Here is a 144179-nt window from a genome sequence, read left to right on the forward strand (position 1 = left end):
GTCCGGGAATGCCCCTCTCGACCCAAGCGACCGAGGGGGAATAACCGGAATAGAAAGACAATAGCCACAGTCCAGAGTCCGGATCTGCATGAAGGATCGCAAGAAAAAACAGAGGCGACAGGAGAGCCGCTTTGGAGGATCCCTTCGCTTGCCACTACCCATCAGGGTGACACAGAAAAACATATAGAGATGGTTATGTGGTTAGAGAACGACCACCAGTCTCATCAGATTAAGGCCATGTTGGATTCTGGAGCTACAGGAAACTTTATACACAGTGGGTTGGTAGCACAACTGGACCTAAGGAAGGTTTCTCGCAATATCCCAGAGGAAGTGCTGGCGGTAGATGGAAAACCACTCACCTCCGGTCTCCTCATCGAACAAACAGAACAACTCAGGTTGATTACCAGAGTAGGAGACGGAAGACACATAGAATCAGTGGCATTGAACATCATCGAAGCTCCTCAGTATGAGGTGATTCTAGGAATGCCCTGGTTTCGTTTACACAACCCGACCATAGACTGGAGAAAGAGACAGGTCCTGTTCTTATCGGAGGAGTGTCAGGAGCATTTGGTTCCGGGATGGGGGTTGGGTGTGTCCGTCTTGGCCTGCCCGTTCGTAGCAGCCACTGCCGCGGAGAAAGAGGTATGCCTTCCTCCTGAATATTCTTGTTTTGCCGAGGTGTTCAGCAAGACGCAGGCAGAGTCGCTACCACCCCACAGGCCATATGACTGTCAAATAGACTTAGTGGAAGGAGCCACCATTCCGGTGTGTAGAGTCTATGCTCTCTCTGAGCCTGAGACCAAATACCTCAGGGCTTATCTGGATCACTTCTTGGAGATAGGGTTTATTCGTCCTTCCAGATCTCCTGCAGCATCTCCTTTGTTTTTTATATCTAAGGCCAATGGGGAGTTGAGAGCGTGTTGTGACTACCGCATGCTGAACAAGAACACCGTTCGCAATAGGTATCCACTGCCTCTCATTCCAGTTTTATTGGATCAAGTGCGCGAGGCCAAGATATACACATGGTTAGACCTTAGAGGCGCATATCACTTGGTGCGCGTACGCGAAGGGGATGAGTGGAAGACTGCGTTCAAGACCCGCTATGGTCTTTTTGAGTATTTAGTAATGCCGTTTGGGTTATGCAATGCCCCGGCGGCATTCCAGTACTTCTTAAATGATGTGCTAAAGGAATATGTAGATAAGACAGTTGTTGTCTACATAGACGATATATTGATATATTCAGATTCGGTGAGAAGTCACACAGAACATGTGAATCAAGTATTACGAGTTTTGAGAGAACAGCGCTTATTCTGCAAACTGAGCAAGTGTGAGTTTGGTGTGACAGAAGTGGAATTCTTGGGGGTGATACTTCGCCCGGAGGGTTTGAGTATGTCAGAACGAAAGATCCAAGCGGTGCAAGATTGGCCAGTTCCAAGCAACGTTAGGGAAACGCAGTGCTTTCTTGGTTTCGCTAATTATTACAGACGCTTCATACATGGGTTCTCGCAACAGGCCCTTCCGATCACCCGGCTCCTCAGAAAGGGTGTGCCGTTTGAATGGACTCCAGCAGCAGGAAAGGCTTTTGAGGTCCTAAAAACGGCATTTACTTCAGCCCCCGTGTTACGCCATCCTAAGTTGGATACTCCTTTCATAGTGGAGGCTGATGCCTCAGACGAAGCACTTGGGGCAATATTGTCACAAAGGGACAAGGACACAGGACAGCTGCATCCTGTGGCCTATCTCTCCAGGAAACTTCTCCCAGCAGAAAGAAATTACAACATAGCTGAAAAGGAGTTACTATCCATAAAGAAGGCTTTCCAGGAGTGGCGTCCTTACTTATGGGGGGCTCGGTTTCCGATCACTGTGTACTCCGATCATCGAAATTTGGAGTACCTAAGAACAGCCAGACGTCTATCCCCCAGACAAACGAGATGGATGCTTTTCTTCGAAGAGTATAACTTCATTATTACCTTCAGACCTGGAGTGGACAATAGGAAGGCGGATTCCCTGTCCAGGATGCTAATCACAGGAGAGGAAGTCGAAGCATCAGAGACGGCGATCATTCCGTCCTCCAAGGTGGTCTGTGGGATACAGGCTGAGAAATATCTGGATACCATAAGAGATCACAAGAGTATGGAAAACTGGAATAGGTGGGCTGATCGTGATACTGAGCGGTCTATACGACAGGGGCTTCCTTTTCTGGATCAAAGACTGTATCTACCTACAAAGGCTTTGAGGAAAAAGGCTTTTGCGTGGTGTCATGAGTCTCCATTAGCCGGGCATCCCGGCATACACAAAACCACCCTTTTGGTACAACGTTATTTTTGGTGGGCATCGCTGGTACCTGACATTAGGAAATGGGTGATGTCTTGTGAGAACTGTGCCCGAGGTAAATCAGATACATCTAAACCCAGGGGCAAGTTAGTTCCCATGCCCACACCTCAGGCACCGTGGCAGACCATCAGTCTGGATTTCCTTACCGGACTTCCGGTGGATCAGGGGTATGCAGCTGTTCTGGTGGTGGTGGACAGTCTGACCAAGATGGGACATTTCATTCCATGTAAAAATCTGCCTACAGCAAGCCAAACAGCGCAATTATTGTTGCAACATGTGGTGCGGTTACATGGAGTGCCAAAAGTTATAGTGTCAGACAGAGGCCCCCAATTCATAGCCAGCTTTTGGAAAGGGTGGTGTCGAGCTCTCCACATTGAATCTGCAGTGTCCACCAGCTTCCATCCCCAGACGGATGGACAAACAGAGCGTTTGAACCAAACGTTGAAGAAATATTTGAGATGTTACGCGGAGGAGGCACGAGACTCTTGGGTTGCCCTGTTATGGATGGCCGAATTGGCCTATAACAATGCGACGCACAGTTCCATAGGTGTTTCTCCTTTTTTGGCCAATTTTGGTTTCAGTGCAAGGATCTTGCCAATAGCTATGCCACAAGTATCGAGCACTCAACCCTCGGTCCAGGCACACATGCAAGCGCTCCGTAAGGGTCACGCTGCAGTAAGGAATCATCTGCTCAAGACCAAGTTGACATACAAGCAATGGGCAGACAGGCACCGCGCAGAGGGCCCACAGTATCGAGAAGGGGACAAGGTGTGGTTGTCCACCAAGAATATACGCTTCAAACTGCGTAGCGTGTTCCATCCCAGATTTATTGGCCCTTATCAGGTGGTAAAGAAGATCAATCCAGTGGCGTACAAATTACGACTTCCGGGCTCTCTTCGGATCCACCCGGTCTTTCATTGTAGTGTTTTGAAGCCAGCTGTGGGTGGACAGAAGAGGCGGCCACCAGAGATGGATAAGGAGATGGGACAGAGTATGAAGTGCGTCGCATTGTGGACTCCAAGTATCGGAGGGGTCGGTTGTGGTACCTAATCTCCTGGAAGGGGTACACATCAGAAGAGGATTCATGGGAACCCAGCGACAACGTGCATGCCCCGGCCCGAATTCGGGCCTTTTATCGTAGACACCCGGACAAGCCTGGTTCTAGGAGGCGCGTGGGAGGGGGACCTACTGTAAGGATCGGGTCGTGCGCGCCTGCATGGCCTACAAGCCCCAGAATGCTCAGGGACTGAAAAGGGGAGGAGTCGCGCAGTCATAAGGAGCGACGTTCGCACGGGACGTTGTGCGTAATTCCGGCTTGAGAGTTCGTTCCGGATTTCGGTGGAGAGGAGAGTTCGTCTGTGTTTCTTCAAGGTGGGGAGAGACTACGCTGGTTCCAGTCTCTGCCGCTTTTCAGGTGCACGTCCTGGTGTTGGTCCGGTTCCTGTTTCGGACGACGTCAGGTCTCTAGAGTTCCAGGAGACTTCCGAGGGGAACTATCAGATAAGTGTGGTCCTCGCATGAGGCGGGGGAGTGTCTTGTTTATTTCCTTTTCATTTCTGGAGGATCCCGGTGGCCCGTTGGTCCCATGGTGTGTAGTTGAACTGTACATACTGTCACGCCTGGTCAGAGACATTAATCCAGGAAGAGTGTGGGCTACGTTTTCTTTCGTATCTTTTGGAATTGCTTTCCTCACGCGGTGAAGTAACCGTGTTTAGAAGACTTATAGTGTGGAAACTGTAGGAGAGTAGGGTCTGCAATCCTATGATCACCCAGATTTTTTGCTTTTGCTTCATTGGTTTACGACTTTCCCCGGCTGCGGGCCTGCCAATCAGACCCACAGCCTAGCTGTTCTCTCTCGAAATTAACACACATGTACATTAGGTGCATCCACTAATTGGAACTGGGCCGCCTTATCAGTCCCTGTATCAGCATACCACAGGTATCCAGGGCATCGGTGTACCCAGGGCCTACCAGGAGCTGCAGCATGTATTGTGCCACCCCTGGATGGCCGACCAAATCTGACACAACTGGCTGCACGACAGCTGGGGCAAGGTGGTGTAATAACCCGTTGCTGTAGGTGTAGTATTCCTATACCTAACCCTAAAATGGACGCATGGATTCCTGTCAGTCACTCCTATGGCAGGCCTTATCAATCCTGAAGGCAGAGTGCTGGGAATCATGTGAGATGGTGCTCTGGCGCGAGCTGAGCCCGTCGACGGCTTGCGGAACCAAATCCTAATAGCCGTTCCATGGTGACGCGGTCCAACTACCTTAAAGTGCATTATAATCCTCGCGGTTATTTGCTAACTTTGGCATCACATCACCCAAACATGTCGAGTAAGGTGTCATACGAATTGGAATACGAACCCCTCGCCAGTTCTGGCGACGGGGTTAGCATTCCACCCTTCTAGAGGGACACGACATGGAAGTAACCTTGAACCCCGGTTAAAGTTGACTCAAGCCTCAGCATCACAAAATGGATGCTGCCACCAGACACAAGTCTGACCTCCTGCTGCTGGGAGACCTTCCAGCGAGGGGAGCTTGGACAAAGGGTTTCCTGTCGAGGGCGGTGTTAGCACCATCCCAGACAGGGTTTGTGTATCCCAGGTAGGCAGGGCTGAAAGGAAGGTGATTGCAAGTGGCACCCCGGTGCTCACTGTGCATAGCCCGGCTCAAACCAGTTTCGGGGGCACACCAGCCCCTGAGCTGGGGCGAAGCCGGACAAAGGATAGGGGTGTAACCACCCCCCTCCTGGCCCCACCCATAGGTAGGACCTAGTCACGGGCCAGCCCCTTTTTCCTAGAATAAAGGTGGGAGCGGGTCCCCTTCCCAAATTGGATAATTCTGAATCTTGAACTACTTTCCACGAAAGGAACTCTTGACTATTTCTGAAGACTCTCCCTTGTGGCTAAGGAGTAGCCACCCTGCACCAGCAGGCACCACCTAAGCGCTTGCGGTTTGCTGCACGTCTCTCCCACGGATCAAGACTGCCCTGCTCGACGAGACCCGGGTTCCCTGCCATCTCTGACCTCTACCTACATCATCAGCTCAGCTGAGATTCGTAGGTGTGACGAGACCTGCGGGGCCGGCCATCTTCAGAACCTGCACGACGCTTATCTAGCACGCCCACCGAGGGACCCTCGAGTGAGTGCACCTAGGGTTTGAGAAGCCCTAACCCTGAGCGGCTCCAGCACCGAAGTCTGCCTCCCCAGCATCCACGAGATCTGCGTGGGGGCCCTTCTGCTCCTTGCTGCTCACCACGTTGTCCGACCACTCGCCGACCGGCTTGTGGCCCTCTTCACGACGCACCGCGACAGACTTTCATCACTGGTCTGGTTGCTCCAGACTGGCTCTTGCTCCCCTTCAACAGAGGAGTACCTCGGACCCTCTTGGTCCACTCCCGACGCCATCTTGACTCCACCGTGTGGGTTTGCCATTGCCAAGACCTGCTGCCCCATTCCTGGGCCCAGCATCATCGACAGCAGACACCTTCGTGGGACAGCTCGCCCTCCCTCCGGGTCGCCGCCACGCCTCCTGGTCCAAGGAACAGCCGAGTCCGACGTTATCCACTCACCTGGTCGAGGTGACTTCAGCCGGTACCTTCCTGGTACCCACACGATCGCTGGCTAGCGGTTGAGAACTGAGTCCCCTCTGCTTTCAGGTTTCCTTCATCACCGATCCAGGCTTGGATCTCTCTGAACATCGACACTGGTCGCCTGCCAGCAACTTCTTCTTTCAGGCTCCTGAGACTACAACGAGGACTCCCGACATCTTGCTGAACCCCACGCAGCCGCAGCCTCTGGGCTAGGTAACTCGAGCATCTCGGTGCTCCACCGTAGGTTCACTCTACAAGTGTCCAGTTCCTTTTTCGTTTAGTCCCACTGATCGGATTCCTCCGGAATCAGTAACTTTAAACTATCTAACCTTTCCCATTCCACTTGCAGTGTAAATGGTTTCGTGCCCTCCGGGCACTGGTGTAAATTGTGCAACCAGAAGTATTTTCATAAGAGTTTTGTAGTGTGCTTAGCTCCCCGACTCATAACGAGCCAGGGTAGTCTTGTTATAAATAAATATCCTTTATTTTCATAACAGCTTGTGTGGTGTCCTTTCACTTGGTGTTCAAGGGGTATATGTGATGGTAAACAGCTGGCTTAACACGCCCTCTAGAGTTTAGCCTAAAGACTGCTCGTATCCACGCTACTAGGATAGCTGGTCTATAAGGTTGACTTACAACCAATCATCAATAAGGGTCGCTTGGAATGATACACAGTGATCACTAGAATAGTGAGCACTACATATCAGGCCAACTTCTCACATTGGTGAGCAGCGGTTGGGATTTGAGCTTGCTGTTGGTTACCACACACGTATCCTAAGAATATCAAAGTGAAAGATCACATAAGTACCCAGGTACATATAACTTAACTTAGAATACTCTGAGTTCTACTGAACCAGCTGTTGTAGTGTAACAGGGCTTAGCACACCCTGACTACAACTCTTAGCAAGGGATCAGTAGGTAAACAAATAGTGTAGGTAGGTGCATCACTTACACCTCACTAGAAAGCATGTCGGTCCACGGAGAGTCTGCAGAGACTCCCTTAGTGGTCAGTGACCCTCCACAGGTCGTGTCACGATATGCAGCTCTTAGCTTCAAGGAGATGAGACAACTGTGTGCCTCCAGGAAGCTCAACCAGGGTTCTAACCCTACCATCGCATTTCTGATAGGTCTCTTAGAGACGTACGATGCTAGGAGGTCCTCTAACACAGGTCCCCCCAATGCTGATGGGAACATGCCTCCCTTAGAGGGAACCCTTGGTGACCCGGACCTCGACCTCCATACCGAGGAGGAGTTATCAGGAGACGAGGCAAACAAAGGTCCAGTGGTAGTCGACAGGCTTACGAGGACCAACTTAAGCAGGCATGAGAATGGAACTGGGGGAGCCCCGGCCCCACGCTCAAGCAGGCCTAACATTGGGAACGGACGAGCTAGGTCTCTCTCCAGAGGCTCTAACAGATCTGTTCGCACACATGTCTCTCAGGCATCTTCTCAGAGAGGAATGACGTCCCCTCAGAGAAGGGAGCATGAAGCGAAGATGAGGGAAGTCAATCTGAGGATCGAGCGGGAAGAACTTGCCCTCGCCAAAGAAAGACTTGCCTTAGCCCGAGAGCAGAAATTAAGTGGGTTAGATCCCACTGGTGGCAGCATTCTCATTAGAGAGAAAGACAGGGGTATAGATACTAGACACCTGAGTAAAATAGTGCCCCCCTTTAAACAAGGGGACGACATCCATAAGTGGATAACTGCTTTGGAGAGGGCCTGCACTGTCCAGTGCGTCCCCCAAAGTCAGTGGGCAGCTATACTGTGGCTCTCCTTTGAGGGTAAAGGACGAGACAAGCTCCTCACTACTAGAGCTGAGGATGCGAACAACTACCAAGTCCTGAAGAATACACTGATTGATGGGTTCGGCTTAACCACCGAGCAGTACCGGGTGCTGTTCAGGGACACCCAGAAGATTCAGTCTCAGGATTGGACTGACTTTGTCGATTGTGCCACTAAGGCTTTGGAGGGCTGGTTGCTGGGTAGCAAGGTTACTGATTACACAGGATTGTACAATCTTATCATGAGAGAACAGATTTTAAACAACTGTCAAAACCAATTGTTGCATCAGCACCTTGTCGACTCGGATCTGACCTCTCCCCAAGAATTGGGAAAGAAGGCAGACAGATGGGTCAGAACAAGGGTCAAGCAGAACCAGACTCAGAACCAGGGTGGTCAAAAGAAAGCAGACCAAAAGGGTAGTAACAAGAACGAACAAAATGACCAGAAGTCTTCGACAGGTCCCCAACAAACTAAAGAGGGTGGGGGTCAGGCTTCACAGAAGAAGAAGACTCAAGAAGGCCAGTCAAAAAGGTGGTGCCAATACTGTAAAAGTAAGACTCACTGGTTTAGTGAGTGCACCAAGAAAGGAGGGCAAACTCCTGCCACTGCAGCCCCTAAGGCACCTGCACCCCCTAGTACAGTCAGCAGTGGTAGTGCGCCTCCCAAGGCATTAGTTGGGTTAACCTTGGGAACCGAGGGGAGTGACGACTTAGTCAGCACGCTCACTCAGGCCGTCCTTGTCTGTACAGGGGATATGGATATGTCCCCTGGTGCCAGTCCCAATACTTTGGGCAAATACAGACAGACACCTTTGATCAATGGAAAAGTGGCTCAGGCCTACAGGGACACTTGTGCCAGTGTCACCATGGTGACGCCTAACTTTGTGGACCCTGGACAGATCATGCTAGGTACCGATTACCTAGTGACCAATGCCAGCAATGTCACTACCAATCACAGTATGGCAGTTGTTGATTTCTCCTGGGGAGGGGTAAGTGGCCCGAAAAAGGTTGTGGTTAGTTCAGACCTCCCCGTAGAATGTCTGTTGGGCAATGATTTGGAAACGTCACAATGGTCAGAAGTGGAGCAGAGGACTCACATGGAAATGTTAGGCTTGCCAGCACATGTCCTTGCTGTGACCAGGTCACAGGCCAAAAGATGCCCCACTGAACAGGTGCTGGATCCTGGAAGAACGGACCAGACATCTTCCAAGAAAAGGAGCGGTAAGGGTAAGGCTTCGCCTTCCCCCTTGCCCCAGGTCGTGGATCAAGTCTCTGAGGAGGCTGACCTTAAAGAACCGAGGGGAAACTGAGCTGAAAGAGCTTGAACCTGGTCAGGTTGAGTTTCTGGGCTCAGGGGGACCCTCCAGGGAAGACCTGGGGAAGGCACAGTTAGACTGCCCCTCACTTGAACCCCTCAGACAGCAGGCTGCTGCTGAGGCTGCAGGGAACGCCACAGGTACCCACAAAGTGTACTGGGACGATGGACTCCTGTACTCCGAGGCAAGAGACCCCAAGCCTGGCGCGACCAGGAGGCTGGTCGTCCCCTTGTCTCTGAGAGGTTTCCTCCTTACCTTGGCCCACGAGATTCCCCTTGCAGGTCACTTAGGCCAGAATAAGACTTGGGACAGAATTGTTCCACACTTTCACTGGCCCCACATGTCCGAAGATACGAAGGAGTTTTGCCGCTCCTGTGTCAATTGCCAAGCCAGCGGTAAGTCAGGTGGCACGACAAAGGCCCCCCTTATACCACTACCGGTGGTGGGGGTACCCTTTGAACGAGTGGGGATCGACATTGTCGGACCAATGGAACCCCAGACAGCATCAGGGCACAAGTTTATACTGGTGGTGGTGGACCACGCCACCAGGTATCCTGAAGCTATTCCCCTTAGGACCACTACAGCACCTGTTGTGGCACGAGCCCTAGTTGGAGTGTTCTCCAGAGTGGGCTTCCCTAAGGAGGTTGTCTCAGACAGAGGTGCAAACTTCATGTTGGGATATCTGACTGCTATGTGGAAGGAGTGTGGTGTCAACTACAAATTCACCACACCCTATCACCCACAATGCAATGGGCTTGTTGAGAGATTCAACAGGACCCTCAAAGGGATGATTCATGGACTACCTGAAAAGCTTCGGCGGAGATGGGATGTCCTGATACCCTGCCTCTTGTTCGCCTACAGAGAGGTCCCGCAGAAGGGGGTTGGCTACAGCCCTTTTGAACTTCTGTTCGGACATCCTGTAAGGGGACCCCTTTGTTTGGTAAAGGAAGGATGGGAGAGACCTCTCAAAAAGCCGGCAGCAAACATTGTGGACTATGTGCTCGGTCTCCGCTCGCGGATGGCTGAGTACATGGAAAAGGCATCTAAAAACCTTGAGGCGAGCCAAGAATTACAAAAAGCTTGGCACGACCAAAAGGCTGTCCTGACTGTGTATCAGCCTGGGCAGAAGGTGTGGGTGCTGGAGCCAGTGGCCCCAGCAGCACTCAAAGACAAATGGTCTGGGCCCCACACGAACATTGAGCAAAAGGGAGAGGTCACCTACTTGGTAGACCTGGGAACTCCCCGGAGCCCCCACAGGGTGCTCCATGTAAACAGGCTCAAGGCATATGTCGACAGGGAGGGCATGGGCTTGCTCATGGCCACAGATGAGGGACAGGAGGAGGAGAGTGACCCTCTCCCGGACCTGCTCTCTCAGAACCCTGACGATGGGTCGGTAGATGGTGTTGTCTTTTGCGGCAGCCTCTCTGGACATCAACAAAAGGATTGTAAACAGGTTCTTCAATCCTTTCGACATATGTTCTCTCTGACACCCAGTCAGACCAATTGGTGTACCCATGAGGTCGACACTGGGGACAGTCTGCCCGTAAAGAGTAAAATCTATCGACAGCCTGATCATGTCAGAGACTGCATCAAGACAGAGGTGCAGAAAATGTTGGAGCTGGGAGTCATTGAGCCCTCGGACAGCCCCTGGGCTAGTCCCGTAGTTCTCGTGCCGAAACCTCACACCCAGGGCGGTAAGAAAGAGATGAGGTTTTGCGTGGACTACAGAGGCCTCAATGCAGTCACTAAGACTGACGCCCACCCGATACCGAGAGCAGACGAACTTATAGACCGGTTGGCTTCGGCCAACTACTTAAGTACCTTTGACCTGACAGCTGGGTATTGGCAAATCAGGTTAGCTGAGGAGGCCAAGCCCAAAACAGCATTTTCTACCCCGGGTGGGCATTATCAGTTCGTGGTAATGCCCTTTGGTTTGAAAAATGCACCTGCCACCTTCCAAAGGCTGGTGAATCGAGTTCTCACTGGGTTGGATGACTTCTGTGCGGCGTATCTGGACGATATCGCTGTCTTTAGCTCCACCTGGGAGGATCACCTGGTCCACCTGAGGAAAGTGTTAGAGGCCCTGCAAAAGGCAGGCCTCACTATCAAGGCCACTAAGTGCCAGATAGGGCAGACACAGGTTGTATACCTGGGCCACCTTGTAGGTGGAGGCCAGGTTCAGCCATTGGAGAGCAAAATACAGGCCATACAGGACTGGGCTCCTCCAACCACCCAGACTCAGGTTCGAGCTTTCTTGGGCCTGACTGGTTATTACCGGAAATTTGTCAGAAATTATGGATCCATTGTGACCCCGCTAAACGATCTGACAAGTAAAAAGATGCCAAAAAAAGTTCAGTGGACAGCCAGCTGTCAAAAGGCATTCGATGACCTAAAGCAGGCCATGTGCACAGCGCCTATCCTAAAGAGTCCAGACTACTCCAAAACATTCATTGTCCAAACAGACGCTTCGGAGTTGGGTGTGGGAGCTGTTCTATCTCAGCTGAATTTTGATGGTCATGACCAGCCCATAGCTTTCATTAGCAGGAGGCTGACCCCCAGAGAGAAGAATTGGTCAGCTATTGAGAGGGAGGCCTTTGCTGTGGTTTGGGCCCTGAAGAAGTTGAGGCCATACTTGTTTGGCACTCACTTCAAGATTCAGACCGACCATAAGCCCCTCTTGTGGCTAAATCAAATGAAGGGTGAAAACCCCAAACTACTTAGGTGGTCCATTTCCCTACAGGGGATGGACTTCACAGTGGAGCATAGACCTGGCACTGATCATGGCAATGCAGATGGGCTCTCCAGGTATTTCCACTTAGAGCAAGAAGACTCACCTGGTCAAGGTTAGCTTATCGTCCCAAAGTTTGGGGGGGGGGTCATGTAGGAGAGTAGGGTCTGCAATCCTATGATCACCCAGATTTTTTGCTTTTGCTTCATTGGTTTATGACTTTCCCCGGCTGCGGGCCTGCCAATCAGACCCACAGCCTAGCTGTTCTCTCTCGAAATTAACACACATGTACATTAGGTGCATCCACTAATTGGAACTGGGCCGCCTTATCAGTCCCTGTATCAGCATACCACAGGTATCCAGGGCATCGGTGTACCCAGGGCCTACCAGGGGCTGCAGCATGTATTGTGCCACCCCTGGATGGCTGCCCAAATCTGACACAACTGGCTGCACGACAGCTGGGGCAAGGTGGTGTAATCACCCGTTGCTGTAGGTGTAGTATTCCTATACCTAACCCTAAAATGGACGCATGGATTCCTGTCAGTCACTCCTATGGCAGGCCTTATCAATCCTGAAGGCAGAGTGCTGGGAATCATGTGAGATGGTGCTCTGGTGCGAGCTGAGCCCGTCGACGGCTTGCGGAACCAAATCCTAATAGCCGTTCCATGGTGACGCGGGCCAACTACCTTAAAGTGCATTATAATCCTCGCGGTTATTTGCTAACTTTGGCATCGCATCACCCAAACATGTCGAGTAAGGTGTCATACGAATTGGAATACGAACCCCTCGCCAGTTCTGGCGACGGGGTTAGCATTCCACCCTTCTAGAGGGATACGACATGGAAGTAACCTTGAACCCCGGTTAAAGTTGACTCAAGCCTCAGCATCACAAAATGGATGCTGCCACGAGACACAAGTCTGACCTCCTGCTGCTGGGAGACCTTCCAGCGAGGGGAGCTTGGACAAAGGGTTTCCTGTCGAGGGCGGTGTTAGCACCATCCCAGACAGGGTTTGTGTATCCCAGGTAGGCAGGGCTGAAAGGAAGGTGATTGCAAGTGGCACCCCGGTGCTCACTGTGCATAGCCCGGCTCAAACCAGTTTTGGGGGCACACCAGCCCCTGAGCTGGGGCGAAGCCGGACAAAGGATAGGGGTGTAACCACCCCCCTCCTGGCCCCACCCATAGGTAGGACCTAGTCACGGGCCAGCCCCTTTTTCCTAGAATAAAGGTGGGAGCGGGTCCCCTTCCCAAATTGGATAATTCTGAATCTTGAACTACTTTCCACGAAAGGAACTCTTGACTATTTCTGAAGACTCTCCCTTGTGGCTAAGGAGTAGCCACCCTGCACCAGCAGGCACCACCAAAGCGCTTGCGGTTTGCTGCACGTCTCTCCCACGGATCAAGACTGCCCAGCTCGACGAGACCCGGGTTCCCTGCCATCTCTGACCTCTACCTACATCATCAGCTCAGCTGAGATTCGTAGGTGTGACGAGACCTGCGGGGCCGGCCATCTTCAGAACCTGCACGACGCTTATCTAGCACGCCCACCGAGGGACCCCCGAGTGAGTGCACCTAGGGTTTGAGAAGCCCTAACCCTGAGCGGCTCCAGCACCAAAGTCTGCCTCCCCAGCATCCACGAGATCTGCGTGGGGGCCCTTCTGCTCCTTGCTGCTCACCGCGTTGTCCGACCACTCGCCGACCGGCTTGTGGCCCTCTTCACGACGCACCGCGACAGACTTTCATCACTGGTCTGGTTGCTCCAGACTGGCTCTTGCTCCCCTTCAACAGAGGAGTACCTCGGACCCTCCTGGTCCACTCCCGACGCCATCTTGACTCCACCGCGTGGGTTTGCCACTGCCAAGACCTGCTGCCCCATTCCTGGGCCCAGCATCATCGACAGCAGACACCTTCGTGGGACAGCTCGCCCTCCCTCCGGGTCGCCGCCGCGCCTCCTGGTCCAAGGAACAGCCGAGTCCGACGTCATCCACTCACCTGGTCGAGGTGACTTCAGCCGGTACCTTCCTGGTACCCACACGATCGCTGGCTAGCGGTTGAGAACTGAGTCCCCTCTGCTTTCAGGTTTCCTTCATCACCGATCCAGGCTTGGATCTCTCTGAACATCGACACTGGTCGCCTGCCAGCAACTTCTTCTTTCAGGCTCCTGAGACTACAACGAGGACTCCCGACATCTTGCTGAACCCCACGCAGCCGCAGCCTCTGGGCTAGGTAACTCGAGCATCTCGGTGCTCCACCGTAGGTTCACTCTACAAGTGTCCAGTTCCTTTTTCGTTTAGTCCCACTGATCGGATTCCTCCGGAATCAGTAACTTTAAACTATCTAACCTTTCCCATTCCACTTGCAGTGTATATGGTTTCGTGCCCTCCGGGCACTGGTGTAAATTGTGCAACCAGAAGTATTTTCATAAGAGTTTTGTAGTGTGCTTAGCTCCCTGACTCATAACGAGCCAGGGTAGTCTTGTTATAAATAAATATCCTTTATTTTCATAACAGCTTGTGTGGTGTCCTTTCACTTGGTGTTCAAGGGGTATATGTGATGGTAAACAGCTGGCTTAACACGCCCTCTAGAGTTTAGCCTAAAGACTGCTCGTATCCACGCTACTAGGATAGCTGGTCTATAAGGTTGACTTACAACCAATCATCAATAAGGGTCGTTTGGAATGATACACAGTGATCACTAGAATAGTGAGCACTACATATCAGGCCAACTTCTCACAGAAACCATAATTCTAGGGAATAGGGTTTTCTCTGAACCGTTGCAGGATACGCTGTGTGAGGCCAATGAACACAGCAACCCATTTCTCCTAAGTTCTTTCAGGCAGCTCTGTTTCTACCTGTACACACATGAAAAGGGGCTCTGGTCTTTCCCTTCAAAATAGTCATGCCATGAATGAATGAGTGTGAGGAAGCGGGGTGTGTGCGGTGTTGTGTATATATGTATATCGGAAAGAAAATACTGGTGAGTGTTATTACTTTATTAAGGTGATGTGAAGGAGGTTTATTCCTTGAAGGGAGTTGTTTTGTAGTGAGAATATGCAAGAGTAGTGCGATTAGTGAGAATATACGAGAGTAGTCTATTTTGACATTGTTTTGCTATTGTTTTGTAGGTATATGTGTTTATTGCTGTACAGGTTCTACTCCCTGCTGTCCCCTTCCTTCCCTTCCCTCGCTTGATCACCCTAACCTTCCGTGCCATCAGTGCAGGAGTTGGGGGTGTCGAGAGGTGGAACCCTTATTGCATCGCCAGAATCCTGAGGAGAGTTGATCTGGGGAACGGAATCATGACATACTGGGCTCTATAGAAAACCCATTGAGAGAAATGCTCTTCTCAGATACAACTCCAACCACCCTCGCAGTCTCCGTGACAATCTGCCTTATGGGCAGTTTCTTAGACTGCGGCGTAATTGCACTCAGAGAACAGACTATTTTGCTGAAGCAACAGTTCTAACACAGAGATTAAGGAGTAGAGGGTATCCCAGTACTCTTCTGAAACGAGCCAAAAAGAGAGCGTGGTATTGTCCACGAGAAACTTTACTAGAGACTAAGACAAGTGAAAAAGTCAACGACAGAATGGTTTGTGTTACCACCTTTAACCCAGATAGTCAAGCAACCAAGAAAACTATAGTTAAATATTGGAACCTGGCGGCTACAGAAATAGGGACTGTTGATCCACCACTGTTTGCCTTTAAACGCGGTAGGAGTGTTTAAGGATGCTGTAGTTAATGCTTACCTTCAAAGTCCCCCTGCACCAGACTTACGTTCACAATTGTCACTACCACCCATTTTGGGTCATAAAAAATGTGGCAACTGCAAAGCCTGTGTGTCCACGATAGAAGGTCCTGTGTTTGTCTATGGGACAAGGAGCTATACACGACCTGTTTTCACGAATTGCAATAGTAACAATGTAATTTACGTAATATATTGTCCATGCCATAAAATCTATGTAGGGCAAACTACACAAAAAATAAAGTGCAGAATTTTACAACATGTGAGCAGGATCAAATGCAAAACACAAGGGGCTCCTTTGGTTGACCATTTTCTTAGTTCCACCCATGCACATGACAGTTTGAGATGGACAGTTGTTGAAAACGTGCGGTTGCACCCGAGAGGTGGCAACATACATTCCATTCTCAACTACAAAGAATGTAGATGGATCCACTCCTTGGACTCTGTCAAGACAGGACTAAACGAAAGTGAGGAGACCAATAAACAACTAGGCATATTATGCTTTGGCTAAAGCAGACATGCATTGATATCTGGTCAAGAAGTTTGCCTAATTTGTTGCCAACTTCCTGTACTTAACTATGCCTTCCTGCCCCAGTCACTAGCAATGAACCTTACAAAATAATGTTTTGCCTGTACACAACGAAAAGACTGCATACGAACTGTTTTTTGTAAGATATCAGGTGCATACACTTTGTTCAAATGAAGCGTTCATGGTATTCATTATATACAAGAAATGCTAACATCCCTAGAGTTGTCATTTAATAACCTCCTTTATTAACCATGAATGACCTGAAATTAATGATCTGACTGATCACTGAAAAACTTTACGCGAACTGTTTTTTCTGATAATTATTTAAAAAAACTGTGTCAACCGAATCCAACTGGAATAATGCACTATGGATTAGAATTGTTAATATCACCTGAGTTGCTCTCCTTTATTGTGATTCTCTCCTTTATTGTGATTCTAACTTGGTTGCGAGATTTGTCCAATTCGAAGGAAATGTATAACAGAGACTTGGAGCAAAACATACAATTTGAATTGTATGTTGCTAATATAATTCATTATTTAATCTAAACAATATGCATCTTCCAAAACGTTGCATTTTATCGTTTATGCCGAAATGTAGACTCTTTTGGTTTGGGCATTTTGTTGCCACCTCACACGTATGAAGAGCTGGCACGTTCGGTGCGAGCCGTTTTGATGTCAGCTGACGTCGTTATCTCCAGTCTCGTTTCTATGTTTGCTGACAACAGCAATATAGCTGCTGCACGCGCGTCTCCCCGGCTTGCTGCCTCAAGTAAACAGACCTCCCCGAATGAGAGAAATAATTGAGGAACATCAGGTATGAGTCGCCCCAATCTCCTGTATTTTATTTGTAAAACATTAGGCTTAGTTTGCTTAGTATCATGTGCAGGCTGCGAGTTCATTTGCGGATAAATAGACTGTTAAACGAGTAGCTCCTTTGCACTCGATAGATATGGGTTGTCCGATTAAGTGCATTCACATACTGTATATTGTACGCTATGAATGGGAGTGTCGCCTTGTCTGTGATTAAATGCTTAAGTAACCGAGTTATAGTATTCCGGTTGAACCTAGCCATTTCTAAAGTTTGCGAGATACCGCATATATTGGATATATTGGTTGATTCGGTTCATTGATTAGAGTCAACCGTGAGCTCTTATAATTGGCGATTCATTGTTGAGGTCATTTACTACTCAACGGTTCAGAACCAAAACGCTAACTATACCACAATCTGGGAAATTATATATGATTGGTTGACCTAGTGAATTGAGCTAGCCTCGAATTCTTCTTTTTAATTTATGATCCTTTATTGAGGCCATCCAATTGTTAATAGACTAGACCTCGGTTGAATATAAAATGTGCACAACTAAAATTAGTTTTGCTTGTGCATCCTTAGTTGAATTTGTGTCCTGATGGCTGCGTCTACTTTTGAAGTGCAATACGCTAAGTATCTACCTTGAAGCCAGGTGAGCCACCACTTGAATTATTCCAAACTAATAATGGTCCCATTCGCCATTTTGGTATCGCATGTTGTGAATAGTTTTTTGACTATTCTCATTTGGGTCTATATTTGTAGTATTCAAAAGAAAGTCCCGTTAATCGAAGCGGTTGTTACATAGAAGAAATTAACCAGTTAAACTAAGAAGAATTCCGGTGCAGCCAACCTTTTACGATTCCGGTAAAATTTAAATAATTATTTTGTGGTGTAATGCCCTAAATGATTTCGTACCCTTGTTGTATTCTGACAACTTTGCATATATGTCACCAGGCTGTTCCCTTTGACTGATAACGAGTGGCAACTGTGACACTTTTGTGGACATCTGTTCCATATCTTAGGTGAGTGTATGGGAATAATTCCGCTCTCCTTATTCGAAGTTTGTAACATAGCATTGAGATTTATTACTTATACATATTTATTTAATTTGTCCAGGCTGTTATATACACCCCCCCGTGTCCTGAAGAAGACCCGATATGATTGCTCAAAAAGACTGTTTGATGTAGGGTCGAAACGTCGATGGTTCTACAGTCCTTTACCAATTGGAATTCCTTGTTCATAAAAAGATAGGACATGTGCCTTACAAGGTTGACTATATACCCATAAGGAAGACTAGGCCTTTTTTTTCAGAAAAAAATTTTGTGTATATTTTGTCCTTATTTATGAAACACGTGCATATATTGTAAATATCTACACTTTCACCATTGCACTAAGTCACTTTATTCACTTTTTCACTGCGTCGTTTTTCAAAAACATTGTATATACAGCCTTTTCATCCTTTGTATAGTATGTTGATGTACATTTGAATGAGTTGAAATCTGATTGAAAAGAAAAAGATTAAATTGTTGATTATTGAACTTTATTTCATTGTTTAATATTGATTATTTGATTGATCTATAAATGCTATGTTCCTTTTGATTTATTACGATTCAAATTAATTGTTTCCCTATGGAACCATTGTTTATATTATGTTGATGAGGCCCAGGTTCCTTGGGTTATAGGGTTACCGCTGTTTTCTTATTTTTTTTTTTTTTTTTTCTCGAAGGTGCGGCAGGCCTTCTTGGAGTCCTTAAGTTCATCGGTGAACCAGGGGGCCTTCTTGCTTCTGGGCCTGGTGAGTGGGTTCTTCAGTGGGGTGAGGTCGTCGGCACAGGAGGTCAGCCACTGTGTGAGGTCGAGGGCTGCTGTGTTAGGGTCCGTAGTCCTGACAGGTGGGCTCTGGCTGAGGGAGGTGGCGAGCTGGTCGGCGGTGATCTTGCTCCAGTTTCTGTGGGGAACCTGCTTCGGGTGATGGTGGACCGTGTTCTTTCTGAAGCTGAAGTGGACGCAGCTGTGGTCAGTCCAGTGAAGTCCGGTGGAGTGGCTGAAGGTGACGTGTTTGCTGGATAAGAAGAGGGGGTCGAGCGTGTGGCTGGCGTAGTGGGTGGGGGTGTTGACCAGTTGCTGGAGTCCGAGGTTGGCGAGGTTGTCCAGCAGGGCGGTGGTGTTGCGGTCATTGTTGTTCTCCAGGTGGAAGTTGAGGTCCCCGAGGAGGATGTAGTCGGCGGAGGGGAGGGCGTGAGGGCTGATGAAGTCCGTGATGTCCTCGCAGAATTGTGTGCGTGGTCCCGGGGGTCTGTAGATGAGGGTGCCTCTGAGGGTAGTCTTGGGGTCGGTGTGGATCTGGAAGTGCAGGTATTCGGCGGCGTTGAATACGTCGATGGAGTCAGTCGAGATGCGAATGGTGCTCTTGTGTACGATGGCGATACCTCCTCCGGTCTGGTTGACGCGATCCTTCCTGATGATCTTGTAGCCATCCGGGATGGCTATGGCGATGTCGGGGGCTGAGGAGTCGTTCATCCAGGTTTCCGTGAGGAAGGCGACGTCTGGAGATGCTGTGTCGAGGAGGTTCCAGAGTTCCACGGCGTGTCTGTGGACGGAGCGGGTGTTGAGCAGAATGCACTTGAGGTGGTTGCTGTTGTTCGTCCTGATGGGTGCGGTGCTGGGTCGGAGGCAGGAGAAGTTGCAGGATCGGCAGGCGAAGGGTCCATGGGTGCGTCGCGGGGATGCTCGGTAGCACCCGGGGGCTCGGGCGGTGTTGAGTGCGATGAGTGTGGCGGCATCGTAGGTCCTGCGGGGGGACTGGCGGACGCGGGGGCCAGGGGGTCTGGCGCTGGGCGCGGTCCAGGCGCGGACGGGCGCAGACGGGCTTACCTTTGGCGCACCTTCGGCGCTCAGTCGGCGCTCCCGCTGCGCGCGTCCGCTGCGCGGTCGCTGAGGGGGCGTCATAAGTAGGTAGCCGGGTGGGAGGGTCGGCTGGGAGGCGGGAGGCTGGGCGACCAATGGGAGGCGAGGGGAGGCGGGTCTGGGGTCAGCGGCGGGAGGAGCGACTCACCAGGGGCAGCGGCGGCGGGAAAAGGCGCCAAGAAGCTTAGCGTCCGGCGGGGAGCAGGAGGTGTTCCCCACCTGAGGGAGAGAGGCAGCGGCAGCAGGCAGCAGGCGGCGTTAGGCAGCAGGCGGCGTCAGAGCGGAGCAGAGGTAAGGAGCGACCGACTGTGAGGGCACAGTGGGTCACACTGACCGGTCCCCCGTGGTCCCCTTAAGTAGGTAGCCGGGTGGGAGGGTCGGCTGGGAGGCGGGAGGCTGGGCGACCAATGGGAGGCGAGGGGAGGCGGGTCTGGGGTCAGCGGCGGGAGGAGCGACTCACCAGGGGCAGCGGTGGTGGGAAAAGGCGCCAAGAAGCTTAGCGTCCGGCGGGGAGCAGGAGGTGTTCCCCACCTGAGGGAGAGAGGCAGCGGCAGCAGGCGGCGGCAGACAGCAGGCAGCAGGCGGCGTCAGAGCGGAGCAGAGGTAAGGAGCGACCGACTGTGAGGGCACAGTGGGTCACACTGACCGGTCCCCCGTGGTCCCCTTAAGTAGGTAGCCGGGTGGGAGGGTCGGCTGGGAGACGGGAGGCTGGGCGACCAATGGGAGGCGAGGGGAGGCGGGTCTGGGGTCAGCGGCGGGAGGAGCGACTCACCAGGGGCAGCGGCGGCGGGAAAAGGCGCCAAGAAGCTTAGCGTCCGGCGGGGAGCAGGAGGTGTTCCCCACCTGAGGGAGAGAGGCAGCAGGCGGCGGCAGGCAGCAGGCAGCAGGCGGCGTCAGAGCGGAGCAGAGGTAAGGAGCGACCGACTGTGAGGGCACAGTGGGTCACACTGACCGGTCCCCCGTGGTCCCCTTAAGTAGGTAGCCGGGTCGGCTGGGAGGCGGGAGGCTGGGCGACCAATGGGAGGCGAGGGGAGGCGGGTCTGGGGTCAGCGGCGGGAGGAGCAACTCACCAGGGGCAGCGGCGGCGGGAAAAGGCGCCAAGAAGCTTAGCGTCCGGCGGGGAGCAGGAGGTGTTCCCCACCTGAGGGAGAGAGGCAGCAGGCAGCAGGCGGCGGCAGGCAGCAGGCAGCAGGCGGCGTCAGAGCGGAGCAGAGGTAAGGAGCGACCGACTGTGAGGGCACAGTGGGTCACACTGACCGGTCCCCCGTGGTCCCCTTAAGTAGGTAGCCGGGTCGGCTGGGAGGCGGGAGGCTGGGCGACCAATGGGAGGCGAGGGGAGGCGGGTCTGGGGTCAGCGGCGGGAGGAGCAACTCACCAGGGGCAGCGGCGGCGGGAAAAGGCGCCAAGAAGCTTAGCGTCCGGCGGGGAGCAGGAGGTGTTCCCCACCTGAGGGAGAGAGGCAGCAGGCAGCAGGCGGCGGCAGGCAGCAGGCAGCAGGCGGCGTCAGAGCGGAGCAGAGGTAAGGAGCGACCGACTGTGAGGGCACAGTGGGTCACATAACATAAGCCTTCCGAATGGCAGAGTAAGGTTCCAACCTCTGATCTACTCTGTCAACACCACCCATGTGCTCATTGTAGTCTAGAATGCACACAGGTTTGCGCACTTCAGCAACCTGACCCCAAACAGCCACAGGTGAAGTACTCTCATCATGGATGGTAGTCAGCATGTACACATCCCTCCTGTCCACAAATTTTACAGCTAGTAGTTCATCACTACGCAAGGAACTGCACTGCCCCCTCTGAAGTTTTTTGCAAACAAGCTCTTTCGGATAACCTTTACGGTTAGAGCGGATTGTGCCACATGCAAAAGTGTCCACTTTATACAATTCCTTAAATAATTGCACAGCAGTATAGAAGTTATCAAGGTACAAATGGTGGCCTCTGTTAAACAGTCTTCTAGCAAGATCCCACACATTTTCTCTGAAACTCCAAAAGTGGACGGACAACCTGGGTGCTCAATAGTAGAATCTCTACCAGTGTACACACGAAAATTAAAAACATATCCTGTCCTACTCTCAGACAACATATACAGCTTAATTCCATAGCGTGCCCTCTTGCTAGGGATGTACTGCCTAAAAACCAAACGGCCCTTGAACAAGACTAAAGACTCATCAATAGATATTTCTTTCCCTGGAGTATAGATCTCAGAAAATCGATCTACAAAGTGATCAAGAACGGGCCGAATCTTAAAAAGACGGTCACAGTCAGGGTGATCTCGTGGCAACTCCATAGAGTTATCAACAAAATGCAGCATACGTAGCAAAAGTAAATACCGATTACGAGTCATAACTGCAGGAAATATGGCAGTTGCCAACAAGGGGCTAGTAGACCAATATGAAGCCAAGGTTGGCTTCCTTACCACACCCATCAATAAAGTCAAACCCAAAAACGTCTTAATCTCTTCCAGATATGTGGGAGTCCACCGGGTAGCTCTAGACTGGGGCCTAAATTTGTCGCTGTTGTCCCTCAAAAACTGTTCAGCATACAAATTCGTCTGCTCAACAATCTCACCCAAAAATACATCATCCATAAACAACTGAAAAAACTGTATAGGCAAAAAGTGTTCACAATCCACTGTACACCCTGCATCACCACTAAAGGCAGACAACACCGGCTGCACCATGTTTGGATCAACCCAAAAGTCCAGCACTTCCAGAAGGAAGCCTAGCAGCCTCAGACTGCAATCCAAATGCCTCTTGCACCATCGGCACTGCAGTTTCCTCCTCTAAGACAGGCACTTCATCCGCACTGAGAGTTGCTTCATCCACACCAAGAGTATCTTCATCTGCACTGAGAGTACCTTCATCATCTGATGATTCCATGTTGAGAGAAAACTCACTGCCAGAATCTTCCCCTCCCTCCTCTCCCTCAGACGCACTGTCAGTCTCATAATCATGCTCAGAGGAAGATTCAAGAAGCATACCAACCACCCGTTGAGCAGTCATTCTACGGCTAGCCATATTGCTTACTAATAAAGGTAACTTGTCAAACAAGTCAACAACAACAAACACTTTGTAAAATAAGTAATAAACAAAAAGCACCTTTATCAAAAACTCATATATACTCCAAAACAATACCACTCACTTGCCAGAGGCAGCTAAACTACTCACCACCATCTACTCTGTACAGACACAGTATGGATCAACAATATCCCACTAAAAAAGAAAGAGAAAAGCAATTACACATAAAACTATGCAAAACACATTGCAAAGAATTTCATGCTCAAACCACTAACTAAATGTGCCGCCATTATGACATCACTTACAAAAAAATTCATTCAGACATTACAATATTACTCATTTGGAGTAAATACAACAAAAAAAAAATTCTTACCAAAACAATGCAACTACCCAAAACTGCAGAACAACCACTGTCGAAACTGGAATCAGGAATCAAAAGCTTTAGACTAGAATAAAAAGGAGAAAAAAACTTTATTGTCACATATGCATATAATGCTCTAGACCATCACGTACTGCGCAAAATTTATTACTTGAACCTCCCACTTTCAAGAAGGAAAGATCGATGGCCCAATCCTTTACAAGCAACGCGGCGAGAATCTGGAACTCAGCCTCAGCTCCGGACCACCCCCTCCCTCTTCCCAGTCCTTCAAAACTGACCTCAAAGTTCTCCTCCTGCAAAGACACTTCCAAACTTAATTCACACCCTCTCTATTGTCTGAAGGAAGTCTTTACATTATAGGAAATTCTGTTCTCCATGCCCGTAGAAGTGCCTTCCAAGTGTGTTCCTGTGTTTTGAGTGTCTGCCATTTATTGCCCTTTTATATCTCTACTTGTACTTTGTACTCTTTTGTAACTTGCACACATGTCACTTTTCCTCTTGTAACGTATTGTTTGCTACCTCTTGTATTTTGTTTGCTTTTGATACATGCACAATTACCACCATTGCCTCATGTAACATAACGTTTGCTCTTGTTTTCCGAGTGTCTGCCATTTATTGCAGTATTTTACCTCATGTGACATCCATCAGAGAGCTGCGTGAATAATTACCTGGTAATCCCCTCAGCACAATGCAAACACCCACCCGAGATTGGTACCCAGTGAGGTCACACCGTTCGCATCGCCCTAACCTGCTCAAGGTTCATGTGACCTCAGTGACAGTCACAGCGACTGGATCACTGTTGCTCTAGGCTGTGCTGCTTCGTAGGCCTGCCCGCAAGACTGGAGATGAACTTCAGTATGGATTGTGATGGACAGGCCTTCAAGGTTAACCCACAATTGACACCACTAGGGTACACCTGCTTGTGCTAAAACATCAAGCCTTCTAAGGTCTAGTGGGGCCTTCTACGGTCTAGCATGGGAATGTGCTCCCTCAGTACAGTGGTGTGATGGACTGGTCATGAATGCGGAACCCGGTTCCCCAGTTCCAAATTCCACAGCTCTGGCCATAGTGCCACATCTCCACTGAACACCATACTTGCCCACTGAGAGCAACTCGCACTGCCTTTAGCTATAACCTAATTGTGCCCGCTATAAACACTTGGATGTGGCTCAATTCAAGTTATGCACTTGATAAGAGTAATATGCTGCCTTCCAAAAAAAAAAAAATAAGCAACCACTCATAGGGAATGCAAAGCATGTGAAACGTAAGCAGAAACAACATGGTTACCTAAACGATCTCTCACTAACTATTCAGAAATCAGCGAGTGGTTTCACCTGAAAAGTTATGGACATGACTAGAGGGCCCTGAAGGGAACCGTTTCACTGTCCATTGCTTACATCCTTACAAAACGTAAGCAGTATGGTATAAAAAGACCACATCTATAAACACAGAGCCATGGTACACATTGTGTTTTCCAATCCACCCATCAACCAGGTATTGCAGTACCTCCAGGAATGGTACACTCTCCCAACCTGGAAACAACAATGCTCTTCAAAGAAAGACGTGAAAATGAAAGTAGCACTTCACTGGCAAACTCTGTAAAGTGATGCTGGTGTATTTGGATGTAAAAAAAACCAATCTGGCCACTTTGCAACCCCTCTGTCTTGCTATTAGTTGGGTATTTAATTCTCATATAAGAAATTCTATTTCTCTACATGCTGCTGCACTTTGGATTTGAGAAATTAAAAAGAAGGGCATTTCTCGGCATTTTTGGATCCATTTCACAGGGAAGCAACTAGAAAGACGAGCGTTTTTCAAATTTGGATCCATTTCACAGGGAAGCAACAACAGGCACACACGAACGAAGCCGAGCCTCGAGGCATGCCTGGGCATACCAAAGTGCCCCCACCCTAACCCAAACCCACCGATGCAAAAATCATGCTGCTGCACTTTGGATTTGAAAAATTAAAAAGAAGGGCATTTCTCGGCATTTTTGGATCCATTTCACAGGGAAGCAACTAGAAAGACGAGCGTTTTTCAAATTTGAATCCATTTCACAGGGAAGCAACAACAGGCACACACGAACGAAGCCGAGCCTCTGGCATGCCTGGGCCTTCCATAGTGCCCCCACCCTAACACAAACCCACGATGCAAAAATCCCCCCTCCCCAGCCCCAAAACTCACCTTTACTCTCCGACGCGCAGGAAGCAAATGGCTTCCTGCACCTCGGAGAGCAAAGGGGAATCCTCCAATGACGTCAGCGCGGCTCGCGCGTTGACGTCATTGATAACGCGGGGGGCGGGGGGAGTCAGGGGAACGTCTTCCCCTGCCTTCCCAGTAGAAAAAAAAAAGATCGACCACTCACGGGGGGAGCGCCAGCGCTTCCCCCGTGGGTGGGTGTCATGACGAGCTGGACTCGTCATGGGCACAGCGCGACTGTGCTCCATGACTAGTCCAGCTCGTCATGGGCACAGAAGGGGTGAAAAAATATACTAAAATACATAACACAAATTAAACAATCAATATTTTAAACAACTATATTCTTTTAAACGATATTAATCACTTCTATCTTTTTATAATCGATATTTCTTACCTTAAGTCGATATTCTTGACCATGATATTTTTGCTGTTGATATTTCTCAATCATGATATTTAGGACTCGATATTCTTGTCTGGCGATATTCTGTCTGAATACCACTGAGAGTCTGTAGTCTGGCAATACCAGATATGGGTTTTTCTAGGTAATGTAGTCTGCGCAATCAATTATGTAATACTAACTCATAAAAACTGTGGCACATTCACTATTCATGGTGCACTGTTCATTTGATGATTGTTATCAAACTATGATGTAAATGGAAAGCATAAACTATGATGCATAATACATAGACAATCTGTTGGTGCAAGTGAAACCTTCCTCATGCCCTCAGTGGTTGGCCATTGTTAAACCTGGCCTCTTTCGGTGTTATTTCCCCTGTCTTTTTGCTTCTGACCTCCTGTTTTGTTTACTGTGTGCTGCATTTAGTTTTTGATGGTCTTAGGACTCTGTACACTTTACCACTGCTGACCAGTGCTAAAGTGCAAGTGCTCCCTGTGTAAACTGTATTGATGATTGGTTTATCTATGATTGGTATATCTGATTTACTAGTAAGTCCCTAGTAAAGTGCACCTGGTGTGCCAAGGGCCTGTACATCAAATGCTACAAGTGGGCTTGCCGCAATGATTGTGCCACCCACATGAGTAGCCCTGCAAACATGTCTCAGACCTGCCACTGCAGTGCCTGTTTGTGCAATTTTAAACTGCCGTTTCGACTTTTACTACATGTAAGTCACCCCTAAGGTAGGCCACAGGCAGCCCCATGCTCAGAGTACAATGTATTTACAAGATAGGACACGTACTGTTGTGTTTTACATATCCTAATTGTGAAATAATATTAATTTTGTTTTTAGGTCTCGCCTAGGCAGCGCTTGCGCTGTCTCTTCGAGACATGCTGTATTCAGGTTATGGACATGAAGCTCTGCCCACTTTCCTCCTATCTTTTTAATTGGCTTCTATTACTCTCCTTTCTAAATAGCGGCTTTTCATTGGTCAATAGGCTTAGTAGTCCCTCCTTAGTACCGCCTTTTCTCTTCTTGTAACCACCCATGAGGACACCCCCTGTTACATGTGTTGTTACTGGGTAGGTTTTAATTACAGCCTCGGAGAATTGTTTTCTTAAATGACTTCTCCCGCCTTAAAGAGCACCGTGATGTGCTTTAACTTTAATGGCGGTCGCGCCTCTTTCTTTAGACACGGCTCACAGTATTCACTTTCATAAACAAATGTTGTTATCTGAAAGAAACACGTTAGTTAGATTCCTCAGCTTAGAATATCCCCAGGCGTCAGGCTGGATCCGGAAAGATTTTTTTTTCATCAGCAATACCCCTTGCGCGTCGCTAGGCGTCGTCTGCGGCTCCACGTTCGTCGTCGGCGTCGTGCGCCGGGATGACGTCGTCGGAGTACTTAGACGCCGCCCTCGCGCGCTGATGTCAGTTCTGTTTTCCGAGCCAGACAGCGCCGATCCGGTAAGAGCTTACCCCTTAGTCATTTTTTGACTAAACTTTTTTGACTCTTTTTGGTCTACTTGTCGACTCGACTCTGGTGCCGGTAGGATGCCTGGGTCTAAAGCCTGTGACTCCTGTCACCGGCTGTGAAGTACTGGGTATTTTAGACCCAGCGGTGCAGGGGCACACACCCTATGACTTCTGGGTTCACCCTGTTCCGGACCTACAGAAACACAGAGTCTTCTGGGTGAAGTCAAAGATTCGTTTATTGGCTGCAGACCAATGACAGGTATCCTAGAAGTACAACAGCGTGTATGTTCTCAGGAGACTGCTGAAAATCATAGGAACGGACTTCTCCTTAAGTACAAAATATCATGCTCCAGGCACACATTCCTTGGTTTACGATATGGTCATATAAAGGTATACATTACAAACGAAAAAGCAGAGTCATGATGACCATCCCACATTCCAGTTCGGCCAGCCCACAATGATTTACACAGTAAGGTTCAGATCCCACGTTTGATGTAAAGAGACCCCCCAATAAACATGAGCATCTCCTGTTTTGGGAAACAAGTCATAAAGCAGGAACAAGCAGGTGTGGAAGAGATCAGCCGGGGGATTGTGTAGAATGAAAGGGCTTTATGACGGGTCAAGCCCTGATGCTAATCACAGGTGGACGGAGGAAGGGGAGCTCGTGAGACCGGTTTGACCCGGGGCAGCAGAGCCAGCTGCCCAGGTCACAGAGAAGTCAGAGGGAAAGCCCATGTACTGTGAGGCCCGTATTTACTCCATTATAGCCTATGTGAGGGCAATGACAAGATGGCCACTGCTTCCAAAATGGAACCCGCGTAGTGGAGCAGAATAACGTGTACACAGTGCATTCATAGCTAGAACGATATATAAAGCACTCGTACATGCCGCATTTACCATTTGCGGTTCGCTAATACCAAGATAGACAGGGGTAGGGCCCTGTCCCCTACGCGGTCCCGAATATTAAAGTACGACAGACCCTCCTTTTGCCCTTACATAGGCAATCACTATACTCATCTTAATCCGAGTCTAGGTCAATGTTCACGAAGTCATGGAGATGTTGCTGTAGCATCATCCTATTACTTAGCTCGTCCCTCGATACAGGTTTCCTTACACATAAGGTAGTACAGAGACCACATATCGCGGGAGCACACTGTATACACAGACAGAACAGGAAAAGAATGGCTAAGATCATTCCAATGACCATCAGAACTTTCCAACCCCAGGCAGATATCAATTCCCAGAACCACTCCACCAGTGACCAATCTCCCTTATCCACGTGTATGGCTTCAGATATTTTATGGAGTTTGGAGATGGCTTGATACACTGTTGGAGCATTATCTGGTATGAAAATGCAGCAACTGGATTGGATGACCTTGCATACCCCACCGCGGTCTGCAAGAATAACGTCTAGAACCATGCGGTTCTGCAGAGTCATAAGGCGATCCGCTTGGAGCTCAGCTGTCAGATTACTAAGGGCACCAGCCGTTACATTGACAGTGGATTCAACCACACGAGTCAGCTGTCTCAGGTTCCTACTATTGACCATAGGTCCCCAAAACGGCAGGAAACCCAAGAAGAAGTCTCCTGCTTCCTGACCGGCAGTATCCTCCTTACTAATCACACCTCTCACAACTCTGGTCTTGTGATAGTCAGAGGCAGCAGTAAATGTCGGCGGTAGCAAGTTTGCAATATAACATGTGCCCGAGAAATCAGGGGGCAGCCATGTATATGCTCGGTCATGACAGATGAAATATGTACCCTTAGCAGCCAAAAACGCAGGGGAAAACTGTGACGGGAAAGTGTACGTTTCAGTACAGTCACTTCTTCCCAGTTGAGCTCTAGGATTCTGACCATTACCCTGTAAGCAGAACCGACCCATGTGGGGTACGACCCAGATTGGAGATGAGATTTTTCGCTGTCTTTCACCCAGACTAATACTATACCCCGTCGCGTTCCATCCTACATAAGGTCTCAACTCTTCTTTGGGAATAGATGAGTATGCATTGATATCCCTACTCATATCGGCAACTCCTTTCATCAAAGCCTTATTATTGGTGATAGGTCTGATGGAACGCGGTTGGCGAGGGGAGTATGTATCTAGAGCATAGAGAAACATGGTTTGGAATGCCCATGACGATCCATTGTAACTGTACGGTAGCACCAGGTAGGGAATACCTTTGTTAATGGTATGTGGCATTAACCCACACACCCAGCAATTGGTCGTATTCATTACTAGTTGGTGCTGGTGCAAGAGTTGGATAAACGAGTTATTTACAAACTCTGATCGTCTGGTCTGTTCGTGCTCAGGCAAAGGGTGAAAAGAGTGAAAGGAGGCAGTAGAAAGAGATATAGGCTGTTGAGTGGGTGCAATGGGCTTTTGAGCGGAGAAGAACACAAATCCTACAATAAACATTATTATGCTACACAGTGTAAAAAGGCACAAAAAGACAAAACATTTACTTTTTACAATTCTACACATCCTTGCGTTAAAGTTCATTTCCTCAATCGGTCTCTCCATCTTAAAAAACTCCATCCTCTACTCGGGCCGCTCGCGGTGGATGAGTTTCTTCTGCTAAAGAGTACGCCTGTCAGTCCAGGGAAACGCCCTAGACCAACCAGAACCGTCGACCTAGCGTCTTCGGCCTGTACCCCAAAGTCTTGGCACCGCGACCCTGCGGCAGAACCCGGATGGTGGTTCGAAAAACAAAAATCAAGAAAGTCCTTCAGATGGGAGAGCAAAAATGTCAAAAGGGAAATAATGAGGAAATCTTTATTTGTCCATGGGCCTAGGTCTCAAATTATAGCGGAGACGGCCAGGTGCTGTTTGGTCTCGGAACAAAAGTTCAGGCTCAGTGGTGTCCAGTCGATTTGATGGTGGCACAGCTTCCTGCAGAATATTGTCACTCTCTTGGTCTGAAACTGTGCCTCTTAAGCGTGCGTCACTGAATGGTACAAAGCGAGGTACAATGTCTGTCTCTGAGTCGGCGATACCCTCCTTGACCCACTGGTCATATGACAGAGGCAAGGGGACTACTTTGCAGTGGGTACCATGAATCCAGTGCTTCTTCCCTTTCACTCGCACTGCTGATCTTGTCGAAAGAAGAACAAGATGAGGGCCGATCCAGCGAGGCTCGTCGTTGCTCTTGCGCTGGAAATTTCGGACTAGCACCCACGTACCAGGGTTGATAGGGTGTTCAGGAGGTTCAGAGGCTTGGGGAAGAGTATCATGTACCTGTTGGTGCAAAACACGCATTTTAACAGTCAAATCATACAGGTAATCGAGCAGTACTGGATGTTCTATTTCGCTAAATTTCGCCGGTCTTGGCACGCCCCATACATTAGCCGGGCGGCCAAAGACGACCTCGTAAGGGCTAAGTCCCACTCGTGAGTGTATGGTCATTCTGGTGGACAGGAGTGCTAGGGGCAGAGCGTCAGGCCATTTAAGACCGGTGCTCGCCTGGATTTTAGCCAGCTTGAGCTTTAAGGCTCCATTGTAGCGTTCTACTAATCCAGCTGATTGGGGGTGATTTGCAGCATGGAACTTCTGCTTTATCCCTAGCCCTTCACATACATTCTTCATCACTTTACCCACAAACTCACTTCCGTTATCACACCACACCATTCTTGGCATCCCAAACCTAGGGAAAAACTCCTTCACAAGGGCTTTGGCTGTGGATAGGGCAGTGTTATCTTTCAGAGGATAAGACTCTATCCATTTTGAGAAAGCACAAACAACCACCAATACATATTTCAGGTTGTTGCATCTTTCCATGTGAATAAAGTCCAGCTGCAAAACTTCAAATGGACATGATGGGGGTGCAAAGTGACCAGCCGGAGTTGGGGTTCCCCTACCAGGGTTGTACTTCAAGCATACTATGCAATTCTTGACCACATTCTCTGCACACTTGGGAATCCCAGCATTCTGCCATACTGGAGCCAACAACTTGCATATACCTTTCGTACTGATATGTGCCATTCCATGTGCCATAGTAACCACTGGAAGCACATATGCATCAGGCAACAACCATCGCCTATGTTCTGTCAGATCAATCCAACAACCATTCTCATCCAACTTACCCATACTTCCTCTCCACTTGCTTAACTCTTCCTCTGTGGCTTCAGCTTGAAGCGACTTCACACTCTCTATTGTGTTTTCACACATTCCAACATCATTAACCCATCTTGCGGGACCTGCAACATACATTCTAGTCTTCACATTCTGTGCTGTTTCTTTCGCGGTCTCATCAGCAAACGCATTCCCACGTCCAACATCATCTGTGACTTTCCTGTGCGCACTGCATTTCATGATCGCAACTTGCAACGGTAGGGTCAGTGACTCAAGGAGATCATTCACCAACTTGCCATTCTGAATTTTAGCTCCATGCGACGTCAGGAACCCACGCTCCTTCCACAAACGCCCAAAATTATGAGCCACGCCAAAGGCGTACTGGCTATCTGTGTATATGTTCACTCTCATTCCTTCAGACAACACACATGCTCTCGTGAGGGCGATTAATTCTGCTGCTTGGGCCGAATTATGTGGCACTCGTGCAGTTTCCACGACCGTGTGCAAAGTCGTGATAGCATATGCAGCAGTCGTGTCACCATTAGGGAGCTTAAAACATGACCCATCTACCCATAAAGTGCCATCACACTCAGTCAGGGGAGTATCTTTTAGATCTACTCTCCCTTTCGTCTCTTCTTCTGTTCTGAACAGACAGTCATGTTGCTCAATCTCATCTGAGTCTGCTGGAATTGGCAACAATGTAGCTGGATTCAGCGTATTGCATCTTTTTATGTGTATGTGATTTGCTAACAGTGTAAGTTCGTAGCCCGATAATCGTGCACTAGTCAAGTGTTGTGTCTTGGTCCTATTTAATAATGTGTCTACAGCGTGTGGAACCATGACAATCAATGTGTTGTCCATTACCAAACCAGCAGATTGTCGGATAGACATCGCTGCAGCAGCTGTCGCTCTCAGACAGCTTGGCAATGCCCTCGCTACAGGGTCCAAGGTAGATGAAAAATATGCGCATGGGCGCGGTCTGTCGCCAAAAGGCTGTGTTAACACTGACAACGCACATCCATCTTTCTCGTGAACATACAATGTAAAAGGTTTACTGTAGTCGGGAGTACCCAACACAGGAGCCGAACACAATGCATTACGCAGTTCCACAAAACTTTTCTGGCACTCTTCAGACCATGGGATAGGATTCGGTGTGTCTTTGCATGTTAAGGCTAACAAAGGTTTTGCCAATAAAGAAAAACTAGGGATCCAATGCCTACAGTATGAGGTAATGCCCAGGAAAGCACGCACTTCTCTCTGTGTCTTTGGCACACTCAACTGTGCAATAGCTTGAATTCTTTCTGGGGTCAGTTTCCTTCCCTCCTTCGATAAGAGATGACCTAAGTAGGTCACTTCTTGTCGACAATATTGCAGCTTAGAGAGAGACACTTTGTGATGGAATGCGGATAAATGGCGCAACAGTGACAATGTGGCTTCTTTACAGATCTTCTCAGTATCCGCAGCGATCAGTAAATCGTCCACGTACTGAATCAGGATAGCGCCACTAGGTAAAACAAGTGCATCAAGCTGCGCTTTCAAAGCCTGACTATATATGGATGGACTCTCACAGTAGCCCTGTGGAGCGCATTTGAAGCGGAAGCTTCAGCCTCCCAGACTAAAACCAAAAATATCTCTGCTCTCTTCTGCAATGGGGATACTAAAGAAAGCATTCTTTAAATCGATTACTGAAAACCATGCAGCAGAGGCTGGAATCATCGTTAACAAGGCAGTTATATCAGGGACAACCGGAAACTGTGGCACAACAATCTTATTAACCTCTCTGAGATCGATCACAAATCTGTAAACAGGTGGCTGTGAGGGATCCGTTCGTTTTAAGACAGGTAAAATCGGACTATTGCAAACGTTGCCTCTTGTCTCTTCAATCACACCCTTATTAATCAAGTGGCTGACAATGTCTAACAATGCTTTCTGCCCTTCATTAGAGATCTTGTACTGGGGAATACGTGGCAGTCTGACATTAGCCTTTAGAGTCACCACATATGGCGGTATCTCCAAGAGGCCCACATCATTGGGACCAGTAGCCCAAAGGGCATCCGGAAGGGACGACAATTCAGGTGGCATCGTGTTTTTAGACAAATACATTGGGGAAACCACTTTCTTGCCTAATGTAAGTTGTACTCCTGAAGGAGAACAATACAGTGTAGCGTGCAATCTTTTCAACAAATCTAATCCCAGCAAATTCTCACCACAACCTGTTGTCAGGATCAGGGGTGCTTTCAGCTCACAAGGCCCAACAGAAAGTGACATGGGACTGGAAATCGGGTTCCTAACCGGGGCGCCAGAAAAACCTACTGAAACATTTATATCGCCAGACAAAGGTGCGCCAGGGAGTTTTGAATGCATGATTGAACTCTTTGCAGCACCAGTGTCTAGCAGAAAAGGCTCCGTTACATTTGCTGTAGTCACCTCAACATACGGTCCACTCTGATCCACTGGCACTGAAACAACTCCCTCTCTCTGTCTATGGCTGTCCTAGTAATCAATATTCTCTGCATCACCGTCCTCTGCATAATAATCATTATTATAATACTGTGCCGTATTACTAGTCGCGTTAGCTTGCTGATCAAAGCTATTGATGGTACTTTGAGGCGGCAGAGGACGCGCGTTCTGGGGAACACTTCCACGCCCTCTGCCTCTAGGAGCTTGCTGACCACCCCTACCTCTTGCGCCATACATATTACCGTTCCGCTGCATTAATTTAGGGCAACTGTATTTAAAATGACCTTCCTCTTTACAGTATGAACATTGGTTGGGACCTACAGGGACACGTGGTTGGTAATACCCATTCATTTGCTGGTTTGTCTGAAACTGTTGGGGTTGGTGATAGACACCTTGGGGTTGCCTATAATTATTACCACCTCCACGTGGCGGATAGGCCTGCTGTAAAAGGACCTTTGTCTTCAGTTCCTTCGTTTTCTTTTCCGTTCTATCTTTCTCGTCTTTATCTCTATTTTCATAATACTGTGCAGTAGCCAGTATTTGCGCTGAAGAAGAAACAGCCCAAGAACTTTCTGAATCTTTTAACTTTTTACACAAGTCAGGAAGTAAATTCTGCACAAACTTATCCACAAACAGCCGTTGGCCACCCTCAGTACTCATATCTTGCCCACTGTGGTCAATAAACGTTTCTTCAAACCTAGTGAAGAAGTCTGACACTGTCTCATCTTTCTTCTGCTTGCATGCAGATAACTTGTCCCAATTTACGCGCATCGCAGGCATTATTGTCTTCATATACGTGATGATTCTACCAGGCAATTCAGCTACTAAAGGTTCTGGTTTCGCACCACCAGTTTGTCTAGCATCAGCAGCAACAATGTTAGCCCATGTATCCCCTAGTTCTGCATTGTGATCTACATTACGAATTGATCCCCATAGAGGCTGTGGAACAACATTACCAAACAACATGTCTATGTAGGCCAGATTCATAATGCATGACCCTGCCGTCTGTGACAACTCTTTATAATAACCTGCTGGGTTTTTACGGGGATCAGGCAAGGACTGCTTAAGCGCTAACACCTCAGAGCGCTTCCATGGAACATGCACCCAAACACGCTGGAAATGCGCTGCCACAGCGGGGTTACCACCGACAGCTGCAACCGCTTCCTTCCATACCGGGGGAACTTCTCTCATAGGGTATTGTCGCGCTTTTTCCTTTTTCCCCACAAGGACCTCTTGTTCAAACAATGACTGTTGGCAATCGTCATTCCTTAAGGATAATACAACCGCAACTGCTTTATCTACTTCGCGGTCCACAATTATACCAGTTCCAAAATCGAACCTCACTCTACACAATTCCTGCGGGTTTGGATTTTTACCACTATCTTCCAATTCTTCACAGAGAATTTCGCACATTTTCTCAAACACATATCTCTGTTTAGGGGCATCCCATTGATGGAAAATGTTGACAACTGATTCCACATCATACAGTGAAGGAAAAACGATCCATCTACGCGCCATGTGATCTATTACCTTTTTCTCATCGGGGTTAGGCAATTGGCTGCGCAACTGCTCACGCTGTAAACCAGGAGTTGCACCAGATGACCCAAAGAGAGGAGACATTAATGTAGTAACCACATTAGCTAAGCGCTGTCGCGCTGAAGGAGAAGCTGAGGCGAGAACAGGGGGAAAAACAGAGGGAAGAAAAGAGGATGTAGAGACAGGTACTGGAGTGGTGGAAGGAAGAGTGTTAGGGGAGGCAGTTACTGTATTAGGCAAAGTCGCAGGAAGTGCGGGGGCAGTTGGAAGCACAACTGGAGGCGCTTGAGAGGGCTGCGCTACAGGAATAGGAACTGGCTGCAAAGCAACTGGCGGTTGCGGCAAGGCTTGCAGTATATGCACTGGAGGCGGCATATTTACAAGCTGGGGAGGCGCCGTGGCAGTTTGAGCATACGGGGGTGGCGAACTCAACAAATGTGACATCAAGGGATCTTTCTCCTTTCCTTCTGACTCATCCTGCTTAGAATGTGGCAAAGCTGGGTAACATTTGTCAATCCCTAACTTACGCTGCCTGTGCAATTGCTCATTCATTTGCTCCTCTTCATTGTCTTTAAATTGTACAGCTGCTTGCATTACTGACATACCTCTCTCTCTCTTATTCGTTTTCGCTAACTTAATTTCCTTCTGTTTGGCTTCCTTTCGCCATAAGCGGAAAGAGTCAAACATCGCCGGCCGGGCTTTCTTCTTAAACAATTTAATTTCCAAATTATCTAAAATATTGGTATCAAAACTACCATTTTGGGGCCATTTTAAAACACCATCTTTCCTGGTGTAGTGGATCCACACTTCGTTATATGCAATGGGGCCTACGCCATGTTTTACATAGAGCTCATAAGTTGGAGTTCCAACCGGAGGAACCGGACATGATTCCTCTAGCTGGAAATCTTTTCCACAACCCAAACAGAATAATCTACCAAATAGTCCAGAACCAGGCATCTTTGCTCACTAGTCTAGATCCAAACGTCAAAGGATTATCGAATACGATATTCTCGTGAATACACGAGTCCTCTGGTTTTGGCGTTTGCAAACTCCAAAGTACCAATTCAAATGATCCCGAAGGATACCAAAACAAATGGGAGATGCTCCACTTATACTTAACTGAATATTGCTGATCGATGGCGTCACCAGAAGACTCTCTCGATTGTTTCGCTCTCTCAAACTCGTCAAGGGTCCAAAACAGGTCGATTAATCAGGGCAGCAGTCCTTCGTAGCCGTCGGGACGCGGAGAACCTCGCAGAAAAGACTTTCGGACCACGTCGACATGCAGGGGTCGATGAAGTGGCGGCCTTCCTCCGGAATTTCTACACGAAGCTCCTCACGAACCTCTGGCTTGGACTGGTACCGCTGAAATCGTCCCGAGTTGGGCGCCAAACTGAAGTACTGGGTATTTTAGACCCAGCGGTGCAGGGGCACACACCCTATGACTTCTGGGTTCACCCTGTTCCGGACCTACAGAAACACAGAGTCTTCTGGGTGAAGTCAAAGATTCGTTTATTGGCTGCAGACCAATGACAGGTATCCTAGAAGTACAACAGCGTGTATGTTCTCAGGAGACTGCTGAAAATCATAGGAACGGACTTCTCCTTAAGTACAAAATATCATGCTCCAGGCACACATTCCTTGGTTTACGATATGGTCATATAAAGGTATACATTACAAACGAAAAAGCAGAGTCATGATGACCATCCCACATTCCAGTTCGGCCAGCCCACAATGATTTACACAGTAAGGTTCAGATCCCACGTTTGATGTAAAGAGACCCCCCAATAAACATGAGCATCTCCTGTTTTGGGAAACAAGTCATAAAGCAGGAACAAGCAGGTGTGGAAGAGATCAGCCGGGGGATTGTGTAGAATGAAAGGGCTTTATGACGGGTCAAGCCCTGATGCTAATCACAGGTGGACGGAGGAAGGGGAGCTCGTGAGACCGGTTTGACCCGGGGCAGCAGAGCCAGCTGCCCAGGTCACAGAGAAGTCAGAGGGAAAGCCCATGTACTGTGAGGCCCGTATTTACTCCATTATAGCCTATGTGAGGGCAATGACAAGATGGCCACTGCTTCCAAAATGGAACCCGCGTAGTGGAGCAGAATAACGTGTACACAGTGCATTCATAGCTAGAACGATATATAAAGCACTCGTACATGCCGCATTTACCATTTGCGGTTCGCTAATACCAAGATAGACAGGGGTAGGGCCCTGTCCCCTACGCGGTCCCGAATATTAAAGTACGACAGCTGATGTCGGTAACGGACCACCATCGCCGGTGCCTTTACTGCCTGGGGGCCGACCACGATGCAGAGTCGTGCCTCGACTGTTAGGCCTTGACCTCAAAGGCTAGGCGGGAGCGGTCCCGTAAGCTTCTCGAGATTCGACACTCGGCTCCGTGCTGTTGACGGTGCCGGTCCAGGAGGAGGTCGAAGGACCGGTCGCGGAGCCACAGCCACCATCACCGCTCGTCGGGTTCGAAGTCTTCGGGTAAGTCGAAGCACTCAAAGAAGTCCAAGAGGCGACACCGCTCTTCGGACTCCCCTCACCGGTCGCCCGACTTGGTCGAGGGTCAGGGTGGTCCCACCCCCACGGCTCAGGAGCCACGTCTGTCCCCATACCCGCCGGTCCCATGGCGGAGATCAGTGCCTTCCTCTCGGCCATGAGGGGGGCCTGGCTCCGCCATCGATGCCTGCCGGCGCGCCTTCGGGCCCCGTGGGCTCGACTGGGCGACCTCGTGAGCCAGCGGCTCTGGCCCCGGCGCCGTCATCGACTTTGGTCCCGACGCCGCAGGTCCCCAAGGGATCCAGGCCTGGATCTCTGCCGGCGCCGGTAGACCTCACGACGCCTCCTCCGCCGGCGCCGACACCGGTTCCACCTCCGGCGCCGTCTCCCGACGACGCCGTTCCCCGGTTCAGCCCAGGTCCGGGCCCGGCGCCGTTCGACACCGCATCCAACGCCGATGGATGATCCTTGCATGTACCGCCCGGCTCCAGTTATTCCCCCTGTTTATCAGGAATCGGATGACGGGGGCGACTGGGAGGGGTCTGAGGACCCTATGGCCAGGCAGGCCGATTTATCACAGGACTGGGCAGATGAACTGGGGGATGCCAGTGGTCTGGACACCTCCCCGGACACTGGTTTCATCTCTCCTCCGACTGTGGCCTCTGAGGAAGGTGCTACTTTTTCCGTGGTGCTGCGCAAGGTGGCTGCAGCCCTTGGGCTGGAGTTGCCTGCTGTGGCCGTGAGGACTAACCTCCTCACTGAAGTGCTTCAACCGTCAGCAAGCTCCTCGGAGCCTCTGCTGCAGTTCAATGAGGCACTGGTGGACGTTCTGCAGGGCACCTGGTCCAAGCCCTCCACAGTACCTCCTGTGGATCGGAACGTGGCCCGGCGCCACCGCCCTGCTCCGGGCGACCCTGTCTCAACACCCCACGCCCGAGAGTCTGGTTATCCACTCCTTCCCAATCCTCCTTCCCGTCCGCTCCTCCGGATCGGGAATCCAAGAGGCTGGAACAGTTCGGAAAGAAGCTGTTCTCTTTCCTTAGTTTGGGACTGCGGTCCTTGAATACCGCTTGCCTCTTGGACCGTTATTCCCACTCTCTGTGGGATACGGTGGAGGACGTGCTGCCCCTGTGTCCGGAGGAGGCCCGGACACGGCTCACCCAGGCTCTTACTGACGGGCGGGATGCAGCACGACATGCTATACGATGTGGACTAGACACTACGGACTCGCTGGGTAGGGCGATGTCAACCACGGTGGCGCTCCGTCGCCACGCCTGGCTGCGGTCCACGTCTTTCTCGGGGGATGTCCAGAGTACCCTCATGGATATGCCCTTTGATGGCACTCGCCTTTTTGGTGAGAAGGCGGATAGTGCGCTGGCGCGCTTCAAAGACTCCCGGGCTACGGCCAAGTCCTTGGGTCTCTCGGCCCCGAGGCCGCAAACGTCCACCTTTCGTCCCTTTTGTGGCAAAGGAAGGGGCGCCCCCTCACCTCCGCCTAGCCACCGGCCGCAGAACCAACCTGCACGCGGTCGCGGACGTGGATTCCGCCGAGGCGGTACCGGGGTACAACGTGCCAGTCAGTCCACATCCACCCCGGCAGCATCCGCCTCAAAGCCCTCCTAGTCCGAGCTTTCAGGCCCATTCCACGCCAGTGGGCGGCAGAGTTCGCCATCACCTGCTCCACTGGCGTTCCATCATGTCGGACGGGTGGGTGCTGCAAATCATCCGAAGGGGCTACTCCCTCCCCTTCGAGACGACCCCTCCAGCCATGCCACCGCAGTACCACCGTATGTCGGGGGATCATTTGAATCTTCTGTGGGAGGAAGTTACGGCCCTCTTGGCCAAAGAGGCCGTCGAGCGCGTTCCTGGTCCAGAAGTAGGTCGTGGTTGCTATTCCCACTACTTTCTGGTCCCCAAGAAGGGCAAAGGGGGCCTACGCCCTATCTTGGACCTCAGGAGCGTCAACGCCTTCCTCTGGAAGGAGAGGTTCAAGATGCTCACCTTAGCTCAGGTTCTGGCTGCCCTAGACCCTGGAGACTGGATGGTAGCATTGGACTTGCAGGACGCTTATTCTCACATCCCCGTCCTGCCAGCCCATCGGCGTTACCTGCTGTTCACGGGGGGTCAGGAGCATTTTCAGTTCACTATGCTCCCCTTCGGCCTCACCAGTGCCCCTCGGGTGTTCACGAAAGTGATAGCGGTGGTCGCAGCTCATCTGCGCAGGTCAGGGGTTCCAGTCTTCCCCTATCTTGACGACTGGCTGTTGAAGGCGGGCTCGCCCCAGCAAGTCGTCTCCCACCTCCAGACTTCGGCCGACCTCCTGCATTTGCTGGGTGTTAGAAAACCCCACTCCCACACCGGAAGGGTGGTGGTGGGTCTTCCAGACATACACTGTGGTAGCTTGGCTCGAGTGGTCAGGGATCAGGCACCGTGCTAAGCATACGTCATACCCACACAATAACCATGCGTGCATCCGTTCCAAAAACGACACTACACCTTAAAAATTATACTGAAAATATATCTCTTTATCTTCTTTTCTCTTAGTTGCTGATTAAATAAATAATAATACAATCACAGTACACAAGGCTTTTCTTGTAGAAGGGTAGGTCAAATAAATAATACTCCAACAATTCAATAAATAAGGTAGATCATAAATAATCAAGGCATAAATATAAGTGCATTACATAAAAGGCAATTAAATATTATGAGGCAATAAATACTGCGAGACAATAAATACTGTGCGACAATAAATACTGTGAAACTGAGGAAATATGAATTTTATGATCAGTTATGTCCCCTATCTTAGACCCCAACGGCTCCATGTGCATGCTACAAGTACATGTATGTTCCCTCCAGTTCCAGTTATGAAGACGCAAATACATGTGCGTCCACCGTCAACATGTCCTCTTTCAGATCCGCCATGAATGAGTCGGATATTCCATTCCTAAGTATGAAAGGCCACCGACTTTATGTGGTTCACTTTCCACGTTTTACAGTTCAGGCGAGTAGGCCCTGAATTCTGCCATCGAGCCTTTTTCTGCCTTCTGCCTCTGAAAGCTCCAGTCTGAGCCCGCATCTGTATCCATGAACTTTGTCCTACTCCCGGCGCGGCTAACGGTGCCTGATCCGGCCTGTTGCCTGCCAAAAACTGTATTTCACCTTCAAGATTATCTGCTCCGCTCCTCATCCAATGCATTCCTGTCTAGTAGTTTAGGTAAACATTCTTCCAGCTGCCGAGCAAAGGGCCAGGCCTCACTGTCCTCATGCAAGTAATTCATAGCCCCTGTTACCATGGAAGATTCCTGCCCCCTCGCATCTCATGTAGACACTTAGACGCTTGTACACGCACTAACAGTCAGTATAGAATAGATTCCGTCCGAGAGACCTTTCCTTTTGGATAATACAGTTCTTTAAACATAAGATATTAGATATGATTTGGGATTAGGTTGACATGACCCCCCAGACTTCTGTCTCCACATGTAGAGCTAAATGTCAAGTCCCCTTCACCCTCTAGTTGCACGTCAATCACACGTCATGCGGCTGCGCGCGCATCTCTGCCAGGTATTTCTGCTGACATTGCAGGATTCTCTTATGGATCTACCCACTTGTGACATCATGTTTAATGACGTTTTTAGTTTACGCCTATGTTTACGCCTTTTTTCATTACGTATGTGTATTATTATCTGTATTATCAGCTGTTACGCCTCCTGCATCTGTCTTAATGTAATGCTTTTCATATAAATATCTTTACTTGTCAATAATGTATTGCCTTCCCTTCCTGAACCCTCGTGGTGATGGAATTTGATGCCTATGGTTCGAACCATAATTCCTTGTAAGGAATAAAGCCTTTCAGAACCTCTAATACCACGGATTCTGCCTCTTATTTTTACTGAGTTATTCTTACTAGACTTTACCGCATAAAAAATAGTACAGGTAATTAAATATTTACCACATAAATTGGCGCCCGAATAGGGACACTTTCTCATCTCACGCGCCGGAGGTGCGTTGCAGGCCCGGTCCCCTGCCACAGCTGGACGGACAACAACGCGTACCTGCAGGATTTCCTGTATCTCCCTCCGGCCAAGCGGGGACGACTGAGGCTGCGATCAACACCCAGACGAGGCGGTGAGAAGTGCGAAGTATCCCGACCAGAGCCTAGCTGAGAGAGCAAGATCCGAGGTATACAGAGGCCCACCAGGTTCCGAAGTTCCGAGTCAAGTCGAGTCCAGTCCGGTCCAGTTCAGTTCAGTTCCGAGGCCTTCCGTTCCGTGCTACCCGGTGAGTACCGTTGCCGGGGAGGCATTTAGACGTGCACATTAGGTTGTGCCGGTCCTGACGGGTTTGGGTACACAGATCCGGTCTGCACTGTTTCAGCAGTGTATCTGTACTGTTTAGCAGTATATCTAGTATGTCTTGCATATAATTCAGTATTATCTAGTGTTAGTATTATGTCAGTAACTAGTTTTCTATTAGTTATCATCGTTCGTTAACTGTTAAATGTTAAATGTTTTAATACGTTCTACATATTGTGGTGTGAATGATTGTTCATTATTGTGTTTATTGTATTAAGTGTGTTCAAGATTAAGTAATAAGGTCTAAAAATGCCGCTCTTTTCAAAATTGAGACAGATCAAAACCATAAAAGGGGTACTCGAAGAAGCTGTTCCCATTCCACCTAGGGACACTCCAGGGTACTTTATGTATCATAAGCATGGCCTAGATGCCGTATTATTTCTTGATTTATGGGTGGACTACACCAAAGATTTACCAGAAAGTCAGAGGTGGCCCGCAGCTGGGACCTGGGATGCAGATTGCATCATGAGAGTAGAAGAAGAATTATGGAAAAAGAAAGCCAGACAGTCACAGAAAGATGCCATTGAATTATGGCGTAAAGAATCATATAGACGTACAGAAAAAGCGCTCAGACAGGAAGAGAAAAGTAGGGAGAATTCAAATAAAGCTCGAGAAAATATATTAATTGGGGAAGGTACCCGAGTAAAAACAGAACAAATAGACAGACAACGAAACACTCTTATGAATGGTATGTATCCTCTTCTGGCCGAAGGGTTACCTCAGGCCACCCCGGAAATACCGAAAGACTTGACACCTCCATTACTCCCGATAAAAGCACATCCCAAAACAGCAAAAGATGTTTTCTTTTCTTCCTATTTAGATGATGTAGCTCCTGAATATGCTAATGTTCCGCCACACACACCGCCTACCGATGGTGCTCAACGCCAAGATCATCCGTCTGTATCCCCGCAACAACAAACTCCTACGCACATTCCCACAGGTCCATCTGTTTCTACCGCTTTTCCTACATCTACAGTTTCTATCTTACATCCAACAAATCCTTTCGTGCCTAGCACCTCAGACGGTGCGACAGGAGGTACGACAGAAATTTTTGCCACGCCACCCCGAGGAAATAAATTATCCCTTAGAGATTTAGCATACGAACGTACACCCCAACTAGCAACTTCCGACATGTTTAAAGAGCATCTAGTGGATTGTAGATATGATCCTGTGCCCGGTAGACGGGACGGTATGCTGCTGTCATCACTACGTATACAACGAGCTTCAAGGTATTTAGCGACGCTACCAGGAATGATGGCACATTTAGACAATATATATCACTTTGTCCAATCAGGGCGAAGCCCTGAAAGTATTGACGAAGCCATGGAATACCAGAAAGTGGATGTACAGAGACAACTGTTACGCTTCTTCATAAACTGTGTGATCAGAAACCAAGACAGGCCTGAGGTAGAGCAGAAGGAAATACAAGTACTTACCAGATGGGGTCAGAATATATCAGAAGGGAAACATGATAAACAGACATGTATAGTAGTTATGTGCCGAAAGATCCGCAAAGAAGTAGAACGAATACATAAAGAAAGATTAGAGGCAGACAAAACTGAATCAGAAGGAGAGGAGGAGGAAGAATCAGAAACGCCTACAGGACAATTAGAAACGATGGCTTATGTAGGTAAAGGAAGATCTTTTAATAATACCAGATGCTTTAATGATCCAATACGTCCGATACGTCCAGAATGTAACAGACATTTTCAAGCCCCTATGTTAAATACAAGGTCTCCTGAACACCTATTCCAAGCTGCTGATAAATTACTCCGAGACCGAAGGGGGTACCATATGCTCGATTCCATGGATGAACAAGAATTAGCCAGGTCAGCAGTGCAATGGGCTGACAGTCCCGGCAAATACAGTGATGATGCACTAGCACACACGTTTCTGAATCTTAACCCAGACGAACAACGATTAGCTGGTATATACATGATTCAACACCTCCTTATATTATATAAAAGCCAACACTCCGATCCTGGACCCCTACCTGACATATTGACAGAATTACTCACGAATAAATGGAGAGGTTCAGGTACTGATTTAATTAAAGAAATTCTAGAATTTCGAAAACAGTATATAGTTTTCGTATGCCCAGAACATGTTCCAGTTCCCACTATGGGAAGAAAAATGTATCACATAGATAGACAGAATCCGTTACGCGAAGTGCACCCAATAAAAGGTGACGACAATAATTTTAAACGCGTGTTTGTGTACACGCCCATAACTAAAATTGAATTATTAGAAATGAAGAAAGTAGTACCTAGCCATGACAAGGATCCAGCAGGTTTCCACCGTGAGATAAAAGACATGTTACTCATGGGAGAGTATACCTACCCCGACATTATGAAAATATTAAAAGTATTAATGCCTGCCGGTATTTACGAGAAACTCAAAGAAAAGGAATGGGAGGTGGGAGACCAAAAGATAGATTGGACAGCATTAGAAAACGAAGAAAAGGCCCGAGCTGCAGGATCAGGGCTTGGGGAAAAGACTACAGCACTACCAGGATTACTAGTGCAGGTACTGCCACGTTTATTAACTACGAAAAAGGAGGACTGGGGTGCAATCTCAGCCTGTAAACAAAAGCAAGATGAAGACACTAGTGATTTCTATTCCCGATTTGAAAAATGTTTTGGTATAAATAGTGGCATAAAAGCAAGTAGCGAGTCATATCCGCATCTGTTTGTGACAAAATTAGTTGAAAATTCCCTGCCCCAAGTTAAGAATAGAGTATTGAAATTCGAGAGTACCTGGCAAGGTAACACCCCGTCACAGATGTTACAGATGTTACAATATCACCACAATAGAATTAGAGAAGAACAAGAACATGAACAAAGACGTATGAAAGACACGAAAATGAAAATGCTTGTTGCTCAGTCAGTTCCAGCTGACAGTCATAGAAAGGGTACGACACAGTCCAGTGATCCAGTAGGTCCTGTAAAAGGGACATGCAACTATTGTAAACAGCCAGGTCATTATATACACGATTGTGCAGTTCTGAAACATAATATCTCCACGGGTAAAACCCAGGAGAGACCACGTCCACCTAGACAGGATCAGAACCAACAACAAATCCCTCAGCATACACCATCTAGGCCAGCTCCGCAACAGGCAGCTCCACAACTGACTGTAGCAACATCACAGCAGCAGCCTATTGCTGCCACACAAGCAACGACCCAACAGATGTATCAGTATGCACAAGCAGATTATCCCGATTATCAGCGATACACATGAAATAGCCTAGAGAGGGAAGTTGGCTTACCCCTTATCGAGGTTCCTGTAGATCAAGAGGGACCTTATGTACATAGTGAACTATTAGGGGAAGACAGAAAGTTTTTACTTGATACAGGGGCAAGCAGAACAACTATACGACGCAGTGAAGTTCCAGGGGCACCCCTCTCAGGCTCACAGAACATTTCCCTTGGATTCTCAGGAAAGCCTATCATTAATGAAGTATCGCAACCCCTTCCACTTACGGTTGGTCCATTGACACGAACTACAGATTTATTGCTTACTAAATCATGTCCAGAAAACTTGTTAGGTATAAAAACATTGAAAGCTCTAGGAGCTATAATATGTTGTTCTCCGGAAGGAGTACGATTATTTTTACGTGACTTCAAAGGTCACTACGTGTCCAGAGACATGGATCACCGGCTGCAGAATTTACCTACACATTTATGGGCACAAGGCCCTACTGATGTTGGTTGCATGAACATTACACCATATCGAGTCACACTAAAAACAGGAGTGGTACTACCACGAATGCGACAATACAAGTTACCACCAGATGCTGTTGTGGCTTTGCTGCAAATCATTGACGAGCTTATTGCCCAAGGAGTGGTCGTGGAAACAGACTCCAATGTATGTAATTCCCCGATAATTCTGATTCTTAAAAGAACGGATCCAAAAGCACCACCAGTATATCGATTAGTTATTGATCTGCGCGAATTAAATAAATGTATTGTACCACAATACCCTGTGGTCCCAGATATCTCTTCATTACTAACAGCTATTGATTCAGAAGCAACGTTCTTTACTGTAATTGATCTCAAGAATGCCTTCTTTAGCGTCCCAATAGATCCGGAAAGTCAATATTTGTTCGGATTCAGTTTAAATGGACGAAGTTTTAAATTCACACGCGCACCTCAAGGATTCACAGAAAGCCCCAGCATCTATAGCCAAGCACTGAAACGAGAACTTGACAGTATCCACATGCCAGTTAACACTGCCCTGCTTCAATATGTCGATGATCTGCTGATCACCGCCCGAAGCGAACCTGAATGTGAAAAAGCGTCACTGACGGTTTTACAATTTCTGGCCGACAAGGGGCACAAGGTGTCCCCTTCTAAGCTGCAATTCTGTGTCCAGCAAGTTGTTTATCTTGGGCACTTGCTGTCCAAGGAGGGAAGACAGCTTACACCTGACCGCATCCAGTTAATTGCTAACATGCCACCACCTAAGACACAAAAGGAGGTGCGGGCTTTTATAGGCCTCACTTCATACTGTAGGCAGTGGATCCCTCAATATGCATTTCTAGCAAAACCACTCATTCAGTTCACAACACGGGAGGCAGCCACATCGACTGTCCTCCCTTGGACTCAAGAACATACACAAGCTTTTGAAAGCTTAAAGAAAGCCTTATGCCAAGCACCTGTTTTAGCAACACCATGTTACAGTAAACATTTTACACTCTTTGTTACAGAACGCGAAGGTACTGCCTTGTCAGTACTCACTCAGGAACAAGCAGGATCACACAAACCATGTGCTTATTTTTCTAGTACATTAGATCCCGTAGCTCAGGCTCTCCCTGCGTGCCTCAAATCAGTGGCAGCAACAGCTTTAGCAATCAGACAAAGCGATGCCATAGTGTTAGGACATCAATTGACAGTACAAGTACCACACGCAGCAGAGGTTCTCTTGAACCGCACACAAACACAACACTTGACTATAGCAAGACTCACCGGTTATGAATTAACATTGTTTCAGCCACACATAGAAATCAGACGTTGTAATACATTAAATCCTGCCACACTTTTGCCAGTAAACGGAACAGATCCATTAGCACATGATTGTATTGAACTCATTACTATCACGACGAAACCCAGACAAGACTTGACAGATATCCCTTTATCAGATCCGGACCTGACATTGTATGTAGATGGTTCATGTATGAGAACAAGTACAGGAGAGTTAGTGGCCGCTTATGCAGTCACAACAGACACTGAAGTCATTGAAACAAATTGTATTAACACTCTGTCAGCTCAAGCAGCAGAGCTCATCGCTCTGACACAAGCCTGTATTCAAGCCACAAATAAGAAAGTCAACATATACACAGATTCACGTTATGCATTCGGAGTCGTCCATGACTTCGGCGTACTGTGGCGAGAGAGAGGTTATTTAACTTCTCACGGTACCCACATCCAACACGGACCCCTCATTCAAGCTCTATTAGACGCGATTCATCTACCTACTGCAATATTGATTATGAAATGCAAGGCCCATACGAAAGTTACCGATATCATTTCCCAGGGTAACGATCTAGCTGACAGAACAGCTAAACAGACTGCTCAGAATCAGACTCATACAACTGACATGACAAAGACAATAGTTCCGACACCAACACATTGCATGATAGTTAAGGATCCCGCCCTTGATGTAATTGACATACAGACACATGCTACACCAGAAGAAATAAAGAAATGGACTGAATTAGGAGGGATCCAAACGGATCAAGGATGGATGACGAAGGGAAAATCTATATGGTTTCTTCCCGACTCCATGGTTCAAGTCATCATTAACACAATACATAGTCCAGCGCACCTAGGAGAAAAAGCTATGCTAGACAGCATTCAACACATTTGGTTCAACAAACACTTGCGAGCAGCAGCCAAACAGAAAGTACGTACCTGTATGATATGTTGTCAGTTTAATCCAGGTAAAAGCATTCCCGTAGAGCAGGGTGGATTTCAACCTCCCGATCACCCTTTTGAAGTCCTCCAGATGGATTATATCCAGATGGAACGATGTCGAGGATTCAAATATGTTCTCGTAGTTGTCTGTGCTCTTTCCCGTTGGACAGAAGCCTACCCGGTTTCAGATTACACTGCCCCGACTACTGCCAAACAGCTAGTTCGAGAATTCTTCCCACGGTACGGTTTGCCCCGTGTCGTGTACTCTGATAACGGCCAGCCATTCTCATCCGAACTAATGAAACACGTTTCACTTCTGTTAGGGTACCAATGGAAATTCCACTGTGTCCGACATCCCAAGGCAGCAGGTCTCGTGGAACGCCATAATCAAACTCTGAAAATTAGATTGTCCAAAGTATGTAGAGAAAAAGGTGTCGATTGGATAGTAGCCTTACCAGTTGCGCTCTTTTACATGAGAATGGTAGCACATTCTCGAACAGGGCTATCCCCGTATGAGGTGATCTTCGGTAGACCACCAAATATGTGGGGGACGCCTATACCTCGTAAAATCACTGATGTTGACTGTAATATGCTGACAGATTACCTGGCTTCCTTGATGTCTGCACTACAATCTTGTCGTTCACAGGTAGTTGCAGCTTTTCCCGATAACACTGAGGTGAAGCCCCATGACGTGGTTCCAGGTGACCTGGTTCTTGTGAGGAATTTCGACCGGAAGACCCAGCTGGAGCCTAGGTGGCAGTCGCCCAAGCTCGTCTTGCTGACCACAAGGACAGCCGTGAAGATTGAGGGACGTAAAGGGTGGTTGCACTCGAGCCATATCAAAAAATTTTATGGACTACCGTCCGATGTGAACACTCAGCCCTGCATCCCCTCACAGACAGACTCAAAGCTCCCCTTGGTTGAGAAGACGGAGAATGAACTCTATAAACTGAAACTAAGGTCTAGCAAGTCAGACAATTTGATTGTTTAAGTCCTCTCCAAGGTGAATCGGTTGAATTTGTCTCTGACATGTATCCTCTAGACCGAAATAGAGAGAGAAATAGACAGATACAGCTTAAAAAACATGCGTACTGTAAATCGCTTCGTAGTCGCTGCATAGTGACATTATTAATTTTGTTTTTTTTAAGTCTTCTGATCATCATTTCTAGTGTATTGCTACATATGTATTACCCTATTTCTAAGCGTGCTTACAATGCTACTGCTGAACATTCTTTTAGCGAACTACCTCCGCATGAGTTGTCTTATAGATTTGCGCTGCGTAACAACACTTTCATTAGTATGTTACATCATTCCCATCAGACCAACAATGCTACCAATTGTTGGATATGTGGCCGACTCCCTCCCTATCAGAACTATAAGGGAGTTTTGCCTCTCTTTCCGTATCCGTTCACACACAATGGCTCCTGTGGAGCATGGTTTAGTTTGATTAATTCCCTAGATTCAAATTCAGTAGTTTATCAAGACAACTGGGTATGGGGAAACCTGAACCTAGTTTTGCTTAAAGTCTGCTACCCTAACAAGGAGGGACTTCCCAAAAGAACAGGAACTGATCTAGAAAATGAAGTATATGGATTAGGTAATTTTACACTTAACCTCATGATTCTGAATGTTGAATCCGAAGCTACACCAATCTTGCCCGCTATGTCAGTATTTCCAGTTAAAGGTGAATTATGTGTAAGAAAGAATGGTTCCATACACATGGGCCATAGTAAATGTACCACTGTAATAAAATTCAGTGATCAAGGCAAGTCTACATTCAGAGCTTCTCGTCATTCCTACTTCATATGTGGCCAGACTGCATATATACGTTTACCTCTAGATTGGGATGGTACCTGTTACATAGCATTCCTTCTGCCACCTGTTTTCCTAGCCCCTCCTGATTATCACAGAAATACTCATTTAGTACACAATAGACAGCAGAGAGATCTCCCGATTGTCGATTACACTGAAACGGCATGGGAGCAATACACAGATTTCAATAAAGGTTTCTTTCCCTATATAGGTACAGTCACTAATAGTAAGCTGATACGTAGATTAACTAGAACCCTTGAAGCAGTAGTGAATGAGACTACTTCCGCCCTAGGCAACTTAACAGAGGAGCAGTCTGCGATGCGGATTGTTGTGCTTCAAAATCGTCTTGTCCTTGACGTCATCCTGGCCGATAGGGGCGGAGCTTGTAGGGTCATCGGATCAAGTTGCTGTGTTTTCATACCAGAAAACTCGCCGTCAGTATATAAAGCCATAACTCGCCTTCATAAGATTATAAGCCAGATACACCAGAGTCCAGGCACCTGGACTTGGTCCGGTTGGTTCTGGAGCGTGTTGTCAGCCTGGGGATGGAGGATTCTATCCTTCCTAGGTATTGGCTTTCTCATACTATTCAGTTGCTGCTTATGTCTACAATGTGGGCCAGCGATTTGTGGTTTGTGTGCCACATCGTGTATTCCGCATCCAAGTTTTCATTCAAGATCCCGGAAGGCGAAAGAAGAACAAATGATGCTATATGAACAGATTGATGGATTGATGAAGATCGATATCTCCTAAGGGTCCGTAGGGGACAAGGAGGGAATGAGGAAATATGAATTTTATGATCAGTTATGTCCCCTATCTTAGACCCCAACGGCTCCATGTGCATGCTACAAGTACATGTATGTTCCCTCCAGTTCCAGTTATGAAGACGCAAATACATGTGCGTCCACCGTCAACATGTCCTCTTTCAGATCCGCCATGAATGAGTCGGATATTCCATTCCTAAGTATGAAAGGCCACCGACTTTATGTGGTTCACTTTCCACGTTTTACAGTTCAGGCGAGTAGGCCCTGAATTCTGCCATCAAGCCTTTTTCTGCCTTCTGCCTCTGAAAGCTCCAGTCTGAGCCCGCATCTGTATCCATGAACTTTGTCCTACTCCCGGCGCGGCTAACGGTGCCTGATCCGGCCTGTTGCCTGCCAAAAACTGTATTTCACCTTCAAGATTATCTGCTCCGCTCCTCATCCAATGCATTCCTGTCTAGTAGTTTAGGTAAACATTCTTCCAGCTGCCGAGCAAAGGGCCAGGCCTCACTGTCCTCATGCAAGTAATTCATAGCCCCTGTTACCATGGAAGATTCCTGCCCCCTCGCATCTCATGTAGACACTTAGACGCTTGTACACGCACTAACAGTCAGTATAGAATAGATTCCGTCCGAGAGACCTTTCCTTTTGGATAATACAGTTCTTTAAACATAAGATATTAGATATGATTTGGGATTAGGTTGACATGACCCCCCAGACTTCTGTCTCCACATGTAGAGCTAAATGTCAAGTCCCCTTCACCCTCTAGTTGCACGTCAATCACACGTCATGCGGCTGCGCGCGCATCTCTGCCAGGTATTTCTGCTGACATTGCAGGATTCTCTTATGGATCTACCCACTTGTGACATCATGTTTAATGACGTTTTTAGTTTACGCCTATGTTTACGCCTTTTTTCATTACGTATGTGTATTATTATCTGTATTATCAGCTGTTACGCCTCCTGCATCTGTCTTAATGTAATGCTTTTCATATAAATATCTTTACTTGTCAATAATGTATTGCCTTCCCTTCCTGAACCCTCGTGGTGATGGAATTTGATGCCTATGGTTCGAACCATAATTCCTTGTAAGGAATAAAGCCTTTCAGAACCTCTAATACCACGGATTCTGCCTCTTATTTTTACTGAGTTATTCTTACTAGACTTTACCGCATAAAAAATAGTACAGGTAATTAAATATTTACCACAAAACATTAAATACTGTAAGGCAATAAATACTGTGAGGCAATAAATAGGATTAATACAATAAATACAGTGCTCTCAATAAATAATAAAAGCCAACAATGACACTTGAAAATCAGTTCACATTCCTGAGGTACTATGGGATGATTTGACCCAATCCCAGCTTGTAGAGATTTGGATGGCCTGAGGGGTATACTCCCTGGCTTGGACAAGGCTGAGGCCTAAACTGAGGTAGATCAAGGGGGAATCTAGAGATCTGGCTCTCCCACACTACACAACCCCTCTGTATTAGTCTCAGCTCACCCCTGGCACTATCAAACTGGTTCCAGCACCTCTCTAGCCACTAGGATGGTCTCTTAGGGCTCCACAGGGCCTTAGGCGCCCTCTATTCCACTTACTGCCCTTTTCATGAAGTTCCGACGCCGCTGGAGTCGTGTCGACGCCGTGAGGCGGTTCCGGTTAGATGTCGGCGGCCTCGGCTCAATGACAGTTCTTGTCGACGCCGGTAGGCGGTTCCGGTTCGATGTCGGCGGCCTCGGCTCGATGTCGACCTCCGGTTCGATGACGTCGGGCAGTCTTGGCTCGATGTCGACTTCGGCCGGCTCCGGTTCGATGTCGGCGGCCTCGGCTCGATGTCGACCTCCGGTTCGATGACGTCGGGCAGTCTTGGCTCGATGTCGACTTCCGACGGCTCCGGAGTGCGATCTCCACTCCCGACCTCCGGCATGATTCTCTTCAGGTTCCGGCGACTCCGGAGTGCGATCTCCACTCCCGACCTCTGGCACGCTTCACCTCGGTCTCCGGCGACTCCGGAGGGCGGACTTCACTCCCCCGTCGACGCCGCTCATTCGACCTCGGGTGACTTCCTCCTCGACCTCTGGTACTTTCCACGACCTCCGTCGGCGCCCTCTCTCGACCTCTGGCGGCTCCGGGTACGACGTCTGCTTTCCAGTCAGTGCCGCTTCTCCACCTCGGGCTCCAGGTCTCCAGGCTTCTCGACGTCGGACTTCAAGAAGTTACCAGTAACCAGGTCAGGAACTTGCTGTTCTTTACTTTTAAGGCCTGTTCCTGCTGTCCAGGTCCTTAAGATGGTTTTTCTCGCTTTCTCCCACACAGGGCTCCAGGCTGGGCTCAGTCAGTAGGGACTAGTATCAAGGGTGGGTTTATGGACCCCACTCCAGGCACAAGTTTCCACCCCTGCTGCCTCACTCCTTCCTCCTTCAGTGTTGTGCTGCTCTCTCTTCACCAGTCAGGTGCCAACTGCCAGCTCCAACTGTCAACTCTGACTTAGCTTCCCAACATTCCAAACCTGCCTCACACTGTCACAGGGTTCTGGAATGTTCTGGAAGGTGCTGGTAGGTTCCAGTGATGTCACAGGTGACAATGGGTGGCCTCCATTTTGTGCTCCAGGCCCTCAGACAGAAGTTCCAGGGGTAGATAAAATGGCTCCCTGAATCTGCATCAATACTAAAAAGTCTGGTGGTTCCCAAAAAGGAAAAAATACTAACAGGGTTTGAGGCAAAAGTGGGACAAAATAAATAATGATGAGGATGGACCACCCAAAGGGCTGACAGGTCTAACACTGGGGTTTTCCATCAATGTGCCGAAGTCGCATCTGAGTCCCTCCCAGAAGCTCCTCTTCATCGGAGCGGTTCTGGACTCGGCGCAGTTCCGGGCCTATCCGCCGGAACAGCGGGTCCGGGATATTCAGGCTCTGATTCCCATCTTTCAGCCTCTATCCCGGGTTTCGGTCAGGTTGGTGCTGCGGCTTCTGGGTCTGATGGCCTCCTGCATCCTGTTACTGCCTTACGCCAGGTGGCGAATGCGGGCTCTGCAGTGGGACCTGAAGTTTCAGTGGGCCCAGCATCGGGGCAACCTGTCCGACCATGTCTTGAGCTCGGAGGGCACTGCGAAGCAGTTGCAGTGGTGGCTCACGAACCGCGATTGGGTCAGTGGCAGATCCCTCTCCCTACCCCAACCGGAGCACGTAGTATGGGAGGCCAAATGGGGGAGGCGGAGATCAGAGGACTCTGGTCTCCGGCGGAGTCTCAACTCCATATCAACCTTTTGGAGCTGAGAGCGATCCGATTTGCAGTGAAGGCATTCCTTCCCGTTGTCCGGGGAAGTGTGGTGCAGGTGTTCACGGACAACACCACCGCCATGTGGTATTGCAACAAACAGGGTGGGGTGGGGTCGTGGACCCTTTGTCAGGAGGCTCTGCGCCTGTGGACATGGCTGGAACATCAGGGCATCACCCTAGTGGTTCAACATCTGGCGGGCTCTCTGAACGCCAGAGCAGACGAACTCAGCCGCCGGTGCATGATGGATCACGAATGGCGTCTCAACGCGGACGTGGCGCAAGGCCTTTTTCGGCAGTGGGGAGAGCCTTGGTTAGATCTATTCGCCACCGAAGAGAACGCGCAATGTCAGCAGTTCTGCGCGTTGGAGTTTCCAAGGCGGCACTCGCTCGGGGACTCCTTTCGTCGCGAGTGGAGTTGCGGTCTGTTGTACGCCTTTCCGCCTATACCACTTCTGCCCAGAGTGCTGAAGAAGATCAGGCGCAACCGGGCCCAAGTCATCTTGGTGGCTCTGGATTGGGCACGAAGGTACTGGTATCCCGAGCTACTCAGTATGTCAATTGATCCCCCGATACGACTGCCTCTTCAGGACGACCTTCTGTCGCAGCAGCAGGGGACGGTCCTCCACCCGAACCTGTCCAGTCTCCACCTCCATGCGTGGAGATTGAGCGGCGACATTTGATGCCATTTGACTTGCCTCCTGAAGTCTGTGATGTCATTCTGGCTGCCAGGCGTCCCTCCACAAAAATGGTATACGCCTGAAGGTGGAACAAATTTGAGGCATGGTGCACAGCAAAGGCTGTGGATCCCCTTTCCGCCCCTCTTTCTGAGGTTCTGCTCTTTCTTCTTTCTATGGGCCAGCAGGGCTCTGCTCTGGGCACTCTTAAAGGTTACCTTTCAGCTATTTCTGCTTTCTTACGGCTTCCTAATCAGCCTTCTCTTTTCTAATCCCCTGTTTCTCGTTTCTTCAAGGGCATTACTCACATGTTTCCTCCTGTCCCCTTCGTAATGCCTCTGTGGGATTTGAATCTAGTCTTGACTTTTCTGATGTGCGCTCCCTTTGTGCCTCTTCACAATTGTCCCATTTGTCTTCTGACTCTTAAGACTGATTTCCTGGTAGCTATCACCTCGGCTAGACGGGTGAGTGAGCACCAGGCTCTATGTTCTAAGCCTCCTTTTCTTTCTGTTCATCCGGACAAGGTTGTCCTCCGGACTCGTCCTTCCTTTCGTCCGAAAGTGGTGACTCCCTTTCACGTCGGGTAATCTGTCACATTGCCCACCTTCTTTCCGCCTCCACATCCTTCGAAAGAGGAAGAGAGGCTCCACCGTCTGGACCCAAAACGTGCGCTGTCCTTTTACCTGGACCGTACAAAACAGTTCCGGGTGGATGATCAACTTTTTGTTGGATACGTGGGTGCTAAGAAGGGGAGGGCTGTACACAAGCGGACCATCTCGCGGTGGGTCGTATTGTGTATAAAAGCTTGTTGCTCCTTGGCGAAAAAGGATCCTCCTGTAGGGCTGAGGGCCCATTCCACTCGGGCCACAGCGACGACTACTGCCCTGGGCCGAGGAGTCTCCTTGCAGGACATCTGTCAGGCAGCAACGTGGGCCTCGCTGCACACGTTTGCCAAGCATTATTGCCTGGACAGCCAAGTCCGGAGAGATGGCTTCTTTGGCCGTTCTGTTCTCCAGGACTTTCTGGTGTGATCTTGATTCGCAGACCCACCACCGGGGTTGGTATTGCTGGGGTATCTATTCTAAGGTGAGGAATCTAACTAACGTGTTTCTTTCAGATGAACAAGTTACTTACCTTCAGTAACGATGTATCTGTAAGAAACATTATTTAGTTAGATTCCTCACCGACCCACCCATCCTCCCCGTTCTGCGAACCGACATCTAGGGTTAAGGCTATCCTTTGCAGGGCCCTAGATTTTTTGGCACCAGTGTCGGTCTCTTGCATGGCTCTGCGTTCCTGGCGCGGAAAGCTATGTACAAGAACTGATGTCAGCGCGTGAGGGCGGCGTCTAAGTACTCCGGCGACGTCATCCCGGCGCACGACGCAGACGACGGACGCGGAGCCGCAGAAGATGCCTAGCGACGTGCAAGGGGGATTGCTGACGAAAAAAAAAATTCTTTCCGGATCCAGCTTGACGCCTGGGATATTCTAAGGTGAGGAATCTAACTAACTAATGTTTCTTACAGATACATTGTTACCGAAGGTAAGTAACTTGTTCATTTTGCACACTGCCCCATGCCCGCTTTTACTTTAATGGCGGCCATATCCCTTTCTTTAAAGGCAGCTTGCCATATTTACTTTCATAAACAAATGTTTATTGTTTTGTTTTTAAATCGGCCCATGCCCGCTTTCACTTTAACGGCGGCCACGCCTCGTTGTTTAGACGTGGCTCGCCATATTCATTTTCATAAACAAATGGTTTGTTTTTGCAAAACTGCCCCATGCCCGCTTTCACTTTAATGGCGGCCGCTCCCCTTTCTCTACATGCGGCTCACCATATTCACTTTCACAAATGAACGTTTTGTTTTTTTCCTCTGGTGGCATGCTGTGTTTGAGCTTGCATGCATGGTTCTTCTCGCCGGCCATGATGCACCATGGGCTAACGCTTGGGTGTCCGCATGACATGGCATGCCATGTGATTACAGCAAAAGTGTTTCCATTTCACGAGAGGAGACTAAACAGGAAGTTAAGTTACCAGTGAGGTGGGCTGCTGTGTGAGCAGGCAGAAGTTATGGGTTTGTTTCTTTAGTTTCAGTTTGAGCAAAAGCCACTGCTCGCACCGCTGCCTCTGCCGAATTGGTGATTCATCATGCCACTGCCCCTGTTTGAACTGCCAGCACACTAATCCATTACACGCACCACCCAAACAGCTGGCTGCAGTGAGTGATATGATATGTTTCCATGTGTCAGAGTGTGTACCCTGGTGGGAGGTCTCAGAATCCCCTCTCCGTGGTCACTAGGGAAGATTTGACACCCTAGCAGCCATGATGTCTCTTAAGTGTTATTCATTTACTTTTCATCTCTCCTTTCAGTTCAAGAACCTGATAGGTGTTTGAGTGGGTTCCCGAAACATTGCATTACTTCCTGCTTTCTAGGACCCTGACTCCGGTTTTTGTATCCTTAAAGTAACCCAGGCTCCAACCTGTAACCCTTGCCCCTCCACCATGAGTGCACATTCTCTGGACTCCTTACCCACTCTGTCAACTAGTCAGCAAGAACATTCCCTCGCCTCCCACAGGCCTTCGTCCACTACAAGCTTGTCTTGCCACTTACCTTTAGCACCTTTGCGACTGAGCAAAATACATATTCTGTTTTTTTCCTTTTTCCCCACAGTGATTACAAGGCACTGGAAATAAGGGGCAGTCATCAAGCATCGGAAGATATGTGTGTGCACGCCTCGGCACCTTTCAGCAGGCTATATTAATTTGTTGTCTAACTACTGCATATTTGTTTTCTGTTTCCATGGGCTACAGATTTAATTTCTTGCTCCTGTAACTCCTGTACTCTACTTTTCATCCGCTGAGTGAACTCTTGCATTTCCTGTCCCTCTGTTGTTGTAGTTTGGAAATATGGTTAAGGAAAAACACAAAGGCAGGCGGATGCTGCATGTTCTTTACATTTGCAAAGCAATAGCTCGACATTTACCAAATGCAAGACCTATTGCATTGCAAATACTTGTTCACTGTTGCAAGGACTATCTCTCCCATAGTGTAACATGGGGATTGCCTTGAAATATCTTTTACGTTTAATTTTTCAATGGGAGAAGATATAGATTTCGAGATTGGGGTCTCTGAACTTACAATTTATAAATACATCTTTTGGTGAAGTTGGTTTTTAAATTGCTTGTTTGAAAATGCTACTTTTAGAATGTGGGCATTTTCTTGCTGAGCCATTCTGTGCCTCTGCCTGAATGTAGAATACACGTCTGGGTTGGCTAACAGTTGGGCTCATGTGTCACACAAAGGGATCTGAGATGTGCCTTGGATCACTTGATGGGCCATCATCAATCTGATGGGCCATCCTGATCTAGAGTGGTAGGAGGAGTTGTCACTCACACCTGAATTGGGCTGTGCTGTCTTCACACAAAGCTGTCTCCACCCCCCTGTAGTGTGTCTGGAGCCAGTCCTGTTGAGGCAGGGTCTTGTGTACTACAAAGAGTTTCCTTTGAAGTTTGCCTACTTCAAAGGCAGGAGGGGGTATAAGTATTGGACCTCTGACACCCCAAAGGCAGAACACTTCTGGACTGAAGACATTCTGCCAGGAAGAAGAGCTGGATGCTGTAGGAGGGACTGCCACTCTGCCTGTTGCTTTATTGTTCTTTCCTGCTGCTTGCCGCTTCTGTCCTGGGAGTGGAAGGACTGGACTTTGCCATCTACATTCTACTTCCAAGGCTCTCCAAGGGCTTGTCTGTGTGTTAATAAGTCTCAGGCCATCAAAGACTTCACCTACAAGTGCCTGTGCTCTTCTGCTGAGCATCCTGGCTTGCCAAGTGGTGCCAAATCCAGTTCATGGGCCCTTGGAAGTGTAACCTGGTGATCTAAAGAAAAAATCCATGCATCAAGCCCCAGCACCTGTTTTTCTCGTCGCATCGCTGCTGCCTGCACTGAAGCGTGGTTCCCGATCAGCGCATCGACCAAAGCTTTCACCGCAGGCCCTAGCTTGCTGTTGCAGTTCATCAGTAAAATCGCCGCATGAGTCCTGAGCACCATGCCACGACTTCCATGACACCCGCTTCGACTTCGACGCAGCACCTGGTCGGCAGCTCTGGTATCGACACAGTGTTGGATTTGCAGCTGGAAAATCGATGCAGCGCCTGCTTTGCCGCTGTTGCATCGACACAGTACATCTGGATTTTTGACGCATCGTCCCTCGCCACCGATGCTTCATCGACGCAACACCGCAATAAGGAACCGAGGCTGTGTGTCCAGAGAGCAACGCATCACCTCCCCTTTCAGTAAGGAACCAACGCATCACTTCCCCTTACAGTATTGAACTGACACATCACCTCCTCTACCTAGCAGTAAGAAACCAATGCATCACCTCCTCTGGCAGAAAGGAACCAAAGCATCACCTCCACTGTGGTGTAAGGTACTGACACATTGCTTTGCTGACGGCTAACCTCTCCTGCGCCTGCTTTGTCTTTTTATTTTTGATGAATCCAATATACTTTTTGCTAAAATAAACACATCCATTGATTTCTATGGGTTAAGCCTGCTTAATCTTTGAAAAGTGATATCTTGACTTGTGTATATTGGATTTTTGTCAGTGTGATATTGTTTTAGTCAGATAAATATTGGCTATTTTTCTAAACTGGTGTGGAATCCATTTGTAGTGTTTTCACTGTGTTACGTGTGTGTACAAATGCTTTACACATTGCCACTGAGTTAAGCCTGAGTGCTTTTTCAGGGGTTATCTTAGGTGTGTGACTCCCTTACCCTGACTGGAGTGAGGGTCCCTACTTGGACAGGGTGCAAACCACTGCCAACAAGAGACCCTATTTCTAACATTGGTAGTCCGCGGTGAGGATAGGGCTTGTGTTTGTACTTTGCATAGTATACTCTACTGTATGGTATACTCTACTACCAGATCATTATGTACCAACATACAGTTTTTTCTCGTTTTTTTCCCTGTAACCTTTGAGTTTGATCCACAATCATGTCTCTGTCTGGTGAGCCAATGGTTGGAGATGCTGGGCCTGATTCACAGAACTAACTTAAGACAAAATCCTAAACTTACTACCATTATGGTATTCACAGAAGGCACTTACTCATTTCGGTATTCACAGAAGTTAGGAGTCCTAACTTTAGGACTCCTAAATGCCTTCTGTGAATACCGAAAGTCTTAAAATTAGGATTTTTCGCAGTTTAGTAGTAGTAAACTTAGGACTCCTAACTTTAGGACTCCTAAATGCCTTCTGTGAATACCGAAAGCCTTAAAATTAGGATTTTTCTCAGTTTAGTAGTAGTATAGTTAAGACTCCTAACTTTAGGACTCCTAAATGCCTTCTGTGAATACCGAAAGTCTTAAAATTAGGATTTTTCTCAATTTAGTAGTAGTAAACTTAGGACTCCTAACTTTAGGACTCCTAAATGCCTTCTGTGAATACCGAAAGCCTTAAAATTAGGATTTTTCTCAGTTTAGTAGTAGTATAGTTAAGACTCCTAACTTTAGGACTCCTAAATGCCTTCTGTGAATACCGAAAGTCTTAAAATTAGGATTTTTCTCAATTTAGTAGTAGTAAACTTAGGACTCCTAACTTTAGGACTCCTAAATGCCTTCTGTGAATACCGAAAGCCTTAACATTAGGATTTTTCTCAGTTTAGTAGTAGTAAAGTTAGGAGTCCTAACTTTAGGACTCCTAAACTGCGAAAAATCCTAATTTTAAGACTTTCGGTATTCACAGAAGGCATTTAGGAGTCCTAAAGTTAGGACTCCTAACTTCTGTGAATACCGAAGTGAGTAAGTGTCTTCTGTGAATACCAAAATGAGTAAGTGCCTTCTGTGAATACCAAAATGGTAGTAAGTTTAGGATTTTGTCTTAAGTTAGTTCTGTGAATCGGGCCCGCAGAGTTTGTGTTTGAGGAGGAAAAGCTGGACACCTACACAGTAAACCAGCTCAAGAAAATCTGCAAGAAGCTAAAATTAGAGGCTTCACAAAGAAGGAGGAGCTGCAAAAAGTGCTGAGGGCCTGGTTGGCAGCAAGAGAGGCTGGTGAGCGTCCAGAAGATAAGCATGATAATGTAAAGGTGGAGGAAAGAGCCTGCATGGGGATTTTGGGGATCTGGATCTACCTGGGGAGAGAGCACCCTCCAGGGCTGGCAGCAGTGTGTCCTCCAAAAGCCTGTCCACAGATGAGCTGAAGGACAGGTAGAAAGCTAGAAAGTATACGCTGGAAAAGCTAAAACTTAAACATGAAAGGGAGCTCCAGTTTGAACTAGCTAGACTTAAAAGGGAGGCATAAAAGAGCTGAACCTAAAGGAGCAGGATTTGAAGGCCATGTCCAGCACAGATGGTGGCAGCAATTCGAAAGTGCAGTCTGATTTTAAAGAGCACATACCCAAGTGCCTGATCACTAGGTATATTCATACCCCATAGAGGTCCTGGATAAGTTTAGGCAGAGCAAGACACTTGATTTCCAGACATGGCTTGAGTGCGTAGATACAGTTTGCAGAGCACTGGATACTTGGGTGAAGGGCAGTGAGATTATCAGGGGCTGTACAATTTGTGTGGAAGCTCTTGTCTAGTCTGTGTTTTCCAGAGCTGCACCAGCACTTAATCGACAGCATGGTTTCTGACCCCAGGAAGCTTGCTTAGGAGGCGGCCCGCTGGATGAGTACCAGAGAACAAGTGTTTGTATGTGGGAGATTCCGCCAAGGGTGGGAATGGTCCCTGGCAACAGAAAAGGGAGGGCAAGGGTAAAAGAGTTCTTTAAAAGGCCCCCAAATAATTCCTAGAGTAAGAATTCCCTGCCTCCCAATGAGAAAAAGCAGTGTTATTTCCTGCCAGAAAGGCCTGGAGGGAAGGGACCCCGGAAGTGCTTTGACTGTAACCAGTCAAGTAACTTTAGAGGAAGTCCCAAGTGGGCACAGGTTCCACCAGTGAGCAATCAGTGGGGATGGCCAGTATAGCACTTGGGGAGGAGTTGGTCCCAGGTGGGTGTGGGAAACCAGCTGAGATGACCCCTGTGTCACTAGGGTACAGTGAGATGGTCCAGAGAAACCTTATGCCTGATAACACTAAGAAATACAGGCAGTGGGGGACCATTAATGGACAGATTGTAGAGGCTCTGAGAGACACAGGAGTCAGCGTGACTACTGTCAGGGGTCACCTGGTGTCTGAAGAGCAAGTGGTCCCTGGAGTGCTTCACCAAGTAGTTGAGGCAGACAACAGTGAGCACTATTGTAAGGTGGAGCAGGTTCATTTGGTGGTGGGGAGGGGGCTCAGGTTCAGTTTCCTTAAGTGTAGCTGTGAACCCATCCATGCTTGTGGGTTGCCTGCTGGGAAATGACCTGGAACACACCACCTGGAGGGAGGTGGAATAAAGGTCCCACTTGGAGATGTTGGGATTGCCTGAGTGGGTGTGCCTGACCACCCAGTCCATGGCAGCCCAGGGTGATCAGAAGGGCCTCGAGCCTGAAAGATTTGCCTAGGTGTCTGCCAAGGGGTACGGGAAACCCACTCCAGAAATTCCCACGGTCCAGTAGAAGGCTGAACCTGAAGGGACTCCTAGGAACCTACAGGGGAAGAAGTGGCTGAACTGGGGAACCTGCCTGAGCTGACCCATTGGCAGCAGAAAGGGAGTCCCACCAAGGAGGAATTCTGCGCAACACAGAAATAGTGCCCTACTCCTGTGGGTCTTCGGCAGCAGGCTGAGGACCAGGCAGCTGGCAAAGAGTCTGGATTTCACCTGATCTATTAGGGGAACTGGTCTCCTATATAGCAAGCCCAAGGTTGCTGAGCCTAGGGTACCCCTGCACTTCAGAGCCTTCCTACTGGGTTTGGCTCATGACATGCCGATCATCTGGGACAGCGACCTTTGACAGGTTTGTCACCCACTTTTACTGGCGTTAAATAAGAAAAAATTCTGATGCATTCTGAATGTCCTGCCAGACGTGACAAGCGAGTGGGGGAGATGTAAGGCTCCCCTGCAGCCATTGACTGTCAAGAGCACCCCTTTCAAGTGGGTGGACATTGATATTGTTGGGCCTCTAGATCCAAAGACAGTCATGGGCAGCAGGCTCATCCTGGTCGTGGTGGACCATGCCGCTCAGTACCCGGAAACTATCCCTCTGAGGACAGTGAGGATGCCTGTCGTGGCCCAGACACTGATGGGTATCTTTACTCACATGGGTTTCCCCAAGAAGGGGGTATCTGGCTGGGGTACCAACTTCATTTCGCTGTACATGAAGGCCATGTGGAGGAGTGTGGAGTTAAGTACAAATTCACCACCCCTTACAACCCCTAGAGTAATGGGTTGTCTGAAAGGTTCAACCGCACCCTGAAAGGCATGACTGGGGCCATGTCAGAACCCATGAGGCATACGTGAGACATTCTCTTACCATGCCTTCTATTTGCCTACAAAGAGGTATGGCAGAAGGATCCTGGCTTAAGCCCTTCTGAGCTTCTGTATGGATACCCTGTGAGAGGACCTCTCAGTCTGTTAAAGGAGTGCTGGGAGCAAGCTCCTTGGAAGCTACCCCAGGATGTATTCAGCTATATGCTGGCCTTCCGGAACGAGACAGCACACTTCAGAAAACTTGTCCAAGAGAACCTAGAAGCTAGCCAGGAGGGCATGAAATGTTGGTATAACCAGAATACCACTCTGAGTTTCAGCCTGGTCAAAAGGTATAGGTGATGGAGCTAGTAGAGCCTCATGCTCTCCAATACCACTGGCCTGATCTATTTGAGGTGAAGGAGTGCAAAAGTAACGTCACCTACCTGGTGGACTTGAAGATTCCTAGGAATCGCTTGAGGGTCCTGCACGTGAACTGCCTCGAACCCCACATCGAGAGGTTTGAGTTGACCATGCTCTTAGCTACTGATGATAGGGTGGAAAAGGAGAGTGAACCTCTCCCCGGCCTCCTTTCTGACTAGGAGCTAAATGGGTCAGTGGAGGGTGTGATCCTCCCGCCTACACTGACTCTAGAGTAGCAGAGTGAATGTGGCCAGTTGCTGGGACAGTTTGCAACTCTGTTTTCACTCATCCTAGGAGTCACCCATTGATGCACTCATGACTTCGATATTGTGGATAGTCTACCTGGAAAGCACAATAAATACAGGCTGACTGACAGAGTGAAGGCTAGCATGAAGGAAGAGATTTCCTAGATGCTAACCCTGGGGTGGAACTAAGCCCAGTTGTCTTGGTTCCAAAAGACTGCCCCACCCAGTGTCACTCCTGAACTGTGGTTCTGCATGGATCACCTTTTCCTTATTTCCCCTCACAGGTATCTGCTGACTACTGGAGTTGTGCTTATCAGTCCAATAGCTGTGTACTTTTTAGACTACAATCATTTCTGCCTGCCATTTAACTGTTTACTGCTGCTAGCCTCAGCTTTTCTCTTGTCCCTTCCGTTCCCCACTTCCTACTACCCCACTTCCTACCTGCTCTCCCAGATACACGCTACATATACATATACAGATACATTAGGAAGCTGACCACACCCATCCTCCAGGTGCACTAATTTGGTGGTTGCTGGGCAACCACTTGGCTGAGCTTGCAGCTGAGCCTGAGAAGGGGTCCCATACCCTGACCACCAGCCTTTAGAAGATTTCCAACACGGAATCGAGGGCAAGGGTCAAAGATGCTGCCCGTTTCACAATCTACCACCACACTCCAGGAAACGGCTACATGCACACAAACCCACAACAAAAACCCAAGTCTCTATAAATAAACAAGATAAATCCACCCTCCACTCACTCACCAAACTCTATCTAGTTGTATAACACACTCCTACAAACCCTTCTACCCCCACACCCTCCTACACAAACCACAACCCAACTAAATACAGGTTTTATTTAAATACTAATAACACATATCTCCCACCTAAGTCTCACAAGCTCCCACCCTTTCCAAACAAAACCCTTTCACTATCCTTTGCCTACTCCTACCATCTCTCTGTGAACCCTTTTTTAACCATCTGTCATACAGCTTTACCACACAACTCTCCTCTTAAATCATGCAAGACCAGTAACCATGCTCTTTTAACACTGCCCTTCACCAGTAAAGCAAAATCATCCCCCTACTTAGCCAACAAACGTCTCTCAAAACCCCTATTTACCCACTCACTACAGAGAGTACTTTCACATAATCCTACCCCTTACGCCCTGTGGCAGGCACCCCATGGTGCCAGCCACAGTGTGCATGGTTGTAAAAAGGGGTCCCATGGGTACCCCCACGGGCCAAACCGGAAGCCTGCGAGTGAAGGGGGCCCTGCTATGGGCCCCCAAAGTCAGTTTTCGACAGCCGCTCCATGTCGGACAGACCGAGTTGGAAAGGGGGTCCGAATCCGACATCGTAATACGTCTGTCACTCATTTCGGTATTCACAGAAGTTAGGAGTCCTAACTTTAGGACTCCTAAATGCCTTCTGTGAATACCGAAAGTCTTAAAATTAGGATTTTTCGCAGTTTAGTAGTAGTAAACTTAGGACTCCTAACTTTAGGACTCCTAAATGCCTTCTGTGAATACCGAAAGCCTTAAAATTAGGATTTTTCTCAGTTTAGTAGTAGTATAGTTAAGACTCCTAACTTTAGGACTCCTAAATGCCTTCTGTGAATACCGAAAGTCTTAAAATTAGGATTTTTCTCAATTTAGTAGTAGTAAACTTAGGACTCCTAACTTTAGGACTCCTAAATGCCTTCTGTGAATACCGAAAGCCTTAAAATTAGGATTTTTCTCAGTTTAGTAGTAGTATAGTTAAGACTCCTAACTTTAGGACTCCTAAATGCCTTCTGTGAATACCGAAAGTCTTAAAATTAGGATTTTTCTCAATTTAGTAGTAGTAAACTTAGGACTCCTAACTTTAGGACTCCTAAATGCCTTCTGTGAATACCGAAAGCCTTAACATTAGGATTTTTCTCAGTTTAGTAGTAGTAAAGTTAGGAGTCCTAACTTTAGGACTCCTAAACTGCGAAAAATCCTAATTTTAAGACTTTCGGTATTCACAGAAGGCATTTAGGAGTCCTAAAGTTAGGACTCCTAACTTCTGTGAATACCGAAGTGAGTAAGTGTCTTCTGTGAATACCAAAATGAGTAAGTGCCTTCTGTGAATACCAAAATGGTAGTAAGTTTAGGATTTTGTCTTAAGTTAGTTCTGTGAATCGGGCCAGCAGAGTTTGTGTTTGAGGAGGAAAAGCTGGACACCTACACAGTAAACCAGCTCAAGAAAATCTGCAAGAAGCTAAAATTAGAGGCTTCACAAAGAAGGAGGAGCTGCAAAAAGTGCTGAGGGCCTGGTTGGCAGCAAGAGAGGCTGGTGAGCGTCCAGAAGATAAGCATGATAATGTAAAGGTGGAGGAAAGAGCCTGCATGGGGATTTTGGGGATCTGGATCTACCTGGGGAGAGAGCACCCTCCAGGGCTGGCAGCAGTGTGTCCTCCAAAAGCCTGTCCACAGATGAGCTGAAGGACAGGTAGAAAGCTAGAAAGTATACGCTGGAAAAGCTAAAACTTAAACATGAAAGGGAGCTCCAGTTTGAACTAGCTAGACTTAAAAGGGAGGCATAAAAGAGCTGAGCCTAAAGGAGCAGGATTTGAAGGCCATGTCCAGCACAGATGGTGGCAGCAATTCGAAAGTGCAGTCTGATTTTAAAGAGCACATACCCAAGTGCCTGATCACTAGGTATATTCATACCCCATAGAGGTCCTGGATAAGTTTAGGCAGAGCAAGACACTTGATTTCCAGACATGGCTTGAGTGCGTAGATACAGTTTGCAGAGCACTGGATGCTTGGGTGAAGGGCAGTGAGATTATCAGGGGCTGTACAATTTGTGTGGAAGCTCTTGTCTAGTCTGTGTTTTCCAGAGCTGCACCAGCACTTAATCGACAGCATGGTTTCTGACCCCAGGAAGCTTGCTTCGGAGGCGGCCCGCTGGATGAGTACCAGAGAACAAGTGTTTGTATGTGGGAGATTCCGCCAAGGGTGGGAATGGTCCCTGGCAACAGAAAAGGGAGGGCAAGGGTAAAAGAGTTCTTTAAAAGGCCCCCAAATAATTCCTAGAGTAAGAATTCCCTGCCTCCCAATGAGAAAAAGCAGTGTTATTTCCTGCCAGAAAGGCCTGGAGGGAAGGGACCCCGGAAGTGCTTTGACTGTAACCAGTCAAGTAACTTTAGAGGAAGTCCCAAGTGGGCACAGGTTCCACCAGTGAGCAATCAGTGGGGATGGCCAGTATAGCACTTGGGGAGGAGTTGGTCCCAGGTGGGTGTGGGAAACCAGCTGAGATGACCCCTGTGTCACTAGGGTACAGTGAGATGGTCCAGAGAAACCTTATGCCTGATAACACTAAGAAATACAGGCAGTGGGGGACCATTAATGGACAGATTGTAGAGGCTCTGAGAGACACAGGAGTCAGCGTGACTACTGTCAGGGGTCACCTGGTGTCTGAAGAGCAAGTGGTCCCTGGAGTGCTTCACCAAGTAGTTGAGGCAGACAACAGTGAGCACTATTGTAAGGTGGAGCAGGTTCATTTGGTGGTGGGGAGGGGGCTCAGGTTCAGTTTCCTTAAGTGTAGCTGTGAACCCATCCATGCTTGTGGGTTGCCTGCTGGGAAATGACCTGGAACACACCACCTGGAGGGAGGTGGAATAAAGGTCCCACTTGGAGATGTTGGGATTGCCTGAGTGGGTGTGCCTGACCACCCAGTCCATGGCAGCCCAGGGTGATCAGAAGGGCCTCGAGCCTGAAAGATTTGCCTAGGTGTCTGCCAAGGGGTACGGGAAACCCACTCCAGAAATTCCCACGGTCCAGTAGAAGGCTGAACCTGAAGGGACTCCTAGGAACCTACAGGGGAAGAAGTGGCTGAACTGGGGAACCTGCCTGAGCTGACCCATTGGCAGCAGAAAGGGAGTCCCACCAAGGAGGAATTCTGCGCAACACAGAAATAGCGCCCTACTCCTGTGGGTCTTCGGCAGCAGGCTGAGGACCAGGCAGCTGGCAAAGAGTCTGGATTTCACCTGATCTATTAGGGGAACTGGTCTCCTATATAGCAAGCCCAAGGTTGCTGAGCCTAGGGTACCCCTGCACTTCAGAGCCTTCCTACTGGGTTTGGCTCATGACATGCCGATCATCTGGGACAGCGACCTTTGACAGGTTTGTCACCCACTTTTACTGGCGTTAAATAAGAAAAAATTCTGATGCATTCTGAATGTCCTGCCAGACGTGACAAGCGAGTGGGGGAGATGTAAGGCTCCCCTGCAGCCATTGACTGTCAAGAGCACCCCTTTCAAGTGGGTGGACATTGATATTGTTGGGCCTCTAGATCCAAAGACAGTCATGGGCAGCAGGCTCATCCTGGTCGTGGTGGACCATGCCGCTCAGTACCCGGAAACTATCCCTCTGAGGACAGTGAGGATGCCTGTCGTGGCCCAGACACTGATGGGTATCTTTACTCACATGGGTTTCCCCAAGAAGGGGGTATCTGGCTGGGGTACCAACTTCATTTCGCTGTACATGAAGGCCATGTGGAGTTAAGTACAAATTCACCACCCCTTACCACCCCTAGAGTAATGGGTTGTCTGAAAGGTTCAACCGCACCCTGAAAGGCATGACTGGGGCCATGTCAGAACCCATGAGGCATACGTGAGACATTCTCTTACCATGCCTTCTATTTGCCTACAAAGAGGTATGGCAGAAGGATCCTGGCTTAAGCCCTTCTGAGCTTCTGTATGGATACCCTGTGAGAGGACCTCTCAGTCTGTTAAAGGAGTGCTGGGAGCAAGCTCCTTGGAAGCTACCCCAGGATGTATTCAGCTATATGCTGGCCTTCCGGAACGAGACAGCACACTTCAGAAAACTTGTCCAAGAGAACCTAGAAGCTAGCCAGGAGGGCATGAAATGTTGGTATAACCAGAATACCACTCTGAGTTTCAGCCTGGTCAAAAGGTATAGGTGATGGAGCTAGTAGAGCCTCATGCTCTCCAATACCACTGGCCTGATCTATTTGAGGTGAAGGAGTGCAAAAGTAACGTCACCTACCTGGTGGACTTGAAGATTCCTAGGAATCGCTTGAGGGTCCTGCACGTGAACTGCCTCGAACCCCACATCGAGAGGTTTGAGTTGACCATGCTCTTAGCTACTGATGATAGGGTGGAAAAGGAGAGTGAACCTCTCCCCGGCCTCCTTTCTGACTAGGAGCTAAATGGGTCAGTGGAGGGTGTGATCCTCCCGCCTACACTGACTCTAGAGTAGCAGAGTGAATGTGGCCAGTTGCTGGGACAGTTTGCAACTCTGTTTTCACTCATCCTAGGAGTCACCCATTGATGCACTCATGACTTCGATATTGTGGATAGTCTACCTGGAAAGCACAATAAATACAGGCTGACTGACAGAGTGAAGGCTAGCATGAAGGAAGAGATTTCCTAGATGCTAACCCTGGGGTGGAACTAAGCCCAGTTGTCTTGGTTCCAAAAGACTGCCCCACCCAGTGTCACTCCTGAACTGTGGTTCTGCATGGATCACCTTTTCCTTATTTCCCCTCACAGGTATCTGCTGACTACTGGAGTTGTGCTTATCAGTCCAATAGCTGTGTACTTTTTAGACTACAATCATTTCTGCCTGCCATTTAACTGTTTACTGCTGCTAGCCTCAGCTTTTCTCTTGTCCCTTCCATTCCCCACTTCCTACTACCCCACTTCCTACCTGCTCTCCCAGATACACGCTACATATACATATACAGATACATTAGGAAGCTGACCACACCCATCCTCCAGGTGCACTAATTTGGTGGTTGCTGGGCAACCACTTGGCTGAGCTTGCAGCTGAGCCTGAGAAGGGGTCCCATACCCTGACCACCAGCCTTTAGAAGATTTCCAACACGGAATCGAGGGCAAGGGTCAAAGATGCTGCCCGTTTCACAATCTACCACCACACTCCAGGAAACGGCTACATGCACACAAACCCACAACAAAAACCCAAGTCTCTATAAATAAACAAGATAAATCCACCCTCCACTCACTCACCAAACTCTATCTAGTTGTATAACACACTCCTACAAACCCTTCTACCCCCACACCCTCCTACACAAACCACAACCCAACTAAATACAGGTTTTATTTAAATACTAATAACACATATCTCCCACCTAAGTCTCACAAGCTCCCACCCTTTCCAAACAAAACCCTTTCACTATCCTCTGCCTACTCCTACCATCTCTCTGTGAACCCTTTTTTAACCATCTGTCATACAGCTTTACCACACAACTCTCCTCTTAAATCATGCAAGACCAGTAACCATGCTCTTTTAACACTGCCCTTCACCAGTAAAGCAAAATCATCCCCCTACTTAGCCAACAAACGTCTCTCAAAACCCCTATTTACCCACTCACTACAGAGAGTACTTTCACATAATCCTACCCCTTACGCCCTGTGGCAGGCACCCCATGGTGCCAGCCACAGTGTGCATGGTTGTAAAAAGGGGTCCCATGGGTACCCCCACGGGCCAAACCGGAAGCCTGCGAGTGAAGGGGGCCCTGCTATGGGCCCCCAAAGTCAGTTTTCGACAGCCGCTCCATGTCGGACAGACCAAGTTGGAAAGGGGGTCCGAATCCGACATCGTAATACGTCTGTCACAAACGCAGTCCATAGAGCTGTATGATTCGGCTCCGACCAACTCGGAGTCTCCGAATGCCAGTCAGAACTGAGTCTGAGAGACCGAATGGTTACCTTCCATCGTAATCGGTTGGTCGGAAATGTTTCCAGGTCAGTCAGAATATGTGTTTCGACTCAGGTTAGGATAATCTGAATGCTGACATGAAAGACGGGGGGTTTCTTAGATGTGGTAGGAAATGGTGCCAATCAAGTGTGCGTAAAGTATGTCATACACAAGGTAAAATGGTGCAACAGGTGAGGGAGAACCACCTAAGCCCTCCAAGAAAAAGACCAAAGTTCAACATATGATTTCGGCAAGCCTGTGCACACGTCACAACAGTCCAATACTTCTTTCGATATAGTGTACAATTTTTGTAGATATCAAGAACACATGTATTAATTCAATAACATCAGAGAACAGTGTGGTCGTGATTGTAATATCTTCTTTAATCCTGAACGGTTGCCCAGCCAACACGTGTTTTGTCTGGGGAAGTACCCCACGACTTCTTCAGGGCTGAAAAAAGATGTACAATGGGACATAATGTATCCTTCACAGCATATAGGTTGATATGTTACATACCATATTTCAACATAAAGTGAGAACCTTAAGTGACATACATGCATTTGCATAAAAGTGCCCACATGCTTCAATGAAGCGTAATGTAGTGTTTGTTCTTAACACATTAAACCTCTTTAGTCCAAAGTTGATAGTACAAGACCCTCTTAACACATGAATTTCTTGAACAACAATGGTTGGTGGTAATAAAACCGCAACATTGTTGAGCCGGTAAAGAGAGGAATGGAGAGAAGCAAAGACCCAGAAGAGAGAGAATTTTCTCTTCCTGTAGCAACACATATGAAGAAAAGCCGATGTTATGATGTGAGTGGGGGTCTAAGTAACGCCCTCCACTTAACGTTGTTGCAGTGGTGAGGAGGGTGGTCCACACGCCTGGTGATATTATGCATGCAAACGAGTGAACATAAATGCGAACGACAGGGAGAATATTCCATGGAGGTAAATGATTGATCTGAGGTAGGTCTAAGAAGACATTCAAAAGTATACGCTTATGTGAACAATAGGTGGTGAGTAAAATATCTAAGTGGCTACGGTCATCTGCCGGAGAGAGATCTAAGAAACATATCCTGGGTGAGTCATGCATTATATGGTACAGAAATATATCAGTTCGAGATGAGAGTATCATACGTTCTGGCAAACTTGCTAGACTGAATGTCTGAGTATGAAAAATGGTGAAAAGAACTTGTCAAAATAAAGACCATTAATTATTGTGGTCTAGAATGATAATGAAAGGTGAGACCAAACACCTCACCTCTCTGCCGGTTATACTTCCTTTATCCAGTATTAGGGTATCTTTCATAGATTCACATGCCTGAATCATTCCCCGTCGTCGGGATGGGAGTCCCCGGTAAATAACAAAGTAATGTCTTAGTAGACATATAGAGTAATAGGCCCCAAAAAGGCCTTATCTCAGTAACATATCCACGTCCTTATGTAAAAAAGGACCAAAGTTTGGCAAGTAGCCAATCAGCTAGCACCACCCTCTAGAACCTTCCTGGAAGGAGCTCTAGTCCCTCAGATTTTCTACCGCACATCGTGCTAAGGGAGTCTCCACTGAGCTCTGCTCATTTCTTCTGGATTTCCAGTGTTTCTTGCTTCAAGTTTGCATTTTCTGTGAGGATTACTTGGCTTCGTCATGGCTGATACCCCAAAGAAGGGCCTGTTCAGGTCCTGTGCTTCCTGTGGGAAAAAGAGGCTTCACGTGGACGACCAACATAAGGACTGTCTTTACTGTCTTTATCCTAGCCACACTTCGAAGGATTGCAAGGTATGCCGTACCTATTCCTCTAAGACCCTTAAAGACCGCGAAGGGCGCCTTTTAATTTAGCTGCAAAGACTTAAGGACAAGGATACTGTTGTGTCCTCTGAGGAAAGTGAGGGTTCTTCCATCTCCTCTCACTCCTCACAAAAGAGACCAAGGGTGGCATCTCCGGGCCCGTCGTCGCAGCCACCTCAAAAGAAGACGCACAAAAAGTCTTCAGAGGGCCTGGCCAAGCCTCTGCCAGGGACTGCTTCTCCTCAAGATGTTCCACATGCCTTTAAGAAGCCTGTTTCCACCCCGTCGACGACGAGGACCTCGTCGACGGTGGCCTCATCGACGAGGAGATCTCCATCGACGGCAGTCCAGGTTACCTCGTCGATGACGACAATATCTACTTCTGTCGCATCCCAGTCCTTGACTACATTGACGACGACCACTCCATCGTCGATGGCTGGTAGATCTATCTCGTCGACGTTAGGTAAGCTGCCGTCGACGCTGCGATCGCCGATGACAGCATCGTCGACGACACCATCGACGAAAGCTCCCTCGTCGACGTCGACATCATCGTCGACGACGATGACCTCGTCTACGACGCCTCAAATGTCAATAATGCCTATCCACACTACACCGTCTACGACCCTACCGTCGACGGGCCCGTCGACAGATATGGACTCTGATGTACAAAGTACTTATGTGCACCTCAAGATCACCAAACGTGCACTGGAACCGGCCCTGACTTCACCTAGTAGGGTCCCAACCTTGCCTCCGGCTCAACTTTTTGAGGGCAGTATGTTCCCTGCTGCGACAAGTCCTTCGCAACTACATGTAAAATATCAGGATATCTCTGACTATGAGGATATTGAACAGGACTATCAGGAGGTTTCTCCTCAGGAATATACGTAGCCTCCACCATCTATGGTTTGTCTGCCTGCGTCCCTGGTCACGGATCTCCAATTCCTTATATCTGACTATAAGCAACTGTATCCGATGCAGGCTCCCTCCCCGATGCCAGTTGTGCCTCCAATACCAAGGCCACGACCGCCTCCATTGGTTTTGCAGTCAGAGACGGTCACATCACCACCTCGTCTCACTACAGATGACGACGACGAAGAGGAGCCTAAAGAAGGAGAGCTTCAGGATGTCCAATCTCATCAGGACGAATGGGATGACTACATTCTTCCCTGTCCAGTTTCTCCTGCTCCTACCACAGCCGACTCGCCGCCGGAGGACATTGGCGGCTTTCATAATATCGTAGAGAGAGCGGCCCAGCGCTTTCAGATACCTATGTCCTCGCACCAACAGGATTGTTTCCTCTACGATTTTAAGGAACCCTTTAAAAAGTCTGTTCGCACAATCCCTATGATAGACTACATTTGGGAACAAGGCATAAAGATTATGCAGCATCCTTCCTCGGTCCCTCCAGTTTTACCTCGGCTGGATAAGAAATATAAAGCGCCAGACACTGCTCCAGCTTGTCTCACAGGCCATCCAAAACCGGACTCCGTCATTACCCAGGCCGCTCAGAGGAGGTCAAAAAACCCATCTGCTTTGTTGACGGTTCCACCAGATAAGGAGGGTAGGCAGCAGGATAACATCGGCAAGTGTTTTTCCTCAATGTCTGCTTTGACAGTGCGTGCTTCCAACACCCTAGCACTATTGGGACGTTACAATCGGTAGATGTGGGCAGACATTGCGCCATACTTGGCAAACTTACCTGAGGAGTCAAAAGAAGAGGCAAAGAAGATCTTGCTAGAGGGGGAAAGATCTGCTTCTGAAATTATAGATTGCGCAATGGATATTGCTTCAACCGGATTTCGCCAGCTAGCAGGCACAGCTGTGCTGCGGCGCCAAGGTTGGTTAAAGGCAACCTCCTTCAGACCAGAAGTCCAAACCAAAGTACTGGACATGCCATATGATGGCCAACTTCTCTTCGGCTCACATATTGATGAGGCATTACAGGGTATTAAGAAAGATACCGATACCGCCAGAGCCTTGGGTACCTTACAATTCCGGAACCCTTCCTTTCGAGGCTCAAGAGGGAGGGGTCAAACATCGACTAGAGGAGATTTCCAACACCGGTCTTCCTTCCCTTCCTCCCAGCAATATCGTTCGCAATTCCAACAGCGTCAACAATCCTCCTATACTAAATCTTCCTTTCGTGGCAAGGGAGGGAGACAAAAAGACGCCGCTCGACGGCAATGACTTTCAACTACCGCCGATCTCCAACTCCTCTCTACCCTCCAAGATTGGAGGAAAAATTTCCCACTTTCTTACAAATTGGCAAAAAATAACTACGGACCGTTGGGTTCTACAATTAGTTCAATTCAGCCATTCTCTAGAATTCATCCAGATCCCGCCTCAAACCCCTCCCCGCCCAATGCTTCACAAAAATTTGCGTGCTTTACTCTGGGAAGTGGCGCTTCTGCTCCAAAAGGGAGCTATAGAGAGAGTTCTCCCAAGTCAAAGGGGAAAGGGGTTTTACTCCCGTTTCTTCCTCATCCGAAAGAAGGAGAAAAAATGGAGACCGATATTGGACTTGAGGAATCTGAACAAGTTTCTGAAAAAGCAGTTGTTTCGTATGGTCACCATTCAGGAGGTTTTACATCTTCTCAATGCGGACGACTACATGGTGTCGTTAGACCTGCAAGACGCCTATTTTCATATACCAATACACCGTAACCACAAAAAATTTCTACGATTCATGGTGGCGGGCAGGCATTACCAGTTTCGGGTTCTGCCGTTTGGACTCAAATCGGCACCCCGCATTTTTACCAAATGTCTAGCTCCAGTGTCTGCATATCTACGCCAACATCACCATCAAGTCTTCCCATATCTGGACGACTGGCTCGTCAAGTCACCATCTCTAGAAGGCGCAGCCAGGTCCTCCAGCGCCTGTCTGAGGCTTTTCCATTGTCTAGGGCTGACTCTCAATCGGGACAAGCCCGTCCTTCAGCCGTCTCAGCGCATGAATTTTCTGGGCGCTACGCTCGACACCATACAGAGGAAGGCATTTCTATCACAGGAATGCAAAGACAAACTTCAGTCATTGGCGCTCCGTATAAGGTGAGGAAGACGCTGTTGGTGCGTCTCTTCAAATCCCTACTCGGGATGATGTCTTCTTGCATCCTGTTAGTTCCGCATTGTCGTCTTCACATGCGACCTCTTCAAGAAGAACTGTCGAATTAATGGGTCCAGTGTACAGGGTCCTTCGACGACGTTGTCCAGGTGACCCCTGCGATCAAAAAGGCTCTACGGTGGTGGATTTGCCCCCAGAAACTTTCTCAAGGCTTGCCTTTCTTGCTTCCTGCTGCTCCGCATATCATCACCACGGATGCCTCATTAGAGGGCTGGGGGGCTTTCCTTCAAGAACTGCAGATAAGCGGAAAGTGGTCCCCTTCCGAGAAGGCACTTCATATAAATCTTCTAGAGCTGCGCGCAGTATATCTAGCTCTGGTGGCTTTCCTTCCACGAATAAAAAACTCCCTAGTGCTTGTCCGAACCGACAATACCACGACAATGCACTATTTGAACAAACAGGGGGGCACTCGTTCGAAAACACTCCCTCACGAGTCGCAAAAAAATTGGAACTGGCTGCTCAGTCACAACATCTCTCTCTCCGAGCAGAGTAGGTTCCAGGCGCCCACAACGTGTTGGCAGATTCTCTGAGCAGAAGACAAGCGACATGCCACGAGTGGGAGCTAGATCAACTGGTCCTCAGCAACATATTTGCTCGATGGGGCACCCCTCTTCTGGACCTCTTCGCCACCCAGCAGAACGCCAAATGCCAACACTTTGCAAGCTGGCATCCCCAACAAGGGTCTCTGGGGAATGCATTTTCGATCGCATGGTGCAACGTCTTTGCGTACGCCTTTCCGCCATTTCCCCTGATTCCCAGGGTGCTCCGGAAGTTGAAAGCGGAACCCTGCACACTCATATTGATAGCTCCAGCTTGGCCACGCCAACACTGGTTCACGGAGCTTCACCTCCTCTCCCTGGAACCGCCAATCAAGTTGAAGCCGTTTCCATCTCTTCTAACGCTCAACAATCAGCAAGTTCAGCATCCGGATCCGGCATCTCTCAAGTTATCAGCGTGGCTCCTGAGTTCAGAGAGTTTCAGGGTTTAGACATTCCTCCTGATTGCAGACAAGTTCTAGCTCGAGCACGAGCAGATAGTACCAACAGAACGCATTCATTTAAATGGAAGAGGTTTTGTATCTGGTGCAAAGCAAACAAAGTACACCCTCTCTCTTCCACCCCGGAACAAATCTTGCCGTACCTCCTACATCTAGCAAAATCTGGCCTTGCTCGTGCCTCCATTAAAGTCCACCTAGCAACAATATCGCGCTTCAGGAGATCCTCTACAGGTCCATCTTTGTGGTCTCATAGGCTTATCAAGCAATTCCTTAAAGGACTGTTTAGAATATTCCCTCCAGTAAGACCTGTACCACCGGCTTCGCATCTCAACACGGTTCTGGCTCAACGGATGAAACACCCGTTTGAGCCCATACACAGAGCAGATCTTAAGTATATATCCTGGAAGACTGCACTCCTTCTGGCCCTTATCTCGGCAAGGCGAGTGGGGGAGCTCCAGGCGTTCTCAATCCAAGACCCTTTCCTTCAGTTCAAACAGGATAGGGTCATTCTTCGAACAAATCCGAAGTTCATTCCTAAAGTTCCATCACAGTTCCATCTTAACGAACCTATCGTGCTACGTTCATTCTTCCCGAATCCACAAACAGTAGCGGAGAGAACTCTACAGGCCCGATTCACAGAACTAACTTAACACAAAATCCTAAACTTACTACCATTTTCGTATTCACAGAAGGCACTTACTCATTTTGGTATTCACAGAAGACACTTGCTCACTTCGGTATTCACAGAAGTTAGGAGTCCTAACTTTAGGACTCCTAAATGCCTTCTGTGAATACCGAAAGTCTTAAAATTAGTATTTTTCTCAGTTTAGGAGTCCTAAAGTTAGGACTCCTAACTTTACTACTGCTAAACTGGGAAAAATCCTAATTTTAAGTCTTTCGGTATTCAAAGAAGGCATTTAGGAGTCCTAAAGTTAGGACTCCTAACTTCTGTGAATACCGAAATGAGTAAGTGCCTTCTGTGAATACCAAAATGAGTAAGTGCCTTCTGTGAATACCAAAATGGTAGTAAGTTTAGGATTTTGTCTTAAGTTAGTTCTGTGAATCGGGCCCTACATTCATTGGACCTTAAGCGCTGCCTGAAGTTTTACATTGATAGAACGAAAACATTTCGTAAGTCTAATCAACTCTTCTTAGCGTACAGTAGGCCTAGAAAGGGGCTACCACTTACCAAACAAAGTATCTCTCGCAGGATCTCTTCAGCCATCACCTTCTGTCACCAGCAAGCAGGGCGTCCACTGCGATCAACAGTTTGTGCCCATTCCACAAGGGCAATGTCTACTTCCATGGCACTGGTTGCAGGAGTGCCCATTGCGGACATTTGTAGAGCGGCCACATGGAAGACGCCGCATACATTCTCCAAGCATTACTGCCTGGATAAGGAGATCATGAAGGACGCTGCAGTGGGTCAAGCGGTACTCCGTCATCTATTCCATTAGATGTGAGCCCTTCCTTTCATCCCACCATCCTTGCCTCTTTACGCACATTTCGCACTGTGATGTAGACATTGGCTGTGTCATTGTTTCACATGCATATGTTGTTATCTAGTGACTGTATATATACTGTACCTTTCGAAATGTGCTTATTATTGCTTACTATTCTGATTCAGGCATGTGAATCTATGAAAGATACCCTAATACTGGATAAGGAACGCGTTACTTACCTGTAACTGCGGTTATCCAGTATTGGTATCTTTCATAGATTCACATGCAACCCACCCACCTCCCCTGGAAGGGCTCGCCTGGATCTCTCAGTGATACAACTACTTAGCACTGTGCTTATGAAAATCTGAGGGACTAGAGGAGCTCCTTCCAGGAAGGTTCTAGAGGGTGGTGCTAGCTGATTGGCTACTTGCCAAACTTTGGTCCTTTTTTACATAAGGACGTGGATATGTTACTAAGATAAGGCCTTTTTGGGGCCTATTACTCTATATGTCTACTAAGACATTACTTTGTTATTTACCGGGGACTCCCATCCCGACGACGGGGAATGATTCAGGCATGTGAATCTATGAAAGATACCAATACTGGATAACCGCAGTTACAGGTAAGTAACGCGTTCCTTCCTGCTGGTGATATGCAAATAGAACCTTCTGATATGATGTCCTGGTGATGGACGTCAATTAATTTGAATATAATAGTAGCTTCAACAGTGGATTGTTAACGTCCTGGAAGGAAAACCAAGGGGCCAGAGATATTAAAATATAGCCTGGGAGAGAATGGTAACTATCCATAACAAGAATTGCACCAGTGCCTGAAAGGGGCTATGTCAGAATCTCACCTAATTCAGTTGATACTCTTGGAAGCATTTTTCAATCGATAAATAAATGTTCAGATGCAGAGTACGGATATCTGAAAAGAGAATAATACAGAAAAATGGGTCAGAAATCCCCATATAGTAACTCTCTTTTAAGAGTAGCCCGCCCCCATGTGAAACTCCTCGTACATGAGATAGCGAGTACGCTGGCCACGCCATTCCACGGTTCCTGAATAACCCGGAAGCGATCCTCTACCCACGGTGAGGTATCTATGTAAGCGAAGAATCCTGGAGACAAGAACATAAGCTGGGAGCAGTATTGTCCCATGTTTACCAGAAGTGGCCCACTGCGTATCGGAACTCCATGGAATCCTGGTAACTAGACCGTAAACTGGGAGCAGTAGCTTCCCATGTTTACCAGAAGTGGCCCACTGGGTATCCGAACTCCATGGAAACACATCAAATAAACGTATCCCCAAGTTGGACCCCCAAATGAGTATTAGCAAAATAAAAACGACCACTGAATAAAAATGAAAACGAAAGGAAATAAGGAAAAATATTGGTTCAAATCTAAAATTGTGCTATAAAAAAAGGGTGAAACTAAATTGTATAAAATAAGTCTTGGTATGGAAAAATTTAAATTTATGAAAACTAAAGTATTCTAAACTGAAGGCGCCTAATTAAAAGTCACTTATGAAATGGCAAGAGACTCACACATACTGTTGAAAGAAAGTGAAAAGAGGAGTTGTGATACATGCAAACGTATTAGTGAGCAAGGGCGCTCATAATGGTAAGGACCAGTGCACATGAGGATATTGGGAGTGTAGTGATGGACTAGGGCGTAATATCAATGGGTGGCATACAGCCCAATAATTTATGGGTGATGGGTGAAAAGGCGAACAACGGGTACGGAAGTGAGCATGCGGGTGTAGAAAAATCATGGAAGCAGATAGAGTAAGAGTGTAGAACACCGGAATCTCGGCCTCAACTCGTACATACAATCTGCAACATTGTGCATGTATATTTGGGGTATATATATTACTTAGCAATCACATATGGCAGAGATAAGAGTACAATCAACAGAATAAGAATACGTAATGTAAATTATTAAGAAATCCTCTGTACTTGGCGGAATATGTAGACCTGTTCCTTCAACCCATGGTACATAACCTCCCCTCCTTACATCAGGGACATGAAGCATATTTTAGGTATCCTATCTGATCTCACATGGTAGGAAGACATAATCCTGGCGACATTGGACGTAGTAGCCCTCTACACCAGTATTAAACCCACATTTGGCATGCAGGCCATGGAATGGCACTTACGCAAAAGACCGGCGACACAATGGCAACATACCTGGATGGTGCTGACAATGATGGAGCTAATCCTTTATAACAATTGCTTTATCTTTGAAGGCCAATGGTACAAACAGAAGCAAGGGGTGGCAATGGGCTCTAAAATTTCTCCATCTTTTGCCAACCTCTTCATGGGGTTTTTGGAGAATGACTGGATATGGAGCCAAAGTGGTAGTCCGTGGAATCCACACATTGTGCACTGAAGGCAGTATATCTATGACTGCCTATTACTATCTTTCGGCACTGAAGGAAAACTGTTTGAATTTTATGAGTACATGATCACCAACACATGGGACATCAAATTTACACACCATCACAGTAGGACACACATAATTTTCTTAGACATGAAACTCTACATTAGAGATGGAAGACTGCACAGCAAATTACATCACAAGCCGACGGCTTTTAATGTTATTCTGCATGCTGACAGCTCTCATCCACCCCATCAGATCAGGGCAATACCCTTTGGAGAATTTACCAGAGCAAGGAGGAACTGCAGTGAAGACACAGAGTTCCTCTCATGCTTGAGCACAATGAAAACTAGATTCAAAGCGAGGGGTTACAATCCAATGCACATAAAAAAAGCTGAACAGCGACTTTTAAAATTGTCAAAGAGAGAGACACTAAAGCAAAAGAGCAGTATGAATACATCCAATCAACCAGTCAGACTAGTAACCAACTACAATGAAATGGTGAACAGCTTAGTGAAAAGCTTGAATAAGCATTGGAATATCCTAAGAGCAAGCAAATCACATACTGAAGAGGGAGGACTCTGAAGACTATTCTTATTCCCACCGTCCCTAATGACAAGAGAGACCGGAATTGATTTACCCTACACTCACTGGATTTCCACAAATGTGGATCATGTTGAGTATGTAGGTGGGCGTCAGGCAATAAAAAAGTATTCACCAGACAGGATGGACATGAATTTGTGATTAGACAAAACATTAACTGCACCTCAAAATATGTGATGTACATTATTGAATGTAAGTGCAAACAACTATATGTGGGCAGCGCCATTAGAATGTTAAAGGAGCGAATTAGTGAACATGCTAGGGCATTGAAACAATGTGATGACAAATATCCCATGGCAATTCATGCCATGGAGTGCGAAGCACAGGGACTCCATAAGCAATTCTCGTTCTTTGGTATTGAAACAATTCCGCTGATTCAGAGGGGAGGTAACAGGAAGCTGAAACTTCGTCGCACAGAGGCAACTTGGATTATGCTTCTCTGAGTGGTGGAATGTGGCTTGAACACAGACCACGAGATGCAATATTTTCTAGGAGACTAAGCTTCTAGATGGAATGTCTTATCCACATGTTTAATATATACCCGTAACATAGCTTTATATACAATGGTTTTGGGTTCATTTTGGCTGGGACACCTTAATTTTGCACTGGAACACTGTTATATTCCATATAGGTACCTTATATAGGCGCAGGTAACATCACAACCTTTCACCTATATTCCTCCCTACATTACATACATAGCGGTTCTTAGGCACTGACCTTTTACCTAGATACAACACTGGATTCAGAACGCGGGTTTTTCCCTAGTTCAAATCTCGTAGATTATGCATGAGGTTTCTTGGAAGCACAGCAGGACTACCATCTCCTGTATAATATCTCTGTATAAAGTTCAGGCCCAACGTCATCCTCTAGGCTGACACAGTAACACAGCAACGTAGGACCCCTGGGGAGACCTGCGGGTATATATACATCATGTCTTGTTTTAGAAAGACAGAGGAGACCGTGACTTCCCGGCTGACACTGACCAGAGACGCTGAGGTTCCTGCATGCAGACACTCCAGCTCGCAGTGGTCTAACATCCCTCGCGGGGTGTCCAACTCGAGACCAGGACGGGGTCCCATATTCTCTCATTCTCAGGTAATGGGTTTGACTAGATCCTAGAGGGATTCTTGTAATAACCCCTACATAGATGCTAGGTACAGTTAGGTACATCTAGTTAGGGAGGCATCGTAGGAGTACGCACTTATTATCATGTATTTTATGTACTTGTATATATCCATGATTACTGCAAAATGGTAGAACTTTACCATCCCTTTACTTTTGTAGTACTGCTAATCATATATCTCTGCTACTGCCTAATGGTTGTTACAGCTCATCAATTCTACAGTAGAATAACAACTGTTCAATAAATTCTTATTGACAAATGCCCAGTATGTTTCTTCTGGGTATTCTGAGGCCAACTAAGTGAGCACGAGTGACTGAGCGAAAGGTAGTATATTGTTTCCACGATTCTGAGGGATCAGTGTTGCCTTGTTCTGAGGTTGCCAGAAACTATTCTCTCCCTGATAATAGGAGATTCTAGTGGCACTGTGAGCTAGCTGATACAGACAGGCTAACGTATCCGGTGGGGGTGCACAGAATCAGCCTGACACCAGTTCCACAGTTTATGTTATCCGAACGCGCAGATTCTGTATAGGTTATATAGGAACTACAGGACATGGCGCCACCCTGAGACTGCTAGAGCATGGTTTATCAGCTAGGGGGGCGTAGTAGTTTTCCTGATTGAGGTGCACAAATCAAACAGAACTGAGGTATTTTTTCAGGGGTTACATTCCCAGCAGCAAATGCAAGAACAAAAACATTTCACTCTTACACAGAAGGAGATGCACCAGCGGAATATTGTCCGTTTGAGGACATTGAGTTTCCGCTCACGTACCATGAACACTTATACTGGTTTAAAGGCGCCCTACCCGATATAAGAAGAAGAGTAAGACTTGGCCCACTCAGAAGAGAAGGGGCAACATGGCCCCTATTGGCAGCCTACACACCATATCCTGACATTGACCCAATGCCACCAGGAGACTTACTCATACAACATAAAGATTTAATTAAAATTTATAGAAACGACGAAATTCGTCATGAGGACACTTCAGTCCAACTAGCAATAGTTGCAACAACTGGAACTCAAGCTTAGGGTACAGCAACTAAAATCACACCACAAACATTACACACAGTGATGGGTAAAATGCCCACTAAACGTGAACAAATGCCATTCTGGGTAGCTCAAAAACACAACTTGAGGCGGTATTCCTGAATACTACCCCGTATGAAAAACACAGAATGCTGTTAATCTGCTTGCCCATGGGGATAACACCACAAGTAGAGGATTGTACCACTTGAGGTACAGTCTTTGCAGCCATTTATACCAGAACTCATGGTATTCCTTCATTAGCGGTGATACCAGATGTATTAAGACAAATACAGAACGAGTACGGAGCAGAGCCTGCTCTGAATTTAGGGATGAAGTTACTAGATAACTATGCCCAGGTATCAGCCATAATATTAGCTAATATTAAGGGGGAAGCAGCTTCGGTGGATATCCGCCAACGCCTAAGGGAGTGCAGTCCTTTAGAACAGGAACATGAACTGCCAAAAAGAATTGAAACTGCGTATGCAGAATTAGGCAGAGACAGTTTGGGTGGGAAAGCTTTAAAACCACAACTGATGAGCAGTCCTGAAAAGGATACTTCCAAGCAGACACATGCTTCAACTAAAAAGAAGTGGGACAATAAAAAACAACAAAACTTTAAAGGAAACAGATCTCAATCCCGAGGTAGATCTCCTCCACAGGATCCCTCCGAAAAGAGGTACAACCTTAGGAATAGGGATAATATTAGGAAACCTGACAGGTATCAGGATACTGATATACGTTCCTTTCAGGGTTCATCGAAAAACTCAGAGAGGGAAGGACGGTCAGAAAGACAAGAAGAGCGTACAAATTCCAGAGACAAGCAGCATGCTCAAGATTACACTTCTAAGAAAGAAGAGAAGCAAAAGCCACAGTTCAAAAAAAGGTTTCAGGTCTAAAGATCAGACATGCCCAGAATTCTGAAGACTCTATTGAACGTGGCATGGGCTCTGACGATGCAAGACAGTGCTGCAGAACCCGTTGGAATTTCTGCTGATAGCGGACTTGAATGATTATATCACAGTAGAAACACGGGATACTAGGGTAAGTGTCCCACATAAAGTATATGAAATAACGCTCCAGGTGGAGGGGGACAAATGTAGAACAGTGAGAGGTCTCTTTTGGGAGAACCTGACGTTTGCCTATGACATTTTGCTGGCTGCACGAGATTGGCCACCAGCATTCGTCATGGATTGCCCTAAAGGAGAAATGGTAATTCTACCAGCATTCTCAGATCATATTCCCAGGCACTTGCAACACACATATGTGCAGGAGTGGGCGGTAGCCCAGGCTCCAGCATTATACAAAAACCATGTTGGATGGCATGAGGATTCAACCCACGACATAATTCCTTTAAAAAATAATCCAGCTGCACAGAGGCAGTATCCAATAAAGCAAGAAGCTAAAAGACACATCATCACTGAATAATCCTTTGTTTCCAGTCATGAAACCCGACAATTCATATCATCTAGTTTTAGATTACAGACATTTAAACACTTGCACTAAAACATTTGCAGTTCAAAATGCACACAGTGCCGCATTAATGAATCACATTATGCGGAAAAAATATAAAACAACACTTGATATCTCAGATGGATTTTTCTGTCAAAATATTTGTCCTACGTGGATGATATTTATCTGATGGACGATGACCTAGAGGAGCACTTGAACAGAGTGAATACTATGGGGCAGATTTACGTTCCCTGGCGCATCCCTGCAAATCAGCAGGGATGCGCCAGGGAAGATGCATCACACAAGTTTGCCCTATCGCCACCGCAGATGCGCCGCATTTACAATGCGGTGTATCGTGGCACAAGGAGAAGCAGATGCGTGACGTAAGGTTGGCGCAGTGCTGAAGTTGTGTTGCAAGCGCAACTCCAGCACTGTTCCAACCTGCCCTATCCCAAACATGGTGCGTCACGCCTTACACCTGCTTGAAGCAGGCGTAAGGATTTGACGCACCAGCGTCGGAAAAGTGACTGCGTGAAATCTTGTAGATTTCACTGCATCACTTTTTCGAGGCTTTTTCCGACGTAAAGCCCACCCTGCATACATTAAACCTGACGCGGGTTTAATGTGGCGCAGGGCTTTACAACGTGACGCATCTCCCTAGATGCGTCACATTGTAAATCTGTCGCAGCATGGTGCTAGCTTTGCGCCGCCGCTGCGTCACAAAAGTGATGCAACGGCGGCGCAAAAGTTGCGCACGGGGCTTGTAAATCTGCCCCTATATTTTTGGGATTTGCATCTGAGGGCTACAAATTCAACTTTAAAAAATCAAAAATAGCCCACCTCAGTGTCCTGTTTTTAGGATATGATCTTTAAAGTGAAGGGAAAAGCCTGGCAGCCAATTTTTTAGAAATAGGCGCGCTGCTCCAACCTCCAAAATCATTATTTTTTTTACAATCAATCCTGAGTTTCCTAAATGTTGGTAGAACATACATTTTAAATTACGCGGAAAGAGCAAAACCTTTCTACAACTTAATAAAACCTGATTTTTCAGTGAGACAATGGACACAGGAACACACAGATACACTTCGTTCCTCACAAGCTAACATGATAGCTTCCAAACACTTACAGACACGTATGCAACCTGGTGATCCGTATAATTGCGGGTCAATCTGGGTACACCTATCTGAAATACAATGAAGGTGAAACCAATTGCACATAAATCACATTTGTACACAAATGCTGAGATGCACTTTGCATCTACAGAAAAGATTCTGACTGCGGTACAGATTGCTGCATTAAGAGAAAGAGCACTGACACAGGGGAAACGAATAATAGTAGTGACTCCGATTCTAACCTTAGAGGCTGCGACAAAGGCAAGCATTCCTAACGCTAAAGTCTGACATCCGAGATGGATACAATGGGATAATTCTCTCACTGCGACAGATGTAGAATACAGGTACGAACCAAATTTAAAGACAAAAGCATTCCTGCAATATGAACAAGAATATCCTCTACCAAATGAAATAATGCCTCTAGATACTGACAGATACTATTGCAGCTGATACCGACTCCCACACTACGCACAGCCCGACGAGAGACCAACGTATACACACCCTACACACAGGAGTCCTTGCTTGAAGTGAATGTATGATGATACCACGCTAACCAAGACAACGCGGTATTTTACATCGTTGTTTTGACAACGCAAGTCGTTACATCGACTTGCGTTGGAGGGCGCTGGATTTAGGAATAGTCTGAATTACTATTCCAACTCCAGTCTACGTACAGTAGGGAAGGTGTTGGAATAGTAATTCACACTATTCCTTAGTCTAGAGCGCCCTCCAGTGCAAGTCGACGTAATCACTTGCGTTGTTAAAACCACGAACTAACCATTATGCGTTGTAATGGTTGCGTGGAAAAGGATGTGGCTCTCCCAGCGCATGTTTCCTCTCATAAACGTGCCAGACCGTCGACGGGCTAGTCGACGGTCATTCCGTCGATGAAATCTGCTGCTTCTAGTACTTCGTCGACGACGGTAACGATGGCTTCCAGCAGGTTCCTTATGCCGTCAACGGCGGCTTCGTCAATGCTATCTTCGTCGATGTTGGTTTGTGTCTCGTCGACAAGAAACCTGGCTGTCCCGTCGACATCTAAATCTTCATCGACGACGATCAAGAAGAAGAGATCCTCCTCGTCGACGATGACTAAGGTTTCGTCGACGGCGGCTTCGTCGACGGTGGTGGGTTCGTCGACGGTGGCTTCATCGACGGTGGTGGCTTCGTCGACGGTGGCTTCGTCGACGGCGTTGGCTAGCTCGTTGACGGCAGGTCTCTCGTCCACGCCAAATTTTGCATCTCTTCCATTGGTGCCTGTTTCTATGCCAACGCCTGCTTCTGTCGATCTCAGCCGCAGAACCAATTTCGGGCTGTGCCCATAGTTGATTTCATCTGGAACGAGGGTATGAAATTGATGAAAATGCCAAATTCAATTCCTGCAGTTCTCCCGCGGTTGGAGAAGAAATATAAGGCTCCAGACTCTTCTCCTGCTTGCCTGGTATCCCAGCCAAAGCCAGATTCTGTGATAACCCAGGCGGCACAACGTCGTTCAAGGAATCCGTCTCCTCCGCTTACCTCTCCACCTGACCGTGATGGGCGTCGCTTGCATGCCATTGGGAAAAACATTTCAACCATGGCCTCTTCAACTGTCAGAGCAGCGAATTCCCTAGCCATCTTGGGTCGCTACGACCGCCAAATGTGGTCCGACATGGCTGCTTTCATACACCTCATCCCAGAGCCCTCTAGAGCGGACGCTCTAAAGATTCTTCAGGAGGGAGAAAGAGCATCTTCGGAGATCATCGATTGCTCTGTGGATATTGCCTCAACTGGTTTTCGCCAGCTAGCTGGGGCAGCTGTTCTAAGGAGGCAGGGTTGGCTTCGCTCTACTTCTTTTCGCCAGGAAGTCCAGGCGAAAATCCTTGACATGCCCTTTGATGGGGAGTCGCTGTTTGGCCAGCACGTGGATGAGGCGCTCCAAACAATGAAAAAGGACACGGAAACAGCTCGTTCCCTTGGCACGCTGCAGTTTAAAAGACAGCCTTTTCGGGGTGCTCGCGGACGCAGCACCAACTCCTCCTTTCGTGGCGGATCAACACAATACCGCCCATACAATCAAGGAAATCAGCGTTTTTCCTCCCAGATTCCACAGTCTTATCAACAACAGACTAACAAGTCCTACAGGGGAAAGTCTAACTATCGGGGAACCTCTTCCAAGAAACAATGACTTTCTTTGCTTACACCCCCCTCCTCTCAAGGCCCCCCTATCAGAGTTGGAGGACGAATCTCGAAATTCTTTTCAAATTGGTCGCTAATAACTTCAGACCGTTGGGTATTGGACATTGTTTCAAAAGGCCATGCTCTGGAATTCGTCAAATTCCCTCGGAACTCCCCCCCACCCGGTCCTCCTCCCACTCATCTCAAGGAGCTTTTCCAACAAATCAAACTAATGCTCAAAAGAGCGGCCATCGAAGTGGTTCCAAAGACTCAGAGGGGGCTCGGTTTCTATTCTCGTTTTTTTCCTCGTGCTAAAGAGTTCTGGAGAGTGGCGACCTGAGGGCTCTGAACAAGTTTCTAAAGGATCAGACTTTCCGCATGCTTACACTGAGGGAAATTCTTCGGCTCCTCTCTCAAGACGACTTCATGTCGACAATCGATCTTCAGGATGCCTATTTCCATGTGCCGATTCTACCGCGCTACAGAAAATACCTGCGCTTCCGTGTAGGCCAGAGAGACTTTCAATTCAGAGTCCTGCCCTTTGGGCTCCGCTCCGCCCCCGGGCCTTTACGAAGGTCCTCGCCCCGGTGGTGGCCTATCTACGATTGCGAGGCATTCAAATCTTCCCGTATTTGTATAATCAAGTCGCAGTCTTACCATCAGGCATCCTTAGACACTCAGTTTTGTCGGACTATGTTCCAATCTCTGGGACTGTCAGTCAACACACAAAAATCTCAGTTCACGCCAGCTCTTCACAGAACTTTCCTAGGCGCTACTCTCAATACCTCCATGGCCATGCCTTTTGTTTCCGACGACCGGCAGAAGCGGATCCTGCAGCTCGCAGCTCACATCAGATCAAAACGGTCCATTTCAGTCCGCATCTTGAAGTCCTTTCTGGGGTTGGCGTCCTCCTGCATTTCTTTGATCCCACATTGCAGACTGAAGGGTCGTCCAATTCTGGAAGAACTGGACAAGCAGTGGCGTCAGGTGTGCAGTTCATTCAGCGACCGGATCTTCGTCACCACTCGCATGGAACAAGCTCTGCGCTGGTGGACGCAACCTCGCAACATCGCAGCCAGCACTTCCTTCTTTGCAAGGGCTCCAGAGCTCGTCCTTACCACAGATGCCTCCCTGGAAGGGTGGGGCAGTCACCTTCAAGGATTGTCCATCAAAGGCAAGTGGAATCTGTCCCAACGTTCTTGGCACATCAACAGGCTAGAACTGATGGCGATCTTCCTTGCACTCAAATCGTTTCGACTTCTGCTTCAAGGGGAATCAGTGCTCATTTAAACAGACAACACCACGAGCATGCACTATCTAAACAAGCAGAGTGGCACCAAATATCCGCTGCTTTCCCAGCTAGCTCAGAAGATCTGGGATTAGGCCATAGTCCTTCAGATCACGCTAACAGCAGTCCACCTACCAGGCATTTCCAACATTCTGGCGGATTCTCTCAGCAGGTCTGCGTCATCGACCCACGAGTGGGAGTTGCATCAGCCGACTCTGGACTTCGTCTTCCGCCTCTGGGGTCACCCGGGCTTGGATCTCTTTGCAACTGCACAGAACAGCAAATGCCAGTCTTACACAAGTTGGCTTCCCCACAGCGGGTCGTGCGGGAATGCCCTTTCGATGGACTGGTGCGAAATATTTGCCTACGCTTTTCCGCCAATTCCGCTGGTACCTCGAGTGTTGTGGAAAATGCGGAGATAACCATGCCACATTCTCCTGATTGCTCCCCGGTGGCCTCGGCAGGCATGGTTCTCGGAGTTACTGCTCCTCTCACAATGCGAGCCCATCCTTCTTCGCCCCCGGCCGGACATTCTCACGATGAACAACGGTCGGATCTGCCATCCGAACCCCAGTTCGCTCAAATTGTCGGCCTGGAACCTGAGCACCTTGAATTTGCTCACTTAAATATTTCGCTTGCCTGCAGAGAGGTTCTTGCCAGGGAGCGGGCGCCTTCCACGGTGAAGACCTACAAACTAAAGTGGAAACGCTTCTGCCATTGGTGTTCGTCTGCTAACATCCACCCAGTGCACGCCTCTCCGGCACAGCTTCTGCCTTTCTTTTTGCAGTTGGCACAGTCAGGACTTTCTCATTCCACTCTAAAAGTCTTTTTGGCAGCAATTTCTCGTTTTCGCCAGGACGGCTCTTCCTCTCTCTATTCGTCTAGAGTGATTCAACAGTTCTTTAAGGGATTGTTCCGGATGTTTCTACCCATTCGGCGTCCCCCGCTCACATGGCTTCTTAACATCGTATTGGCGCAACTTATGAAGGCGCCCTTTGAGCCAATCCACTCAGCAGATTTTAAATTCTTGACCTGGAAGGTTGCCCTCCTGCTTGCTCTGACTTCCTCACGTCGAGTGAGTGACATTCACGCCTTCACAATCCAGGCTCCTTTCCTCCAATTTAAATCGGACTATGTTATCCTTCGAACTAACCTAGCTTTCATGCCGAAGGTGCCGTCCGACTTTCATCTTAATGAGCCTGTGATTTTAAAAACCTTTTTTCCTCATCTGCAATCTCCAGCGGAACAGAGTCTGCATTCTTTGGACTTAAAGAGATGCCTAAAATTTTATATTAGAAGAACGGCACCCTTTCGCCAATCTGACCAACTGTTCGTTGCCTATGGACGAACCTGTAAGGGACATTCTGTTACCAAGCCAACAATTGCACGCTAGATTTCTACAGCAATATCATTCTGCCATCAGAAGGCTGGCAGGCCTCTTCCTTCCGGAGTGAGGGCGCATTCTACAAGGGCGATGTCCTCCTCTACTGCCCTATTCGCTGGTGTGCCGATTCATCAAATCTGCCGGGCAGCTACGTGGTCCAGCAGGCACACTTTCACGAGGCACTACTGCCTGGAGGCAATCAACGAAGCCGATACAGCAGTGGACCAAGCAGTTCTTCGTAATCTTTTCAAATTAGGTGAGCCTCTGTTACTTCCCTCCTCCTTGGGTTGTTATCAGTTTTGTGATTCTGTGATGCTATGTCATTGTATTTCATGCAACTTTGATACTGCCTCTTCAGGCTGCAGTTTACTGCTCACTATTCTATTCAAGCATGTGAATCTATGAAAGACTGGAGAAGAACAAATGTTACTTACCTGTAAACTGTGGTTCTCCAGTATTGGTGTCTTTCATAGATTCACATGCGACCCACCCTTCCTCTCCTCAGAGGCTCTCTTCTCCTCATAGACTCTTTTGTCACTCTTGTGCTACGAAATCTGAGGGCCTGAGCTTCTGAGGAGAAGGTTCTAGAGGGTGTTTGCGCCTGATTGGTTGGAGTTTGGACTATAAAACGACATGGATATGTCGGTAAAGTGATTTCTTTTTCAATGCATTCCTATGTGTCAATGTTATCCTATGGTACTTTTGACTTTGTATATTATTTTAAAATATATAATGTTTATTTATATATGTATTTTATTCATATATATATATCTATATATAGATCAGGCTTATTGCTTTTTTTATGTACCGTGGGACTCCCACTTCGACGACGGGGAATATTCAAGCATGTGAATCTATGAAAGACACCAATACTGGAGAACCACAGTTTACAGGTAAGTAACATTTGTTCTTCATCCACAGAACTGGCGCAGGTCAGCACGTGTCGCTGTTGAAGGCCAGGAGGGCATGCAGGAGATATGTGAAAATGGAAAATATAAAAAAAATAATAATGCTGGAATCACGCTGTTTTTGCTGGGATGATGGAAGTATGGATGAACTTCAGATTAAGGTTTTGTGATTATAGATCGGTTTACTTTACTTTGAATCAGAGGATTACAATTAAAAAGAAAAAGAGAAGTTGTTGATGATAAGGATACATTCCTGATCTTGCAGTGCGACAGATGGGTGTGCATCAGTGAGCCCCTCTGGATATTCTTTGGCAGGTTAGAACAGTACCGCTTCAACAAGAGCCACTAACGAAATGGCCGAACATCCCAGACACATGCACAACCCCTGTCACGTGGAACTGTACTGTGCACGAATGCTGCATTTACTGGGGGCACTGCCATTGGCAGTGCTGCGGATCAGTTACCGGCTAAGCTTTCGCCTTGCCAATGTTACCTGCGCTCAACCTGTGCTGCATTGTCGATCGTGCATATTCGAGTGGTGCATGGATGTCTGCCTATCCAACAGGACGGTAGATGAACTGGATCTTGACACGTGTGTGTGCCCCCTTTTGGCACACGACCAGGAATGTCACCGTGATACCCATTTATGGGATGCCTTGCTACTTGGCATACATGCTGACAGCTGGACCTGGGAGATTGCACAAATCCTTGTGTGCAGTGACCTCATTGGAATGCTCCCCTATTGGGCTGCAGTGCTAATTGGTGAAAGGGGGTGGATGCAGCACATCTGTCCGGTCCTGCTAATGGATGGACTCGCCGTCCTGTTTGATGAAGTCGACAACTACCTCATATTAGAAATGATGGCCTACGAAGCTGCATTCGCTTTCATGGAGGAGTAAATACGTACCTGCAGCCACAACTGATTTGAACCCATTGCACATGTCCCGACACCTTGTTGCATCTTGGAGATCTGGTCACATATCCCACGACAACAGTGGACATGGCTGCATTCGCCTGGACTCCGACTACATGAGCGGACAACAACGCGGGCTGACACACACCTGTGAAAGGTGAGGCACTCCCCCGGAGTGGACAGCGGTGCTTGGCAACGTTCCTCATTCTGACATACTGCTGCATTGGTCTGCATGTTGTGGCACTTAACTTGCCCCTACTGACACGCATATGCTAATAAAGTGGATGCATCTTCACTTGTATTCAACTGTGATGAGTGTTGATTTGAATGACAATGTGTGTCTCACTTCCCATCTGGGTTACGGCCAGACATGGGCATTGATATCATTACCCAGGGAATACCTTTTGTAGGAAGGTGGATATCTGACTATGGTTACCCCCAACTTTTTGCCTAGTGTCTAGCTGGTTTTTCGACTTAGTTGGCCTGAGATCCTGCCATACAGGGTCTCAGGCTGTCTGCTCTCTCTTTAAAATGGACTCCATGTACCCTAGGTACATACCCAATTGGTAAGGATCACCTTATTGGACCCTGTACAGTGTACCCTAGGTACCCAGGGCATAGGTATACCCTAGGCCTACCAGGGGCTGCAGCATGTATTATGCCACCCCTGGCCTGGCCTTACAATCAGACACAACTGGCGGATCACTCAGCTGGGGCAGGGTCGTTTAATCACCCCTTGCTTAGATATAGTATACCTATATCTACACTCACAATAGACACATGTGTACCTATCAGCCACTCCTATGGCAGGCCTTAACAATCCTGGAGTCGGAGTGCTTGGTAACATGTGAGATGGTGCTCTAGCATGAGCTGAGCCTGTCTGCAGCTTTCGGAACCATGTCCTTATAGCTGTTCTATGATATCGCCTACCATATACTCTTAAAGTGCCTTATAATCCTCGCGGTTTGGCTTTATCAAAACATATCGTGTAAGGTGTCTAACACTTTGGAATACTACCCCAACACCATTTCTGGCGGTGAGGATAGTATTCCTCCCTTCTAGAGGAAGAAGACATGTTGAAGACCTACTACCAGGTTAAAGTTAACCAGAGCCCCAGCATCACAAAATGGATGCTGCTGCCACAGACACGAGTCTGACCTCCTGCTGCTGGGAGACCTTCCAGCGAGGGAGGCGTGGACAATAGGTTTCCTGCCTTGGGAGGTGCGAGCACCACCCTAGACAGGCCTTAGTGTATTGGGGCAGGGAGGGATGAATGAAACGAGAGACTGCCTGGGGCACACAAGGTGTCCCATGCATAGTCCAGTTCAAACCGGTGCTGGGGCACTCCAGCCCCAGTCCTGGCGCGAAACTGGACAAAGGGAAGGGGGTGTAACCACCCCCCTCCCTGGTCCCACCCATAGGAGGGACCTAGCAGGTAACCCAGCCCCCCAGTTTAGTATAAGAGTGGGAGCTGAGTCCCTAGGACTTTGGATTATCCTGATAAACTGAACTTGAACAGAAACTCTGGACCTTCGACATTCGACTACGGAAGAAGACTGAAGAATCTCCCTTGTGGCCAAGGAGTGACCACCCTGCGCAAACAGGCACCATCAAGCGACCTGCCGTTTGCTTTGCTCAACGTTCTACGAGGAACCGACTGCAGAGCCCGACCAGCGCCTTGACTTCCAGACTTCTCCGACCCTGATCCACATCCACAGCAAAGCTGAGATCCGTGGAGGCGACGAGAGACGTGGGACCGGCTACCTGGGAAAATTGGCGACTTGCTTCCAGCGCAACTTCTGAGGCATCCTCGAAGTTGTGCTCTGGGGATTGAGAAGCCCCAACCCCGAGCACCATCTGCACCGAAGATCAGCCCTCCACACTCCACGAGTTCTGCGTGGGGCCCTTCTGCATTTTCCTGCTCAACGCGTCTGTCCGGTTGCTTGCCCGTTGGCTAGTAGCCTTTTGTTAGATCTGGGGGTCTCTAGTTGGCAGAGGTATACACCTTAGACCAAATAGGGACCCTTGCTTCTAGTCAGGGTACAGGGACACACACGGTAGATAACCCCTGCTCACCCTCTAGGTAGCTTGGCTCGAGCAGACAGGCTTATCCCCAAGGCAACGTGTAAGGTATTTGCTCATAGACACCACAATGATCCCCCCTCCGTACACCACAAACTTGGACCACACAGGTGAGTTATCAAAAATAATATATTTTTATCTAGTTTCCGCAGTTGAAGTCAAGCATCACAGGTTTACACAATATTCGCTTTCTTGGTTGGTCGGGATCGTAAGACGATAGTCTCTAGTCTCTTGCGTGATTCGATACTCACTGAGAATGAATCAGTTCGTAGGCTCTTGTTGTTTAGGCAGCTACGTTGCTCCGTCGGTGTCACTGCGCTCGTTGTAAAAAGCGCTCCTCTGGCTGTTCGGTGCAAGGTTTCCACAACTCCCTCGACGAGCCCCCAGTGACGATGTCGACCTCACCGGAGCCAGCCACTCACAGCGCGGCTTCGTAGAGCAGGGAAGTACGACTCTCGATCTGCTTCAGGCCTTCGGGACGCGGCAAGGCACGTGCCGAGGAGCACGTCGATCTTCTTGATGCGGCAACCGGTGTCAGGCCCGGATTAGCGCGGCTCTCTCCAGCAAGACAGAGAGCAGCCAGCCCACTTCACAGGCAGATGTTGAGAAGCTTGGTAGAACAGTCCACGGTCCCTGCAGCACACAGCAGCGCAGGGGGGACACAGCAGAGTCTTGGGTTCTGGGCAACCTTTCTATCCCTGGGTTGCGAAACAGGAGGCCAGCTCTTCTCAGGCCCTTGGAGATTCGGTTTAAGACACAGCACACAGCAAAGTCTTGTTTGGTCAAGTGGGTAGAGTCAGCACACAGCAAGACCCCTTCTCCTCCTCAGCGTCAGTTGTACAGCAGAACAGGTCAGCCCTTAGAGCACACAGCAAGGCAATCTTCCTTTAGTTCTTCAGCGGTCCGTCTTTCAGCAGAGGTTCCTCTTGATGGTAGAATCTAAAAATCTGTTGTCAGGGGTCTTGTACTTATACCCCTAAGAAGTCTTTGAAGTCTTTGTGCAAGTGGGTCCTGAGCCCGGTCTGATCCAGTTCTGGGTGTTGCTGGAGCACTTTGTTTTCCTGGCTTCTGCTTTCTTTTCAGAGTGAGGGGCAGAGTCGTCAGCCGCCCAGCAGGAGGTGGAGCCAGCAGTGTGGCAGGTAGGCACAGCCCTATTCACTCCCAGGTGCTATCTCCTCCCTCCACTCTACTTGCAAATGTCGCCATTCAGCAAAGGGCTGACTCAGCCAACCTCCTGGGGGATCCCCAGCCCCTGTCACTCTCAAGCCAGACAGTCAATCTACAAGCATGCCCAGGCACACAGAAGGGTCAGACAAGAGAACAGCTACTCTCTAAAAAGTACTATTCTCCAACTCAGGATTTAAAAACAACCTCTCCTAAAAGATGTGTTATTAAATGCTGAGCTCAGGGATATCAAACACTCATGTCTTATCTTGTTCCTATGAGAAGATAGGCTGATAGCCATTGGCACCAGCCTCCCCCATGTTAGCCTATGGAACAAGATAACCTTGCAGCAGTGAACACACAAAATGGCCGCTGTTCACTACCAGAGCATGGTACCTGCACTAGTACATGCTCTACCTTTTACATACACTGCACCCTGCCCAGGGGGGTACCTTGGGCCTTCCATAGGGATGACTGACGTGCACAAAAAGGGAAGGGTTAGGCCTAGTCAGTGGGGACACTGACCAGGGTGACATGGCAGTCCGGGGACTGCAGGCAGGCCTGCGGTGGCAGGCCTGAGACACCATTTTAGGGCTACACAGGTGGGTGGCGCAATCAGCGCTGCAGACCCACTAGTAGTATCTGTCATCACCAGCCCTGGCACACACAGTGCACTTTACTAGGGACTTCATGGTGATACAGATATGTCAATCAGGTATATCCAATCAATATGATATTTTACACAGGGAGCACTTACACTCTGGCACTGATTAGCAGTGGCAGAGTGTCCAAAGCATCTAAACCAGCAAAAACTAAATCCAGCACAGCATCAAAAATCCAGGTAGCAGAGGCAAAAGATAGGAGAAAAACCCACGCCAAGGATGTCAGGTCTAACACGTGTCCCCTCCAGCTGAAAGTGGGGAGAACTACCCACCCTCTTGGGAGTTCTCATCACTAAGGCGGAAAAACCTGGACAGACCATCAGCGTTGGCGTGTTCTGTACCGGGACGGTGTTCCACCGTGAAGTCCATTCCCTGTAGGGATATGGACCACCTCAACAGTTTTGGATTCTCACCCCTCATCTGCATTAACCATCTGAGGGGCCTGTGGTCGGTCTGAACACGGAAATGAGTCCCAAACAGGTAGGGCCTCAACTTCTTCAGGGCCCAGACCACAGCAAATGCTTCCCTTTCAATAGCGCTCCACCTCTGTTCCCTGGGGAGTAGCCTCCTACTAATGAAAGCTACAGGTTGGTCCCCGCCCTCGTCGTCCATCTGTGAGAGTATTGCTCCCACGCCTTGCTCTGAAGTGTCTGTCTGCACTACGAACTCACTCGAAAAGTCAGGCGCCTTAAGCACCGGTGCTGTGCACATGGCAGTTTTCAGGGCATCAAAAGCAGTCTGACAGGCCTCGGTCCAATTCACTTTCCTGGGCTGATTTCTAGAGGTTAGTTCTGTCAAGTGGGCAACAATGGTGCCGTATCCCTTGATGAACCGTCTGTTATACCCGGTGAGTCCTAGAAAGGCCCTCACCTCTGTCTGCGTTTTGGGGGATTCCCAAGCCAGAATGGTATCAATCTTCGCCTGTAGGGGCGCCACCTGGCCGCTCCCCACCTGGTGTCCCAAATACACCACCGATCCCTGCCCTATCTGGCACTTACTGGCCTTGATAGTGAGGCCTGCCTTCCGCAGTGCCCTCAACACTTCACAGAGGTGTTGCAAGTGTTCCTCCCAAGTGGAGCTGAACACAGCAATGTCATCCAGGTACGCGGCGCTGAATTGCTCCAGCCCGGTCAGTACCCGGTTGACCAGTCTCTGGAAGGTGGCAGGGGCATTTTTCAATCCAAAGGGCATGACGCGAAACTGGAAGTGCCCCTCTGGTGTGGAAAATGCCGACCTCTCCTTTGCCCCTTCAGTTAAGGCAATCTGCCAGTACCCCGAAGTCAAATCGAAGGTGCTGAGATACCTGGCAGCTCCTAACCGATCCACGAGCTCATCAGCTCTGGGGATGGGGTGCGCGTCAGTCTTGGTGACCGCATTGAGCCCACGGTAGTCCACGCAAAACCGAAGTTCTGACGGGCCACCGGGTGTAGCAGATTTCTTGGGAACGAGGACCACTGGGCTAGCCCAGGGACTGCTAGAGGGCTCAATTACCCCTAACGCCAACATCTTGGAAACTTCTTCCTTGATGCTGGCCCTGACCTTGTCAGCTACTCTGTAAAACTTCTGTTTCACAGGCAGACTATCTCCAGTGTCCACATCATGGACGCACCAATTGGTGACACCTGGGGTCAGGGAGAACAGGGAGGCAAACTGACCCAACACCTGGCGACAGTCTCTCTGCTGTTCCGGGGTCAGGGTGGGCGAGAGGACCACACCATCCACTGACCTGTCTTGCTCCTTTGTTGCCAGGAGGTCAGGGAGAGGATCACTATCCTCTTCCCTACCGTCGTCTGTAGCCATGAGCATCGTCACTTCCGACCTCTCGAAGTGGGGTTTGAGGCGGTTCACATGCAAGACTCTAAGGGGCTGCCTAGGAGTCTTCATGTTGATCAGGTAGGTCACCTCACTCTTGCGCTCTACCACCTCGTATGGCCCGGTCCACTTGTCACGGAGCGCGCAGGGCTCCACCGGTGCCATCACCCACACTTTCTGCCCAGGATGAAATTCAACCAGAGTGGTATTCTGGTCGTACCATCTTTTCATTTCTTCCTGGCTGGCTTCCAGGTTCTCTTGAGCGAGCTTCCTGAAGCGCTGCGTTTGGTTGCGGATGGCCAGCACATAGCTGAACACATCCTGGGGGGTTTTCCCACGGGATTTCTCCCACCCCTCCTTCACCAGTGTGAGAGGTCCTCTAACAGGGTGGCCATACAGCAGTTCAAAGGGGCTGAACCCTAAGGACTTCTGCGGCACCTCCCTGTAGGCAAACAACAGGCATGGTAACAAGACGTCCCACTTCCGTCTCATGGGCTCCGCTAGGCCCATAATCATGCCTTTCAGGGTGCGGTTGAACCTTTCAACCAACCCGTTTCCTTGAGGGTGGTAAGGAGTGGTGAACTTGTACGTTACCCCACACTCCTCCCACAGTGACTTCATGTACCTAGAGATGAAGCTGGTACCTCGGTCGGAGACCACCTCTCTGGGGAACCCCACACGGGAAAAGATCCCCATCAATGCACGGCCCACCACGGGGGCTGTGATTGTCCTGAGAGGGACGGCTTCCGGGTACCGAGTGGCGTGATCCACCAAGACCAGGATAAACCTGTTGCCTAAGGCGGTCTTGGGATCCAGGGGCCCTACGATATCAATGCCCACCCGCTCGAAAGGGGTGCTCACTACAGGAAACAGCTGGAGGGGCGCCATGCACTTCCCTCCGCTCTTACCACTGGCTTGACAGGTTTGGCAAGACTTACAAAAGGTACCGACGTGCTTCTTCATCTGGGGCCAGTAGAAGTGGGTGACAAGCCTGTGATAGGTCTTGTCTTGCCCCAGATGTCCTGCGAGAGGCACGTCATGAGCCAGACCCAGTAAGAAGTTCCTGAAGCGCTCGGGTACCACCAGCACACGGGCTGCACCGGGCTCAGCGAACTTAGGCTCACTATAAAGTAAGTCATCCTCCCAGTAAATCAAATGTTCCTTGGACCCTAGGCCTGCTGCTTGGTCTGCAGCCTGCTGCCGCACACCAAGGAGAGAAGGGCACTCCTTCTGAGCCTGGCAGAATTCCTCCCTGGAGGGACCACCCTCTTGCTGCCAATGGGTCAGCTCAGGCAATTCCCCCAGTTCGGCCACCTGTTCCCCTGTAGGTTCCAGGGCATCCCCCTCAGGTTCTGCTTCCTCCTGGACCGTGGGAACAGTGGGGGCCGGTTTCCCGCGCCCTCTGCCCCTTCCTCTCCTAGCAGGTTCTTGGGCCATTGTTCCAGGCTCCAGTTCCACTGATCCACCCTTACTTGCCGTCATGGCACGTGTGGATACACAGATCCACGCTGGCAGACCTAACATCTCCAAGTGAGTTTGATGCTCTACGTCCTTCCATGGAGAACTCTCCAGGTCATTACCCAACAGACAATCTACCGGCAAGGCATCACTGAAACAGACTTCCAAGGTACCAGAGACTCCCCCCCCATGTAAAGGGAACACGCGCCATCTTGCAGAGGCGCACTGAAGTGTCAGCGGCCACTACTGGGCGGAGCACATTGGGAATGACTTGCTCGTCAGACACCCACTGACACCTGACATATGTCACACTAGCCCCGGTGTCTCTCAGAGCCTCTATCTCCCTCCCATTGATGGTCACCTTTTGCCCGTATTTCTTAGTGTTCGCGGGTATCAAGGTATCCTGGACCATCTCTTGGTCTCCTAACGAGACAAGGGTCATCATAGCTAATCCCTCTTCCCCACTGGAAATCAAATCCCCTCCCAAAGCTACACTAGCTAACCCTGGGACGGGAGCAGCAGCTGGTGCTGGGGGTTTCTTGGGACAGTTAGGGGCTATGTGGCCCACTTCCCTACAAGCATAGCAAGTAGGCGGTGGTCTGTTGCCCTTAGGGGGCCAAGACCTCTTAGGCTTGGGGGCTGGGGACTCCTTCTCCTGGGAACTGTTTTGGGGCCCTTTAGAGAACTCCTTACTGTTACCCTTGTCCTCCCCACCTTTCTGCTGGAGACCCTGTCCACCCTTGGCTGGCATACTTACCACCCCTTTGTTGACCCTGGTGCTAGTCCAGTGGTCTGCCTCTTTAGCAAGCTCACTGGGATGAGTTAACTTGCTGTCTAAAAGATGCTGGCGCAGCTCTGGAACACATAGACTACTCAAGTGCTCCCAACTAATCAAGTGACACAACCCCACATAATCAGTTACTTTGCTGCCCTTTATCCAACCTTCCAGTGCACGCGTGTACATACTCACACACTCCACCCAAGTACTTGAATCAAGCTTCTTGAAGTTCCTAAACTTCTGGCGGTACTGGTCATCTCCTGTCGAAGGAGGGAAGACGGTTGACTTCTGAGCGCATCGCAACCATAACTAACATGCCTGTTCCTCGCACGCAACGTGATGTCCGCGCTTTGCTTGGCATAACCTCCTACTGTCGCCAATGGATTGCTAACTATTCTCTCTTGACTAAACCTTTCCTGTATCTAACTACGAAGGATGTGCATGAACCTTTACCTTGGACTGATGAATGCCAGACTGCCTTTTCCACTCTGAAAACTGCTCTTTGCTCTGCTCCTGTGCTTGGCACCCCTGACTACCGGAAACCTTTTGTGCTCTACGTGCATGAGGTGGACGGTTGTTCTCTTTCAGTGTTGACACAGGACTTTGGTGGTAAGCAAAGGCCTTGTGCATATTTCTCGGCGGTTTTGGACAATGTCGCCAGAGCACTTCCCAGTTGTCTGAGGGCTGCAGCGGCAGTGGCCATAGCAATCAGACAATCGGAAGGGCTAGTCCTGAATACGGATCTGACAGTGATGGTGCCTCATGCTGTGGACGTATTATTAAACAGGACACAGACGCAGCACTTAACTAGTGCGCGTCTTACAGGGTACGAATTGACCCTGTTTGCACCTCATATAACGATCAAAAGATGTGTTAATTTGAACCCTGCCACGTTGTTACCCCTCCCTTTGGGAGACGGTGGACAAGACATACATGATTGTATCTTTCGAACTGAAGAAGAAACCAAGGGCCGGATAGATCTAACTGACACCCCACTATCTGATGCCCAAGGAGAATTGTATGTTGATGGGTCATGCTTCAGATTACCGGATTGTACGACAGCTGCGGCTTATGCGATCACTACCCTGCAAACGGTAGTTGAGGCAGCAAAGATACCATACCGGTCGGCCCAGGCGGCCGAATTGGTTGCATTATTCAGGGCCTGTGAGTTGGGGAAAGGTTTAAGGCTAAATGTCTACACCAACAGCCAGTATGCGTTCGGTGTAGCACATAGCTTCGGGAGGTTATGGGCGGAAAGAGGGTTCTTGACATCCCATGGCGAGAAAATAAAGAATGGACCATTAGTTGAACGATTACTAGCTGCATTAACATTGCCCAAGACCCTGGCCATAGTCAAATGCAGTGCACACAAAGTTATAATTGATGATGTGGGGAGGGGAAATTTCTTAGCGGATCGAATCGCCAAGGAAACGGCCCAGTCTGACACCACTTCTATGTTTGTAGTAACAAGAATGATAGAAGCAGGGGTTTTTAAAAACACCATAGATAGTGTGAAAGAGCTACAAAAGGAGGTGACCCCGGAAGAGCTGACATACTGGCAAGAACAGGTGGGGAGGCTTGATGAGAATGGATGTTGGACTGACTTGTCAGAGAGGTGTAGATGGTTACTGCCAAACGCATTTGTAAATGCGGTAGTAACCATGGCACACGGACCTTCGCATGTAGGAGTTCAGGGCATCTGTGCCACATTGGATCCTGTCTGGTATAATGTTAATATCCATAAGACAGCTAGGAACTTGGTCCAGCATTGCATGATTTGCCTCCAGCATAATCCTGGGGTTAATATTCCCGTCCTGGCGGGTAATTTTGCGCCACCCACTCTGCCCTTTGAAGTACTCCAAATGGATTACATACAGCTAGAGCGAGTTAACAATCTGAAATACGTGCTGGTGGTGATTTGTACTTTTAGTAAATGGGTGGAGGCGTATCCCACAAAGGAAAATACTGCCCTGGCAACTGCGAAAGCTCTGGTAAAAGAGTTTCCTCGATATGGGTTGCCACGGGTGATTTGGAGTGACAACGGGACACATTTTAATGCTAACTTAGTTAAGTATGTATGCAAGGGTCTGTCCATCCAGCAGAAGTTTCACGCAGCCCGACATCCTCAGTCAGCGGGCCTGGTTGAGAAATATAATGGGATTTTGAAGTTGAAACTGGCTAAACTTCAGGACACGACAGGATTAAAATGGCCTGATCTCCTGCCCCTGGCCCTGTTGTCCGTAAGAACTACTCCCCATTCCCGGAGCGGTATCTCCCCTTATGAAGTAATTTTTGGCAGACCTGCCAACGTGTGGGGAGTACCCCGGCCCAAATCCTTCAGGGACATTGACCATCCTATGCTGATTGACTATTTGTATGCTTTGACTAAAGATCTCCATTCCATTCATCAACAGATATCTGCCGTACTGCAGCCCCTGCCGGAGGGTCCTGGACACAGCGTAGAACCTGGGCAGTGGGTCTTGGTTCGAAACTACCAACGAAAGTCGAGTTTGGATCCACGCTGGTCCCGGCCGTACCTGGTGCTCCTGGCCACGCGAACGGCGGTGAAAGTCGAGGGGAAGCAGCACTGGATCCATATCTCCCATCTTAAGCGAGATCCCCTCCCGTTGCCCAGGGAGCAGCTTGACCAGGAGGAAGGCCTGCCAACTCAGGGCGAACCCAGCACTAGAGAACCACTTTCCCTGGACACCCGCAGAGAGGTTGACGGGCGAGGGGAGAATGCTGTGAGCTTGGAAACCCCTTTTTGTGGCCACCCAATTGCTCAAAGCGAGGCATCTGGTCGGGAGCCCAGCTCCTCGTCTGACCCCACTGTGCCCGTTTTGTTTGTGAATCCTGAAACCCCTGGTCGGGATCGATATCACCTGCGGCCCCGGAAATAGAGAATCCCAGGTCTAGCCTTGGCGAGTGAAGTTGGAGGCTTCGGCAAAGACCTGAGGGTTGGTAGAACACTGGACTGAACTCGTTGAGAGCATGGAACTTTCAGTAAAGCTCTGTTCAGAACGAAGATAAGAGATATTGATCGGTTGGTGGGGGCCCAGGTGGAGTTTCTTTTCAACAAGGGTTGCGTCAAGTGCGACCCCAACGCGAGAAGTTTTTATCTTTTTACCTTGTTGATTTCTCTGAACAATAGGAGTCTGCCTGTGAGGCTCTATACGGACACAGGAAAGAAGCACCCTCCGGCAGGTCGGACTGCTTGTAGCCCCCTTTTCCCGAGATTATATTGGACTTTTAGTGAGAAAATGTACCCTTTTGCTCGTTTTGTCCCTGAAGAAGGGCGCCCCATAGTACCCCGTACCATTCCCCCGCATTTGCCAATGTTCTCCTTGTAGGAGAGTAGGGTCTGCAATCCTATGATCACCCAGATGTTTTGCTTTTGCTTCATTGGTTTACGAATTTCCCCGGCTGCGGGCCTGCCAATCAGACCCACAGCCTAGCTGTTCTCTCTCGAAATTAACACACATGTACATTAGGTGCATCCACTAATTGGAACTGGGCCGCCTTATCAGTCCCGGTATCAGCATACCACAGGTATCCAGGGCATCGGTGTACCCAGGGCCTACCAGGGGCTGCAGCATGTATTCTGCCACCCCTGGATGACCGCCCAAATCTGACACAACTGGCTGCACGACAGCTGGGGCAAGGTGGTGTAATCACCCGTTGCTGTAGGTGTAGTATTCCTATACCTAACCCTAAAATGGACGCATGGATTCCTGTCAGTCACTCCTATGGCCGGCCTTATCAATCCTGAAGGCAGAGTGCTGGGAATCATGTGAGATGGTGCTCTGGCGCGAGCTGAGCCCGTCGACGGCTTGCGGAACCAAATCCTAATAGCCGTTCCATGGTGACGCGGGCCAACTACCTTAAAGTGCATTATAATCCTCGCGGTTATTTGCTAACTTTGGCATCGCATCACCCAAACATGTCGAGTAAGGTGTCATACGAATTGGAATACGAACCCCTCGCCAGTTCTGGCGACGGGGTTAGCATTCCACCCTTCTAGAGGGACACGACATGGAAGTAACCTTGAACCCCGGTTAAAAGTTGACTCAAGCCTCAGCATCACAAAATGGATGCTGCCACCAGACACAAGTCTGACCTCCTGCTGCTGGGAGACCTTCCAGCGAGGGGAGCTTGGACAAAGGGTTTCCTGCCAAGGGCGGTGTTAGCACCATCCCAGACAGGGTTTGTGTATCCTAGGTAGGCAGGGCTGAAAGGAAGGTGATTGCAAGTAGCACCCCGGTGCTCACTGTGCATAGCCCGGCTCAAACCAGTTTCGGGGGCAACCCTGCCCCTGAGCTGGGGCGAAACCGGACAAAGGATAGGGGTGTAACCACCCCCCTCCTGGCCCCACCCATAGGTAGGACCTAGTCACGGGCCAGCCCCTTTTCTTAGAATAAAGGTAGGAGCGAGTCCCCTTCCCAATTTGGATAATTCTGAATCTTGAACTACTTTCCACGAAAGGAACTCTTGACTATTTCTGAAGACTCTCCCTTGTGGCTAAGGAGTAGCCACCCTGCACCAGCAGGCACCACCTAAGCGCTTGCGGTTTGCTGCACGTCTCTCCCACGGATCAAGACTGCCCAGCTCGACGAGACCCGGGTTCCCTGCCATCTCTGACCTCTACCTACATCATCAGCTCAGCTGAGATTCGTAGGTGTGACGAGACCTGCGGGGCCGGCCATCTTCAGAACCTGCACGACGCTTATCTAGCACGCCCACCGAGGGACCCTCGAGTGAGTGCACCTAGGGTTTGAGAAGCCCTAACCCTGAGCGGCTCCAGCACCGAAGTCTGCCTCCCCAGCATCCACGAGATCTGCGTGGGGGCCCTTCTGCTCCTTGTTGCTCACCGCGTTGTCCGACCACTCGCCGACCGGCTTGTGGCCCTCTTCACGACGCACCACGACAGACTTTCATCACTGGTCTGGTTGCTCCAGACTGGCTCTTGCTCCCCTTCAACAGAGGAGTACCTCGGACCCTCCTGGTCCACTCCCGACGCCATCTTGACTCCACCGCGTGGGTTTGCCACTGCCAAGACCTGCTGCCCCATTCCTGGGCCCAGCATCATCGACAGCAGACACCTTCGTGGGACAGCTCACCCTCCCTCCTGGTCGCCGCCGCGCCTCCTGGTCCAAGGAACAGCCGAGTCCGACTTCATCCACTCACCTGGTCGAGGTGACTTCAGCCGGTACCTTTCTGGTACCCACACGATCACTGACTAGCGGTTGAGAACTGAGTCCCCTCTGCTTTCAGGTTTCCTTCATCACCGATCTAGGCTTGGATCTCTCTGAACATCGACACTGGTCGCCTGCCAGCAACTTCTTCTTTCAGGCTCCTGAGACTACAACGAGGACTCCCGACATCTTGCTGAACCCCACGCAGCCGCAGCCTCTGGGCTAGGTAACTCGAGCATCTCGGTGCTCCACCGTAGGTTCACTCTACAAGTGTTCAGTTCCTTTTTCGTTTAGTCCCACTGATCGGATTCCTCCGGAATCAGTAACTTTAAACTTTCTACCCCTTCCCATTCCACTTGCAGTGTATATGGTTTCGTGCCTTCGGGCATTTGTGTAAATTGTGCAACCAGAAGTATTTTCATAAGAGTTTTGTAGTGTGCTTAGCTCCCTGACTCATAAAGAGCCAGGGTAGTCTTGTTATCAATAAATATCCTTTATTTTCATAACAGCTTGTGTGGTGTCCTTTCACTTGGTATTCAAGGGGTATATGTGATGGTAAACAGCTGGCTTAACATGCCCTCTAGAGTTTAGCCTAAAGACTGCTCGTATCCACGCTACTAGGATAGCTGGTCTATAAGGTTGACTTACAACCAATCATCAATAAGGGTCGTTTGGAATGATACACAGTGATCACTAGAATAGTGAGCACTACATATCAGGCCAACTTCTCACACTCCTCATGGAGTTTGCATGTTAAAATTGTTTTCATTTCTATACTGATTGTATCATTTGTACTATGCTTAGGTTTGTTTATATATCTAGAGTTCCGCCAGCCTGTACACACCTTGATAGTGTCTACCCCTGCTCCTAAGGAACATCATTTCCAGACATTTGCCCCTCATAAGGAAAGACACCGACAGACATATGTACATAATACCTTCATTGAGATGCTGCACCAGACTCATAGTTCCACAAATGTTACTGATTGTTGGGTCTGTGGTCTTCTCCCGTCAGTGATGCATAAGCAAGATTTTTTTATATCAATGCCCTTATCTTATTTAGGTAGTTGCGAAGCCTGGTTCAAAATGTTATCCATGCTATATGAACACTACACTATAGATGAACGTCGATTCTCAGAGAAGGATTATGCCTTGATTCTAGCCTATATAGAGAAACACCAAGGTTTTACTCCTAATGCTGAGGGAACGGATGGTACCCTTGATCCTACCGCCTGCATGAACATATACACTGATCATGAAAATGATACCTGGTTGAGGGATGAAGTATTGGATTTCATGACTTTTAACTTTACTGAGTATTTCAAGTATTTCCAGGAGCGAAATGTCTCAGATGAGAAAATCATTCCGGTCCCGGTACTGAATACATCCTCCTCCTTCTGCGTGCAGGGTACTGGACATTTATTCGTAGGTTATAGTAGATGTAATTACACTTATAGACTGCAGACGTTCAGTAGTCCCCCAACACTCACCCCTCCCAATGTTTATTTTGTGTGCGGTGAAAACGCATACACCTGGCTACCCAGAGGATGGGCAGGTAGATGTTACTTATCTTTCCTTTACCCACCTGTCTACATAGCTCCTTCTGATTATCATAAGTCTCATTCCTTAAATCGGCGGAGCCTGAAAGCTGAAGCCGCCAGTAATGATGCCACTGACCAGACTGACACTCCAGCCCAACACTTCGTTGATATCATAAAAGGGGTGTTGCCCATATGGGGACCCATCCTCAATAGTAAAGAAGTTAGGAGGCTATCTAGAGTGGTGGAAGGGGTGGTTAATACTACTGCAGGAATATTAACTAATATCACAGTGGAGCTCCAGGCGACCCGGCTTGTGACCCTTCAAAATCGTCTTGTTTTAGATGTTATCCTAGCTGATCGCGGAGGAGCTTGTAGAGTCATCGGCAGTTCCTGTTGTGTATATATACCTGACTCCGCCCCTTCTGTCCATTTAGCCATCCAGAAACTGCATCGGCTAGCCTCTGAAATCCACACCGAGACTGGTACTTGGTCTTTGTCCGGGTGGTTTTGGGATTTGGTGACCACCTGGGGATGGAAGTTATTTATGATTCTTTTGGGAGTAGTAGGGTTCATTTTCACCTGCTGCCTTTGTCTACAGTGCGGGCCTGCTTGCTGTGCATATTGCGCTACTCAGGTTCGCCGATCCATCCCTAGGCCTAAGCCTATCCAAACCAGAATAGATACCCAGCGGGCCCAGAAGGAGATGCATGACTTAATGCAGATTGATGAGGGTATTTTTGAAGACTGACCCCGTTATTAGCTATGCTGCGCTAAAAGGGCCGTTCTGAGGTATTCAAGTCACTAGGGTATGATTAGCGCAGTATATCTAATGATAGTCTGATTAGTTATGGTGTATTAAACGGTTCGAAATCCCCAATTATGTTTAGCACGACAAAAAGGGCCGAGAACTGAACCGCCTCCATCTTGGATTGCGGCTCTTTCGCTTGGGAATCACGTGGTCTCTTCCGCACACCCTCTGCTTCCCCCTTTTCTTGCATTTATTAGGAGACAGGCTGAGTTGCTGAGAAGCAAGGTCACATCTGCTAAAAGGGAGTATCAAGCAAATTCCTCTAGACCTGGGACGAGAAGGGAGTCACCCTTTCGACCTTCTCTGTAAAGATAGTAACCCTTTGTAAGTGTAACCGAAACTAGAAATAGTCATGAGCTCATTAGGGGCGCCAGGACTAACTGGTACTTTTCCACATATAAGGTTTTGTATGCTGTACTGATAATGTATAAAAGTGTGTTACTGTCAAGGAGCCAGCAGTCTTCCTCGGCGCACCTGATGGGTGAGGATCGACGAGGCTCCTCTATATAGAGATCTGTGGTGGCTAATAAACGTTTGAACCTTCCACGTTGCCAACTGCTCCTTATTCTACTTAATATTGCGGGCCAGTGGTAAGTGTGGCCCTTGGAATAATTAATTGGACACAACAGAGGCATAAGGCCTCCTTCATAGTGGGGTAGGTTAAGGTACCTGCTGCTTCTAAGGGTGCTAAGACATCCCTCCCAGAGGCCTCAAAATGCTTCCACAAACCTGCCCCCCAACTCTTCTCAGGCACTTCATTCATCTTCAAGGCAAGCTCATAGGATCTAAACCTTGCATAGATATCCTCACCCCTCTGATAATTCTGTACCAAATCTTTCGGTATGTATACTTTACCCGCCTGTACTGGTTGTGCGCTGCCACCATTCGGACTGGACTCCACTTGTTTGGCTTTAATGTCCAGCTCCCTCATGCTCAACTCATGAGCCAACTGGAGTTTTCTCTCTTCCGAAGCGAGAGCATTCCTCCTCTCCTCCGCCTCTTTCTCACTGTCAAGGCGCAGTTTCCTTTCTTCCGCTTGAGCTTTGAGCTTAAAAAGTTCAATCTCATGGGCCCTAATCCTCTGATTTTCCTCCAGCTCCTCTGGAGAAAGGCTCCTACTGGAATGGGTGCTGCCAGCCCTAGACGCTGGCCTATTCACTGGCAGATCATCGGATCCAAATCCGTGCTCCGGTGTGCCATCCCCTCCAGTAGTTTCCTCGGTTGCGCCATTCTTGGCCTCCCACCAGGCCCTTACAGCTTTCTGTAGCTCCGTCTTGTTGGCGCCGCCCTTCACTGGGCATCCAAGCTGCTTGCAGAACTGCTTTAGTTGCTCCTTCTTATATTCGAGCAACTTTTTCACTTCGAATTGCAATTCCGACTCCTCACCTACTCCATTCAGAGACATGATGCTTCGTCGATCCTCCAAGAATAGTCTTCGCGGAGGAGGAGCCTAGCGCGCAACCAAGATGGCCGCGTAGGTGCGAGGCTCCCGAGGACCTCCGTGACCTCCTACATAATTCCTGAAAATATCCTGTCCTAGATGAGGGGACTGTGTTGGTGAGCCCGAGCTGAGGTGTCACCCGTTTTCCGCTTCCAAATTGGACCTTGGACACCGGCGGGAGCACTGATTGAGGTTTGCGGCCTTCTCCACGCCGGCCCCCCGGATTGGAGTTGCGGGGCGATCCGGAGACAAAGTGATCAACAGCGGCGGGCAGGGCTGGGCGACTCGCGTACCCTGCACTTTCACTTTCGCTTTTGCACCCTCCTTGCTGTGTAGGCGAGGTTGGGTTGCGGGGCGGTGTGCGGTGGTGTGGCCTCGTTGGGGTGCCCTGCTGGCCCGCCGGCTGTGATCCGTCCTGCGTACCTGTGGTTGCCCCCCCCCGGAGCCCGTGAACTGGTTTGTCGGCCTTTTCCGAGGTGATTGGCACGATTTGGGGACTGAAACCATGTCCACAAAACAAGATGGCGACCGGGCAAAGGTGAAATCGACCTGCCGTGGCGCAGCCCATCAGTCCAACAGCATGGACCGCTACACCCTCCAGAAGGGATCTCCCGAGGTGCCGCGTAGGTCCCCTGAGGGCCCGACTGATGCTCCTGCGCTGCCCGCGGATCTGACCCTGCGAGATGTCATGGGCGCTATCGCCGAGATGAAGGCCTCGGTGGACCAGCGCTTTGACACACTGGCGTAAAAGATTGACTCGGTCCACGTGGATGTTGGCCTGGTGAGGGCTGATTTATCCAAGACCAATGACCGGGTCGATTCTTTGGCCCACACCACCTCGGGCCTTACAGCGGACGTGGCGGCCCTCCAAAAGGAGGTGCGCCGGCTTGGCCAGGCGAGCGCCCTGATGGATCGTCGACTGGAGGATTCCGAGGGTCGAGCCCGGAGGAACAATGTCCGCATTGTCGGGGTGCCGGAGGGACGTGAGGAGGCGGCGGCGGACCTGTTTGTGGAGGACCTGATTCTCACCCATCTCCAGCCCCGGGGGCTGAGTAAATTCTTTGCGGTGGAACGTGCCCACAGGGTTCCCGGAGGAAGACCTAAGGCCGGAGCCCCTCCGAGGCCTCTCATTGCCCGGATTTTCAACTTTCGGGACAGAGACGCTATCCTTCAGACTTCTAGGCAACAAGGACCGGTCAGACTTGACAATATGGACGTAAACTTCTATCCTGATTTCACCCCAGCGGTCCAGAAGCAGAGACTGAGCTTTCTCGGAGTCAAACGTCGTCTACGGGACTTGAACCTCAAGTATGCGATGCTTTTTCCAGCTAAGTTGCGGGTGGAGGTGGATGGCCGCACGCACTTTTTTGATCGTCCCGAGGCGGCCGGGGACTGGTTGGACTCCTTGCCCAGGGATCGGGGCCGGGGGGGTGGGGGGGGCGCGGTTGGAGGGGAGGGCTCGCCGGATCAGGACTGAGGGACTAATAGTAGGCCTCGCTCTGGCCAACATTGTCGTCATTTTTGACTGTTCGTTAAGTCTCCCTCCTGTGGAGGTGGTACGGGGTCTCTTGGGGGCTCTCCCTCCTCCTCTGGGGGACTAGTTAGTTTAATCATTCATGGGGCGACAGGCACACTGCACTTTGGGGGGGCTGTTTGGGCTCATGCAGGGGTGCAGGGAGGGGGGAGTTCTGTTGGGATGGGTGGGTTGGGGTGGGGTGTTGTTCGTTTTTACCGCAAGGCAAACCCTTTATTGTATTGGTGTTTTTAAGGTGCTCTCGGGGGGACGAATGATGGCTTCTGTATGTGATGGGGGGTAGGGACCTGACTTTATTGTCCTGGAACGTTAACGGACTGGGGGATAGGATTAAGCGAGGTGTGGTCCTGCAGTATTTGAAACGACTTTCGCCAGATGTGGTCTTTCTGCAGGAGACACACCTTATTGGTAATTCCTTTTGTGCCCTGAATCAGCGTGGCTATCGCTTGGTGGCCCACTCGGGCTTCACGTCGGGCTCACGGGGGGTGGGCATCATGGTGAAGAACTCGCTCCCGTTGGAAATAGACGAGGTGCGTCATGATGAGAGGGGACGCTACACTGTCTTAGAGGGGAGAATGGAGGGTAAAGTAGTTGTCTTTGTCTCAGTGTACGTCCCACCGGGGTTACAGTCTACGACTTTTGCAGACCTAGGGCGCCTCCTCCTTGACCTTCCGGGGGGGCTTCTGGTGGTTGGGGGGGACTTCAATGCGGTGGTTTCTGGGACCGTGGATCGTCACCCCCTAGGGACCTCCCCCGGGCGCAGGCGTGGCTGTCCGGCTTCTTAGATACACTGGGATTGGTGGACTGCTGGCGCTTAAAACATCCCACGCAGCTGCAGTACACTTTCCACTCGGGTGCCCATGGTAGCCTCTCACGGCTTGATTATGTCCTTGTCCCTGCGGCCTATGTTGGGAGGGTAGGAGAGGTGCGCCATTTGGCGCGGGGTATTTCAGATCACTCCCCGCTCCTGTTGCACGTTGATGTCTTCCCGAGGGGGGAGGGCAGGGTAGCTCCAATCAATGCCTGGTACCTGCGCGACCCCACTATTCGCGCTGATTTGATTAAATCCTTGCAGCGGTATTTCGATGAGAATGTGGGGTCCGTCCCTCCGGCTATCTCCCTGTGGGAAGCCTTCAAAACAGTTCTTAGAGGGGAGGCCCTCTCCTTTATTTCCCACGCCCGGAGGCGTGAGCAGGAGGAGGTGACCCGGGTGGAGGCCGAAATCGCTGAATTGGAGGGTGATCTAGAGGGTGGGGTGACGGATGCTGCACTACATGTCCTACAACTTATGCAGGCGGCCTACAGGGCCCTCGTCACGGAGGCGGCCAGGGGCCTCTATAGAGAGCAACAGGGGCGACTGTATGATGTGGGTGATAAGGCTGGTAAACTGCTTGCATGGTTGGATAAAAAGGAGAGAGCGAGTCGTGTGGTCCCGCTGATTGAGAGGATGGATGGTGTGCGTGTCACCGAGCCAGAAGACATTGTCTCTTGTTTCGCGGATTATTTCCGCGAGGTGTATTCCCCGGTTTCTCCCTGCTCGGAGGAGGATTCCCATGCCCTGCTTAGGGATATCGCGCTGCCTTCCCTTTTGGTGGAGGACAGGGTGTCGTTAGATGCCGCTCCTACCTCCGACGAAATTGCCCTCGCCATACGCTCGGTCGCATCCGGCAAGGCCATGGGCCCGAACGGCATCCCTATCGAGTTGTATAAGCTGCGACCGGATGTACTGGCACCCCACCTCCGTGCGATGTTCCTGGCGGCCCACTCGCTGGGCTCCCTCCCGCCGGACCAACGTCTGGCTACAATCGTGGTGATCCACAAGGAAGGGAGACCTTGAGACCGGGTTACATCCTACCGGCCTATCTCGCTCTTGAATGCGGAGCCCAAAATCCTCGCCAAGGTGCTAGCCAACCGGCTGGTCGGCGTGGTGGGCGATTTGGTCCACCAAGACCAGTCCGGCTTTATTCCCCATCGCAACACGGCCCTTAATCTGCGGCGCTTGCACGGGGTGCTCGCGCGTGTCCCGTTTGTGCGGGAGCCGGCCATATTGGCGTCCTTAGACGCCACCATGGCGTTTGACACGCTCGAGTGGCCATACATCTGGGCTATGCTGGCGAAGTTTGGATTTGGCCCGGGGTTCATCAGCTGGGTCAAATTGTTGTATTCGGGCCCATTGGCGCAGGTGGTGGTGAATGGAAGAGTATCGGTCCCATTCGAGCTGGGACGGGGCACGCGACAGGGCTGTCCCTTGTCGCCGCTCCTGTTCGCGCTGGCCTTGGAACCCCTGGCGGAGTGGCTGCGGTGGCACCCTTCCATCCGTGGTCTCCGTTGGACCCCCGAGTATGAGGACCGCGTGTCCCTATACGCTGACGATATCCTTTTGTACCTAGCCTCCCCGCGTAAATCACTGATTGTCCTGGTTGATGTTTTGCGCTCATTCGGCCGCAACTCAGGCCTTGTCATCAACTGGGCTAAATCATGTGTGTATGTGCTTTCCGGGGAGGCTCCCGTCCTCCCGCGGGGCTGTCCGATCCAGATTGCCTCACAGGGGTTTCGGTACCTGGGGGTTTACATTACTCTGGACCCGGAGGCCCGCTACGAGCGGAATTTGCTTCCCCCCCTCCAGCGCTTGAAGGAGGACGTCGCGCGCTGGCGGCGCCTGCCGCTCTCGCCGCTCGGCCGGGCGGCATTGTTTAAGATGATGTCGTTGCCACGCTTCCTGTACGCTCTCCAGAATACTATGGATTTAGTCCCGGCGCGCTACTTCCGTGAGGTGGAGAGTCTACAGCGCCGCCTGTTCTGGGACGGGAGGCCGCGTATTGCCCTGGCGAAGTTGACGCTCCCATGGTACGACGGGGGGATTGCCCTCCCGGATATTAAACGGTATTACTGGGCCTCCCAGCTAGCTGCAATTAATCATGGCCTTTACGGGCCCGCCTTAAACCCGGCATTTGAAATGGACAAGATGCTCCTGCCTGGTGGCGACTATAATCGAGCGCTCTACTCTGGCGCGCCCGGACCCCGCCTGACGGGACCTACGCGTGTCATGGTACGAGTATGGCACGCGGCTAACGCAGCTATGGGGTGGAAGGACCGTTTGACCCGGGCATCACCGTTGTACGCGTCTGAGAGATTGGGCTCCCTGTGGACCTCGAAGGGCTTCGAGAAGTGGGACACGATCGGCATCAGTAAAGTGGGGGACCTCTGGACGAGGGGGGGATTTAAAACATTTGAGACGCTGCAGACGGAGTTTCAGCTGCAGGGCAGTGAATACTTTCGGTACTTGCAGGTCCGTCACGCGCTGGGCTCAGTCTTCCCAGACGTCGCCTCCATCCCGGAGTCTTCCCCCCTGGAGGATAGAGTGCTGGATGGCCAAGTTCCGGACAGCACGATCTCCCTTATTTACAAAAAATTGATTAATGACCGCTCGGGCTTGCTGACTGGCCTCCGCGAGGCTTGGGTTGCCGACGGGCTGGAGTTGGACGACGAAGACTGGATTTCCGCGGTGGCCTCTCCGAAGGAGGTGGCCATACCGGCTCGCCTTCGCTTCGTCCAGCTTAAGATACTCCATCGGGTTTACATGACGGGGCCAAGGCTTCTGCGTATGGGCTATGCTGAGGATGGGTTGTGTAAGCGTGGGTGTGGTGCTTTGGCGACTTTTTTGCATATTTTGTGGGAATGCCCGAAGGTGGAGCGATTCTGGCGTGGTGTGCATGAGGTCCTGCGAGTGCTTACGCATGTCGCGCTGCTGCCTGAAGCGAGGAGATGCCTGCTGAATGTGTGGGAACCAACTGACTACTCGGTTCCGCAGACGCGATGGGTGACTCTGGGATATCTGATAGCTAAGCGTGACATTGCTCAACTGTGGGGATCCCAGAGGCCCCCGGCGGTGTCGGCCTGGAAAGAACATATGGATTGGTGCATGTTCCGAGAAAAGGTGGTGTATGTGGCGAGGGGTAAGCCTGGGGCATGGGTGAAAGTATGGGGCCCCTGGAACGCCTACCGCGGGGGTATCTGGGCGCCACCACTGCTACCTGCGGCCTCACCAGCCCCGTCCCCTTAGTTGACTCCTTTCCCTAGCCCCGAGCACGGAGTTCCCCCAGTCCTCGATCTGTTCCCCTTCCCCTCTTTAGACTCCTGTGGATGGCTGGGGTCCCCCATTCGGGGAGCACGTGCTGTTACTTTCGATTGCGGGTTGCCTTGCGGGTGTGGTTTTTGTGTTGTTTGTATAAAATGAAACCGTATTGTGGGGTCAGAGTGATGTGGCCCACGACGCTGATACCTCCTGATTTTGCTTCTCTGCAACGCCAAGTGTTTTTTGTACGTATGTCATATGCTCCTGTCATTCTAGCGGCCGGCCGGAAGGTTGTAGGCCCATACTTGTATATTCTTGAGATTGCAATAAACGGTTTCAAAAAAAAAAAAAAAAGAATAGTCTTCGCAAAAACTTCGTGCAATGCAACTGCTTACTAGATTAGTGATGTACGAAGAATCACTGCAGGTCAAGTGCAAATACTGGTTCTAATCCGCACCGCTGACCACCAATGTTAGATCTGGGGGTCTCTAGTTGGCAGAGGTATACACCTTAGACCAAATAGGGACCCTTGCTTCTATTCAGGGTACAGGGACACACACGGTAGATAACCCCTGCTCACCCTCTAGGTAGCTTGGCTCGAGCAGACAGGCTTATCCCCAAGGCAACGTGTAAGGTATTTGCACATAGACACCACAATGATCCCCCCTCCGTACACCACAAACTTGGACCACACAGGTGAGTTATCAAAAATAATATATCTTTATCTAGTTTCCGCAGTTGAAGTCATACATCACAGGTTTACACAATATTCGCTTTCTTGGTTGGTCGGGATCGTAAGACGATAGTCTCTAGTCTCTTGCGTGATTCGATACTCACTGAGAATGAATCAGTTCGTAGGCTCTTGTTGTTTAGGCAGCTACGTTGCTCCGTCGGTGTCACTGCGCTCGTTGTAAAAAGCACTCCTCTGGCTGTTCGGTGCAAGGTTTCCACAACTCCCTCGACGAGCCCCCAGTGACGATGTCGACGTCACCGGAGCCAGCCACTCACAGCGCGGCTTCGTAGAGCAGGGAAGTACGACTCTCGATCTGCTTCAGGCCTTCGGGTCGCGGCAAGGCACGTGCCGAGGAGCACGTCGGTCTTCTTGATGCGGCAACCGGTGTCAGGCCCGGATTAGCGCGGCTCTCTCCAGCAAGACAGAGAGCAGCCAGCCCACTTCACAGGCAGATGTTGAGAAGCTTGGTAGAACAGTCCACGGTTCCTGCAGCACACAGCAGCGCAGGGGGGACACAGCAGAGTCTTGGGTTCTGGGCAACCTTTCTATCCCTGGGTTGCGAAACAGGAGGCCAGCTCTTCTCAGGCCCTTGGAGATTCGGTTTAAGACACAGCACACAGCAAAGTCTTGTTTGGTCAAGTGGGTAGAGTCAGCACACAGCAAGACCCCTTCTCCTCCTCAGCGTCAGTTGTACAGCAGAACAGGTCAGCCCTTAGAGCACACAGCAAGGCAATCTTCCTTTAGTTCTTCAGCGGTCCGTCTTTCAGCAGAGGTTCCTCTTGATGGTAGAATCTAAAAATCTGTTGTCAGGGGTCTTGTACTTATACCCCTAAGAAGTCTTTGAAGTCTTTGTGCAAGTGGGTCCTGAGCCCGGTCTGATCCAGTTCTGGGTGTTGCTGGAGCACTTTGTTTTCCTGGCTTCTGCTTTCTTTTCAGAGTGAGGGGCAGAGTCGTCAGCCGCCCAGCAGGAGGTGGAGCCAGCAGTGTGGCAGGCAGGCACAGCCCTATTCACTCCCAGGTGCTATCTCCTCCCTCCACTCTACTTGCAAATGTCGCCATTCAGCAAAGGGCTGACTCAGCCAACCTCCTGGGGGATCCCCAGCCCCTGTCACTCTCAAGCCAGACAGTCAATCCACAAGCATGCCCAGGCACACAGAAGGGTCAGACAAGACAACAGCTACTCTCTAAAAAGTACTATTCTCCAACTCAGGATTTAAAAACAACCTCTCCTAAAAGATGTGTTATTAAATGCTGAGCTCAGGGATATCAAACACTCATGTCTTATCTTGCTCCTATGAGAAGATAGGCTGATAGCCATTGGCACCAGCCTCCCCCATGTTAGCCTATGGAACAAGATAACCTTGCAGCAGTGAACACACAAAATGGCCGCTGTTCACTACCAGAGCATGGTACCTGCACTAGTACATGCTCTACCTTTTACATACACTGCACCCTGCCCAGGGGGGTACCTTGGGCCTTCCATAGGGATGACTGACGTGCACAAAAAGGGAAGGGTTAGGCCTAGTCAGTGGGGACACTGACCAGGGTGACATGGCAGTCCGGGGACTGCAGGCAGGCCTGCGGTGGCAGGCCTGAGACACCACTTTAGGGCTACACAGGTGGGTGGCGCAATCAGCGCTGCAGACCCACTAGTAGCATCTGTCATCACCAGCCCTGGCACACACAGTGCACTTTACTAGGGACTTCATGGTGATACAGATATGTCAATCAGGTATATCCAATCAATATGATATTTTACACAGGGAGCACTTACACTCTGGCACTGATTAGCAGTGGCAGAGTGTCCAAAGCATCTAAACCAGCAAAAACGAAATCCAGCACAGCATCAAAAATCCAGGTAGCAGAGGCAAAAGATAGGGGAAAAACCAACTCCAAGGATGTCAGGCCTAACACCTTTGTGACGATGAACCTTGAACTTTCCACCGCTGGTTTGGCTCCTCCAGACTGGCCCTTGCTTCCCTGCAAAAGTGAAGCACCTCAGACCTTCCTGGTCTGCAACAGAAGCGAATCCTTCATTCTGCGTGGGTTGCGCTTGCCAAGGCTTGTTGTGTCCCAGCTTGACATCGATGCCGCCGACAGCAAGAGCCCTCATGGGACAGCTCGACTCCTGGCTCTGGTCATCCTCGACGCCTCCTGGTACCCATGGCTGCTGCGACAAGCTTCACCTCTTCACCTGCATCTTCACGACATCGCCTGGTTCCTTCCTGGTTCCTTCCCGGCTCCTGGCTGGTGACCTAGACTCTGTCCCCTCTGCTTGCAGGTATCCTCCTTCCTGATTCCATCCTTGGAATCCACCGGACACTCTTCACTGACTGCCTGTCAGCAACTTTCTTCAGGCATCCATAGGAGTCGACGACGAAACCCGACGCAAGTTCACACCTATGCACCCGCAGCTCGTGAGCTAGGTAACTTGAGTACTCCGGTGCTCACAAGGGTATTGACTATCCAAGTGTCTAGTTTCCAAGTCTCTAACTCCTAGTTCCTTCCGAAGTGTCCTAAAACTCTTAATTTCTAAATACTACTATTTAAATCGACTTTAACGCATTACGCGGGAGTGTTTCCACTCTGCACCTGAATCCCGTGGGCCTCCCACTGCCTAGCAACTGATAGGATAGTGTAGCCCCAGCGATTCCCTAGGCCTAGGCCTGACCTGTGTTCGTGACAGTGGTTCTTATACCACTTACTTAGTATATGGTTTGCGTGGCCCCTAGGGCCTAACTGTATTACTTACCTGTGTGACTTATGTATGCTTAAATAAGACTGTGTTGTACTTACCTCGAATCTCATAAAAAGTGCTGAGGGTATTTTGACTAGAATAAATACATTCTATTTTTATAATATATCTGTTGTGGTGTCCTTTTATTTGGTATTCAAGGGGTTGCAAATGGTATAACAGCTGGCTTCACATGCCATACAGAGTTTAGCCTAAGACTGCTCTTGTCCATGCTACCACTAGGATAGCTGGTCTATAAGGTTGACTTTACAACCAATCACCATAAGGGTTGTTTGGACTGATACAAGGTGTACACTATAACTAGTGACATCATATATCAGGCCAACTTCTCACACCTTTTTGTTGAATCACTGTCCCTACTTTCATCCATACTTACATACTTGATGGATCATAGCCATGACACATCTGTGTGAGTTATAATGTTTTATTCACATTCAGTGGTTGTGTTGTAGCTGGAGCAGTACAGGGCCATGCAAACCCCACTTCACATTGTTGCCCTGTGGAGGGCCAGACAGAGTCCTTTAGGGATTGACAAGTTCAGCGGAAGTGGAAGCCTTCAGTCCGCAGTGTGATTGCTGTGTCATTGGTAACCAGAAAAATATGGCAGCCCATGTTGAGGTCCAAGGTGAGTGTCGCTTAGTGTATCGGGGGACAGTGGAAGGTGTTATTCCAGAGCATGATGCAGAGTGCGGAACCAAGCTGAAACCGGCCATATGGCGGAGATGAATGCTACCACTTCATTCTGTTGTCAAAAAAGGAGGGGTTTAGCCCAAAGGATTAGAGGGTAGGTAGGGCTAGTTATACTATATAAGAATTTTTTTTACCTATGCCTCTGGTGACTTCAACACTTATTCGTATGAAGTAAGATAAACGAAAATTAATACGTTTATCCAAGCAATGATTTATGCCTTTGATTTATTTTATTTTTTAAATAATATCTTTGATCACAAAAAGAACACATAATAAACTACACGAAATACCACATTGATATTTACACAATGAAAGTGAACAACGTGAAAAATGTGTTTTGACATACAATTATAAGTAAACTCATAATAGTCAAACATTGAAACCATCAAATGCAATGTCACAAAAAACAATCATTATATAAACAATACGAAATGCAAAGTTGTCAAACAAATTGATAGATTGGACAACTAACACCCTTATATTTGGAATCAATCAAATCCCCTACATATCAGGGACACAAGGGAGTATATTTGTGATATTTAACCAAGAAGTTAGATTCCTTTGTCTGCCTTGTAATATTTAACCAAGGAGTTGAATTCCTTTATCTGCCGACGCGTTTCGAGTGCCGGTTAAATCAATTGCCGCACTCTCATCAGGGCTGGATTAATCTTTCTCACGAACAGACTGATTGTGACAAAAAAGGGAGGGATGAAAAAAAGAATTTTAATTTTTATTTAAAAAAGGCGCTTCCCAAAGCCCTAATTGTTTTTCTGTCTGTACAAGTTGGTGGTCACATACCTGCATTATGCCGGTTGCATGTAACCATCAGCAATGTATAACCCACAGTGGTTGCCAAACTGATTTTCTATATTGCGGGGCCAAGACGATTTTTAAACCGCAGATCTTTAATTCTGCAAGAGAAATGTTACAAGCACATTCGCGGTGTCTGTTTAAATAAGTTTAAAACGTGACGACTAAGCACAAGTTATTTACTCACTCAAGAAGGGGGGCCAAAAACGTGGTCCCACAGAGGAAGTGTTGTAACAAATAACGATCCTTCACTCTCTTTAAAAGTAGTTCGTGGCTGCAAGAGCAAACAAGTGCAAGAATTTGTAAAAATCGTTTTTTAGCTAAACTCACTTGAATTCAAATGCAAACTCTCTTTTGCCCACCTAAAGAAGCTTCAAGCTCAAGATTTCAGGTTCAAGGTTGGGGTCTGTCTCCATTACTGCTAGCAGCTCGCCGAGCTGATTAGCACATCATGTGATGGTGCATCAGTGTCACATGATGCATTTCTGACCAATCACAGGAGGAGATGATCTAATTACATTTGTATTGACTTCTGGGAGATGTAGTTTATTAGTCATGTGTTTCAATCCAATTACCCAAGGTAAAAAATTTTAATATCACAGGTCGATTATATTTACAAACATATCGATATTGATCCCATTTATGCTTTATTAGAGAGATACAAGTCCAGAAGCTGACAACAGCACCATATATTTAATTACAGCTCATGAGTCTTCTAGATTCTGTTTAGCTCACTCATGCAGTTGAGGCCCTGGTTGATGCTATCGAATTTCATAATTAAATATGCCTCTTTCCGCAATAGAGCGGTCTATATACATGTTGATTTTGAATCAATCCATGCAAGAACTGTCCAACGCAGTTCATTTTCGCTGTGTTCAACTGCTAGAAAGTGTTCTACCATAGGCGCTGTAAGGACTTTTCTCCTAATTCGAGATTTGTGCTGTGTAATTCTCACATTAATCTGTTGGCTTGTCTTTCCAATGTACAATTTATTGCAAGAGGATACCACTGCATAAACAACGTTCCTAGTCTTACAATTTGTGAAATTTTCATGTCTCCATTTTACTCCATTGTGTTCAAATACACTTCCTTCTATAGTAGCAGGGCAGGAAACGCAGTTACCACACTTATGGTGGCCACAAATGGGTTTTAGATTCCACTTGGTAATCAAGTCGCTCTTTGGTTTAGGGATGTAACTGTCTGCTCTTATTATCTGTTGGCCAATGCTGGGATTCTTACGCATGGCGAAAATGGGTTTAGCTAAAGGATGTTCCAAACTTTCAAGCAAATGCCAGTTCCTTAAGATGATTTGTCTAAATTTGTTAGTGTGGGCCCCATATGTTGTAACACATACGAGTTTGTCCATTTCTGTCTTTTCCTTTTTCTGTAACAAATTTTCCCTAGGGGTGAACCTTGCTCTTTTTATGGAATGCTTAAGAAGTTTCTTAGGGTAACCCCTCTTTTCCATTTCCTTACAGAATGACATTGCATGGTCCTCAAACTGGAGATCCGGTTAAAATCCTATTTTGCCGGGACTGAACTGACATCTAGTCAAGAGACGACTGGCCTAAGAGTGAAATCTAACTTCACTCCCACTCAGAATATACCAAAACAAATCTATGCCTTTGAGCAAGTAGTGTTATCCTCTATCGCTAAATTGGAAAAAACTAAGGGCTTTGTACAAAACAACATTAGTAGAGGCCAATTAACAGCTATCCGTGATCTAAAAGCAGACCCCTCCATTGTGATTAAGCAGGCGGATAAGGGCGGGGCAGTGGTGATCTGGCCCCGCACCATGTATCTGAATGAGGGTAAACTTCATGTTGAGAATCACGAGTGGTATAGACGGGTGAGAGAAGATCCCACTCGTGAAATACAGGGCAAGATTGCACAGATAACGAAAAATGGTTTAGATGAAGGATTCCTGGGTCCAAAAGAATTCCAATTTTTGAATAAAAAACAACCAAGAATTCCGGTATTATATTTTCTACCGAAAATACATAAAAATAGCCAAACGCCCCTAGGTAGACCGATAGTTTCAGGCTGTGACTCTGTTTTGGAGCCAGTCTCTAAATACATCCATTTTTTTCTTAAACCATTCTTGCCCAGTGTTAAATCTTATCTCAGAGATACAACAGACTTCATCACAAAAGTGGAGGGTATAACATTTGATGATGACATACAGATAATGGTGACATTGGATGTCACATCCCTGTATACCCAAATCCCCCAAGATGAGGCACTCCAAGTGATGGAACTTTACGTGGACTTGAGGGAGAGACCACACAGGGTCCCCACATCATTTATCATGACATTGGCTGAAATATCCCTTCGAAACAATTATTTTAAGTTTGAGGGTGATTTTTTTATACAGATTAAGGGTACTGCTATGGGTTGTCCATATGCGCCGGAAATGGCGGTTCTGTATATGGCCCAGTACGAAGAGAGATTCATACACATCAACAATCCATTTAAAAACAACATGCATCAATGGCTGAGGTATATTGACGACGTCTGGCTCCTGTGGCAGGGGAGCCAGACCGAGTTGAATCATTTTTTTGACTGGTTGAATTCAAGGCATAATGATATCAAATTTTCCATCGAGTCCAGTAAAACAAGGATGACTTTCCTTGATGTTGCAGTATGTCCCCAGAACCAAAAATTGACAACCAGCCTTTACAAAAAAGAGACAGACAGGAACACTACACTTCACTATACAAGTTTGCATCCACAGTGCCTAAAGGAGAACCTCCCCTATGGGCAGCTATTGCGGATTAGGAGAAATTGTACAGACCTGGCAGAGTTTGAGGACCATGCAATGTCATTCTGTAAGGAAATGGAAAATAGGGGTTACCCTAAGAAACTTCTTAAGCATTCCATAAAAAGAGCAAGGTTCACCCCTAGGGAAAATTTGTTACAGAAAAAGGAAAAGACAGAAATGGACAAACTCGTATGTGTTACAACATATGGGGCCCACACTAACAAATTTAGACAAATCATCTTAAGGAACTGGCATTTGCTTGAAAGTTTGGAACATCCTTTAGCTAAACCCATTTTCACCATGCGTAAGAATCCCAGCATTGGCCAACAGATAATAAGAGCAGACAGTTACATCCCTAAACCAAAGTGCGACTTGATTACCAAGTGGAATCTAAAACCCATTTGTGGCCACCATAAGTGTGGTAACTGCGTTTCCTGCCCTGCTACTATAGAAGGAAGTGTATTTGAACACAATGGAGTAAAATGGAGACATGAAAATTTCACAAATTGTAAGACTAGGAACGTTGTTTATGCAGTGGTATGCTCTTGCAATAAATTGTACATTGGAAAGACAAGCCAACAGATTAATGTGAGAATTACACAGCACAAATCTCGAATTAGGAGAAAAGTCCTTACAGCGCCTATGGTAGAACACTTTCCAGCAGTTGAACACAGCGAAAATGAACTGCGTTGGACAGTTCTTGCATGGATTGATTCAAAATCGACATGTATAGAGACCGCTCTATTGCGGAAAGAGGCATATTTAATTATGAAATTCGATAGCATCAACCAGGGCCTCAACTGCATGAGTGAGCTAAACAGAATCTAGAAGACTCATGAGCTGTAATTAAATATATGGTGCTGTTGTCAGCTTCTGGACTTGTATCTCTCTAATAAAGCATAAATGGGATCGATAGCGATATGTTTGTAAATATAACCGACCTGTGATATTAAAATTTTTTACCTTGGGTAATTGGATTGAAACACATAACTTCAATAAACTACATCTCCCAGAAGTCAATACAAATGTAATTAGATCATCTCCTCCTGTGATTGGTCAGAAATGCATCATGTGACACTGATGCACCATCACATGATGTGCTAATCAGCTCGGCGAGCTGCTAGCAGTAACGGAGACAGATCCCATTTGAAACCTTGAGCCTGAAATCTTGAGCTTGAAGCTTCTTTAGGTGAGCAAAAGAGAGTTTGCATTTGAATTCAAGTGAGTTTAGCTAAAAAACGATTTTTACAAATTCTTACACTTGTGTGCTCTTGCAGCCACGAACTACTTTTAAAGAGAGTGAAGGATCGTTATTTGTTACAACACTTCCTCTGTGGGACCACGTTTTTGGCCCCCCTTCTTGAGTGAGTAAATAACTTGTGCTTAGTTGTCACGTTTTAAACTTATTTAAACAGACACCGCGAATGTGAGTGTAACATTTCTCTTGCAGAATTAAAGATCTGCGGTTTAAAAATCGTCTTGGCCCCGCAATATTGAAAATCAGTTTGGCAACCACTGTGAGTTATACATTGCTGATGGTTACATGCAACCGGCATAATGCAGGTATGTGACCACCAACTTGTACAGACAGAAAAACAATTAGGGCTTTGGGAAGCGCCTTTTTTTAATAAAAATTCAAATTCTTTTTTTCATCCCTCCCTTTTTTGTCACAATCAGTCTGTTCATGAGAAAGATTAATCCAGCCCTGATGAGAGTGCGGCAATTGCTTTAACCGGCACTCGAAACGCGTCGGCAGATAAAGGAATTCAACTCCTTGGTTAAATATTACAAGGCAGACAAAGGAATCTAACTTCTTGGTTAAATATCACAAATATACTCCCTTGTGTCCCTGATATGTAGGGGATTTGATTGATTCCAAATATAAGGGTGTTAGTTGTCCAATCTATCAATTTGTTTGACAACTTTGCATTTCGTATTGTTTATATAATGATTGTTTTTTGTGACATTGCATTTGATGGTTTCAATGTTTGACTATTATGAGTTTACTTATAATTGTATGTCAAAACACATTTTTCACGTTGTTCACTTTCATTGTGTAAATATCAATGTGGTATTTCGTGTAGTTTATTATGTGTTCTTTTTGTGATCAAAGATATTATTTAAAAAATAAAATAAATCAAAGGCATAAATCATTGCTTGGATAAACGTATTAATTTTCGTTTATCTTACTTCATACGAATAAGTGTTGAAGTCACCAGAGGCATAGGTAAAAAAAATTCTTATATAATACCACTTCATTCTGAGCACAGAGCTGGATTCGTCATCATCATCATCCTCTGATGTGTCAGGTGCCGCACATGTTGGTGGTGGTGTTCTGTCTGCATCACTGTGTGGCAGTGACACATTAGGAGTCGGAATGTCTGCCTCACTGTGTGGCACTGACACTTCAGCGAGCGGAGATCCCAGCTACATCTTGCTGGTGTGGCAAACTTTGTTTCTGCCTGCATCCGCTCCAAGCTCTCCATCATTCTCCTTATGTGTCCCAACTCCCGGATGACATCGCTGGAGCCACTCTGACTAGACAGTTGTTCTTCTCTCAGAGTCATGACTCCAGCGATGTCAGCCATGAATTGTTGTAGAGCATGGAGTGGACAGTGTGTGTCCGTTAGGGACTGTAACTGGTCCTTGATGGGACTTAGACACTCACGTATGGCATGCAGTTTGGCTGCCATGAGGTCGAACCCCACCCGCAGCTGATCTGCCATCCTCTCCTGGCACCCTAACACACGGAGTTGGAATGCCATGTGTTGGTCATGGGGGTCCTGGGAGACAGCCGTGGTGGTGGGTGCTTCCTGCTGTGTGGTCTGTGCAGGGGGTGGGGGCTGCTGGATGCAGCTGAGCTGCCCTGCTCCTGGGGGTGGGGTGCCAGAGCTGGCCATGAGCTGTTGGAGGGTGTCAGTGTCGATGTTGGGGAGGTCCTCTTCATCATCAGTGCTGTGTTGTTGGGTCTGCTCTGCAGGAGTTGCTGATTGTCCCTCTGCAATGTGAAGGGGAGATGCATATTGACATTGTGTTCACATGTATGTTCACGCGTTGTACAAGTTTACTAACACTGCATAACAATGTACATTGTGACTGTTTGTGAGGAGATGCCTATTTGTTGCGGGACAGTTGACATTTCTACACCATCAGGGATGTGAGGTTGTACTTGTACATTGTCATCTCACAGTTTCCTGCTATGCCAAAGGCGAATGGCCTTTTTCTGCACACAAGCGGCAGAAGTTGTGTCCTCTGTTCTGTTGTGAAAGTGTTGCAGTTTGTACCACATTGTTGACAATGTTGAGGTGCTCGGATTCTTATGTGTGTGTGCTGCATTGTGGGTGGGTTGCCCCTTCAGCTCTGATTTTGCAGGCCCTTATCCCTTTCACTTCTGTGCTTATACAGTGCTGAGATGTTGCAGACTTGGGTAAATTGGGCTCTTGGTCAGAGTTGTGACTCTTTTTTTAATTGTGCATGTGTGCCATTGTGCCCATCTCCCCCATCCCCCCAGTCCCTGGTCGTTACTCACCCTGTTACTGTTGGCTCAGGTCCTGTTGTGCAGTGTCCGGTTCCCCAACTCCTGCCACTGTCTCCCAGTGATGGTCCTAGGCTGGTCCTCTGTGGGGCTTTTGGGGTTCTGGTCGTCCTCTGTGCTTGCTCCGGCTAACTCCATGGTGCTTCGCAGTTGTACAAGTTTTTTGCAGCCGTTTTTAGTGATTTTTTCTCGCCTGACTTGTGGGACTTGCAGGCGTGGCGCTGCTTATATCTGTGTTTTTATCACTGTTGGGCCCATTGCAGCTTTTTTCACGTTAGGGTATAGATTTTTATCGCCGTCCCTGTGATTCTATCGCAGACATTTGACGCGTTATTGGGATTCTATCGCATGTTACCGTGTTGTGAATAGGACGTTAACACAGAGTTATTTTCCCGCAATAGACGGCGATATGAAAGATTGCGTTAACCTATGTTGGCGATGATTATCGCATGTTCTTGAGAATATCCCTTAGTCTTGAAATGCGACATCTGCCAGCAGATGAAAGGTTCCACCGATTCACTCCCAGCGCAGACACCATTGTTAATATCTGACAAACCACTAGCATGTGTTTACTTGGACCACTGCGGACCCTTAAAAAGAGATGGGGCTTACAGATAGATCATGGTTGCAGTGGATTCCTGCTCAAGATTCCTAAGGGGGTAGCCCCAGTGCTCGGCTGACACTCAAACTGTTATAAAAGATTTGCGAGTCTTCATAGGGACATACGCAATTGGCACATTACATTCCTCTCCATACCATCCTGAGGGAAATTCGGTCGTGGAGAGGAAAAACCGAGACTTCAAGCAGTCTTCAACAGCTAGATTATTAGGCACTGGTGAGAGCTGGGTAAAACATCTGTATGGAGTGCAGCGGGCTCTGAACAATATGCCAAGAAGTTCTCTAGGGGTGGTCACTCCATATGAGGTCCTATTTGGGACAAGAATGAGGGTACCTGATCTTGATTGTGAAGGCAAATTCACGGATGAAAAACCTTTTGACATCCATGATCGTTTGGCTGTTTTACAGGATCAAAATGAATCCAGGACACAACAAAGTATTGTCCACCTGAAGCAGACCGCCACTGGGGAAGTCAAATCAGTCACGGCAAGACCTGTCTGGATCCTAAAAGTCGGGGTCAGAGAGAAAATAGCAGACAAGAAGGAGTTTGGGCCATCCTACAGAAAGCCTGTACAGGTCCTAGTAGTGAAAGGAACAAGAATTGTGCTTCTAACGCCTCTTGCCGGAAAAAAGGAGAAAAGATTTGTCTCAATCAACCAAATCAAACCACACTATGTGGCTGATCCTGAGTAGTAGGCCACGTGGACTCCAAAGTAGCAGACGCCCTCCTCTCACTACAATTCAAGAAGTTCAAACGGAAAGACTCATCACTTTCGAAGAGTCCCCTGTACGGAATGAAGGACTATGCAATAATGCTATGGAACTAGTTTCCCTTGAACCTGAAATTCGAATTCAGAATCAAAATGAAACACAAATTGCTATTCGACCAAATACAGATGTCTACATCAACATGCCTCAACATGAGCAAGCTACGATTTCTGCAAATCCTGATGCAATATCAACAATTGCTCAAACTGCTTCTGGCTACTTCATAGACTTTGATAAATTTTTTGGGGATCCAAGTGAACCTGAAAGGATTCCAACCCAACAATCACGCAAGCAGCAAGTTAAAGACTTTCTGAGCTTTCTCAAAAAGACTTACCTGGTATCACCTTGGGTAGAACTATGGGTAATTACCGGGATACTTTTCTTTCTTTTCTGGTTAGGCTTAGTAATAGTTTTTAGCATGCTTGTTAATGGCAAATATCTTCGACTAAGCTCTACAGCCCAAAAGGTGAATTACATTTTTAAACCACATCAATCATCTCATCAAGAACAAAGAGACTTGTCATCAGTGAACATTACAGTAGTTCCTATACCAGATGGCACAGTTTGGGACAAGGTTGATTTCGATATATTTTGCCCAACAAAAATTTTAAAAATTCCACATTTATTTAAAATATCGTAGAGTGGTATCATTACCTCAAGTACATTTTCCGATGAATGGGACTTTGAAACTGTAAATAACGTTGTCTGATTTAGAAAAATCTGCTGAATTTTCTAATAGTGAAACATTGGAAAGCACACCAGATTACAAAACTATGTTTGTTTTCAACATTATGATCATCACTTTTTGCATAAACCTGCTAATCCTAGAAATGTGCTCACATACCATCAGTGGGAACATTGTCCAACACCGCCAAAAGGCAGTTCAAAAACCTTTACACAAAAGTTTCCATATTTTTCAGGGTTTAATATGTCTGACCCAGCCTCATAGTATTATACGGTTGCACCAACATCAGCACAGAAAAAATATGTTAACAAACACCAAACAGGTTTTACTCTGCATCCTTTATTGCCCAGTTGTCTGAACAAAGTTATGACTTATGGAAAGAAACCATAGCCTTGAAATCAGTCTGGGGTACTAGAGAATGACAAGTTCAGGGAAAGGAAGCTTTGTTTACAGCATGTCTTATCCCTCAATGAGACAGTGCAACAGACGTCTTGCCTTTGACTAGCCAAGAACAAAGACTTGAACACACCTCGGCTGCCAACACCATCACTGACCGAGGGTACTGAAACATCACAAAAAGAGGTTACATTAGATGACGTCATACAATACAATTGATCAGACCCCGATTGGGAAAAATGGTTGACACCAATAGTTGTCAGGCAAGATTCATGAGTAAAACCGAAGGGTTCGCTATCCATAGGCCAGATCCGCGTTATGTACAAAGAGAACATCCAGGGGTAGTGACATCCTACAGTGTTGGGAAGTTGTGCCTCGATTGGCTAAAAACCTCAACACTCAAAGAGGTGAAACAACACTTATCCTTACTGTCAAAGGATGTGGATCTTAGGTATATTTTACTAGGTCCCAGGAAGCCACGTCAGAAACGTTTCATATATGCTGGTATTTATGCTGCCTACAATGAAATATGGAAAATATCACACCAAGAGGCCTCAGAGAGATTACGGTAAATAGACCGTATAAACCTAGAAAAATCTTTAGTAGTGGTGGACAATGGGTTAACAACGTTACCTCCAGGATATATTCCTTAGGCAACATTGTATCTTCTGTGATAGGCATACTAGAACAAGATTTGGCCATATTACAACACAGACAATCTCAATTATGTTTTATTATGTTGTTAAGCTGGACGCTGCAATCTTTTCATGCAGGCTATGTGCCTTGGCGTCTCTGTTTCATGAATACAATCTAACGAATAAACAGATAGAAATGGCACAAAGAGGAGCAAAATATATGATGCTGCGTATCGAAAAACTGGATAGATTACCATTTACAGTGGCAGAATCACCGTCCACAGAATGGCTAATCCATGGCCACATAACTCTACTGGTCACTATTTTACAGTTTCAGTATTGCCTAGGACAAAAGCAGGCAGGCAGATATGAAAAAATGGGTAAGGAATTAGGCCTGGGCTAAATTTCCGTTCCGCTCGCGGAAATTGCGATAATTTGACATTTTCGCGTTCCGCGGAGAGCGCGAAAATGTCAAAATTTCCACATTCCGCAGTTTAGCGATAATTTGGTTCTTGCTCGCGCTGTAAAATAATACATTCTCGCGCGCGCGATCGCCTTACCTGAATCCCCGCGTTCGCCGACAAGTTTTCCCGATCCGGTCGCGTTCTCCACAAGATGTTGGATTGTTGGTAGCCATTTGCGCTGTCTCGCGACAGTTCGCGCCCGCAGTAACGTCATGCGTCGCGCGATCACGTCTTTCTTCTCGCAATCATGCACCGCGAGAAGAGTGAAAACAAGATGGCCCCGCCCGCAATCTACTGCATGGGTAAGTTGGCGACCCGCGAACACGCAGAAAATAACGCGAACGGGCGGGAAAAAAACTTCCGCATCTTCGCGATATTTCCGCGTGTTTGCGGAGATTTTAAACATTTTCGCGATAATTTGCGAAAGTCGCTTTCGCAAATTCCGCCCACCCCTATAAGGAATACAGTAAGGAATCATGGGAATTACCATACAGATTTCGATGCCGGAGTGGGGATTGAGAAGTGTTTCTAAGCCGTACAAACTGTGAGAAAGCTTTAAGTGGATCACTCATATGTCAGGATATAATGCTGCACGGGACTTGTAATGGTTCTGTAGCAAACTTGTCCTGTCATCTGAGGGGTGCCCCAGCTGCAGTGATTACTCCAGCATTCGGTCTACTTTCAAATGGGAGTTACTTGATGCTGAACGATCAAGGCTGCTGCGGAATGCTTCCGGGCATCGCATATCTGGTAACCGTGAGTTCCAGGGTTACTTGTTGTATGCAAGTATTGTTTCCACAGACACATACAGTCAGAGAGGCACCGTTATGGCCTTCACTGAATGTTTCTTTAATACGCTTTGATACTCTAAGCAGAATGAAAGCCATGCTTTTACAGAAGTCTGTGCCCTTAACCTTCGCTCGAGAAACTTTTGATCTCCAGATCGCAAGATCTTCGGCAGAGATACAGGCGTTTATCCATACAAACTGCCCTTTCCATTTTGCAGAAATGGTAAATCGTATCTTTAACATGTTTGATACAACAGGCATAGTCTACCTATTTAAGACCATGGGTTCTGGACTTCTAGGCACCTTTCAGACGGCCCTTGGAGTTATACCAAACTACATACACTCCGTATTCGGAAGCATCTTTGGAGGACGTCTGCTAATCCTGTGTCTAATAGCAGGCATCCTGATTATCTTCTATGTGCTACGCAGTGGACATCCCAGTCACCAAGGAGATGGAAAAAGCACTCCTGGATCGTAAATACCGTGATCTCATGGTACAACATCTAGGCACGCCTTGCCTAAGGCAACTAAGTGCATCTTGGTTCTTGTCATTTCAACCACTTTGGATGGACTGCATCTTACCTGTCCTCGATGCCTGTTTTGCGGAGAAGAATGCGTGGTAGACCTTTGTTTGACACTCCCATCATGTGCGCAACCGGACATAAATGCTCTACTGCACCTTATAATGTTCTGCAGTGTCCCCAGCGTATTCCTATGTTGATGGCGGCATTCCTTGAGCCACTGCAGGTAGTAACTGCACCTGTTGGTATGGACACCGGCTCCTCCACTGACACCCAGGCTTTGGACGGCGCACAGGCTGCCCCTGCACTGGCTGCGGACAGCGTGGAACATCATCTGTGTTCAATTGACGTGCTTTGCAAGGTGCTAAGGGGGTCGTCTACTATGGAAGCAAGCAACAAAAATGATGCGTCTACCAGCCAGGACACATAAACAATTGACTCATTTTGGCTCGTTGTGTGCTGGAAGAAATTCGCCCTTTTTTAAACAAGCTCAAAATTTGGAACTCGAAAACAAAATTGACATTCCTTTAATTTCTTGGGCATAAATGGCTTTCTAATGCTTATAGTGGTTCGGACTATAACTACCGACACTTTTACAGCTATACTTTGCAAATATTTTCTATTACATTTTAAGTCTTTTAGAAGTTTTAAACATTTTAGCAAAACTAATGTTTTATGAACTTTGAGCATATCTATATCTAGTTAGGCTTGCAGTACGCTAATAAGTTACATATGTTGTCCAGTCGGAAGGGTAGTGAGTGTTATATTTTATAGAGGTACCTTATATAGGCGCCGGTAACATCACAAACTTTCACCTATATTCTTCCCTCCATTACATACATAACGGTTCTTAGGCACTGACCTTTTACCTATATACGCCACTGCATTCAGAACGCGGGTTTTTCCCTAGTTCGAATCTCATACATTATGCATGAGGTTTCTTGGAAGCACAGCTGGACTACCATCTCCTGTATAATATCTCTGTAAAAAGTTCACATTATCCTCTAGGCCAGAGGTCTTCAAACTTTTTTCGGTTGATCACCCCCAGCTGAATTGTTTTAGATGTCGGGCTTCCCCACTACTTGACTCTGGTACACTACATAATCAACCACCATTCGCATATCCGAAGCCATATCCGGCAAATAATGTTAAACACAGTAAGAGTGTTTAGTAAACTGCAGGTTTGTGAGTGGGTGTGGTTAAATGACAGAGGCTTATTACACAGTACAAATCAAAAATATCCAAGATAAAATGTTTTTACTAGGGTTTTACTGATGCAGTTGAGTCATAATGTTAATCATGTTGGCATTTGTGTCCATTGTCTTTATAATTCCGATTGTATTACTATATAACTGGATGCCACATAAGGTGCAAACATTATTCAGTCAGGCAACAAGTGGGGCTTTACAGAGGTCCTAAAGCAGAGTTCTTCAAACTGTGGGGTGCGCCCCCCCCCAGGGGGGCTTAACACCATCTCGGGGGGGGCGCACATTCCACCCTTAAATCTCACATTAGATTGTTTCCCGCTGTACCAATCAATGGGGCACGACCTGCCCATACTTTTGTATTTTTGAAAGAAAACCAGGAGCAATTTGCTTTCGGTTTCACAGCACAGAGGGCTCCCAGCCTCCCACGGCAGCTGAAACATTTCAGCTCTTGGAATTAACCATCTGTTCTGCTTGGGTTTTCGGATCAGATAGAACCCGCTCATCAGAGCCTCACTAACCCAGCCAGAACGTTACCCCCTCCCTAGAACCTATTTACAATAGTGCAACCACATATATCTATCACCTAAGGACAGGGAATTCCTACTATACATACCAAGACCTCTTATAATCGGCGGCCTCGCGATCCCATACGGATCCAGACCTCTCTGCCCATACGACAGTATCACAAGTGGCGGCCTCGCGATCCCACACGAATCCAGACCTCTCTACCCAGACGGCAGTCTCACAAGTGGCGGCCTCGCGATCCCACACGAATCCAGACCTCTCTGCCCATACGACAGTATCACAAGTGGCGGCCTCGCGATCCCACACGAATCCAGACCTCTCTACCTAGACGGCAGTCTCAGCACAAGTGGCGGCCTCGCGATCCCCTACGAATCCAGACCTCTCTGCCCATACGACAGTATCACAAGTGGCGGCCTCGCGATCCCACACGAATCCAGACCTCTCTACCCAGACGGCAGTATCAGCACAAGTGGCGGCCTCGCGATTCCATACGAATCCAGACCTCTCTGCCCATACGACAGTATCACAAGTGGCGGCCTCGCGATCCCACACGAATCCAGACCTCTCTACCCAGACGGCAGTCTCAGCACAATCGGCGGCCTCGCGATCCCCTACGAATCCAGACCTCTCTGCCCATACGACAGTATCACAAGTGGCGGCCTCGCGATCCCACACGAATCCAGACCTCTCTACCTAGACGGCAGTCTCAGCACAAGTGGCGGCCTCGCGATTCCATACGAATCCAGACCTCTCTACCCAGACGGCAGTCTCATACGACAGTTCATCCTATGATCACCATAACATACAAAAAAGGGAATCAGTCTCACTATTCATCAGATCACACAAGGATTGCCAGTTCAAGCATAGCCTGTTCTCAGGTTCGAGGGGCTCCTCTTTCCCTTATTCAGTTACCACTTACCTGATCAGGGTTAACATCTGTTCATGTAGCCGCAGCTGACTAGAAGAATAGGCTACCCTCTCATACAAGAACACGCAGCACATGTTGGTTCACTACAAACTGGGTACTTTATTACTCATTACATACACAATCACATAACATTACGATATAACACATAACCTGCAAAGAAAAGTGAAAGATTAAGTTGTACACTCTAATAAGAAAGGGTCGACATCACCTTAGTAGTATGTAGCCTGCACTCAGTGGTCATCTAGGTTCCCTTCTCGTCTGTGCCTCGGCTCGCCTGGAATCACCCTTCTCCGAGTCACTGGGACCTCTTCCTTATCGGCTACTCTCTCCTCTCTGGCTATTCTGCTAGGAGAGCATCTGTCTCTCGGTTCTTCTCCGCCTTCAAGATGGCGTCTGTCTTCCCTGGAATAAGTAGTAGCTTTTCTGCTAAGGGCTAGATGCCGCCTACGGACTGAACATGTAACTGCCTCAGACTTTCACTAATATAGAGGTGCGTTTCCTCATGGAAAATTCCGGCCTGTAACCTGCCGCCCACCAAATTCTTGTACCTCCCCGTACCAAGGACACGTTCCCAGCCGGCCGGCCTGATGTAGTGTCTTCGGCATGAAGAAAAATACAATCCTTCGATAAGGGCCGGCCTGAACCGGTTCTCTCCAAGCGAATAACACCTCATAACTAAAACATTACATTTGACCTAGAAGCATCCCAAGCTGCCGGAGCAGAAAGAAAGATGGAGTCTCTCCCGTTTGAGGCCTACCAGGCCTGAATTCAGCACGGCTCCATGAAATACCCTCACTACAGGACAGGTTATCCCTAATACTAACGAATCTATCCCCTTGGCTATGTGTGCAAGCCCTGATCTATGGGGAAGAGCACAGAATCATGTCGAAGTGCCTAGTAAATAGGCTCCATTCACTACTCTAACCCTTAGACTTGAATGATAAGAGACTGAAGTCACATTCCATCATTGTGCCTCACAAGAAGGCCGGGAAAATCGAGCAGAACATTTCACCCTTGACTTCAGTCTATTATACATTCATTAAACAGAACTAATATCTGTGGAAGAATAATATGAAACAAGACTAACTGATCTATGTCTAGTACCAGGTGTACAGAATTGAAGTAGTGAAGGAATACACTGAATAAAGCAACAGATAGAAATCAAAATGCCGATAGTAATCAGAATACCTCCTAATATCTGACGTAACATATACAAATCAGGTAACCAATTAAAGAGCCAGTCAAACCAGCCCTGGTCAATGTGTTTTCTAACTTCTTCTGTCAAGTCATGTAGTTTATCAATGTGAGCTTGAATGGATTTTGTATGATCCGACAAGTTAAAACAACAAAGACCCTCAAAATCAGAACAATCGTGTCCATGTTTAAGCAAAAGATAATCAATGGCCGCTCGATTTTGCAAGATAGCCCTACGTTCACCCTGGGCGTCTAATAGCATGTCAGACAGGACTGTAGAAGTATGATTGATGGATTTTACCATCCAGCAGGCCATTTTCCCAATAGATTTGGCATTATAAACTGCCAAAGCAGGAACACCAACAATTGAAATAGCCAGGCTAAGGTATTCAGACTTGGAATATAAATGCAAAGATGAGTCACAATCCTCCTGTAACCTCACTGTATCTCGAATCACACGAGAGTTGGCATTCGGATGTGATGAAAACATTAATAAGCTCAGTCTAGTAATGGCACAAGGGCCTCCAGAAATATTTGCGGGAATATATGGCCAGGAAGTATTACCACATGAGAAAAGCCATCCGGCAGGCAGTAACATCGTGTGATAGTGACTGGGGGTAACTACCATACTCTTGCAAGTCATGTTATTCTGAACAGAAGTACATGTTTTCGGTGTCCTTTGAAGGCACAAAGTTCGTTCATGAGCGGTGAATGAAGTGGCACCTTTCAATCTTAAACGCATACATTCAGAAATCACACTAGGATCACAAGTAAGGAAAAAACATAAATCACCCTGTGTGATATTATAGGTAACTATTTGGGACTGGATGGGCGGTATCGGGTCTGACAGTACAGTACACAAGGGGCAATACTCATGGGCAGCGAAATCGCCCAGAAGAACATTGGGGCGAGCATTTGATATATTAAAAATATGAGTCAAAGTCTCCAATGAAGCAGGGACAGCAACTAAACAAGTCGCTAGGATGTCCGTCACCGATCTCATCGGTGTCAAACAGAAATGAGGGGCTTTAGTCACTTGTTTAGCTAATGTAATCCAAAAGTTCGACGACGAATCCCACGCAGCGAAGGAACGCGACACTCGGGTTCTCAACTCATCCCGGGTTGATGGGATCCCTCCTCTCTCGTCGTACCAGCCCAAAAGGAGTCCAACGCCGACACATCCTGCAGCAACAGTCCAAAGAATGATCTGAAAGAGAATCAAATACAGGCATTATTCATTCTCGTAAGTAACATTTGTCAGCCGGGACTGCTTCCCAGCTATCTTTCCCTGGTCTCATAACTAAAATGGTGTTGTCTTGACCGGTTGCAATGACTTCTGCTTGTTCAGGGGGATTCTTAGGCGACTGCACCCAAACTCTGGCCCCAGGATTATCTGTGGAGCCAAAACCTTTCTGGCCTCGTACAGTTAGCAACGTTGGGGCAGTGCCTTTTGTGATCTCACCACTGAAAACAGGCATTATTAGCAATTGAGCCACTCGGTCAGTTTGATGTATCAGTAAGTCAACCTCACTGCTATTCAGCAGGAGCACCTTAATCTCTCCCTGATAATCACTATCAATGATTCCTCCAAGCACCTGAATGCCTTTTACAGCCAGCCCTGATCTAGGGGCGATTAATCCGAAATTTCCAGATGGTATATGAACACCAACACCAGTTTCAATGATGACTTGATCCTTACTTTTTATAACGGTGTCATCCATGGCATGCAAGTCTAAACCTGCCGACCCTGGGGTCGCTCTACATGGAGCCAAAGCTCTGGGAGTAATCTCCCAGTACATCACAGTCTCTCTAATTTCATTGGGCTTAGCATCAACATTCGGAGGAAACAAACGCATAAGTGGGGATTCAGCATTTAGAAAAGGACGGTTATTTAAAATCAATAACGCTTGAGGCAAAAAGTCTCGCCAATTCTTATACTTGTCATCTGTTAATTTGCGCAATTGGTCTTTCAGCAGGCCATTCAACCTCTCCACAAGACCCGAGGCCTGTGGATAATATGGTATATGAAACACCCATTCAATATTGTTTTCCACACAGAATTCCTGTACCAATCTTCCACGAAAATGGGATGCATTATCAGATTGAATTTGGAATGGCACACCATAACACATCATAATCAATTCCAATGTTTTAATAGTATTCAATTGGGTAGCTTGCTTACAGGGAAGGGCCACCAACAGGCCACTGTATGTATCAACAATGGTGCAAACATATTGACAATTCCTACTCATAGGAAGTGGACCAATGTAATCAATCTGCCAAATTTGAGCGGGCAATTTCCCGCGATGTAAATGACCTTTAACAATTTGGGGCACTTTGCGCTGCCTGATATGCTGACAAATGGGACAATGTAGAATAACATTTTTGATTAAATCTAGGGGAATATAAATTCCTCGATCAGCAGCCCACCTGCTAGTGGCTTTCTCTTCAAAGTGTCCTGCTTTCTGGTGGGCCCATTTCACCAATCCCGCAATATCAGAATCTTGCCTGTCCACCACTGCCTCAGCAATTTTAGATTTCTCATCTGCAATATTATGAAAGAATTTGTCAAGAGAGTCTATCGGGGTATGAGCATCCACATGGAAGATTGTAACAGTACTCTGTGGGAGCATTTCCCAAATCTCCTGCCATAATTCTTTTCCCCACAGTTCTTTTGAATGGATTTTCCAACTATGGGAATGCCAAGTCGGTAACCAAACTGCCAGTCCATTGGCAGTAGACCAAGAATCGGTAAAAATATGACATGTGCCAGGTAACTCTTGTTTCAGAACTTGATAAACAGCATAGAGTTCAGCAAATTGACTGCTCTTACCCTCACCAGTTGTACTCAGCAATTTTTGTGTGATCGGATTATAGGACACTGCCTTCCAATGCCGTTTCGTCCCTATGAACCTTGCTGAACCATCCGTAAACCAGACATGGTTTTTGTCCTCTGCGGACAAATCATCAAAAGGTCTACCCCACTTAACAGGAGACTCCTGTACTAAAGGTACGGAACATTCACTCTCAGTCTCAGTCGATGGCGCCTGTGCCACCTGCTCATGCAAAAATGCAACTCCTTTTTGTCCCACACGTGCCCTGTCTTGTATATACCATTTCCATTTAATCACACTCGCCTCTTGAGCGTGTCCAATTCGGTGAGTTTTCGGCGAACTCATAACCCACTGCATGATAGGAATTTCAGGTCGCAAAACTATATCATGTCCCAAAGTCAATTGCTCGGTATCCACCAGAGCCCAATAACATGCAAGTAACTGTTTCTCAAAAGGTGTATAACGCTCACCAGCATCAGGTAACTTTTTAGTCCAGAAACCTAACGGTACTCTACTCTTGCCTTGTTTCTGCCACAAACTCCAATTCGCATAAAGGCCTTGTACAGACACATTCAAATCCACATCACCATCACATACAGGCCATAAATCCAGAGCATGCTGAATTGCTTCTTTTGCCAGACTAAACGCATCTTGCTGTGGTTTACCCCATTCAAATGCATTCTTTTTACGAGTGACCTGGTACAAAGGGGCCAATATTTGACTCAAATGAGGAATATGCTGGCGCCAAAAACCAAACAAACCAATGAAGCTTTGGGCTTCTTTCCTATTTCTCGGAACTGCAAAATCAAGAATTTTCTGTTTAACCTGAGGGATCACTTCTCGGTGCCCTTCATGCCAATTAATACCCAAAAATTTCACAGCCTGGGACGGACCTTGTAATTTATCCGGGTTGATTTCCCAACCTTTCTCACGCAAGCACTCAATGACTCTATCCAATTGAGTCTGAACTTCCTCTTGTGTTTCGCCTTGGATCAAAATATCATCAATATAGTGACATATCTGAATTTGCGGATGAACCGGTACCTCAGCCAAATGCTCTGCCACCAGCCGGTGACATATCGTAGGACTATGCACATAGCCCTGGGGAAGACTTCTAAACGTCATCTGACGCCCGTTCCACGTAAAACTGAATTGTTCCTGACACTCAGGGGCAATCGGAATCGAAAAGAAAGCATTAGCAATATCAATGGACGCATACCATGTACCTGGATGTTTTTGGATTCTTTCAATTAGGGTAATAACATCCGGTACTGCAACAGTCAAAGAGGGTGTGTGTCTATTCAATTCTCGATAATCAACAGTCATGCGCCAAGAATTATCACTCTTACGTACAGGCCAAACAGGATTATTCCAAGCAGAAGTAACTGGGGTTATAACTCCTGCATCCACCAACTCCTGAATAGTGGTACTAATCTCTTCATGACCACCTGGAATACGATACTGCTTCTGACGAACCACTTTTGTCGCCTGGGGAACTTTTATGGGGGGCATTCTTAAACGACCAACCCGTACAGGCCTGGACGATATATAATGTTTAGTTCCAAATTGGTAACATCCATCATCTAAGTGCAAAGTCATTCCTTTCAAAATATCAATTCCAATTATGAATTCTAAGAGTGGCACCACTAATACAGAGTATTCTTTTCAAGGAATTCTACCTATTCTCATTTCAAGTAAAGTTTGAACTGCGGGAGTTTCCTTTCCACCTAATCCGGTAATTGTAAAAGGCTGACCTTTAAACTTCTTTGATTTTCCATGAATAAGAGTGGCCTCCGCTCCTGTATCTACCAATGCTCGGGCCCTTTGGATATTACGATGTTTCCAATAAATATCAATATCTACATAGGGTCTATTATCTCTGTGAGCCCATCTGTGTACTGGAGCTTGACCTATTTCCTAGTCATCTTTACTGCGTTCTGTGTACCAGGATAAATCAGGATAAAGACTCTCACGTTTCCCAGGTATCGATACCTCCTGTTCATATCCATCTCCATTACGAAATGGATTCCTGTTCTCTGCATTGTACTGCGGGTTTCGATCGGCCAATATGTGTCGATCCTCTCTCCTTCTCAACTCAGGGGATTGATCCCTATCATCTCTACGTCTGCTGTTAACATAATCATTTCTCCCCCTCTCTCTTTCCCCCTCTCTCTCCCTGTCTCTCTCACGACGGGGGGACAAATCACGTACATAACGTCGATCATCACGACGATCAGAGCGCCCACGGCGGTCGTCATCACCGCTACCGTCAGAAAAACCACGATCACACTCAGTTGTCCGAACACGCCGGGCACCCTCCTTTCGATCCAAGCCACGTTTGCGAAACATTTCCCACAAACGAGAAGTAGTCTCACCATCAATGTCCTCCTTCCGCACACCATCGGCCATAAGACCAAAAAACATATCATGTCTAGTAAGTTTATTGTCACCAGGAGTACGAGTGTCAGGCCGGGACTGCCGTTCAGGTTTAAACCACTCACCCAACTCACCGAGTTGGCGTACCGATTCCAGCACCACAGATAACATGTTACCAGTCTGATTAATCAATAAAGTCATCATGACCTGCTTATAAGCAACAGGGGAAGAACGAATAATACGATTCCGCACAGAAGATGTCAAGAAACCATCAAGCAACCTGTCAGCAGTATTCAGAAAAATCGCCGTTTTCATCACCTCCTCTTTGAGACGTTGTGCAGCATCGCGCAAAGTATACCACGGTTTGTCATTCACAGGCCAGTCAGACTCAGTAGGATATTTTTGATTACAACCCGCAGTCGCCAATTGAAGCAAAGAAATTTGACCACCAGCATTAAAGTTACGAAAATGATCCTGTACAGTAGAATCCGAACTCAAGGAACAAAACTTCAAACAATCGCCAGCATCCAACATAATGCCAGCAGCGCCCAGTTCATAAAGGCGCACCATCCATGTGAGTAAGGTCTCACCAGCTCGCTGCCGAAATCGCTGCAAAATATCACTAATTTCTTGTTGAGTAAAATCCTCCAAAGAGTCTAAAGCAAAACCATTCGGAGCACCGGGAGCCTGCTGCACCTTCCGCCGAAAAACTGGATGCACCGAGACCGCGGGACGAGCATCACAAGGAGCTCAACCAGTACACGTAGAGGAACAATCAGTGTAAGAAGCATCGACCCCGCTCGAAGGACGAGCGCAATCACGGGGTGCACCATCAGAGGCGCAAGAAGCAGACTTACAATCACGGCCGGAGCGAGAGGACTCGCGCTTGGCAGACTCCTCACCCGAGGAAGGAGAATCACTCGAGTTCCAGATATTACCATCCTATTCATCAGGATTCCAATCCAGTCCGGCTTTCGCCACGACCAGACGCACCTTTCGCGTTGAAACCCGACCACGCCGATTCTTGTATTTATAACGAGCAATTCGCACAGCCTCCCTCTCGGCAATAGTTTGGTACGTCTCAAGTTTATCAGCAAGCAACTTATTTTGACATCGCAACAAAGTATGAGCATTCTGAATCTCAACAAAGTTCGCTTCCAAATCCTTATGCAAGTTCTGTAACTTCAACAACCTCTCATGCAGAATCCTGTACGCAGACAGAACAATCCAACCTCTGCGCCCCAAAACGGGAAGCTCATCACCCTTAGATACCGGCGCCTTCTGTAAACAAGTAATCACATTAGCCGGCTCCGCCAGCTCCAAAAAAGAATTCCAATTCTCACTCAAACCAGTAGAATCAGCCCACTCACGGGCTAAGGCTTCATAAGGCGTTGAATCCCAGCCGGGAATATCAACGGGCAACTTAAAAGTAGATTTCGACTTTTTAGAAAACATCTCGGAAAAGAAAGAAAAAGAGAAAAAGAAAAAGAAGAAAAAGAAAAGAAAACTACACACAATTATATACAAATAATATAGAAACGAAACCACGCACGCGCCGAAAGCAAACACGATACAACCACAACGCACACAGGTTTCGTAAACGGTTCGTGACGCCAAATGTTCTGCTTGGGTTTTCGGATCAGATAGAACCCGCTCATCAGAGCCTCACTAACCCAGCCAGAACGTTACCCCCTCCCTAGAACCTATTTACAATAGTGCAACCACATATATCTATCACCTAAGGACAGGGAATTCCTACTATACATACCAAGACCTCTTATAATCGGCGGCCTCGCGATCCCATACGGATCCAGACCTCTCTGCCCATACGACAGTATCACAAGTGGCGGCCTCGCGATCCCACACGAATCCAGACCTCTCTACCCAGACGGCAGTCTCACAAGTGGCGGCCTCGCGATCCCACACGAATCCAGACCTCTCTGCCCATACGACAGTATCACAAGTGGCGGCCTCGCGATCCCACACGAATCCAGACCTCTCTACCTAGACGGCAGTCTCAGCACAAGTGGCGGCCTCGCGATCCCCTACGAATCCAGACCTCTCTGTCCATACGACAGTATCACAAGTGGCGGCCTCGCGATCCCACACGAATCCAGACCTCTCTACCCAGACGGCAGTCTCAGCACAATCGGCGGCCTCGCGATCCCCTACGAATCCAGACCTCTCTGCCCATACGACAGTATCACAAGTGGCGGCCTCGCGATCCCACACGAATCCAGACCTCTCTACCTAGACGGCAGTCTCAGCACAAGTGGCGGCCTCGCGATCCCCTACGAATCCAGACCTCTCTGTCCATACGACAGTATCACAAGTGGCGGCCTCGCGATCCCACACGAATCCAGACCTCTCTACCCAGACGGCAGTCTCAGCACAATCGGCGGCCTCGCGATCCCCTACGAATCCAGACCTCTCTGCCCATACGACAGTATCACAAGTGGCGGCCTCGCGATCCCACACGAATCCAGACCTCTCTACCCAGACGGCAGTATCAGCACAAGTGGCGGCCTCGCGATTCCATACGAATCCAGACCTCTCTGCCCATACGACAGTATCACAAGTGGCGGCCTCGCGATCCCACACGAATCCAGACCTCTCTACCCAGACGGCAGTCTCAGCACAATCGGCGGCCTCGCGATCCCCTACGAATCCAGACCTCTCTGCCCATACGACAGTATCACAAGTGGCGGCCTCGCGATCCCACACGAATCCAGACCTCTCTACCTAGACGGCAGTCTCAGCACAAGTGGCGGCCTCGCGATTCCATATGAATCCAGACCTCTCTACCCAGACGGCAGTATCATATGACAGTTCATCCTATGATCACCATAACATACAAAAAAGGGAATCAGTCTCACTATTCATCAGATCACACAAGGATTGCCAGTTCAAGCATAGCCTGTTCTCAGGTTCGAGGGGCTCCTCTTTCCCTTATTCAGTTACCACTTACCTGATCAGGGTTAACATCTGTTCATGTAGCCGCAGCTGACTAGAAGAATAGGCTACCCTCTCATACAAGAACACGCAGCACATGTTGGTTCACTACAAACTGGGTACTTTATTACTCATTACATACACAATCACATAACATTACGATATAACACATAACCTGCAAAGAAAAGTGAAAGATTAAGTTGTACACTCTAATAAGAAAGGGTCGACATCACCTTAGTAGTATGTAGCCTGCACTCAGTGGTCATCTAGGTTCCCTTCTCGTCTGTGCCTCGGCTCACCTGGAATCACCCTTCTCCGAGTCACTGGGACCTCTTCCTTATCGGCTACTCTCTCCTCTCTGGCTATTCTGCTAGGAGAGCATCTGTCTCTCGGTTCTTCTCCGCCTTCAAGATGGCGTCTGTCTTCCCTGGAATAAGTAGTAGCTTTTCTGCTAACGGCTAGGTGCCGCCTACGGACTGAACATGTAACTGCCTCAGACTTTCACTAATATAGAGGTGCGTTTCCTCATGGAAAATTCCGGCCTGTAACCTGCCGCCCACCAAATTCTTGTACCTCCCCGTACCAAGGACACGTTCCCAGCCGGCCGGCCTGATGTAGTGTCTTCGGCATGAAGAAAAATACAATCCTTCGATAAGGGCCGGCCTGAACCGGTTCTCTCCAAGCGAATAACACCTCATAACTAAAACATTACATTTGACCTAGAAGCATCCCAAGCTGCCGGAGCAGAAAGAAAGATGGAGTCTCTCCCGTTTGAGGCCTACCAGGCCTGAATTCAGCACGGCTCCATGAAATACCCTCACTACAGGACAGGTTATCCCTAATGCTAACGAATCTATCCCCTTGGCTATGTGTGCAAGCCCTGATCTATGGGGAAGAGCACAGAATCATGTCGAAGTGCCTAGTAAATAGGCTCCATTCACTACTCTAACCCTTAGACTTGAATGATAAGAGACTGAAGTCACATTCCATCATTGTGCCTCACAAGAAGGCCGGGAAAATCGAGCAGAACACCATCCGGGAGGGTTCGTTTTTCAAAGAAAGGAGGCAAAGTTTTTCTTTAAATTGTGTAAATATGAGCATGCCATACACTCACCGTTTTATTAAAAAATTACAAAGGTGCATATGTAATGTAGCCATTTTTCTTGCTTGTTTAATACATCATGTACTCTGCAGGTTGGTTTAGCAACTTACTCTATAGTAATTCATATTTTGTACAGTTAATAACCTTTTCCTCTGAGCATATTGCTCTAAGCCATGGGTAAACAGCATTCAGTGGGCAGATGCTCAAATGGCTCAGAAATTATAATGGGGTGGGGTGCACAACCTTACACTTCCTCAAATTAACATAGGGTTTTTCATAGGAAAGATTTGCCGTGCATAACTCCAAAACCACTAAATTAAAAGTCCATCAAATTTTAATGGCAAAGCAGCTTTTCGACCATTCAGTGTTGATTCAGTGCTTG

Source organism: Triturus cristatus, chromosome 9, assembly GCF_964204655.1.
Source record: "Triturus cristatus chromosome 9, aTriCri1.1, whole genome shotgun sequence".
Lineage (NCBI taxonomy): Eukaryota > Metazoa > Chordata > Amphibia > Caudata > Salamandridae > Triturus > Triturus cristatus.